The sequence below is a fragment of the Paramisgurnus dabryanus genome, chromosome 6 (assembly GCF_030506205.2).
Source record: "Paramisgurnus dabryanus chromosome 6, PD_genome_1.1, whole genome shotgun sequence".
Taxonomy (NCBI): domain Eukaryota; kingdom Metazoa; phylum Chordata; class Actinopteri; order Cypriniformes; family Cobitidae; genus Paramisgurnus; species Paramisgurnus dabryanus.
Window position 1 is genome coordinate 18,707,715 of NC_133342.1, and position 144,179 is coordinate 18,851,893.

Below are 144,179 nucleotides of genomic sequence, written 5' to 3' on the forward strand. Positions count from 1 at the left end.
GACACATTCAACCGCATGTTCAATCTGTTCGTACAGAAACTGCTTACTTTAGCACCTTTTTGCGGTTAAATTGTTTTAAATCAATTGATTGTAAACATTTGCAAGCCTTTGAAACATGCAAATGATGAACTTTCCCTATTTAAATTTGCGTATTATTCCGCGAATCGCATGTAAGCCGAACCGTAGGGCAACTGCGATCTGTCACAGTATAGGATCCAAACAGGGATGAATTTAGAATCCACCTTTTTTTACCTATTTAAAGACTATTACATGAGTAAGTATGGTGGCACAAAATAAAATGTGTCGATTTTTTTAAGCGGATAAAAATGAGAACTATATTGTATGGCAGAAGAGCACTTAGTTTGCAGCACCTTGACCTCGGGTGCAATAATATTGACAAAAGTTTGAGCGAGAGGGGGAGTAGTCAGTGCTCTTCCCCCATACAATATAGTTCTCATTTTTTATCCGTGCCACCATACTTACTTGTGTAACTACTCATGTAACAGTCTTTAAATAGGGAAAACATGAAAGTGTGTGGTGGCTTCTAAATTAATCCCTGTTTGGATCCTAAGGAATGAATGGGGCTAGGTTAAATGCTAACACGTTTTGGACGCGCTGTACAAAGATTAAGTGCATGCATTGAAAAAATATAGGGATGTATTAATTTGTCTAAGTTGAGGTAAGAACATAGTAAAATATAGAAAAATGGGGGTGTTTTCCTTAAATATCCTATGATTTTTGACATTAAAGAAAAATCTATCATTTTAATATTTACTTATTCATAATATTTAATATTGACTTATTCATAATATATTTTTGGTTTTTACTACAAATATACCCATGCGACTTAAGACTGGTTTTGTGTCCTAGGGTAACAAATGTGTAGAAAATGCAAAAGAAATAGTGGGCCAAAAAATGAGAACATTTACTCATGGTCACATTAAACTGCTAGGATTGTCTTGATGAAAATCACAAATGAGTATTATACAAATCAGCATTAAATTGTTAATAACTGCCATTTAACACAAATGAAAAAAAATAAAACAAAAACACCTGGATCACAGTGTCTTTTAGTTTTAACAAACAATATATTTATTGTTTATGTTAAACCATTCAAAATCAAACTGACAATCAAGTACAATTGTTTGCGCCTTTTATGTTCTGTGAAACCATTTTTAATGTGCAATGTGCTTGTAGCAAAGCTAACTGATCCCAAAAGACAACACAAAGACCATTGAATGAATAAATAAATAAATACATTTTCTAAAATTACAGTTTCAGTCGAAGGCTGGAAATAGACAAATAACAGCTTCACCATATGGATCCACTATAAATTCAATACTTGTAATTGAATTCAAATCATTTTTGGAAGTCGTTTTACTGCAGGAAGCTTTCTGTATATTACAAGCGTTTCACTGGGCCAATTAATTTACCATCACGTCCTGTTTCAGACAGAAACAGAGGCAAACTGTTCATAATTCTAGAGCTTTCAGCATCACGCATCAATTTGTTTTATTCAGGCCTCACATACATTTTCTTTCACACCCTGCATAAAACTATGAAGACCCAGTTGAACTCAATTAGTAGCTATAAGAGTTGCTATTCATGGATGATCTAAAGATATGGTCCATGGACAGATGCAACTGCAATGTCTTCAAAACACGAAAATATGAATGTGCAAAAGAAAAGGTTTAGGCATCAACCCTCCATAAGTCTGCGAAACAAGAATTTCTTGCAGTCCAACACACACACGTTAAGCTTCATTCACATGGCAAGTAGCCAGTGACCTACTGTACAGTATCTGAGGCAGTTTAAGATCTTTTAAAGGCTCCGGTTAGAGTCACGTCTTCTGTGTTTGCGGGGAGCCTGTGGTTTCCGTGTTGTTTCTGGGTAACGGTGGTGGGCTCCAGTCGGGCTGGTAGAAATGGATGTTGAAAGTCCGAGCCCAGTTAGCGAAGACTCGCTTCTCTGTGATAAAGCGATGGTGGCTGCCTCGACGTCCCCGCTCGTGGGAGATGTACATGGCACATTCGTCTGGACCTGTCGGTTCATAGTAGTGATACGGTACTGAGGGGTGCTGTGACTCCCTGTAGAGAACAGGGGTAGAGATTAAAATGGGGACTTTGTCAAAATTACCATAATACGCGCAAAATTCCCTGATTCCCAAATTAATCCTGAGCTAGATATTCATTTTCAAAGCAATTAACCTGATTTGGTTCGGAGAATAACTTGCTTTAAGGGGAATAAATTGATTTTATGTAATACATTAAGGCTGCAAAATGGCTAGGGGGAAAGGTCATGCCTCAGCCCGGAATCACAATGAATCATTTCATTTTCATCTCTCGGTTATTTTTCACATAGCACCGCTACACAGCAGGGGCTGTCGTGATGTGGGTTTGACACATTATGAGGGGATGAAACAGAATTAGAGAAGGTGTATATGCAATGGAGCCCAAGAAACAATAAAGATAAAGATACAAACCTTGAAATAAGGTAAACTAAAAAAGTTTAAATTCAGTATTATAGAATATATCACTAATCAAATAAACAAAGTTTAAGCAACATGAAATTTCACAACCTTGTGTCTTCGTGTGTGTATTATGTCATTAAAGCAAAAAAGAGGCACGAAAAATGCTAAAGTTAACTTTTGATTAAAACTATTTTATGAACATCGTTTTTGTAAAAAAATATTTAGCACAATAAAAGAATTTAAACAAGTTGCCTTCACCTTTAGACACCACTACAGTGTCTGCAAAAAATTAATAGTAACTAAATTTTGACTTACCTACAGAAATCTGGAGGCACCATGCCATAAACATTGATTCTGTCACAAAGCTCTAAGGCAATCGTCATTGTGAACCAGCCTGTGCTTAACCACGAGTTAGAAATTCTCCTGAAAAGAGATAGAGAAACTTAAAAAAAGATAAACCACACTCTAAAAAATGATGGGTTCTTTCAACCCATGGTTGGATAAAATATGAACAAACTCAACTGTGGGTTTAAATCAGGGGGTTTCTTGGGGGGACACGAGCAACTTGTGTCATTTTTTTCAAGAAGCTTCTTAAAGTTGCTCCTTACAGAAGTATAATTTTTAAAGAAAAAAATCGGGACTGCCTCTCTTTTAATATTCAGTCATCTATTTCAAAAATAATATTTTTTAATAAAATGGATCATAGTTAACATTTCAGTGAAGTGTTTTAAACCTTTTGACCGGTAGTACATGTTAAAATCTCTGTCATACAGCAGCAGCACACATTGTGTTGAATTTGAGTTCTGAATATATTTGTGTTCACACGCGATATAGGTTATGGAAGAGACAACGCATTTTATTACCACATCCGTAAACCTTTGCGGCTCCCAACCGCATTTTCTACAAAGCCATGTGTTGTGTCAGTGGAACTGGATACAGTACCTTTAGCTGTCACATCACTTATTGTTAAGGTACAGTTCATAAACTTGACTGCAAAGTGCATCCCACACTCTTAAAACAGTTGTGTTAAAACAACCCTTTTAAAGCAACACTATGTAGTTTTTTTTACCTTTAAATAATGTCTCTAAAATTATTTCAGTGATAGAACAACTTTTAACTGGACAAATTGTACTGTTGCTGCAACCTGAGCAGCCTCCTAGCTGCTACAAGCACACTCTGAAAGTGGTGGTGGAGGGTAGGAAACACAGCCCCGCCCCTCCCCCTGCCTGCAGAAGAGTGTCTGATACCAGGCACTGTTGCGCTTTTCAACCACATGGGGGAGCTGTAAGTCATTTTTACATGGAAACTACATAGTGTTGCTTTAATGTATTGTCCTGAACTAGACACATCTCTTTGTTATTATTGGAACAACACATCTTGTGTTGTCCCTTTTATTTATTTGAACACAAAATCAACATATAGGGCCCTATCATTCACCCGGCGCAATGCAGTTTTTGGCTAGTTTAAGCCCGGCGCATTTGTCATTTTCACGTCAGCACCACATTGTTTAAATAGCAAACAATAGCAAAAATAGCACATTTGCGCCCATTTTTGTGCCCATGGGCATTTTGGTCTGAAAACGAGGTGTGTTTAGGGTGGCCATTCGTGCCAGTTCCGCCGGACACGTCCCGAACATGTTTTTGGGTGCATTCTCCAGAAGTCGCGTTGGTCGACCGCATCCGTCATCAAGGTTTAATATTTCGGGTTTAATTTCAGAAAAGCAACCGTTACATTTCAAGGTAAGAATGAAACTACAATGATTTTATGTCTTAAATAAAAAAATCTTTATTTTCTAATGTATTTTAACTGAAATGTGAGAACCTCGATGACGTATGCGGTCGAGCAACGCGACTTCCGGAGAACAAACCCAAAAACATGTTCGGGACATGTCCGGCGGAACTGGCACGAATGTCCACCCTAGGTGTGTTCAGGCGCATTGTTGGCATATTGCTATTTTGAGGCAACTGAAATAGACTACGCCATTGACCAACTATAACCTGGTCTAAAGTCTAAAGTCAATAACGCAATATTGTTAGTAATATGCCCCTATAAACGGAACGTCAGCGCCCATTTGCTTAATCACACACATGTGTTTTTAAAAATGAAAAATGAAAGGATTAAAATGTCAAAGGTTATTATTAAGTCACTTGGACATAAATAGGGACCGATTTCAAGACGTTAGAAGGCGTAAAGAGCTGCTTCACCTGTAGCCTGGTAAATAATTGAATATTTTGCTTTAAACAAATGCAAATATTGCATTTATTTTGAAATGTTTTTTTTTTTTTAATTGCTACCCCACAGATTTATTGTATATGATGACTCTGTACCTGTGAATATGATGAGATGAGAACCTTTTTAAGTAATGCTTTTTTTTTTTAAATCACAGCGCTGTCTGAGTGCTGAAATGTTTTGGCTCTTCACACGTTTGTTTTAAAGCAACACTATGTAGTTTCCATGTAAAAATGACTTACAGCTCCCCCATGTGGTTGAAAAGCGCAACAGTGCCTGGTATCAGGCACTCTTCTGCAGGAATGGGGAGGGGCGGGGCTGTGTGCTCTACCCTCCACCGCCACTTTCAGAGTGTGCTTGTAGCAGCTAGGAGGCTGCTCAGGTTGCAGCAACAGTCCAATTTGTCCAGTTAAAAGTTGTTCTATCACTGAAATAATTTTAGAGACATTATTTAAAGGTAAAAAAACTACATAGTGTTGCTTTAATACAAAAAATAACAAGCTTAATACAAATAAAAACAAGGCAATTTTAAACTGATGGTCTTCTTCCTCCACTTAGTTTTTCAGTTTACAAATTCTGCCATTCTTGCATGTTACGCCCAAAACACACCCATTACTCATTACGAGGATAGGAACATTTTCCCGTTGTTAAATTAGCAAAAGTGGAATCGGAGATGCACTTTTAGATTCTGTGCAGTGCTCTTTAGACAATATTTAGATCAGTGGTTCTCCACTCCAGTCTTCGCCCCCCCCCCCTCCCAGAACATTTTAGATGTCTGCATATATAAAACACCTGATTCAGTTCATCAGCTTGTTTGTGTGTTAAATAAGGAAATGTTTCACACATTCTGGCAGGAGCCTGATGAGTGGAATCTGGTGTTTCATATATGGAGACATCAAATACATTCTGGTGTGGGGGGGGCATGGACTGGAGTTGAGAACCACTGATTTAGATCATGTAGTAACATGACAGATGATGTGTTAAATAGCATAAAACAAAACAATGTGTAAAAAATGAACACATCCTTTCTTAGAGTGCAGGATTGCTTTGTAAGCAGCTGCGCTATAATGCAATTTTATTCAAACTAGCAATGCAACACAATTAAACAGCAACCATCATGTAAACCTACAGTACATAATGTAAAAAACATAAAATTAATATATCTTTAATATTGCCTGAGTTTAAGATTGAAAAATGAAAGTGAAATCAATGATTGAAATCAAACTTTGATGCTGGATTTTGCAGACAGGGTCACATATTTGAGCCAAACATGGGTTGAAACAAGCCAGCATTTTTGTAGAGTGCATACTTCTTATAGTTAAGATTCCAGAAGACAATTCTGTTAGAAATTCCAGCCATGCAATCCCAAGATTCAGTTCTGTTTAGAAAGCCGTCCAGCTGTCAGGATCATTTCTACAACTGAACGTTTTCATCAACTGCTCATCAGTTCTGCCAACCCACCATTTGACATGAAAGCCCTGGTGATTCTCTGACAAATAACACATGAATAGTGGAAAACAAACACCATTAGTGAACAACAGCGCTGGAAGTGTTTGATTAGAAGCCTCTTATTACTATTAAATTACCACAGACAACAAAGCATTTACAGTCTGGCTGCTGCCACGTCAATATTCTGTTGTGCATGTGGTTTATGAATAGAATTAATCAAAACTATAACCTTAGTGGGCAAATATGGTGAATTATTACATCAAGTACTCGGCTCATTTCTCAGCTTGGCATTTAAAGTTTTTAATTGGGTTTATACAACAGCTAAGTCTGGCCAATAATCTGATTCAAACATAATGATATATATGACAACTGCACATTTTTATCCATAACTAGATTATGTTAGACGTGGAATTTTGCGGTAAACCGTCGCAGACACCTGACAAATAAAAAACAAATGTATGAAATATGATTCTTCTTTACTGTATAGACAAGTCAAGTTTTGAAATTAAAGCTGTACTTGAAGAGTAAACAGATTGTTTGCCTCGCTGTTAAAAACTTTGTAAGGCTGACAGTTAATTTAGCTTAAAGTCTGAAAAAACATCCGAGGATAACTCCTCACCCGAAGGCATAAACTTATTGCATCAGTCGACAAATAAAAATGCCTGGGTTTGCTATTCACTTCCACCCTCGAGTAAATCTCAACACTTTCCCACTTAAAACAACAGAGGCAAATTATTTTTTTTAAAGGATCTTTATAAGAAGGAAAGATTCCTGAAAGTCTGCCCATGGATTTCCTGGAGCATTTCCTTTGACAATTTTAGTGCATAAACAGCTCTTACACAATTGTGTGTGTTGACTGCTCATAAAATGGTACAGTGGACGACAACAAAACTGAATTTGTCTAGAGATTTTAAGTGTGAGATAATATTCAAGCTTTAAATTTACAACATTGGACATATCAACAGAAATTTCAACAAGACGTTCGTTTGTGCAGCCAGTTTATTACGAAATACAGTTACGTTTTAGGGATAATTGCAGGCAGTGCTCGAATTGAAGGGGGGCTGGGGGGATCTGGGACTCCCCATAAGGCATTAGGGACCCTCTATAAAAATTAAAAATTATACTTGGGGGGTCCCCTCAGAATATTAAAGATAATGCTGACAAACCCGTTATTTTTTTGTTATGAAGGTAAATTCTGATCTAGTTTAAGTCGGAAAATTTTGGATTGCTTTTCCGTGAATCAATGTTGCATAAATCATACATTTGCATTCACAGGTAGTAATGTGTTGCCATTTTGGGTTTGCTGCTATGTCATGATGGGGACCCCCCATAAGACTTGATTCAATTCGAGCACTGATTGCAGGTTTATGCAAACAATCACAAAGAAGTATGAATAAAAACTGCACTGCAAAAAATGACTTTCTTACTTAGTATTTTCGTCTTGTTTTCAGTAGAAATTAGGGGTGGGCGGTATGAGCAAAAATTCATATCAAGGTATTTTTCACTCTTCAGCCGGTATAACGGTATTACGGTATGTTGCCATATGAGATAAAACTTGGAGTCACACTGTAGTAAACCTTAGTTAAATTACGCACAAAATTTGTATTTTTCACCTTAAGTTACTAATAAGTGAGGGATTGGACATAGACATGATTTTTTTTCTTTTCCCATTTTTTCCTTTAAAAGCGCAATTGTGTGGATGGGTGGACTCATCTTCTTATGCATATGGTCACTAATATGGGAAGTATGAAAATATGGAAATTATTATGGTCATTTGCTTGTAGGCTATTACAATGTTTTACGCTACATCCAACAACTTTAAAGCTGTGTGCTGTGTATATCTGGTGTCTGTTTGATTTATAAATATACAAAGAACAAGATTTTCTTTTTGTTGTTAATATGAACATCTGATGGGAGATGCCATCTCACTTTAAATTATTATTAATCCCTGAACGCATTAATGAATGCAGTTTATTAATACAAGTTAGTTATATTAATAAATGTATTTATTGCATTTAATTTAATTAACCAGCAGATTCACATTGCCAAAAACACTCCACTCATACGTTTTTATGCGTAAATATGCACTATGTATTGTTTAATAGCCTCTCTAATTAATAAACCTGCATTAAGAAAACGAAATTTACCATTAAAGGCTGTTTTTAATGTGTTTGGTACGTTGCTTACGTTATCCGCTAAAGCACTCTGAAAGCGCTATTCATTTAACCGTTACTCCTCAACCATTTGCGCTATCAAAAAAGGAATGGTTCCTAAAAGAAGATAAATTGCACTTTTTGCCAAATTATGGTTTATTGCGGTAATTTCTTGTTTTCCGTCCTCCAATCGCTTACCTGGAGAGCGCCTGCAGGGCGCAGTAGAGAGAGCAGATCTGAGTGAAAAGGGAGTACACCGTTAAACGACTTTTGAAGCAGTGAGGTAAAAAAAAGCCTCCTAAATGTATAACACTGTTGACGCGCTGTTGGTGCCTTGGGACAACCCGACTGTTTAAGTTGATTTTCAATAAAGCAGTGTTGATTTTGTTCGCTTCTGGGTCCTGTTATGTTTCAGAACCTGGTAATGCTATAGGTAAGCCACGGGCTTGTTTCTCGCCAAACTCGCTGTATTCAGATCACAACACCTGAAATATAGTCTTTGGCAGGATTTGCGTGCACTATTATGTGCATCCTCTTAAAAAAATGATGAATAAAAATGGATTGAAGTGCGATCGGAGCCTTTCGTTTTGTGTTTCTGTGGACAGGGCATCTCGGGAACGGAGGTATGACTTGACTTGGGTAAACTCCCGCGGGGTCTTAAAAAAATAACATTCATAAAGTTAAATTTAAGTCCTAGGATGAAGATCTGGGCGTTTTAAGGCCATAGATATAACTTTCTGAAGGTTAGTTTTTTGTAACACCCCGCGGGAACCCTGAAAGTGCAAAAATAGAATTTAAAATATGTAACGCCGGTATCAACGGTTTTGCAAAATCCATATCATGGCGTGACACAATACCGGTAATTACTATCATACCGGTTTATTGCCCATCCCTAGTAGAAATATCAAAAAATTCAGCAAAATTTGTTCTGAAGCTGTATCTCGGTCATTCTTTGATCATTCGAAATGAAATTTGGTACACTTCATGTCGACCATGAACTGGGGGTCCATGCCAAATTTGGTGACAGCGCCACCTATGGGTCGTGAGATATGAAAAAAGGCTATTTTTGCCCATAACTACTGAATTGTTTGTCAGAAATGTATGATCGTGGTGTCTACGGATTCCTTGGTGGATGTGTATTATGCCGGGTTTGACTGAACCGCCTGTCCGCCATTTTGAAATTTGTCATAAATTGCTATAACTTTTGAAGTATTGGATATATCTAGGCAAAAATAGGTAGGGAGCTTCGACATGATGTCCTGAAGGTACCTGGGAAGTCAGAGTACGGCGCCACCTAGGGGTTATAAACCATAACAGTTCTTATAGAACTGCTTATAACTTCTTTGTGAAATTGTTAGGGCTGGAACGACGCGTCGACGTAGTCGATTACGTCGATTACGTAATTACGTCGATTTGCCGGAAATGCGTCGATGCGTCGCACTGTTTACATTTTGAAATGAAGGCGGCTTCAGCTCCGACCGGGTGATACAAGTGTTATACCAAACAGACAGAACGCGATCAAAAGTGTGGGAATACTTTAAGCAGAGACCAAATAAAACACATACTGTGTAAAACTGAAATGGCATACCACAGCAGCGCAACACCTGTGTATGATCATCTTAAAAGAAGAAAACCTGGAGCTCTCCGACCTCAAAATGACGAGACGTCAGCGTAAGAATTTGAACTATTACAGTAAGTTTTTATACTTACTCTATAAACAATAGAATCAATACATATTGTGCTTAATACAGCTGCGTTTACATCTTCGTTTAATACAAGCTGCGAGACGCCTGACAGACGTGACATTGCATCGCTTCTCGGCAGTATGTTGAAACAGTAAATAAAGAGCAGGACATGTTTTTATATTAAGAAGTTATGAAATAATAAGTTACTGTCACATTGAGAACTGATAGGCATGTGCCCGCGTGCACTGAAAGCCAGCTGGCAGTGCGGAGTTCCCAATGAACGTCTTTTTTGCGAATATGTGCGCAGATATTACAGAAGCTCGTCTTGTAAGGTATTCCTGACATGCGTTTATTTAAAGTAACAGCGGCGTAAATGCTGTTTATAAAATATTAGAAGATCAAACTAACTGAACTTGTTTTTTACCCGGAACTTAAGAAAAGTTAAATGTTAAAGTTAAATGAGAATGCAGTACTACTAATAGTAATAATATTAACAGTAATAATATAACCATTACATCTTATATAAGGGTTCATGAATCACAATGAACTTATTTTTACTTCAGTCTGAACTAATGCTGAGTTAATGCATGTACTAATCATAAACTAATGTTTAAAATATTAATATATGCCTATTTTATTGTTTAAGGTGAATAATGCCTCTTTTAAAGTGGCACTGCCACTTTATTTTTCATGTTGAAAATTTTGGTTTGTGTGTTTGTTTAATTAAGAAAATGCTTAAATAAAATGTTGGCGTTAATTGCAGATGTTACATTTATTATTTGTTGGGGAATTATATGTATAAAAAAATCATTAGACTATTCGATTAATCGAAAAAATAATCGATAGATTAATCGGTTGAAAAAATAGTCGATAGTTGCAGCTCTAAAAATTGTATTCACTGGTTTATGCCTACCGCAATGATACCTCATTTGTCATATTCCATCATTCTGTTCATATGTTATTGTAAGGCATATGGTGAACGATTTTTTCGCTACTCCTTGTACAAAGTTTGTTTATTTTATGCCAGGTTCTGCTCGTATAATGTTTGGAGCAATCCGCACAGAAATCTCTGAACAGATTTTTCTGGCACCTAGGAATTTTTTTGAGAAAAACCTCTGTAAAGTTGACCATGCATGTGACGTTGTCTATTTGTCATAGTTAATTACTGTATGTTACATTTTATAGCATCATTGTACATAATGTTCTTCTTGTTTTCAATCTCACTTGAGCTTTTTGATTCTCATATACATTGTATTTCTGTTATTTCTGCTCTGCTGTGTCATTTTTGCATCTTTGGTGATTGGCATATGTCAATCCTTGCATCTCTGAAACCTCTTTTCTGCTGCCCCTTGAACTGTGTCAACAGAGTGGCACAACTAGTAAGTCACATGCAACGAGATTCTGAATTCTTGGGTTCGAATCCCGCCTGAGGCAAGTGTTAATTTCTTCTTAACGTTTTGTTCTTTCTCACCTATTCTTCTCAACCTGTCTGGTTTTCCACACGTGTTCTATTTTTGGCATCTTTGCTGTTGTCGCTCCACACTGCGGTGGTTTTGCTCTACGTTTGCTTTGCTTCGGGCTCTGTATTGCGCGCTTTCTGCGCTTTGCGCGTTTGCTGCATCACGTCGTGTTTGCTGTGCTTTGGGTGCTCATTGTGCTGAAGGTGCTTGGCCCCGGCATTGCTGCTTGCAGCTATATTTCCAATTAAAGTGCTTTATTTTTTATCTCGTACCTCTCTCAACATCACAACAGCATCATGAATAGGCTGAAACAGGCTAAAGTGCCCTTTGTATTGCGCCATTCAAGTAGGCTCCTATGGGCACCTAAATAGGCTATGGAACCTGATAACTATAAATAGACCTATTAATGAAAAAAGAACTAGAAAAAATACAACCTACCTACACAACCCCTGCTTTGCTCCAACAAGTCTCGTCTCTAAATGCTTTCTAAGAGAAGACGTTCCCAGCTTCTGGCTATCAACGGCAAAACTTTATGCAACTTCTGCAACGCTTGCTCCAACTAGGCTACGAGAAGCATCAACAAAGGTGCACTGGTGACATGATGGGTCAAATGTCATATGTTGCGCGTGTAATGGTAATTTAGACATACAAATTTTGCACATATTTTAATTGGCGCTACTACCCGCCGCATGGAGTTAATTATCCGCCCGCATCCACGCCCGTGAATTTTAGGAATGTCAAAATCCACCCGTTTTAGACACTTTTTCCAACCTGTTGCAGAACTCTGGTGTGACGCATAGCATACGGCATAGAGCCTATGTTGGTCCTATGCAGAACTATAAATCAACTTTAAGTTTCACCTGCTACTGGTAGAGGCGCTAATTTAGTAAACGCATCTGTGGGTCATATTTGTGAAAATGGACAAATGACCTGAACAGTCATGTTGAAAGATTATATTCAGCATTTGTCTCGAACCAGTTCATTTTAAAATGGAAACATTGCTTACCTGTATATTTACTTCAAACCCTTTAAACACATACACACACACTTTTACAAACCTGATTCTCTGAAACAGGATTTAGTTTGAGGCTCAACAAATTGCAGTGGAAGGGCAGAACAAAGTTGCTAAGTCAAGGAAAACAAAATGCAGGAACATTGGTTGTGTGCTTGTGCCGCAGGGCTGTCTGTCACACTACCACTGCCAAACCACAGAGCAAACACAAAGCATCCTGACTATCAAGTGTTTTCAAACTCGCATGACTATTTACATTGACCTACAATACATGACCCGGCACTCTCGTTGTGAATAGTCCAACTAGAGCATCAAATATTTGCTGATGCTGGCTAAAAGAGAAGCTCCACATAACCAAAAGTACTTGAAAATATCTGTTTCCATTAGAGAACTGATTCTCGTTTCCTAAAATTTAATTTATGATTCCTTAATGAGTCATTTTGAGGAGAAAAGAATATCTGAAAAGCAATTTATATTGAATTTACTGCCCTGTTGTCAAATAATTGGATCATTTCCTAGATTATTATTAGACCAAGACTCAAGCTAAAAAAAACGCTGTGGGTAATAATCTGTAAACAGCTGTATCATTCACATTTACTGCATCTATCATCATTGTTGTCTTTATGTCCCTCCTAAAATGTGCCAGTACATCATGACTGAGATAAAAAGCCTAATTTAACATTGAAGTGTGTGCCATTGCACATTATTAATAAGGTCACATGACATGACCGTTACGCCACTCTAACATCCCCTGGTCACCATTCACTTTCAAAAGCGCAGCATATGCAACCTGCTCCATCATTTTGACCCACGAGAGATGATGACCCATTTCAGTCAGCTGCACTTTATCTCTTATGTCTAAAACTTGTATTGTGTTTGTGTGTGTGTGACTATTCAGCGACAACAATTTGTCGTAGCACAATGAAAACGATCAAAACAACATTAACAATGATATAATTTGAAAGCTGAGACTTTACAGAAAATAATGAGCATGTCTATATAATTGGCCTATTGTGACTTCTGATGATATAATGGGGCACATATGCTTTGTTTGTATGCAAAGGCAGATTCTTCTTTTGTATGCCACAGGAGAAAAAAATCATACTGTTTGGAAAATAATTACACAGCTTTGGGTGAACTGTAGCTCAATTGGTAGAGCATTGTGTTAGCAGCGCAAAAAGGTCATGGGTTTACCCCTATTGATATTCACACATGATGCATATCTTGTAATGCACTGTATGTCTCTTTGGATAAAAGCGCCTGCTGAATGCATAAATGTAAGTGTTACTTTAAAAAGTATTGCTGGTTTGATCTAATTAATATTCATAAGCTGAGGTTCACTTTGATTTCAGAAGACTTTTTTTAACGATTAATTGGGTCAGAAATCTAGTTTGCTTGCTTGTTACTTTTCCCATTTACATTTTGTTCTTCGTCAGTTCCCAACCGTATTTCCCATGACAATGTAAGAGTTCAAGTTTGTACTTGTAAGCAATAGTGATGTTGAAATATCTTGATGATGTTTTCAACAGCAACCAGCTCCTTAACGTGTTTGTATACACGAAGGGGTGAATACATTGATCAAATCAATAAAAAACAGCAGCAGGCATCCAGTCTGACTGACAGCTCACACGAGCAGGTGTTTGTCAAACGATGTTGGCATGATCTGCTCTTTCATTTCCCCCTTTAATTGCCACTTCGGAGCATAAAAGCGCAAAAACAGATAAAAGATGAAATAAGGCTGCTGTGATAATGAGGGACCGCAGCTACAAAACACTGGCATGTATCATTCAGAGCTAATTCATCAGTGGTAATGTTTGAATTTCAGACTAATGAGCCTCCAAAGAGTTTTAAGGAGACCTACACACCCGCAGAAAGGAGCGATGACAGACAGAAACGGATTAATGAGAGCTCATCACAATGAGTGTTCCCCCTAAATTTAAGAAATTGCTCAACTCGTCTCATTCTCATGACTTGCATATGAAAAGCATGCCTTTTGAAACGCCAGTCCTTCCCGTTCACTTAATATCACACATCTTTTCGTGTCATTTTATGTATTGATTTCTACATTTCTTTTGGTTTTGGATTTAGGTTATAAGATGTTATTTAATGTATAGGTTTCTTGTATATATCTTTTTTTTTTAAATTAGGGTTTGGGTTAAGATGTCTTTTTCTGTAACAGAATATCATTCTAACCCCAACCCAATAGTTAAAAAAATAAAAAAAGATAAACCAATGAATAAAATGACAGGAAATGATGCTATTAAATGAACAGGAAGAACTGGCATAGCATATACACGCAAAATTGGACTTTGGCGCATATATTGCACAACTTTTCAAAAGGATGAACTGAATTGCTCATGTGAAAATGTGAAATGTGAAAATACAGGAGCACATCCCATCTTCCCGTCATATCTACAATGCAAAAATGACTTTCTTACTTAGTATTTTTGTCTTGTTTTCAGTAGAAATATCTTAAAATGATTTAATCAAGATGTATTTTATTTAAGTATAGTTTTAAGACAAAAAAACATACAATTTAAGTGAATTTGTGCTTAACTCTTTCACCGCCATTGACGAGATATCTTGTCAATTAAGAGAAAATGCTTCCCCGCCAATGACGAGATTTTCCGTCTTTCTGCAATACCGCTATTATCCACCAGGTGGCGACCTTCCACAACTTTTTAAACCCGGAAGTATTGCCCTATAGCAAGCGGCTGCATGTCCGTGTCTGTTTTAAAGATCGCTCTGAATGGGATCTCTATGAAAAGTCTGTCACAAAAGTGGAATTATCTCTGCTTTTTGCTCAAAATGTGGTGTTTTTGCAGAAACCTACCCATATTTAAAAGCTGATTACAAAAGAACCACTGAAGGTAGGATGAAATGTTTTTTTTGTTTGAAAGCAGAGGGTCTGTTCTTTCATTTGGTATATTGTATGTTTATATATTTAAAGAAGAACATTTTCTGGAAGGCATTAAACTTTGGTGAAAATCATGAAAAACGCTGGCGCTGGCTGGCAACTTTTTAAAAAACGCTGGCGGTGAAAGAGTTAAAACAAGCAAAAATATCTGCCAATGGGGTGAGAAAATTTTGCTTGAAATAAGTGTTTAAGACAAAAAAGAACACTTATTTCTCACCCTATTGGCAGGTATTTTTGCTTGTATTAAGCACAAATTCACTTAAATTGTATATTATTTGTCTAAAAACTAGACTTATTTTCTTAGGTCATTTTGCTCATCAAGAAAATGTCATTTTTTGCAATGTATAATCTATACAAACATGCAAATGTAAGTGATTTTGTCCATAAAACAAGCAAAAAAATCTGCCAATGGGGTAAGCTAATTTTTCTTAAATTTAGTGTTTATGAAAAATGTTCAAGATTTTTTGCTTACCCCATTGAATTGTTTGCTTGTTTTATGCACAAAATCGCTTAAATTTGATAATTTTGTTCTTAAAACTAGACTTATTTTCTTAGGTCATTTTGCTCATCAAGAAAATGTCATTTTTTGCAATGTATAATCTATACAAACATGCAAATGTAAGTTATTTTGTCCATAAAACAAGCAAAAAAATCTGCCAATGGGGTAAGCTAATTTTTCTTGAATTTTTCTTAAATTTAGTGTTTAAGAAAAATGTTCAAGATTTTTTGCTTACCCCATTGATTTTTTTGCTTGTTTTATGCACAAAATCACTTAAATTTGATATTTTTGGTCTAAAAACTAGACTTATTTCCTTGGGTTGTTTTTCTCATCAAGAAAAAGCATCTTAATTTAATTTTTTGCAGTGCAGTGGGTTTCATTGGATTTCTCAGGACGGTTTCATTTGACGCATGTGTGGTGACGTGTCTGGTCCCAACTTCCAGTTTCAGGTTTTTTTTAATGCTCTGATTAGTTGCTAAACGCTACGTGCTGTTTATTTTGCTTGTTATATAAATAAACTACGTTTAAAGTACTTTGTTGTTATTTATTCTTAGCGGAGTTTGCCAGAAGTTACGTGTTGACCACAAAAGCCGCTTGTTTATGTTGTTACTGCTGAAACCGTCTATATTAAAATGATTCATCATGGCTTGTAGGGATAAAGGCTATGAACTGTAGCATGTGCATGTTGACATCTGTCTGATTTACAGTCGTTGATTGTTTGTATAAAAATGAATTTACAACAAACTACTCTACAGTTTGAATGGACACGCAGCCTTTGATGTAAACAACAAAAGAAATGGAAAGCGTCCCCCCACCACTTTGCGACTTTTATTATGTACATTATGATTATTATTTGCATTAAATTTGATTAAGCCTGCTGTCCTGCTTAAAAAAGTATAGTACTTTTACAGTAATTTTTACAGATAAAGGGTAGTATTAGATCCAGCCCATGTTCTCACCACACCAACCTCCTTTTCTCTTTGATGAAGTGGAGATCTGAGGTTAATGTTTAAATCTAGAATCCCCTACAAACTGATTTCCCTTGTGATTTTGGATCTGAATGGGGAAAAAGGAGTTGGTGTTTAGGCAATTTTGGAAGAAGACTGGCCCTGTACACTTCATACTAGGACAAAATGATCTTTTCCTCATAACACCTTATTAAAACTAAAAATAGGCCACGAATAATTAGGGCATGACGCACTTTAATAAACATGTCTGGTATCTCAATCATGTAAATGCACACGCTCAGCTTATCGTATTCTGCAGACCCATTTAAATTGGTCTACTTGTCGGAAAAACTGAAATATTTCTACTCACCCTTATACAAGGTATTATTACGGTAGTGAATAATCACACATTAAGCTTTTGTTTCTAGACGTTATCATTACGGACACTAAAATTGGCCTCTTATCAAATAATGCAATTTCAAATTGGCTCTGTAAAAAAATCCATAAAGAGACCATTACCTGTCTTTGCCTGTCTCTCTTTTGAAAAGATCATCAAACTGTAACATTTTCTGCCAGGAGATGATGTAGACCTTGAGTTTGGGCAGCACTTGGTTCATGAGCCGCAGGTTGTTATAGACCAGACCCTTCCCGTCACGCCGCATGTAATTGCTGGGTCCCCAGAAGATGAAGACCGCATCCTGACTGGAGTTGAGGAGTTCCTGCCGGCTACGAAGTACTCGCTGCATGCTGGAATGAGCGATGACCCTCAGGCTGGTGCGGTGACCCACATCCACCCCATAACCACGGGCGGTCGGCGCGTCGTTCATTCGGATGACGCATTCTGTGCGATCGATCTCTTTTCCGCGCCCCCCGCCGGTCAGATGGCCTGAGCTGGTGACCAGAGCGCAACTGCTGCAGTGCATCTTCAGAGGCTGCATGTAACAGAGAGGAAACATCAACACTATCCATAACCCCACAATGAATCAGCACATCCATACAGTCTAGAACAGTGGTTCCCAACCTAGGGTTGGGAAAGGTGCATAAAATGTTTCACTAATAATTTTGTGATTTTTTTTAAATAAAAAAATCATATGCTCTATCATATGAATCACCCAACGTAATGCCAAGATAAGGTAGTTAAAAAAATTCTCTAAAGTAAAATAAAAATTTCAACTCTGCTCTCTCCATCCTAATGTGCTTGTCAACGTAACGGCAAGATCAAACAGAAAACTGGATGTATAGCGTTGGGGGGCCTCAGAATGTTGTATATGTAGATGGGGGGCCCAAGGAAAAATGTTGGGAACTACTGGTCTAGAATATAAGGTGTCATGTAAATAATAACAAAACATACTTGTGAAACAAACTGAACACTCATTACTTTAAGGATGTTTTTCAGAATACGAGGACTTAACCATGCAAGGGGTGCATATTACAAATTTAAAACCTTCAATAAAAAACTCTTGAACATTTTAGACTATTTTGACAATTTATATTTTTAATGATTTTCAAGAAAAAATGTCAATATTTTTGTCTTGATAAAAATATTTAAAAATTCTTAAATTAATATGCTTTTTCTTGATGAGCAAAAGTCTAGTTTTTAGATCATAACGCCAATGGGGTAAGCATTTTTTAAACACTAAATTCAAGAAAATTTCAAGAAAAATTTGCTTACCCCACTGGCAGATTGTTTGCTTGTTTTATGCACAAAATCACTTAAATTTGATATTTTTGGTCTAAAAAGTAGACTTATTTTCTTGGTTCATTTTGCTCATCAAGAAAAAGCATCTTCATTTAAGAATTTGTAATTATTTTTACTGAAAACAAGACAAAAATACTAAGAATTCTTTTTCTTGAAAATAATTTTGTTGCTGTGCGGATTTGATTGTTTTAGCTTTGTCCCAGAACAAGACATTTAGTCTTAAAATATGAATCTTTATTATAAAATCAAAATTTTTAAAACATAAGCCATTTCAAGATTTATTTTGTGAAAATTATTCCTCCGGGCTTTATGGCCAAATGTACTAACTGTCAGTGTAAACACACTCTAAAAATGGCTGGGTTATTTTTGATCCATAATGGGTAAATATTGGACAGAACACTTGCTGGGTTAAAAATTGAACCAATGCTGGGTTATTTTTACCCAACTGCTGGGTTATTATACCCCATGGTTGCATAACAACAACCCAACATTGGGTCATTTTTGACCAAGCATGGGGTAATTTTTAACCCAGCAAGTGTTCTGTCCAATATTTACCCATTATGGGTCAAAATAACCCAGCCATTTTTTGAGTGCAGCTATTTTGCCATTAAAAAACTACGCAAGGATTTCCTAAAGAGCCTAAACACCAAAAAAAGAATTCTTAAACCCTATGCTAATTTATGCTGCTGTTGGTAGATTGCGTTGATCATTATGGAAATGAGATTTCTGTGCCTGTGTTCTTTAACGTGCGCCTTGTCAGTAAATCACCTGCTGAAATGTGCACTCCTATTTGTCGCTTTTTTAAAATCTTGCTCTCATGCTAATTTGCCCTGTTTAGTAAATCCGCCAAAATAGCTATTTGAAAAGGTTAGTATATACTTGGTTACCAGTGTCAAGTGCACTGAAAAAAATGGACTTGGTGGGTCTTTGAATTTAAATAAAATAAACATGTATATGCAACACAAAATATTTATATTCCTTGTGTAAACATAATTTAATTGATTAGGATGAAAATGTTTTGTTTGAATGTAAAATAAACACATTATTCTCACATTGATTAAAATTGATTGAATTGAATACTTAAAGCAATAAAATTGAGTTTGCACACAAAATGGCACCTCCTGAGCAGAAGGTGGCAGTAACGCTCAATAAAAAGGACGTCAATCGCCATAAAAGAAGAATAAACATCGTTTGTTTTGGGCGCCAAAATGAAGACTCAGCAGCAGTCAGTCAGAAGAACTCTCTCAGACGGACACCACGTTATTAAAGTAAGTTCTATTATTTATTTATGTTCACTTTATACGTGATACATCTTCACTAGATAGACAGTTTTTTTTACAATATGTAGCCATTGCAATGACTTGTAGTAAAAATGAGTTTGGAGGATGTTGGTGGAGTAAGTTAACGTTACAGTCAGTCAGTCAGTCAGTCAGTCAGTAAGTGTAAGGCTCATAAAGAAAAACAGCGTTTTAAAAATGTCAGCTGTATAACGTTATTTCACGTTTGGTAGTTTTATCCGAGTTGAAAACTGACAGATTTGAGTTGACTTTTGAGGCACTTTTTACTCAGTTGTTCTATGGAAACGGTTCAGGACAAATAAAACGCTAACCAAACGTTATTCTGTCCAGAGTAACGTTATCCATGTAAGTAATTTACCAGATGATATCAATTGACTACATTAATAATGACATTGCGTATGAAACAAACTGTCTGCTTAATCAGATGAACAGACCCGCGTCAGTTATTCGTGACTTCGCTACGCCACGAGCAACACTTGATTCTATTAGAAAAAGCTTTTTTAAATGTCTCGCGTGACTTCTGGTATATTAACTGAAAAAAAAAATGCTTTATAGTGCCACACCTTAAAGCTGACGTTTTCAGAAGAGAACCTTGTTGTTTTAAGATCTAATTTTGTCCAAATTTTGTATGACAGATATAATACTTAATTCATTATTGCTCTGTGTATGTGTGACCTTCATCATTTGAGTTTATGTGTTGATTTCACCTCTGAATTTTTCCTCTTATAGGTCCATCATCCTTGCACACACTCAAAAGCATTGGTAAGTAATTCCTATCACTGTTTTACTGCTGTTAGGAGCTAAATCTTATTTTTGTAACTAATATACAATTATTATTCTTTGACTCGCAGTACTCAAATATACAATGGTTGGTTAATTTGTTTTCAGATAAATGCTGAATTTAAAAGAATCACTACTGTCTTATGTTCCTGTGTCACCTGGACCTCCAATCCAAAAACCTGATGAAACTCTTCTATCAGAAAGGAGGACAGCTAGCAAAAAGACTTTGAACAATCAATGATCAAATGACAGAAGTAAGTAATATAGATTCATAGACATAAAAATGTGTAAACCTTGTTGGAAGTACAGAAAATGTAGTATGTTTTAGTTACATCTTTTGGCACAAGGGTCATTAAAACACCTGGGAAGATTTAAAGGGGTAGTTCACCCAAAAATAAAAATTCTCATCACTTATTCCCTATCATGTTGTTACAAACCTTTATAAATGTCTTTGTTCTGATGAACACTAAGGAAGATATTTTGAGGAATGTTTGTACCCAAACCAATCATAAGCCCCATTCACTTCCATAGTGAGGAAAAATACTATTGAAGTGAATGGGGCTCATGAACAGTTTGGTTGCAAACATTCCTCAAAATAAATGTCTTCCTTCGTGTTCATCAGAACAAAGACATTTATACAGGTCTGTAACAACATGAGAGTGAGAAAATGAGAGAATTCACTTTTGCTGTGATTGTCAGGTGTGGTAGCACACACTCGAAATGTGGCCTCTTTATTTAACTCATCCCAGTGTAGTGAACACACACTCACACACACACCTGGAGCAGTGGACAGTGCAGCTGCCTTGCTTTGTAACCCATATATTTGTAACCAATTGTAACATGCTGTGGCAATGCACATGGGTCTGTATACTTACATTTATATTTGTTTGCATTGTACTAATTTCCAATGACACTTTTATTGTAACAGTAACTTTTTTCTGTTTCTTTAACTACATTTGTCTGTTTTGTCCAGGGCATGGATGAAGTCAGCATCAGCGAGGTCATTTGAAGACACCACTGTTGGGATTTGTGCTCTCAAACAACATCCTTCTTGTGATGAAGAAGAGGATCTTTGTATAGTCCTGGAAGGCATGAAGGTGTTGCAACATCGTGCCATGTTGTTTGAGCTGATGTTTGCCTTAAACCTGAGCTATCCTGATCTCCGCTTTATTTTTGAGGAAATCCAAAAGATTTTAATGGAACTGCATTGACCGTAACTTTAACGAACAGTTTCTTTCAGTGAAAGGATCAGAAAGACTGTGCTGCTCATTTTAGTTATCTGTTTTAAGTGTTTTCTCTTATTTAAACATTAACAGTTTGCTGCTCAGAGTTGATTTTGGAAATGGTTGTTGTATTTTGTTTTTGTTGAATCTTTGATTAACAGTTTATACAACTGCTGTAGCTCTGACTTTCTGAAGGATTGATATTTTCCAGTTTGTAAATCAATTTTAAAAATAATAGTACTTACTGTTTTGCATGTCTCTTTGGAATGCAGTGTTTGTGTTTTAGCACTTCTAAATCTACTGTGATAGTAACTATTTTAAACATTTGGGTCAGTTTCACAGATGGGGCTTTTCCTAGTCCCAGACTTTTGCAATGCCTTAATTTGAAAACATATTGCACTGACATATCGTGACATATATGAGTGCCATTGTTTTGTCTCAAGATGTACTCCAGTGTTGTTTTTGTAAGGTAGGTTTGTTTGTAAACTTTTTTTTGTAAAAAATATCCTAATATAACTAGGGCCTAGTCATGGATTAATCTACAACCTGTCTGGGAAATTGCCCCTTTGTATGTACTGCATGTGCTGATTGTTGTAATAGTTATTGACTGTTAATGAATTAATGTGTAATGATGTCATTGAATTGATGATCTGAAAGCAGTGGTTTGCCTCAATATCACTAAACATTTGTTCAAAACTCTTTGCTTTTTATGCCAATGCAAATGTATTTTGTATTTAAAAAAGAAATAAATAACATTTGGATAATTATGGGTGATTATTCTGGTGCCAGAGACATAATGAAATTGTTTTAGAGTTAAATAATCCCATAATATAAGCATTAAAAAAGTATGTTGGAATTACAGATGAAAATCTAGTCCCCTTACATAATAAAATTACTTAAACATTACAAAATAAATGTGTTATAGGAAAGAGAAATAGCACTTTGAGTCAACATATTTATATTAGACTACCTAAAACAATTAAAATGTTTTGGTCTGACACACAAAAATTAAATGAGGAAAATTATGTTGGTTTTACACAATCGGATTATGTGGGACCGATGTACACATTAAAATTACGTAAATTGAAAGGATTTTTTTTTTCAGTGTGCGAGAATGCTTGAAATCTGATGTGTGCAAGAAAGAACAAAGAAAAACTGTAAATATCAATTGATTTTGAACCGAATAAAGGGGTTGAGAAATTTTAAAAGTCTTGCATTATAATACAAACATTTTTAAAATGTCATTTCTCTCACAGAATGCAAAAATCAAACAAAACATAATTTGGCATTTGATGAAAGTGTCCATGACATTTCTACCGCAATCATTTCCACTACAGAGTGTTAGAAAGAAAGTGGAAATAACATTTGTTATTCATTTATTCAATTAGCGAGAGCGCAAACAGTGTCCTTTCAGAAACTTAATTTTCTAAAGTGCACAAGGCTGAAAGTGCCTATGAAATAGACTGATCAAAAGTTATTCTCTGTTTAAGTAGAAATAATTAAAAGAGAGTACAAAGGAATAACCAGAAGAGGGTCTCAATATGAAGAAAATGTGTACATGAAGAAAAAAGTGCTCGTATGTATGTATAATTAATATATATACTGTATATAATTGCAATGGTTACTAATTCAGGGGTCATGGTATGACCTTGAATTGCTGAATTGAATTGTTTTTACAATTTATCAATTTTCTCCCACACATCTCAACATTCATACCAAACATTATCCATCTCCGTCTATGGCTTCCATGAATTATTCCGACTTGACATAAAGGCCCCACTGGCATTTGAACAGTTGATAAGGGCACAGCCCCCCCCCCCCCCCACACACACACACCTTCTTAGGGGATAAGGAGTTCTGGAAATCAGGCACATCTCTGTTTTTTTTAAAGAGACAGTTACATTTCCTCTTTTGCTTCTGTAACACTTTAAAATCAATATTATGCGAGAATCGCAGCCAGCATTCATTGCGTAATTTGTCCCGGATGAGAGCATCCGTTGTGAGAGAAATTACAATAACAAATGGCGTCGTGTCTTCTGCAGGCTGTGCTGCGGCATTTGCATGTATCTCCTGTGGCATCCTATGCTCCCTCTTGGTAATGGAGCTCTGCCGCAGGTCATAGAAGACACAGGTGCTGCTTCTCTGACATAATGTTTAATGAGGCCGGAAGCAGTTGAGGTCCTTGTGGACCACATGAGCTTCCCGCATCGCTCCAAACCTTTCGTTTAAGTGCTGAGGAACATTTCGGTATAGTTGACAGCTGCAGGAGAGACTCTTGAGATCTCTTCCATTCTGGTGTGCCAAGTACAGTATTAGTGTAGGTTAAAAGAGGAAAACAACAGGGTTGTTGTGGTCCAAAAAATCCAAAAAGTGCCTGTGATCACAATTGCCAAATTTGAAACAATGGAGCCTGTGGATTTTGTTTAAGGGGAAATTTTATCTTTCTTGAGCACAGTTGCCCCATTATGTGAATAATGTGGCATGTATCTTCAGATGCTATGATCCTTTGTTGAATAATTGGGATTTTGCCTATAATACGGGTGTATTACACAATGATTCATTTTTGTATAGAGTCTAAATGTGTCTTAGACATTCACAACTGAAATACATTTTCACAAAAATGTAATTACAGTACAGAATATATGACATAATCTGCTTAGTTAATGTTTATAATAGTATATAATAGTAATGTGTTTGTGTGTACTTTTGTTATGTTTTAAATGAAAAAGCAAATAATTTAAAAATATCAAATAATTTCATCAGCTCATGTCTCCATTTAGTGCGTTAGAAGCGATGGAATATTTTTTTCATAAAACGAAACAATACTCAATAAATGTAGTAGTTTAATATGTTTCTTATGGGTTGTTCAAATAACTTACAATGTGTTGAATGAGGAAGATGCTGCTGACTGTTGGACCGCGTGAAGCTTGACGTGTCGCCATAAAAACTCAAACAATTTCATAAAAAATTGTGTTTAATAAAACCTCACATCAGAGGGACAGTTGTGACATTTTAAACCATCTCCTGAAAAGGTTAAAAACACAAAGTCTTGGTCTATTCCATGTACACACACTTGACTGACTTTCCCATTGTAAATATACTGGTAGGTCTCTGTGATTTTATATTTGCGCATTGAAGACCCATCACCCCCGATCAACAACACAAAATAATTGAATATATCTTCATCAAGCCACTTCTTAATTTCATCCTCACACTGGTTCAGGTGTAGTAAATAGTAACGTTTAAATAGTGTTTTATGCGTGCTCCCACTACACTGTTTTCCCGCTGGCTATTGAAACGGACGTAGAAGGGAAATACATCACATCACTTACTTCTGCGTTCGGAAAAAAGGTGGATATCTTGTGTGTGTGTGTGTGTGTGTGTGTGTGTGTGTGTGTGTGTGTGTGTGTGTGTGTGTGTGTGTGTGTGTGTGTGTGTGTGTGTTTGTATGCCTGAATAATAGGTGGGATTGGGGACCATCCAACTCTGTTCAGAGTCTCAGTTTGATACCTAAACAGTTTTATAATGAAGAAGAAAATTAGAACAAATACAATAGGATTTGCCCTAATTACTCAGATCAGTCATAGTCCAGCATACCTCAGCTGTGGGCAGTAAAAACTGTTCTGGGAGCTGTCTGAATAAACACCCACAGGCTGCAGGAGTTCTTGCTAAAAGAGCCTGAAAGCAAAATCAGTATCTGTGTCCTAAGTGAGCAGATACGGAGGAGGAAGATTTGCTTCTGCTACAGAGTAAATCTAAAAGTACAGCTTATGCTTCACATAATAAATAACATATGGAAGAGAGACCAAAAATCTGTCAGACTGAGGAAATGTCAACATTGGAAAAGGCACGAATGCATTGACAGTTCTCTTTAAAGATGGTGAGATGAGATGAAGAGCAACGACAAACTTACAGAAAGACACATGATTGCTGCATGGTATTGACTACTTGAAGCATTTTGAAGCACTTCTAAAAAAGGTCAACTAAGATGGTTTGTTTAAACACTACATGTCAGGAACTAACTAGATAATGAATTTGGCCATACTATAATGAAGTTCGATCTGTTGCTAAATAAGCGGTGGATTATGGAGGACCACTTTTCTCAATGTGAACACAACTTTTTTAAATCTACCTAGACTCGTTACTACTGCCATAACTTTTAGTACATTCACCTTTGAACAGCGCACCAATTGATGGAAATATTTTAGCACTACACTGCATAAAATAGTCACCTCAAAAAACGCCTACAAACTATTTTGGCTATTAACAATCTAATTACATTTTACAAGTACAAACCTTATGGTAACATAAATATTTTTGTATCCACACCACTGGACAATAAAGTTAATTTATTCTATACACAAACAACGGCTGATTGCATGCAGCAATTTAACATTTTGAAAGCCCAGATTTACTTACAGCTTGTGTAGCGCAATCCTTTAGTAAAGAGGCACATCCTTTGCCTCTTTACTAAAGACATGCAGTGAAAAATTAGCATTGAAAAAGCATGGACAAAATTATTTTTGTGACTGAGCATAATCCATATGCATTCGTGTAGAAGTTTCCCTTTAAGATGCAAAAATTATGGTAGAGTATTTAAATGAAACACGATTGTGCTCATCAATGTACTGGTATTTGCGCCATTATTTAATGAAGTTTATTTAACTAAGTTTGGGAGGAGCATGGTCATGTGATGTGGAGATCCAAGGACCAAAACTTCGGTTTGGGGCCATATAGCGACAGAAAATTATTTAACATCCAAGTCTTTATCTCAGCAGTACAGTTAGACAGATGCACAAAGTTCAAATGCTGACCCAGTTTAGTAAGAATATGGATCTGTGTATAATCAGCATAAAAGTGATAATTAAGGTTGAGAGATTGTAGTAATTGACCAAGTGGATAGATATACATACTAAAAAGTAAGGGACCCAATACTGACCCTTGTGGAACACCAGTATGAACAGAGCCAAATTTGGACCCATAACCACCCATAAAAACAAATTGGCTGCGATCAGTGAAATAGGACTTGAACCAGTCAAGAACAGTCTCTGACAAACCAAATGCATGTTCAAGGGGATTGAGTATTAGACCATGGTCAATAGTGTTGAAGGCTTAAGTGAGATCCAAGAGAATAAGAATTGACGTGGAGCCGGAGTTAGAAGCAATTAGTAAGTCGTTAGTCTCTTGGTAGATTGCATTGGTTATTATGAAAATAAGATTTTTGCACCAATGTTCCTTAACTGCACCTTAGTCACTAAGGGGGTGTGCACACCAAAACATTTATGCCAGCTAGCGCTGAAAGATGTCACTCTGTGGTTTTAGTTGAAAAATATTAAACTTTGGGTGAAAAGCTCAGATCGTCAATGTCAGTTCTCACATTGGTGTCCAATCACAGTGGAGGAGGGGTGGGACAAATATCACAACAATCAATCGGCGCATCATACAATGACTGATAGACAAAGCAGAATTATCACAGCAACCAAAGCGCTCAGCTGAAGAAATCTAGCAGTCGACTGAAAAAAGCTGGCTTTCAGCATCTGTCTGGCATTTTCAGCAGTGTTTAAAAGCCTTGGTGTGCACGCCCCCTAAATCCACACCCATCCGCACTTTATTAAAGTAAATCTGTCCCTAAATAGATTTAAATTAATTGTAATTGGCTGTTAATGTTGCATCATTCATCAGCTGGGAATAAAATGGTTCTCAAAGTAATTTCAACAATAGCACAACACTATCTCATGGTAATTACAATGTATTTTACGAGGATGGCTAATTCATATTAATTTGTACGATCACATTCATACATTTTTGGTAAGGGGTGGGGTTTTGTTATTGTTTTTTATGATAATCGTATGTTTTTGACGATTCACTTCATAAGAAATCATTAGAATTAACTCATAAAATATGTACGAATTCAAGTGAGATCAGGTTGGATAGCATTATAGATGTGATTTGGAGTTTGCTATTCTCACTAATTTCCCTTTTTAAAAATGAATCTTTAAAAGTTATCGACATCATCCTTAGTTTAAACATACTGTATAAGACCAGCAATCCTTCAGACTTGAATCCAGACTCTCTAATGTTTAGCAAACACTCCATGGACCTCATGTAAAGCAATATAGATTGAAGACAAAAAAAAAGTGCATGTGTACATGCCGCAGGCAAATCAGACGTGAATTAAAAATAGATATCTCTTTCGAATTAGTGCATAGAGAAGAAATGAGATTTCATTTGCATTGTAGGAGGAAGTGGCTTCAGGGCATAGTCGATTAAGGGCCCTACTGAGATTGCTGACTCCCCGCAAATCGCTGTGCTGACCGAAGTGGCCCACGGTGCACATGATATACAAAGCTAACGAAGGAAACGCGATCGGATGTACCAGCCATAACGGAACAGGCAGCAATTAGCTGAATCCCATCGGCCTCCCATCATCCCCTGCTGATGGTCCAAGCTGTGTGCTCCTGCAAACTCTTAATTAGACAAAAAGCTTTTATTTTTTGCCACATAGTCTTAAAAAAGAAGCGCATCCCAATTATTCAAAGCTTCTAATAACAGTACATGACCTACAGAGGCTTGATTACGAAATATCTACAGAGTCTGTGAATTCTTATGAGGGCAGATGGGAAGGAAACAGAAGACAGGAGAGTGTTATTATTACCGTAGGTGTTGTGCTGTTTTTAATAGGACCCATGCAGTAGCTGTGGATACTTTAAGAGTTTTTTCTGAAAATTATACTTCATTGTGGGGGTCTGATAACAAACTGCATATTTATTTCATCATATATTTTGTTGATATTTTGCTTCAGTACACAAATGATCTCCCACTAATATCTTAACACTATTCATAACACGCATTACGGTCTTTCCAGTCACAAACTAAACACTTTTCAAAACAGTATACTGTACAAACTTAGTGCATCTATAGATTTTGAAAAATATAAATATTTGCATAACACATAAATAAAAACACATTCTTTTTAGAGTATGCTACCTTTCGGATACTGTACATAAGGAATGTACACAAATAATTTTAACTACATATTTCCAACTTTCACTGCTTAATTGTCAAATAAATAATATCTAGTTGCACTCCTGTCTAAATTGGGGCACTTACACTATCTGCTACTGTCTGTTAGATGGAATCAAATGATGTTGCACTGAATATCCACTCTGATTGGTCAATTTACTAATGAGAGACACCTTTATGCTGCCATTACACAAATAAAAATCAAACGTTGGATTTATGCTGCTTAAAGCTGTGGTTCCACACAAGTCATCTCTACTGTTAGTTCATACAGGTTCAGATTCAGTTCGCTAGATCTCTCTTTGTCAGGTAAATTACTTTGTTACTTAAAAAAACAGTAAACTCTGTTGCTTCTACTCAAGCATGAGGCAGATACAGAGATGGATGACAAGAACAGCAGGAGACAAAGTGATGATTGGATAAAATAAAGATAGTTTACAAAATAATCTTAATTGCATTCTCCACGGCTTGTCTGACTTTGTCTGACAAGAAACAAATTGTAGCAGGTGTTATTATAGATAGTGGAAAATTACTGCTTTACAGCGTTGCCCCGTGACATTATTAAAAACCTTAAGATGACAATCATTGGAATCACATAAGAAGACAGTTCAGCACGCAACCCAAGATTAAACAGCTGAAATTAAAAACAACGATGAATGGTAAAATAAATATAAAATAAAGTGAACAAACGAAAAAATAATAAGAAAGAAAATGAAATACAAACACAGATGTATGTCTACACTCTCGAGTCAGAATTTCATCATCTCTTACTGTAGATAATGCACATACAGACAGGCTGCTTTAAAGAAACTTTAAAAGCTAAGATTTTAAGATCAATCACTACAATCACATGCTTATTGTAAAAGAGAAATTCTTGTTATTGATTGGGAACAGTTTGTTCAAAGTTAAATGAACATGAAACAATTTCAGTCTTTATTTTTTTTTACAGTGGGTTACTGGCAACCATCTGCATAATTACAGCAATTTTTTTACAGTTAAATAATCATCTCATGGCGATTGTTTGACCTCATCGCGATGATTTCAGATAACCACAATGATTGCATATCTCTTTAAAAAACAAAATTGAAAGCCGCATCGGCTGTATAAATGAGACGGTATCAGATGTCGCTCAAACGCGGTATTTTTACACAATTTACTTATCTGTATAGCGCTATTTTCACTGTCCTCAAAACAGGCTGATGTCTTCCTTGTTATGTGAAGTCCCTCCTTTAGAAATAAGTAACAAGTTCTGATTGTGTAGTTTGTTTAGTGTGCTGTGATTCGATAGCAGCTTAGCAGAGCTGTTTGAGCCAAAGCTGGTGACTGACGTATTCATGTGGGCGGAGTTTAGTCAACGAACTGTTTTATTGACGTCATTAAAGCAGGAAATAGAGGCCGTTCGTTGTTGGCTTTTAAAGAGGAATTCTATTGAAGAAAATATATTGCCTGGCAGTGAACTTTGAGCTTTATCATGTACAGGTATTATTTATGCTATTATAGCAACATTACACACTAACTAGGGTTTAAAAAATGGTATCAGGAAGAACGTGACCTTTGAAGTGTATAATAAACATAAGGTTTTCATTACATAGTACTCAATGTTTTTTATTGTAATAGTGTACATATTTTTAATGTGATAGTAAATAAAAATTAAAATATGAATGTAGTCCTATATTTATTTATGTTATATCAATCTGTGCAACCCCGTCGTTGACTTTCTTTGATGACGTTTGCAGGGCGTTTCAACTGATTTGCAGGGCATTTTCAACTTTCCACTTCAACTGATATACCGTGCTCAGGAAGTAGGGAACAGTGAACACTCCGTAGGGACCCTGTCAAATGGAATGCACCTATAGATTTAATTAACTCTTTCCCCGCCAGCATTTTTAAAAAAAAGTTGCCAGCCAGCGCCAGCATTTTTCATGATTTTCACAAAAGTTTAATGCCTTCCAGAAAATGTTCTTCTTTAAAAATATAAACAAACAATATATCAGATGAAAGATAAAACAAAAAAAAAACGTTTCATCCTACCTTCATTAGTTCTCTTGTAATCACCTCTCAAACATGGGTAGGTTTCTTCAAAAACACCCAATTTTGAGCAAAAAGCTGAGATAATTCCATTTTTGTGAAGGAATTTTGATAGAGATCAGATGCAGAGCGATCTTTAAAACATACACAGAGTTCTTTCTCTTTCACGTGAGGCGCTACTTCCGGGTTGTATAAGTTGCGGTATTGCGGAAAGACGGAAAATCTCGTCATTGGCGGGGAAGCGTTTTCTCTTAATTGACGAGATATCTCGTCAATGGCGGTGAAAGAGTTAATAAACAAACTGCAGGTATATATGTGGAAATCAAACTTTACATTTATTGTTTATAAGATGAAAAACATCTCAAACTTATAGTTGGAAGCACATTACTCAAGCAGCTATCATACCCAATGATGCGAAGTAAGTAACATAGGCTGCAAGATCAATCTTTATTGTCAGTATTCATCAGGGCGGCTCAGCTGCAGCGTATATGAAAGGAGCCAGAAACAGCCAAAAAGATATTAATCTGATCTTCTATTCCCGCACAAAATGCAAATAACCTATTCATTACTCTGCGTTAAGAAACTTGCAATGACGCTTATGCAGAACTGTATGTTGAGCAGCGGACAGGCGCCTGAGCAGAGGGAAAGTGAGATGGTGCGGAGATTGACAGGAGCATGACAGAGAAAAAAGCACTCAACAAAGTGCAAAAAGCTTTTGTTAATAAAAGTGATTGCAGGAAGTTTTTATTACATATTGCTGTCCCTCTTCGTCGTCCCCCTTCTCATCTATGACATGACATGAAGCGATAAGCACTCGTTCTCTGTGCTTGCGCATTCAGCAGACAAATACCCAGGATCGTTGCCGTGTCTTTCTCATAAACTGCATGTTGTTCAAAAAATGTCTTGATTTTAAATGATAAACAAAACTTGTAGTGCTGTATGTTTTCACATCTTTCTCAAACACTTTAAAATGCTTTTACAAACATGTTTGTTGCATTTGCACGCCTCTCACTCTGCGTTGGTTGGTATTCGATTGCATTATCAAAAACCTAATTGTTCTGTAACATTTTTCGGTTGCCGAACATTCGGTGCATCCCTACCTGTAACTATCTTAGTTTGACTGAACAAACACTTGTTAAGTAAAGAAGACAAGACACATTTTTTATTGAAAGGTCCCAAATGCAACTGTAAATTGCCCTTAAAGGTCACATATGGTCAAAAGTGAAATTTTGTGGCTTTTTCATGATAACTGAGGTCTAGGGGCTATGTAAGTACCATAGACGTTTGAAAACAGTCATTTAAGAGTCAAATTCACACAGCCTGCTTGAAGTAGCTGTGAGTTACAACGGTTCGTTTGTACTTCTGTAAAGTTGCTACACTGTCAGAAATAAAGGTACAAAACTGTCACTGGGGCTGTACCCTTTCAAAAAGTACAGCTTTGCACATAAGGATTTCATTTCAGTACCTCAGAAGTACATTCTGGGGCCAAAGAGAGCTTATTAGTACCTCAAAAATACATATTAGTATCTCAAAGGTACATATTACATTTCACAAGTGACTGCATCTACTCATCAAAGATGTTGCAGTCCTTACTAATTGGATCCGACCTCAAATCCACAACTCATAGGTAAACACATATTAAGCAGGGCTGCATGATAACTTGCACGCGATTGTCAGAAAGCTTAGAGATATGTGACCTTTAAATAATGTGAACATGAGAGAATTCAGTAAAACTGACGAAAGTGCAAGCTCATTTTTTAAATAGTTAAAAACGCAGCAGGGCTACCATGCATGGAGGTAAATTAATCTTTGTACATTATACAGTATGCATTAGAGTTACATATGCAAAGTAGCAGCTAAATTGATTGAAACTGAAGACAATTCAGTTTGATGAATTGCCACTGTCAAATCATTTTACAAGCTGATAAGGGAGCAATGTATTAGATTAATCTCTGCATGATGAGCAACCTGTACAGTATACTTCTTCTACAAGGTTCCCAACATTATAGTTTATAAAAAATGTTTTGGGGTTTTTTTGCCAAAAAAGGACAGAAAAGCTAGCCTGGGTGCCAGCGAACGTAGCCCCGCCCACAACATTTCAGGTCGGGAAGTTCGGTCTGGTGTCGCTCAACTATGCTCGAACCAAAGCTGGTTGAACCAATCAAATTGTCAGGGTGGGATTTATTTGATGATGGACAGATGATCAACAGTAACGTAAGCAACAACTCGGTTGCTCTGATTGGTTATAGGTATCTCCAATTAAGTGCAGAGGCATTTTTTGTCCTGGTTCGGTTGAAACACGCCCCATAATCACAGCCCAATGGAGCGGTATCAGACTCAATTTCTGACTAGAATTGAGTATGACAACGTCAGGCTACAGAAAAAACAGTATTGAATATTGGTTAAGTACCTAAAGTACAATAACAAATGAATCAACCAATATTTGGCATTTTTTTTTATTTTTTTTCATTAATAATATCAGTTCCTTTTTGAAAACATATTTCTGAATTAATTTTGAGTAAATATAAAGCTACAACATATTTATAATACTGGATTTTAGGATAGATATTTATTTTTAGTTGATTGCATCATTTTTTCTAAAAAAAAAAAAAAAAAAAAATGTATCCCTTTACCCATCATCTGTTTGTGAAAGGCAAAAAGAGAGTAGATTTATCTTCATCCTCTGACTGAATCTTTGTGACACAGAGGGTCCGCACACTCATCACCTACTCAACAGAGTAAGACACATAGAGAATGTGTCTCCATTATTTCTTTTCATCTTTAGTTGCCATGAGTGATAAAAAAATGGGGAAAGATGAAAAAACAGGAAAATACAAAAAAAGAGAGGAGTCACTGTCAGATTGAAGATGAGATGAAGATGCTCCCCGCTGAGATGATTGCATTGCCCCGAATACAAAAGGTGCTACCCTGTCAACAGTATGTGTTGTTTGAAAGCACAGATTAGGTCCGGCCGCAGACACCCGCAATTTTTTAAAACAAGCCCCCGGGGAGGAATTAGCATCCATCCCTGGGCATATAAACCAAAGATGGGCTGCAATGCTAAAAAGCTCCTCTCGAGGAAAACGATGAGGAGAGGAGAGACAGAGATGGAGCAATCACAGACAAGTGAGAGGAGGTGTTTCCAGGATTGCAAGTGCTATGAGGGGAGGGGGGATCTGGAGTACCGCTTTTTTAAAGTGGACTTTTGAAGTGGATGATGACATTTAATAGCATATAGGTCTCACTGAGGTACAAATACACAAAATAGTTATGTTATATGTCAAAAACATCTTTTAAATTTATTAGATTTATCATTAGGTAAGAAAGATAAATCCTTAATACATCTTTATAAACAACTAACACCTACAGTGGTGCAAAATATAGTATTTTGAATAAGACTTTTTGTGTAATTAAAGTGGCTGTTATTGCAATGATATATATATATATATATATATATATATATATATATATATATATATATATAAAATTGCAATAATAGGGTCATTCCCAGCATCGCCTTCCCCGTGTGGGCTGATCCAACATGCAAGCTACAGTACTGTAACTGAAATTGCTAAAAAAGTATATATATATATATACTCACTTTTTTAGCAATTTCAGTTACAGTACTGTAGCTTGTATGTTGGATCAGACCACACGGGGAAGGCGATGCTGGGAATGACCCAGTCGTTCAGCTATAACACAATTTCACAATTCAAAAATCACAATTAGGCCCTTGTCATAGTCGCTCAGATCCTTACGCTTGCCCATTTTCTTGGTCCTAACATATCAACTACACTTGTCCTCAAAGTTGATGTGTTAAAAGGGACATATCATGAAAATCTGACTTTTTCTATGTTTAAGTGCTATAATTGGGTCCCCAGTAGTTCTATCAACCTAGAAAATGTGAAAAAGATCAACCCAGTAACTTATTTTTGCTCACACCTACAACATGGCAGTTTTAACATGCTATTATAAATGATCTATATGGTATTTTGAGCTAGATTTATTTTACATCCTATAAAAAGTCTTGTGAAATGTCCCCTTTAACTCTTTCAAGTTGCCAGCCAGCGCCAGCGTTTTTCATGATTTTCACCAAAGTTTAATGCCTTCCAGAAAATGTTCTTCTTTAAATATATAAACATACAATATACCAAATGAAAGAACAGACCCTCTGCTTTCAAACAAAAAAAAAAAAAAACGTTTCATCATACCTTCAGTGGTTCCCTTTCAGTCGGTCACTACGACGTCACGTCGTGACCGACGAATTGGGAACCGCTCCGCGGGTGACCTATCTACTTCGAGAAACTATAAAAACGCCAATGAACTTGGCATGCAGGTATTTGCATAATGCCGGCGCCGCCCCGCCAGGTGCGTATATAAGCCGCAGGTGCACAATACCAAATTAGCTTTTATTGCTTCGAAGCCGGCAGACATCTGCTCTCGAGAAGCTTTCTATCTGATCTTCGTAGATCCTGTTCTGGAAGGGAAGAAAATAAGATCTCAGCTTGCTGAAGTTGGTTGGGCAAAGACACCTCAGCGGAGGCTCGCAGTGTTTTTTCTCCACCCTTTCTCTCTCTCTCTCTGTCTCTTTAATTTAGGACTTGAGTTCGAGTGAGTGCGTTGCCTCTCCCTGTGTGTTTCACCAGCTCGCACAAAAGAGTGATTTCCCTAAAAGAGCAGCACGTTTGAGCTTTGTGTCTTTTTAAAGACAGCCACTCATTCGTGTCACGGTCGGGGTCGTCTTTTTAAAGATGGATTTCCGTCCGTGTTCGGTTTCTGGATGCGGTGTGTTCATCGCCCCCCGGGATGGCCACCAGCGTTGTCTTTCGTGTCTGGGGCTCCAGCACGCAGAGGCAGCGTTGCGTGATAGTTCATGCTCCATCTGTGAGGGCATGACTATGGCGGATTTGCGGAGACGGGTGTCGTTTCTCCGGGAACGGCGCCCGCCTTCCAAGTCTGGTGCTGCTAAGAGCGCAGCTACCAGACTTGCGAAGGATGATCTCCGTATAACGGTGCTGGGTCGGTCTGCTGGTTCGTCCAGCAGCTCTCAGCGCCCTGATCCGTTGCCAGCGGAGGTCCCGATGGAGACGAGCGGCCCGTGTTCTACGGTGTCCTCGCGCTCTGTCGAGCCTCCACCCGACGCGATGTCCACCGTAACATCGGAAGGGGGGTTGTCAGCCTCGGACGTCGATCCGGATCCGCTCCCGCCTTCGGGCCAGGTTGCGGCTTCTGCGTTCGACCCCGAGATGGCAGCCATGCTCGCCCGGGCGGCGGAGGCGGTCGGCTTGGAGTGGACTAAACCTCCCCCACCTGAACCGTCCCGCCTCGATGATTGGTTCTTCGGGGGTGCCAGGGCTTCTCAGTCCTCGCCCCTGGTGCCTTTCTTCCCCGAGGTGCATGAAGAGCTGACGCGGTCGTGGAAAACCCCGTTTTCCGCCCGGAACCGACCGTTTCAGCCTTCACCCCTCACCTCTCTCGAGGGTGGAGATGCCAAGGGGTACACTGGTATCCCGTCAGTGGAGCGGCCGGTCGCGATGCAGTTGTGTCCGGCCGGTGTCGCTTCCTCCTGGCGGGACCAGCCTACTCTCCCCTCACGGGCCTGTAAGCAGTCTTCGGCGCTGTCCGGTGCTGCTTACAAGGCTTGTGGGGAGGCAGCCTCTGCCCTGCATGCCATGGCATTGCTGCAGGTCCACCAGGCTAAGGCTCTGAGGGACCTGCACGCGGGAGGTCACGACTCGGCGGAGTTCTCTGAACTGCGTGCGGCTACGGATCTGGCGCTCCGTGCGACCAAGGTCACTGCACGCGCCGTCGGGCGTGCGATGTCTACCCTGGTAGTCCAGGAACGCCATCTCTGGCTGTGTCTGGCGGACATGAAGGATGCTGATAAGACCCGGCTCCTGAATGCTCCGGTTTCCCAGACCGGCCTGTTCGGCGAGACGGTCGAGGAGTTTGCCCAGCAATTCTCCGCGGCCAAGAAGCAGACTGAGGCCATCGCTCAGATCATGCCACGTCGGAAGCGTCCTGCGCCTGCCCCGTCCACGTCGGCACCTCAGCCTGCTCCTCGCCGAGGGCGTCCTGCGGCGGCCGCCTCCGTTCCTCCCCGGGGCTCTTCTAAGAAGCGAGGAACCGGTCGTCAGCAGCCCGCCCCGCCCGCTCAGCCCGCTTCAAAGGGTGGAAAAAGAAAATCGAAGCGGCCCTGAGACGGGCGACCTAGAGATGGAGGGGATCGCTCTTCGGGAGATGGTGAAAGCACCACTCCCCCCACCGGAGGAGGGCCGGTTGGGGAATCCTTTGTTTCAATTTTCTGTTCCGCCGACTTTTCAGTCGGCACCCACAATTCCACAAAAAGAGCGAATTCCACTTCCATCTCTAGGTCTTCAGATGAGCGCCGGAGACACGAGCGGGCTCATAACCCCCCCTCGTTCTCCGACTCATCAGAGGAGTACGAGAGCAACGCACGGGCTCATAACCCCATCGCGCTCTCTGACTTCTCAGGGGAAAGAAGACAATCACGGGCTCATAACCCATCGTCTTCCTCCCCCTTCGCCAGAGGGTGCATCGAGTGGCGTGAGGTGTCTTCAGCAGAGCCTCCCTTACTCACCCACCCAGCAGCGGACTCAGGTGAGTGTTATCATGCACAACACTGCTGTCGGTGCGGCCGTTACGCACACACCGGCGATCACCTCCGTTGCGCCCGCCGCGGGTACACCGATCGTGCCTTTAGTCCCCCTCGCACGGTGTCTGGGGGCGTGGAAACAGCTTCCCAGCCCGTCGCGTTGGCTTTTACGCACGATTCGTCTCGGCTATGCGATCCAATTTGCCCGGCGTCCCCCCAAATTCTCCGGCGTTCGTTTCACTACGGTGAGAGCTGCCGATGCGCACGTCCTCCGTGCGGAGATCGCTGTCTTATTGGCGAAAGACGCGATCGAGCCGGTCCCTCCAGCCGAGATGAGGTCGGGGTTTTACAGCCCTTACTTTATTGTACCCAAGAAAAGCGGCGGCTTGCGACCGATCCTGGACCTGCGTTCGCTGAACCGTGCACTTCACAGAATGCCGTTCAAGATGCTGACGCCCAAGCGCATATTTCCATGCATTCGTCCAAACGATTGGTTCGCATCCATCGACCTGAAGGACGCGTACTTCCACGTATCGATTCTCCCCCGGCACAGGCCGTTTCTCCGCTTTGCGTTCGAGGGGCGAGCATACCAGTACAAAGTCCTCCCATTCGGGCTCTCTCTGTCTCCCCGTGTATTCACCAAAGTAGTGGAGGGGGCTTTAAAACCCCTGAGAGAGAAAGGTGTGCGCATTCTCGCGTATTTAGACGATTGGCTCATAATAGCTCAAACACGTCAGACGCTGTGCGATCACAGAGATTTAACTCTAAAACACCTCGCTCGTTTGGGTCTTCGGGTCAACTGGGAAAAGAGCAAGCTTTGCCCCGTGCAGAGAATCTCTTTTCTCGGGATGGAACTGGACTCGATCGATTTGACAGCTCGTCTAACAGAAGCGCGTGTACAGTCGATTCTGACTTGCCTGAATACATTCAAGAGCAAGAGCGCGGTCCCGCTGAAACAATTTCAGAAGCTCCTGGGGCATATGGCAGCAGCCGCAGCTGTAACTCCGCTCGGACTGCTTCATATGCGACCGCTTCAGCATTGGCTTCACGATCGAGTCCCGAGGAGAGCGTGGCTGCGCGGCATTCACCGTGTTATCATTACACCTGCGTGTCGTCGCACTTTCACTCCGTGGTCAGACCGTGCGTTTCTCCGAGCCGGTGTGCCTCTGAGACAGGTCTCCAGGCATGCAATAGTATGCACAGATGCTTCGGACACGGGGTGGGGGGCCACGTACGATGGGCTTGCGGCTTCGGGGGTCTGGACGGCACCCCAGCTGCATTGGCACATAAATTGCCGAGAAATGTGGGCTGTATATCTTGCGCTCGTCCGTTTCAGCAACGAGTTACAGGGCAAAGATGTATTAGTTCGCACAGACAACACTGCGACCGTGGCGTACATCAATCGTCAAGGCGGTTTACGCTCGCGTCACCTGTCGCATCTCGCCCGTCATCTCCTCACTTGGAGTCAGAAGAATTTGAGGTCTCTTCGTGCCATTTACATCCCGGGCGCGCTCAATGTAGAGGCGGATGCGCTCTCTCGGGCTGCGCGTCCCGGCGAATGGCGACTCCACCCCATTGCGGTTCAGCAGATTTGGAGACGTTTCGGCAAAGCGCAGATAGATCTGTTTGCTTCCCCAGAGACGACCCATTGTCGCCTGTTCTATTCACTAGCCGACGACTCGCTCGGCGTGGATGCATTGGCACACAGCTGGCCGCGAAACATGCGCAAATACGCGTTCCCTCCGGTGAGCCTCATTGCGCAAACCCTATGCAAAATCCGGGAGGACGAGGAGAGCGTGCTGTTGGTGGCACCGTATTGGACAACCAGGAGTTGGTTTCCGGAACTCTCTCTCCTCGCGACAGCCCCTCCGTGGAAGATTCCCCTGGGGAAGGACCTTCTTTCTCAACAAGAGGGCACATTATGGCACCCGCGCCCCGACCTGTGGAACCTCCATGTGTGGTCTCTGGACGGGGCACGGAGGATTTGAGTGATTTACCGCAAGAGGTATCTAACACTATTGCTGCAGCGCGGGCGCCGTCTGCGAGACGGGCTTGCGCGCTTAGGTGGAGCCTGTTTGTCGACTGGTGTTCTTCCCAGGGTGAGAACCCCCGAGAATGCCCGATTAGTGTTGTGCTTTTGTATCTCCAGCGTCGTTTGGAGAATAGGCTGTCACCATCCACTATTAAGGTCGATATCGCTGCGATATCAGCTCACCATTCACCCGTAAACGGTAGGACAGTGGGTCAGCACGACCTGGTCATTAGATTTCTCAGAGGCGCTCGAAGACTGAATCCTTCGCGTCCTCCCTCTATTCCTCCTTGGGACCTGTCCTTGGTGCTGAAATCACTCCAGGAAGCCCCATTTGAGCCTCTGCATAGTGTGAGTGTTAAATTTCTTACTATGAAAACTTTAACTCTCCTTGCTTTGGCTTCTGTTAAGAGGATAGGGGATATTCATGCATTTTCGGTCGACGAATCGTGCCTTCAGTTCGGGCCGGCTGCATCCAGCGTAACACTGAGACCCCGGCCCGGCTTTGTGCCCAAAGTTCCCACCACTCCTTTCAGAGATCAAGTGGTGAACCTCCAAGCGCTGCCTTTGGAGGAGGCAGACCCAGCCACGGCTTTGTTATGCCCTGTTCGTGCACTACGTGTGTATATAGACAGGACGCAAAGCTTTAGGACCTCAGATCAGCTCTTTGTTTGTTACGGTGGTCAGCAGAAAGGAAAAGCTGTCACCAAGCAGAGGATGTCCCATTGGATTGTGGATACTATAGCCCTTGCATATCAAAAGCAGAATGTGCCTTGTCCGTTTAATTTACGTGCCCACTCTACACGCAGTGTGGCATCATCTTGGGCACTGGCTCGCGGTTCCTCGCTAACAGATATTTGTAGAGCTGCAGGCTGGGCGACACCTAATACGTTCACAAGATTCTATAGTGTTCGTGTCGAACCGGTTTCCACTCGGGTTCTTTCTACTAACTAGTTAAGAATGCCGAGGGTCGGCTCGTGTGTCGGCTTGGAGCCTCTATTTTGGTGCTGCACATCTGCACCAATATGGAAGGCCATCGGGGCAAAAACGTCTAAAAAACTGTTTTTGCCTCTCCTCCACCGCCCTGATAGCCGATGTTGCGGAGCATCCGCTGTCAACCTATCACTGATGTATTCTCTGTAAACCTGTGTAGGCTAGGCGTCCACATTTGTCCCCTACGTGGGGTTCATTTGTGTGTATACTCCGTGGGGTACTAATCCTCCACGTTTTCCTTAGCAGAGCCTGTTCTGCATCTCTCTGCATACTATGTTTTGTTCAGAGACTTTTTATGAGCAACCTATCGGTTGTTTCATATTTTATGTCATCCATTCAACCTTCTTAGGGGATGACTTCCGCAGTGTTCTAGCTCCGCTCAGTTTAGACGCTTCCCCAGTTCGCTGCTTCACTATCGTGGGTTAAGGAACAGGTAGTGACCGGCCTTCTGCATTTCGCCTTAGGTTCCGCCCCTTACGTGGAGGGCGGAGGGCTTTTGCAGGCACTGGAAGGGTTCAGCTGCAGTGGCGTTTTGGTAGGGATTCCCAATTCGTCGGTCACGACGTGACGTCGTAGTGACCGACTGAAAGGGAACGTCTCGGTTACGTATGTAACCCTCGTTCCCTGAAGGAAGGGAACGGAGACGTCACGTCCCGTCGCCACAGTTTGCTGTTCCATTGCTGTTTTTCAGGCCGGGCACTGTTGCTCGGCTTCTCAGCAATAATATAGCTAATTTGGTATTGTGCACCTGCGGCTTATATACGCACCTGGCGGGGCGGCGCCGGCATTATGCAAATACCTGCATGCCAAGTTCATTGGCGTTTTTATAGTTTCTCGAAGTAGATAGGTCACCCGCGGAGCGGTTCCCAATTCGTCGGTCACGACGTGACGTCTCCGTTCCCTTCCTTCAGGGAACGAGGGTTACATACGTAACCGAGACGTTCTTTTGTAATCAGCTTTTGAATATGGGTAGGTTTCTGCAAAAACACCACATTTTGAGCAAAAAGCAGAGATAATTCCATTTTTGTGACGGACTTTTCATAGAGATCCCATTCAGAGCGATCTTTAAAACAGACACGGACATGCAGCCGCTTGCCATAGGGCAATACTTCCGGGTTTAAAAAGTTGCGGCACCTGGTGGATAATAGCTGTATTGCGGAAAGACGGAAAATCTCGTCATTGGCAGGGAAGCGTTTTCTCTTGATTGACGAGATATCTCGTCAATGGCGGCGAAATAGTTAAAAGCAGGAAAAATGGGCAAGTGAAAGGATCTGAGCAACTTTGACCATTAATTTACTCAACAAATTTACTTTTGCCTTCGTCATTTACTGATAAAAAGAAAAAACACCAAACAAGTACGATGAATCAAAACTTTAACAAATTTTCTAGTATACTGTAAAGGAAGACCTCCAAAAAAAAATAAGAGCAAACCAGCTGCGATGCTCAACACAAGAGAAACGCACCAAATATGGGGCCGTTTTGAGGATGGTCTGTTTAACATTCTGTATACAGTACATACTGTATTTATTTTGACACCCAGTGAAATCATTAAACGTGTAGCGATTTTACAGAAATCCACCCCTGAAGGCACATGCATTTCCCATAATGATACACACAGATGCAGTATTCATGTGAGACATCCCATCATCACCATATAAAACACAAACACGCTCTGCCTGCCATTAACTTCCCAGCTTTTTATCAGATAATGGTAATGATCCTGGGCTTCTGCTGAGCTGCGAGACTCTAACCTTGCGTGGATAATGCTTTGAAATATGCTTCTTTTCTCAATGGGCTCTTGAGTGGATGGACTTTTTTCCCCAATGCACAACCGTACGACGTGAGTGGGTACATCAGATGTCACATAAAAGCATGTCCGTAGTTAATGTTAGGATATGTGATTTAAGAATGTGTTGTGATTAACGGAAGTGTACTGTATGTATGTAATCATGGTGATATGTGTAAAAGGATTTCCGTCGTGTCTTGCGAAGTAAAGCAGAATGTGATTTGGAATGCACTGCAGGTGTTGTCTGGCGTATGTGTGTACAAGGAGAATTGTCAACCAGTCAATATCTAACGGAATTAAAGTCCCCCCGTGGGGAAAATCAGGTTTTTATTGTTGTTTATACGTCTGTGTGTTGTTTTTAATATGCTTTAAGACAAGCCTTGTGCAAATTCATCATTCAACACCACTGCTGAGTATTTTCTCCATAAAATTGGAGACAGTCTCATTCCTGCAGTTTAAAATCACCTTGGTTTTCAACGTCACAAACATGTAATCAATCACATCAACAGAGTTGAATCAGTAGTTCGAGTAAGATATTATGTATGGATGTCGCATAGACTCGACGCTAAAAACGGTTGCAGCACAGCTGCTTCAGCTCTGCTTCCGTGATTGCTCACACGTGCTGCTCACACATACAGGGTAAGTTGCTGTAAAATGTTAACATCAGTGCTAAAAGATTAATGCTGCAAACACGCAGTTTACGTATGCATTGTGTAAAACCGGACTTAGCATTTACGTGTTTGAAACTGGCGAATGTAGCATCTATTAACACATATGTCTATGGCCCAAAGGGACTAATTTGCATATTCATAAATCTGTGTATACTAAATGAGGCAAGGATGTAAAGCATGGGTCTCCAACGTTGTTCCTGGAGGGTACCTGTCACCAGTGGAGGCTGGTGACTTCTTTTTTTTGAAGCGCATAATGCGAAGTTCGTCACAACATGTATGTAGCTTGTCGTGTGTGGTTCGTAATTTCAAAGTATGTGTTCTGCGCAGAGGTGTCAAGTAACGAAGAACAAATACTTCGTTACCTTACTTAAGTAGATATTTTGGGTATCTATACTTTACTTAAGTAATTATTTTTCAGACGACTTTTTACTTCTACTCCTTACATTTTAACGCAATTATCTGTACTTTCTACTCCTTACATTTTAAAAATCGCTCGTTACTTCTATTAATTTCGGCTTGTTTTCTTTTTTTACATTCCGGTTTGTCAAAGTTAAAAAAAAACTATCTTGATAAATTGCATCATCCGGATGAATGCGAATGTGGTTGGATGAGAAGTATAAACATACACAATTCCGACACCCTATTGGTTTGTACGCAATCCCCGCCCCCAGCTGACTGCAGATGAACAAACGTTTGTTCGATGCTGCTGCACAGATAAACATAAGAGAACCGCGAGAGCGATTAGAAAGCATGCGGAGCAGTTTGCGCTCGCGATGCTTTGATATCATCCGCCATCCGTTTGTACAGTGACAGAACGCGGCATTCTGTCTTCAAATGGAAAAGTACGAAATAAAACTCGCGCATAACTTTCAGGTCAGTTCACATTCACAAGCCTGTGTAAATGTATAGCTGTCTGCTGACACCAACTCATCTGTGTGATTTAAATAGTACAACAATACCAATTTATATCATGTAACTTCAGTTGTTCAACTTAAATGACATTGTGCTGCGTTGCGTTTTGAGCCATGGCAAATATATCTATGCTAAAGACATCTGTTGTTTTGTATATGCTAATAACTGTCCTAAAATGTATTTGCATTAACAAAACCTACTTATCTGAATGCTTGAGTGTTAAATCAATCAAACACATAACCATACATACCAACTTTTGCTTTTGTTAATAGACATCAACTGTTTCCTTAAACCTGACTTTTAATTTACTTACAAGAAATATGTAAGTATACTGACATGTAAGATAAGCTCACATTAGATTAAGCTAAAGTCCATTAGCTAACACAAGTACAGATGCAGAAATATAGGCTATAATATATAATTGCATATTTTTAGTTTGTGTTGCTGTCAAAATAAAATTATAAATGATAACAATAGCATATTTCTATTCTCACGATTTTGTTGTTTTTTTAACTAAAGAGGGCACCACTGTAAAAGTTTTGCCAGCAGCGGCCCTGCTCTGAAGTTTGACTTTTTGCACAATTACAATATTTATAGGCAACTAGTCATCATATCTTCCTCTCTATGGAACACATGTTAATGCTCAGTAGTACACATATATGGTTCTTAAATGCAGTGATTATCAAACCTTTTTCTGCGGCATCCCTTGTGTACAGTGGATTCCTTCACGACCCCCCAAAGAAAATGTATGACATAAAACATTATAAAACTTAAAATTTGAATTAAACAAAACATATTAAATTATACAATGAATTGCTTTTGTTTAGTAGCCTTATTTTTCTGAGGTTTAGTTACAGAATTTATAATAAAGCAATGTATTTCATAAAATATTATAAAACTGGGGCCCCTGGCACCATCTATTAATGTATTTGTTTGCATTGTACTAAAATGCGTTCATTTTTAATGGGCATATACCGTATGTGGTTGAAACAGATGGCCTAGTGCAGGGGTAGGCAACTCCTGCAGTGTTTAGCTCCAGGTCTAAACAAGCAGACCTGAACAAACTAATAAAGGTCTATAAAGTCACCTGAAACTACTGGTAGCCAATGTTTTATAAGGGTTGGAGCTAAAATCTTCAGGACATCGGCACTCCAGGACTGATGTTGTCTACCCCCGGCCCTAGTTCATCCCAAATTTTTTAACATTAACATTTTAATATAACACTATAGTTATTATGGCCTTTAGAAACGTTTTTAGATGAGATAGTGAAGTGCACAATAGGCCCCTGTGGCACGGCCTAGGCTTTTTTCCGTAATGACATTTTTTTCCTTACATTACTTTTACTTTTATACTTTAAGTAGTTTTGAAACCAGTACTTTTTCACTTTTACTTGAGTAAAAAGCTTAAGTTGATACTTCAACTTCTACAAAAGTCTTTTAAAACCCCAGTATCTATACTTCTACTTGAGTAATGAATATGAATACTTTTGACACCACTGGTTCTGCGCTTTGAGAGCTCATGTGTGCGTCAGGTGTCATGCCAAAACAAGTGCCTGCTGCAGACGCGTCTAAAGGGTTCATGATAAAAGAGACGCTCGCGTTTGCCAGCTACTCGCATAATCTCTTGCGTAATCAGAGTTTACTGTTAAGGAAGTGTATAGCGTGTATTTTGTGAATGTGAGCGTCTCTTTTATCATAAATGGATTTGACGCGTGTGCACAGGATCTCCCGACACGCATGCACATATTTTGAAAAAGAGAACCACACACGTGACAATCCGAACACTTATTTTGAATTAGCGCATCCTCGGATGAGCAGTCACGAGCCGCCACTGCCTGTCACACCTCTAACAACTTGATTAGCAGGTTCAGGTATGTTAGATTAGGGTTGTAACCAGTGGCGGCTCATGACTGCTCATCCGAGGGGCACAGATTCAAAATAAGTGTTCGGAGAGTCATGTGTACCATGTGCATTACGTGTTTTGTCAAAATAAGTGCCTGCTGCACACGTGTCAAAACTGTTTATGATAAAAGAGACGCTCACGTTCACAAAATACACGCAAGACACTCCCTTAACAGTAAACTCTGATAACGCATGAGATTATGCGAGTATCTGGCAAATGCTAGCGTCTCTTTTATCATAAACCCTTTAGACGCATCTGTGTGTTGCTTGCGTTTTTTAAATATGTGTTTGTTGCATCATGTGTACCATGTGCATTACGTGTTTTGTCAAAATAAGTGCCTGCTTCACATGCTTAAAAACTGTTTATGATAAAAGAGACGCTTACGTTCACAAAATACACGCAAGATACTCCCTTAACAGTAAACTCTGATTTCGCATGAGATTATGCAAGTATCTGGCAAACGCGAGCGTGTCTTTTAACATAAACCCTTTAGACGCATCTGCAGCAGGCACTTATTTGACAAGACACGTGATGCACATAGGATAACTCGATACGCAGAACATATTTTGAAAAATTTGCATCCAGCGCCCTCAAGAAAAGAAGTCACCGGGCGCCAGTGGCGCCACTGGTTGAAACTAAAATATGCAGGACAGGTGCTCTCCAGAAACAACGTTGGAAACCCATGGTGTTGAGTTACATTCAAGCTGTTTTAAAGCATGAAGAAATTACTGTGACAGGTAAAACTTTTATATATGCTATTATGATGCTCAAAGATGATAAAACGATTGACTTCGGGGAGACTTTAAGACGAAAAGCTAAATAGTGAGTTTGGAAAGTCGGGGGAATCTCTTATACAAGACAGGCATGCTTGTGAAATTAAATTGGATTCTTTAAGAGAGAGACTTCTTAGAGGAAGTGATGTAACTTTTGAAAAGTGTGTGCAAATATGCAGTGCAGCGGAAACGACCAAAGCTCAGATGCAACAAATGCATGAGGAGAATTAAGTGCAGCTCACCATGACCAAGAACAGACACACCAGATGCAGTGAAACACAAGCAGTTATGCAAAAATGAGTGGAGGAATAAGACTAAGAAAGCAGAGTTTAAATGTAAACTGTGTTAACAGAAACCCCAGTACTATATGTCAGCCTATACCATTAACTATCTCTGAAGATGCATCTAAAAGTGTTTTAGGAGCTGTGTTGCTTCAAAAGGACATGCCTGTAGCATATGACAAAACAAATTGAAAAAGATATGCTGGGAATAGTGTTTGGGCTGGAACGTTTTCATTAATTTGTTTATGGCAGAGAGGTTGAAGTTCAGACAGACCACAAGCCTCTTGAGATAATTATGAAAAAGCCACTAAATAAAGCATCTCGAGACACTGAGCGTATATTCTCAAATGGTTCAAACTGCATGCAGAAAACGGAGTTCATGGTTTTTTTGCACTTGAGCGGAGTGGAGTGCCCCAAATTATCCTCTTAAAATAGTCAGTTATGTCCAAGTAAATGCTGAGAAATAACATGCATCTGTAGCAGTATATTGGATCCACATGCATAAGGTCTTAAAGAGGCAACTCCTCGAGTTACCTAACCAAAGCGAATAACTATACCAAAACAATGAATATAAACAACTGTTTTAAATGGGAACATGATACATCACGTTTTCGGTTGTGTAGATGTAGTAGTGCGCTTGTAAATTTAAAAACATATATATTGTTACGCTAATTTAAAAGGTACACAAACTACATAAGCAAATTTGAATCCATCTAAATAGAATCATACCACGTACCTAACTTTCCAAAAGTAACATTGCAACGACCCTTTCACACCCTTTGCCTCCAGCAGCTGTTTCCATCTCGTGGCAAAGCAATAAAGTTACCGATGTTAATTCTGGTTTTTGCTCACTGCCGATTCAGACGTTTTTTGTCGTTGTTGTTTTAAAAAATGTCTTTCGAAACAACACGTGCCACCTGTCAATCAGCAGGAAAGTTTTTTTGCCTGCCTTTTCCCCTCTGTTTACAGAGCAAAGATGAACACGGTGAAATGACGTATAATGTCTGCGTAAACAGGGTGCGCAGTGGTAATATGCAAAACAAGTTTACAGAAGAGAAGCAAAAACTGCTTTCGTCCTATTATTTTATTCGGTCCAAGGGCAATAGTTGGTTACACATTTTAAGGTCCTATGCCTTTCACAGAGGATATAAAAATACATTTAGACAAGTTAACATAGTGAATGCTATTAGGATCTGATGAAACTTGGTTACCTTAAGAGTAGTATTTCATCCTTTATATGTCTTAAGAGTCTTTCGTGTTGTCAGATTTATAAAAGACAGAACCCAGCCAGCAAGCAAAAAACGAGACATTGAAATGACGGCTAACTATAGACGGTTTCAGCAGTAACAACATAAACAAGCGGCTGTCGTGGTCTGCATGTAACTTCCAGTTCTTTAAACTTAGTTTATTTATATAGCAAGCAAAAAAACAACACATAGATTCCCTAGGAAACCAAAACATTTGTTATTTCCGACGAGGCATTTGTTCAAGAGATCAGTTTAGCACTTAGTCAGACCATTAAAAAAAACGAAACCGGAAGTAAAGTTTGGATCCGAACGTGTATTGCGTCAACACACGTTTGTCCGATGAAACGGTTTATAGACCCAATTTAGTCTGGGCTATGAGTAACCCACTTCTACCCTAAATAACCCTGAATTTGGTTACATGCCATTTTTGCCAAAATAACTTGAAGATGTATGATATTACAACATGTAAGCAAAGTCAACAGGTGTTCAGGTGTTTACTTTAATTTGTTTTAAAGTATATGTATGGTTTATTCTTGGGCTATGGTAGACGTCTATTAGACTTTCACTTACATGCCAAATTTAGCCTTGTTTTAGCCAAATTGCTTACAGTCTTTCCGTTTTTTTTTTTCTGGAAAAAGATGAAGGTGTATGAAACTGAAGACGAGTATGCGCGGCATTTGGATAATAATCCAACAGCTGTGACATCGATGTAAATAAAACTTATATAAAAACTTTTGGCTTACAGTCAGATACAGCCATACATACTGAACCAAATGGATTCTGAGACGGTAATTGATCAACAGGAACAACAGCAGCAACTATTACAGCAGGATGTCTTTATATGGTTATTAATCCTTGTTTGCTTTTCCGCTATTTTAAACAATTTTAACTACTTAATTCTTGATGTTGTATATTTTTTTGCATTTGCCCGTTTTAAAAAGTGTAAATGTCATAAGTGCAGTAAAATGCCAACTGAGGAGTAAAATATTTGCTGTTGTTGGTGTTGTTTACATTACATGTAGGTGTGCGCTGATTGCAAAAAAAAAACACGTGAGATTTTGATTTACATACCACCTGTGGTTGCAAATTTTAAAGTTGGGACCGCTCCATCAGTTGTAAACAAGTGGCAAATCCTGCGTTGAACTGAGCCTTGTTTGTAAAGCAAACCTCTCAGAAACACACTTCTTTTGTTGAACCATTTTAATATAAAACAAAGTTGTCGTGTGCCGTGCACTGATAACGCTGACTTCTACTTGACGGAGCAATGCTAATGCGCATTCTCGCACTAACTCTGATTGACGTGCAGGTGTGCTTTTCCGGGGAGAAAGGGCCCATAAAAGGAATATGGGGTCAATCAGTCATAACGTACACTCATGTTGAAAAAAACTTTGTGTTTGTCCTAAAAATAATCAGTCACAACAAGCCTGAATGCCTTTTTAACACTTTGCATTTGTTTAGCATGAGGACTACAACTTTTAAACTGGGTTAATAAGTCAGAATGCATGAAAAAGCATTAAACCCCCTTTTAAGGATTAATCTATTTTAAAAGACTAAGCGGTAACACTTTAGTATGGGGAACACTTATTGATTATTAATTATGACTGTTGCCTTAGTAAACTCCCAATTTACTGCTAATTAATAGCTAATAAGGTAGTTGTTGTAGACGTTAGGTTTAGGTATTGGATTGGGTTAAGGGATGTAAAATATGGTCATGCAGAACAAGGCATTAATATGTCCTTTATAAGCACTAATAAACCGCTAATATGTAAGCTAATAAGACACTTGTTAAAAGTGAAAATTGGTCCCTATACTAAGCAGTATTAGTTTACATTTGATTGCTTTTAATTACTGAAATGTACAGCACTGTAAGATCAATCTAAAAACCAATCGTATTTAGTATTTATTTGTGCTATTGCTCATACTTTTATTATTTGTTCTTTTTTAATACAGACTGTTTACTTGTCTTTAACAATATTTGAAATGTATGAGGTAGGCAGTAGTTTTTGGTGTTATAATCTTTTTTTATTAAGGTTACATGGGTCAAAAACAATTTGCTTATTTAATTTGAGGGATTTTTGGTGGGGCCAGTAATAATTTTGACAGGGCCATTAAAAATCTGAACCACAGTAAAAAAATCATTAGCGCTGAGCTCTGCAAACTCCCACGATGCTCAATCGAATGGAATGGTCAAAAAAGCTGTACAAACTGTAAAACGTATGTTGATAAAGACTGAGGCAGATGGAAGAGATCTATATATTTCATTTCGGAATCTGAGGAATACGCCTTTCAAAAACATTGGAGTCTCTCCTGCACAATTGTTGATGGGTCGGAGGGTAAGAACAAGATTACCAGCATCAGCAACATTACTCAGACAGTTACCACTTCAGTGAAAGTGCTATTCGAAAGTTGTCAAAAGAGGCAGAAGGAAAAGTTTGATTGTGGAACACGACAGCTTTAGAAACTAATGGTGGAAGAAAATGACAGAGTGTGGCAAAATGGTATTTGGATTCAAACTCAAGTTTCTGCTCTTGCTTAGCAGCCGAGGTCTTACGTTGTGGTGACTCCTGACGGACCGTTATGCAGAAGGAATAGAAAGCATTTAAGGACATAACACAAAGAAGACACAGAGGAAGTGGAGCAGGCCAGGTAAGATCAAAGATTGTAATGAGCCAGAAAATGAGGTGGATCAAATAGAGACTAGAAAATTCAAAACACAGAGTGCCAGAATTGGTTTCAAGCTTCAACGGCTTATTGAAGAAATTTCACTTTCAATAATTGACTGATTTATTAATTTAATAAATAGTTTGACGCTAGATTGTTTCAATGTTAGGATGTATATTATTTGACGATGTTTCATTGCATGGGTATTGAATTTTAAAGAAAGTTAGATGATGTCATGTAAAAATTGAAAAGGATGTTATGATAGTATGTGAATAAGGAATGTATTAACGGAAGCCTATGTAAATGAGGTGTTAAAGGTTATTAAGTCAAGCAGAATGTGATTTGGAATGCAATACATTTGTTGACTTGTCTTATTTGATCACACGTAACAGATAATCCAACCGTTAACAGTTTTAAGAGCCTGTGTATATCTTAAGGTGGTCAATAATACATGGAGAAAGCCCATTAGCATTTCCATTCATCTCAATGGGATCTGGGATCACCTGAGATGAAAATGCCCTGGAAAATGACCACAGGAAAATTACAATATCACAATAATACTGATTGGCTGGTGGTGCTGTAAAACATGAACAGCTATTCTATAATATAATAAAAATTTTGGTTTTATGTTGTTTGCTACACCTCTGAATGTCCGTCAAGGGAGACTCCAAATGGTGCTTTATCAGTACGTTCACTGTAACTATTATGTACATTAGCAAAATTAACCCCAAAGACCTGATTCAATTCAATTAATAATAAATGATTTAACAAATAATGTGCTCCATTGTCCCTATATAGGGTTAATCATCGCCTTTAATTTACCACCCAGACCTCTTTCACCCCCTGGCCTTGATAGTAGCTCTAACGGAAATGCTTTCATATCTTTAATGACATATATTAAAAAGAGTTGCGGTCACAAACATCCTCCATTCATCTCCTGCATTCTGGCGTATCCCTCGGCAACAAAGACAGATCCTGAATTAATGTCAACTTCCAGTGGGAATCTTGATATGCATAAAAATGGAAGATAATGCTCTCTCCGTACAATAGCGATTATAAAGCCTAACACAATGGGCTGTCAAGTACGTTTGGGACCAAACTACCGTGCAACATTTCATTCTGTCATGTCACTAACGCTGATGAGAGCTGCCAACGGCATCCATCACAAAGCTGTGCCATTAGGCAGTGTTGAATTGTGGGTAAAAGTGGTGAACTCTTTGGGGAACATCACTTCAGTTTAAGCTAGTGGAGAGAGACTGTCAGCAGGCTTTCGGATCACTGTGAATTGGGTCCGGGGGGATAGAGATCTAGAAATCTTTTTCTTTAGCTGCTATTGTGGTTTTATTAAATCCTTATCTTTAATATTGCTGCTTCATCTAACAACATGTTTTAAAGGCAGGTGAGTTTTTAGAAGCAATCGTTTAAAAGACTTTTCAAGACTGAAAAATAATTTTACTTGGTAGGGCAGTAATGAATTGCTTTATGTGATTCATGCAATATGTTGCTAATCTCCTGGGAAATGTTATCGGCATGCAAACTTATCAAACCAGATTACACCAAAAACACAAATAATAGCTCGATCGGCTTCTTCTGAGGGTAAACGACGAACTCATCAATCACTGCTAAATAGCTGCATAATGACTCGGGTTTTGTGAACAGAATGAGGTGAAAAGATTTATTAATATGCAGCAATTTATCTCTTTTATTCTCATGAGGAGAAAAGCCAGAGGAAGATCAATTCATCTGTTATGCAGACCTATATCAAGAATATGTCTTTCCGTATTTGTTTACATTTTGCAAGATGCCTTCTGAGACTCGACAACACAATTCCCTCAAGCTGATGGATCGCAGAGAATAAAAGGTTAAACATAAAAAACATGAAATTGCCATTCTGCACCGACAAGCGCATCAAATGGCATCAAATGTTTCCTGCTATGTGTTAAAGTGCGAATCCAGACGTACAATATCCTGACCTAGAATGGCCAAACAGCACTCAGCACAATATTACACTGATGTATGAAATGCTGCTTGTAACATGTACATGATGCCATTGCCTTTTAGTACTACCACTGGGTTTGCTTGGGTATAATCATAACCCAGTAGGCAATAGTTGTCATTTTACTGTCTAGGTTAACTACAGACCAGATATGGGGCCCTATTTTAACGATCTAAGCGCATTGTCTAAACCGCACAGCGCAACGTCTAAATGGGCGTGTCCGAATCCACTTTTGCTAATTTAACGACTGGAAAAATGGTTTGTGCGCCGAGCGCATGGTCGAAAAGTGTTGGTAATGGGGGGTATTTTAGGCGTAATGTGCAATAAACCAATAAGAGTCTCAGCTCTCAAACCCTTTAAAAGCCAGTTGCGCTGGTGCTATGTCTAATCCCTATTTAGATGACAGACTTTGTAAACTGAAAAACTAAGTGGAGGAAGAATATCCCCAGTTTAAGATGAATGTTAAATAATTGTGTTGTTTTTCACTTGTATTGAAATTGTTATTTTTTTATTAAAGCCTTTAAAACCCGTTTTCTTTTAGTCATGGAAGTAAAAAAGCAGGCTTTTAATTGCTTTAAATGTATGGCTATCCAATATCATCAAAAAATGATTTACAAGTATGTAAGAAAAGGTTTGTACTCTAAAAATACTTTATTTGTAACAAACAGGAGATAAAGAATTTACAAACGGCTCTCCGCACGTTTCAGCACTTGGACAGCGTCAGGGTTGGACAGTTTTTTTTATTTACTTACCAGGCTATAGGTGAAGCAGCTCTTTGTGCCTTAATGTCTCATAATCGATCCTCATTTATGTCCAAGAGACTTAATAATAATCTTTTACATTCAATCCTTTAATCTTTCATATTTAAAAGGGTTTTTGTGCTGCTGCGCATTCATGTATGTGATAAGCAAACCCGCGTTGTCGTCCCGTTTATAGGCGCATATTACTAATGCGCTCTTTAAATAACAAAAAACATATTGCGCCATTGACTTTAGACTTTAGACCAGGTGTCAGGACTCTGCCTTGAAGTCTTGTTATATTTGTATTTTGTCATGGTGGCAGAGTTCTGGCAGTCCCTGGCCTTGTGTGGAGGTTCATGCCTTGTTTTTGTGTTTGGCATGTGCCTCCGGTGTCTTGTCCTGTGACCCCACCCCCTCGTTCTCCTGCTTATTAGTAATCATTGGTTTTCTCCCATCACCTGTTCCCGCTTGTTATCTTGTTTGCCTTCTTCTATTTAATGTCAGTGTATCTTTAGTTCTGTGCAGGATCATTGTGTTGTGTCAGGTTCTCGTGTTGCATGTATATTTAGAGTCTAGTTCAGAGGTGTAAAGTACTCGAGTAAATGTACTTCGTTACTTTACTTAAGTATTTTTTGGGCTACTTTGTACTTGTACTGAGTATCAAAAATATAGGCAACTTTTACTCTCTACTCAATTACATTTTTGATTGGGTATTTGTACTCTTTACTCCACTACATTTGAAATAACACTTAACGTTACTCGCTACATTGTTTATTCGTCAAATAAAAACGAGACGAAAGTGTCAGAGAGTGATGATGGATAGATCTGTGGTCGCGAGGTGTTACACGCACACACACAACTGAGGGACTTCATTTGGCGCTGCGCAGAGCAATCGTATGAAATCAAAGTACTGCGACAGCGAATCAAATGCATATGGAGAAGTCTGGTCTCGCGGTACTTTGATGTCAAACGCTGAATGGCTTGCGTTGAGCCACCGTAGCGGGACATCTGCGTGCTGCGTATGTCATAAACTGTAGAGAAAAGTTCGCGTCTGGACTGAAAGAAGAGAAAAAGAGCAAACATATGGATGCATATCACATTTGCTTCAGTCAAGGGACCCTTTGTTAAACATGTGATGCTACAATCAAAACAAAAGTGATGCGCGATTGCAGGAGGGTCATCCCGCAACTCAAAAGGCAAGCACAAATGTTTGTATACTCTGATGCTACTTTATCAGCTAACCTGAGTTACATAACTTGATATAACTTACTATATAAGCCAAAATAAACCAGCGAGGTCCTGTACTGATTGCCCGAGTAACTTAAGTACATTATAAGATTGATAATAAGTTAATTTCACTGTCCTCACATTTAATCAAGTATGCTGTAATGTATTTACTGTAAAGAGGGATGCATGACGGAAGAAATGTAGTGCACTTGTGAGATAGTGGTGTTACGTACTACATGTGTTTACAATTAATCTTTCAAATGAACAACTTCACGTTTTTACTATGCATTATCATATATCTGTTGGTGTAATTTTAGTTTACTGGATTTTTTTAAAATATTAAAATTATATATTTTTTAGGATAGGCCTATATAAGAATATTTGGTAACAATTTACAATAAGGTTCATTAGTTAACAGTAGTTAATGTATTAACCAACTTGAACAAACCATGAGCAATACATTTGTTCCATTATTTATTCATCTTTGTTAATGTTAGTTAATAAAATTTTTAGCTTTAATTGTTTGTTCATGTTAGTTCAGAGTGCATTAACTAATGTTAACAAGATTTAAATAAAGTATTAGTAATTGTTGAAATTAACATTAACAAAGATGAATAAATGCTGTATAAGTGCAGTTCATTATTAGTTCATGTTAACTAATGTAGCTAACTAATGTTAACTAATGAACCTTATTGTAAAGTGTTACCATATATTTATATCACAAAGTTAGGCTATATATTTTTCAGCATGGCACATTTAAATTTTATGTAGATTTCTAGACCAAAATCTCATGGCATTTAGTTGAATAAAATTAGACTAAAGCTAAATCAATTCAGATGACAAAAATATGACTAAAACTAAATTACATTTTAGTCAAAAGACTATGACTATGTTTAATCTGTGTTTGTTCTGCGAGGTCAAAATTTTGAGGTGTTTGATTTCTTTTCTATATTAGGAAATAAAACCTCATAAATAAACTTTCTTAGTTCCCTTTCAGTCGGTCACTACGACGTCACGTCGTGACCGACGAATTGGGAACTCGCTTAGAGAGACCAATCTGCTTCGTATACTACTAAAACGCCAATGAACTTGGCATTGAGATATTTGCATAATGCTGGCGCCGCCCCGCCAGGTGCCTTTATAAGCAGCAGGTGCAAATAGGGAAATTAGCTTTTTCGCTTCGAAAGCCGGCTTTATCTGCTACTGAGAAGCTACTTTACTCTGTTGGGATTTGATTGCTGAAGTTGGTTGAACTAGCAGTATCACAGCGGACGCTTCGCTTATTCCACGGCTCTACATCTGTTTATTGTTTTGAGTTTAGTGTGTGCGTTGCCTTCCTGTGCGCTCATCAACTAAGCATCTGAGTGAATTTCCCTAAAAGAGTGATACGAGAGAGCTTTGTGCCTTGTTAAAGGCAGCCACTCTCTCGTATATGCGGGGATCAGCGTCCTTTTCAGGATAGCTTTTCGCCCGTGCGATCTTGGATGCGAGAAGTATAAGGGTTCCAGTGACGGTCACGAGCGCTGTCTTCGTGCTCAGGCATCGAGCACTCCGGGGCTGCGTTCGTGGAGAGTTTCTGTTCTCTCTGTGAGAGCATAACCCTCTTGGATTGCGGAGACGACTGTCGTTTCTACGGGAACGCTGTCCGCGCCTTTGCAGTGCTGACGCCGCCATGGTGCGGCTGTCAAGCGCTCGCAGGGCGCCCTTCGCGTCACTACGCTGAGTAGGACGGAGGATGCGTCCTCCACCTACCGGCCTTCTCATCCTCAGCCGGTTGAGGCTCCGGTGGAGACTGCAGAGTCGTGTTCTACGATGTCTGCCGAATCCATTGGACCTCCTTCTGGTCCCGTCACTTCTGCAGCATCAGAGGGGTGTCCATTTTTCCTCCGAGGCAGAGTCGTTCCGGAGATGGCGGCCGTGCCCGCGAGCGGCGGAGACGGTAGAGTTGGAAAGGTTAACCCCTCTCCGCCCGAACCGTCCCGCCCACATGATTGGTACTTCGGAGCTGCTCGGGCCTCTCGGTCCTCTCCTCCTGTGCCTTTCTTCCCCGACGGCACGAAGAGCTGACGTGATTTGCGGCCGTCCGGCCGTTCAGCTTTCACCCCTCACCTTCCTCACCAACGGAGCCGCTGAGGGCGGGGACCCCTTCAGTGGAGCGGGATGCGTTCCTGGAGGGACCACCCAACCCTTCCCTCCCGTGTTTGTAGACAGTCGTCCGGTTACGGACGCTGCCCATCAGGCATGCCGGAGAGGCGGCTTCAGCCCTGCACGTAATAACGTTGCTGCAGGCTCACAAAGGATTTACCAGGGAGGCCGCGACCTTCAGTCGTGCGATGTCCACCTCAGTGGTTCAAGATCGCCACCTTTGGCTGTGTCTGGCTGACATGACGGACGCAGACGAGAACAACTTGAATGCTCCTGTCTCACAGACCGGCCTCTTCGGCGAGCCAGGGGAGTCGTACAGCTCCGCTGCACAGACTGAGGCGATCTCCTAGGTCATGCCCCGGCGGAACAGAGCTGCCCTTGGTCCACCACGCCGGCTCCTCAGTCTGCCTCTCGCCGTCGGCGTCCTGCGGCGACCACCTCCGTTCCCCTCCTCGGACCCCATCTCGGCAGCGCAGGGGAACCGGTCGTCAGCAGCTCGCCCCGCCCGCTTAGCCGCTTCCCGTGAAAATCGGGAGTTTAAGTGGCCAGTGAAGGGCGACCCGGATTGGCAGAGGATCACTCTTCAGGAGATGGAGCTCCTTCCCCCGATAGAGGGTCGGGTGGAAAATCCTTGGTTTGCATATATTCCACCGGCTGTTTAGCCGGTACCCACTAACCACACATAGAGTGCATTCCTCTTCCCTCTCCAGGTCTCCAGAGGATCGAGAGAGCCGTGAGCGGGCACACACCAGCTCACCCTACCTCTCCTCTATCGCCAGCGGGTGACCTGAGGAGTCCGAGCTCTCCGCTGAGGAGACCGGACCACCAGCACCCTTATCGGAGTCTGCGCTCTCCGCAGAGGAGACCAGACGACCGTCACCCTCAGCGGGCTCAGGTCAGTGTCACACACACATACTGTAGATGTTTATGCTGTCACAGCAGACGCACCGGCAGTCCCACCTGTCTCGCTTCGCTGCCCCACCGCGGGTACTTCGGTAGTGTCGTTATTTCTCCTCGTACGGTGCCTGGGTGCTTGGCTTCAGTTCCCAGCCCGTTTCGTTGGGTTTTACGCACGATCCGCCTCGGTTACGAATCCGGCACACCCCAAAATTTCGGGCTTTCGTTTCACTGTAGTGAAAGCGTCCGATGCACATGTACTGCGTGCAAAAGTCGATATCCTGTTGGCGAAGGATGTTCGAGCCGGTCCCTCTTACCGAGATGATGATGATAGGGTTTTTCCAGCCTTTATCTCATAGTACCCAAAATACGCGGCGGGTTACGATCGATTTGATTTACGCACCGGCTCTACGAAGGTGTTCTTTTTGGATGACAACGCCGAGGCTCGTATTTCAATATTCAGATCGGTTTGCAGCCTTAGACCTGTAGACGTGTACTTCATGTGTCCATCTCCCCTCGCTTTAGACCGTTTTTCGCTCTGCGTCGTGGGGTGGGCATATTAATACGAAGTACACCATTCGAGCTGTCTCTCTCTCTCCGTGTCTCCATGTGCTAGTCACGGCATTAAAATGTCAGAGAGAGAGCGTTGTTCGCATTCTGCTTTTTTCTACGTCGACTTATAATAGCCGTTCTTGGCAGACGTGCGCGAACACAGAGAGTTAATGCTTTGGCATCTCGCTCGTTTAAGTCTTCAGGTCGACTGGGAAAGAGCAACTTTGCCCCGTGCAGAGGATCCTTTTTCTCAGTATGGAAATAAGACTCGGTCGACTAATTGACGTGTTTAACAAGAGCGCGCAACCAGTCAGTTCTGACTTGCCTCGGTTTAATTCGAGGGAAGTACGCGGTCCCTCTGAAACAATTTCAGAAGCTCCTGGACATATGACAGCATGCTGCGGTTGTGACGCCGCCCGAGCTGCTTCATATGAGACCGCTTCAGCATTGGCTTACGATCGAGTCTCGAGGAGAGCGTGGCACACCGACATACACCGTGTAAACATTGCACCTGCGTGTCATTTAAATTTTTCCCTGTGGTAGACCCGGCATTTCCGATAGAAGATATGCCCCTGAGGGGTCTCCTGGCATTCTGTATATTGCAATGCCCTCAGCACGGGATGATCAGCCACGTATGACGGGCTTGCAGTCTCAGGGGTGTGCATAGCACCCCAACTGCCGCGAGCGGTGCGCTGTATATCTGGGACTTGTACGCTCCGCTATGGAGATGCGAGGGAAGGATGTATAAGCCGACACCAATAACATTGCGACTGTTGCGTTATTTACCGTTAAGGCGGTTTTGCGCTCTCGTCACCTGTCGCATCTCGCTCGTCATCTCCTCCTTTGGAGTCAGAAGCATCTGAGGTCCCTTCGTGCCATTTACATCCCGGGTTCGCTCAATACAGCGGCAGACGCGCTTCCCGAGCTGCGCCCCCGGCGAATGGCGACTCCACCTCCAGACGGTCCAGCTAATTTGGAAGAAGTTCGGTTGTGCGTAGATAGATCTGTTTGCGTCGCCGGACGATACCCACTGTCGCCTATTTTATTCACTAACCGAGGGCAGCCTCGGCGTGGATGCGTTGGCACACAGCTGGCCACGGGGGGTGCGTAAATACGCATTCCTTCCAGTGAGCTTTATTGCGCAGACACTGTGCAAAGTCAGGCAGGACGAGGAGAGCCTTTTATTAGTCGCCCCGTACTGGATTGGTTTTCAGAGTTAATGCTCCTCGCGACAGCCCCTCCCTGACGATTTCCCCTGAGGAAAGACTTTCTTTCTTTAGGAAGAGGCACATTATGGCACCCGCGCCCCGACCTGTGGGATTTCCATGTATGGTCGTTGAGCGCGCGCAAGGTTTAGGTGATTTATCGCAAGCGGTATCTAACACCATCGACGCGGTTCGAGCACCGTCCACAAGACGGGCTTACGCGCTTAAAGAAACCTTTTTCGTCACCCGGTGCTCTTCGCAACGCGAGGACCCCAGAGAATGCCCATTAACATTGTGCTTTTATATCTTTAACATAGGTTAGATGGTAGGCTGTCCCTCCGCCATTAAAGTTGATATCGCCGCTATTTCTGCTCATCACTCTCTTATCAACGGCAGATCAGTTGGCCGGCATGATTTAATTATTTCATTTTAAGAGGCGCTCGCAGGCTAAACCCCTCGCGCCCTCCCTCTTTCCTCCTGAGACCTGTCCATGGTGCTGAAGCCTTCAGGTCTCCCTTTTGAGCCTTTGCAGTCTACGAGTCTGATGTTTTTATCAATGAAAACTCTGACCCTGATAGCATTGGCCTCCATGAAGAGAGTAGGGGATTTACATGCATTCTCTGTTGACGATTCGTGCTTTTAGTTTGGTCCTGCTGTCTCACTGAGACCCAGACCAGGCTACGTGCCCAAAGTTCCCACCACTCCCTTCAGAGATAAGGTGGTGAGCTTGCAAGCGCTGCCCCCGGAGGACGCAGACCCAACCATGGCTTTGTTGTGCCCCGTACGCGCACTGCGACTCTACGTGGATCGCACGCAAAGCCTCAGGACCTCAGACCAGCTCTTTGTTTGTTATGGTGGCCAGCAGAAAGGGAAAGCTGTCACTAAGCAGAGGATGTCTCATTGGATAGTTGATACTATCGCCCTGGCTTATAATCTTCAGGGTATTCCTTGCCCCTTTAATTTGAGAGCGCACTCCACACGGAGTGTTGCCTCATCTTGGGCTTTAGCTCGTGGTTCCTCGCTAACAGACATCTGTAGAGCTGCTGGTTGGGCGACACCTAATACGTTCACTAGATTTTACAGTGTTCGTATCGAGCCTGTATCCTCTCGTGTTCTTTCCTCATCAGGGGGAGCACGGAGAGCAGTCTCGCAGGTCGGCTTGCAGCCTCCAACTGATGCTTCATAACTGTGTCAGTATGGAAGGCCTTCAGAACAAAAATGCGTAATGGTTTGAATTGTTCTTCCTCCGCTGCCTTGGCAGCCTTTGTTGCGGAGCATTGGCTGTCAGCCTTTCACTAGCTGTATCCTCGCGAACCTACGTGTCTGGCTCGGGCTCCACATTGTGTCCCACCGGGTTCCTTTGTGAGTATTTTTCCGTGGGGTTTATCCTACCAGCCCACGTTTCCCTTAGCAGAGCACTGCTTTGCTTACACAGCCACGGCTGTCTTTATTCCTCAACTACGGTTGACTTCGCCCACCATTAGCCCTTAAGACGGGCGGTGGCTTCCGCAGCGTTCCTATCCCGCTCAGGTAGGGCGCTTCCCAGTCGCTGGCACTTCTGTGGGGTTAAAGGAACATCTAGTGCCCGGCCTTCTGCCTTAAAACCTATCTCCTCCTCCATAAGTGGAACCGGAGGGCTTTACGCAGACACTGGAAGAGGTCAGCCCCTAGTGGCGTTTTGGTAGGGATTCCCAATTCGTCGGTCACGACGTGACGTCGTAGTGACCGACTGAAAGGGAACGTCTCGGTTACGGATGTAACCCTCGTTCCCTGAAGGAGGGAACGGAGACGTCACGTCCCGTCGCCACAGGTGCTGCCACCTGCTGTTTATCGGCCGGTCTCATTTTCCCGGCTTTCTCAGCGAAAAGAAGCTAATTTCCCTATTTGCACCTGCTGCTTATAAAGGCACCTGGCGGGGCGGCGCCAGCATTATGCAAATATCTCAATGCCAAGTTCATTGGCGTTTTAGTAGTATACGAAGCAGATTGGTCTCTCTAAGCGAGTTCCCAATTCGTCGGTCACGACGTGACGTCTCCGTTCCCTCCTTCAGGGAACGAGGGTTACATCCGTAACCGAGACGTTTTCACTGCCCAGACCTACAATGTCTCTTTGTGTTGAGGACTAGTGCATCTTTGAGCCAACATTCAGTACGAGTAAAAATACTTGAGTACTTTTAAATTGGGTTACTTTAATACTTTTACTCAAGTCATATTTAAATTGGTGACTTGTAACTTGTAGTGGAGTAATTTTTACAGTAAGGAATTTGTACTTTTACTCAAGTATGGCTTTCAGCTACTCTTTACACCTCTGGTCTAGTTACCCAGTCAAGTTGTAGTGTTATCTGTCAAGAATTTCGTGTTTCATGTTTCATACCCCCTCGTGGGTCTTTGTGTTTTGTTGTTAAATAAAGTGTTTTCTGTTTTCCCCCTTCATCGTCTGCTCTTGGGTTCATCTGTTCCCCAAATCCTCACACCAGGTTTTTGTTGGTCAATGGCGTAGTCTATTTTATTTGCCTCAAATAGCAACGCGCCAACAATGTGCCTGAACACACTTCGTTTTCAGACCAGAACGCCCATGGGCGCAAAAGGGGGTGCAAATGCATTTGCTATTTAAACAACGTGGCGCTAAACGTGAAAATGATAATTGCACAGGGTGGAAACTAACAAAAGACACATGTGTTGCGCATTGCGCTGCTTGCGCCGGGTGTAAAATAGAGCCCACGGTCTGGCTATTATTAACCTATTTTTTATAAACTTGATTTTGGTTATGTCGTTTTTGCCTAAATAACTTGAGATGTAAGATTTTCCATCATAAGCAAAGTCAACAGTGATTACAAGGTGTTTGGTTTTATTTATTTTCGGGCTATGGTTAGATGTCTATTAAATTGTCACTGAACAGCCCAAATTTTGCCTTGTTTTAGCCTTGATCAGTGGTCTCCAACGTGGTGCCCATCAAAGCACATTCTATTAATAGTCTCAATTGTAATATTTATTTATTGCATATTTTTAATATTAGCTTGGCTTGGTTTACTTATATTAGCATTTGAAACAATACTAAAACATTTCAACAAGTAAAATAAAATAAACTCAACAAGGAAAACATAAAAGTTTTGAGTAGACTATATCAAAAAGTAGCCCTCCAGATTGTTTTATCCATTGTGGTAGCCCTTGCTCACAAAAAGGTTGGAGAGCCCTGGCCTAGATATTTGGGCTGTGTTTGGTCAGACATCTTTTAAACACACAAAAACTAGGAAAGAAACAAACAATCTAGTAAGGTTTTAGCTGTAACAGCTAAATAAATCAAGGGATATGGATCATTTCTGAAGAAATCTTGCCCGAAACATATCACCCCAATTTTACACTGTTGAGTTCTATTGTGGTGGTTGTTTGGGGGTTGTCAAAGTGTTTTGAGGATTTTTAAGCATGAAAGTTGAATCCAATCTATATGGTTGCTATGGTGTGCTGAGTGGTTGCTAAGTACCTGCAAAAGAGATTTTGAGTGCTTGCTTATTGATGTCAGTATATCGAAATGGTCATATATTCTTTGGGTCTCTAAGTGTATTCGATTTTTACCTCCACCGGTTGAAAATCTTAAATTCAGTCACTTTGAAAAGTGCAAAAATTAGTGATGCTTGCCAGTTGTTAGTGTTGATATACAGTATCAACTCGTAATGCTCTTAACACTGAGCAGCTGTCAAAAATTGAGACATTTTGCAGCTCAACATGCTCTTGAAAGGAGACAAGTGAAGAACAGAATTTTAGCACCAATTGGAAAAGAGGTATCAAGTACTTAGCAACAGTAACGTCTGCATTGGCAGAGATACTGATTGTACATGAAGAGCTCATCTGAAGCTCTTTAAAGCTGTTTATTTTGGGAAACATATCATAGAAGGAAGAAAAAACAAGATTGACTTTGACAACTTTAATATACCCTCTAAATGTCCTCTATACCCAAGCATGCAGAATTATATTGATGCACATTCAAACCTCTCTTACTGTTAGGTCTACACTACGCTTTTTCAGAGTACGCAGAGCTCCAGAGCTAAGCTAGTGCAAATCCTACATCACTGGAGACACTTTGGCCTGGTATGGTAAGCGCAGGGAAGACCTTTGGGATACCCTCTCTTTCTTTCAGCCTCTTCCCGACAGAAAAAACTGACACTCATCTTGCTCCATGCTGGGAGGATTCAAAGAAGCAGTCATCCAGCAAATGAAATGCAGAAAGCGTTTGGCAAAGAGCAGGGGGGCGATTTTATCACAATTCTCTTTTTGGAATCCATTAATTCACAGGCCAGAACAAAAACCTTACTGAATTGCTACGTGACCAACAAAATTAAATGATACTTGTACATAAAATATTTGACAGGACTATTTTTACATTGTGATTTGCGTGCCACAATTTCTCGATTCCTTCAAGTGAACCAGGGTCTTTCCATCACTCAAGAAGACACCAGAGAGCCATTCTACCGAATCGATAACATTTCTGTTCCCAGGACCTTATACAGTGTGTTACTCTAAAATACATTTTATTCTAAAGAAAAAAAGTGTCCTGGACATTATTCTAACTATATAATTTAAAACATTATTATTCATATTAATATTAAGCTACCTAGAACACTGAAAAAAATTCATTTGTTATCTGTTGATATCATTATTTTTTGCATTTTTGTGTGGCTCTGTATGCCATCTTTGGAGTAAATATTTTTATCATTAAAAAAGTCTTAACATTTTAAATAAAATTTAAATTTTAGTCATTTCCCCAGGTTTGTGTTACTCCAACATTGAAAAAACACATGTTTGTGTTGCTCCACCATTTGAAAAAATAGGAATATCCACAAGAACATTTTCTACAGGAAGTTGCAAACTCTGGATCTTCTAAAGGCCATGAGAGGATCAAACGTATATTTTCTCATCGTCATTTTTGTATATATTGTGATATTATAGCCGCACTTAATACCATGCAGCTATATTTCATGAATTTGCTAAATCTATGCTAAAAACTCAGTCATAATACTTTCAGTCCATTAACTAAAATCAGTCCATCTTCCATTAAGTTGGCATGTTAAAAATAAACTAGTATGAATATTAAAACGTGATTTAGATTTTTGTTCTAGTGCGTTATCATGTCTAAAGGTCTTTTTGCTGAATAAAGAAAAAAATACAGCAAATGGCACTGATTCGGTAGAATGGCCCGAGTCAACTCCTGAGACAAAGTGCACCTGACTACACCTGGCTGTACATCTGGATAAATAAACAGATAAATGGATTTTTCTTACTGCTGATAATAGAAAATTTACACAAATATCCATTTTTATATAAAGTTCTGTCTAAAGTACTGCCAGCACATTATTTACCTAACGTGCAAACGAAATGTGCTGACTTAAATAGGGCAGTCTAGACAAATTTACATAGAAAGTGTGTGTTGATACAAAAAAAAACACATTTAAATGAATACTCATGTCACATTACTATATATAACTAACTAATAACCTTTTCATTGTCATTAAAGTCAAATTACTGAACCTAAAAATAAGAACCTGATAAAAAATGCTCATTTACGAGAAAACATGTCGAAGCACATAGAGGATTTTGCATCTAAACTCCTTATTTACAGGTATCAAAGTAAAACATTTTAAGGGCACCTATTTCATTGCTAAAAAACAACATTATTTTGTGTATTTGCTATGTGTTCGCCTGGTTTATAGTTAAAAAAACATTATTTTCCCCATACCGTACATTTTTGTAGCTCCAGATTTCACTCTCTTCCTGAAACCCACTGATTTTGTACAAAACTCATCAATTGGTTTGTGATTGGCCTAAAAACCTCTGACTAGAGGTCTTAAGGGGTCCACTTATATCCGAATACCCAAGGTCCGACCCGGAGATTTTCACATGTGCCTCGGACACGCGTCGGGTACAATAATAGCGGCACTGGGTCTCTGGTAATTTGAAATGAATGTGTTTTTGCCGAACGGACCCGAGAAGACCCGAACTCTCTTGCGTGTGTGCGTCAATGTCCTTTTCAAACCTCTCACCTGTTTACCAAGAGCGCTTGCAACATTGTGTGGCTGGCGGTAGGTTAATTTTCGTTTAGACAGACATGTCAGTCAATTTTAAATGTACATTTTAGCGGTTACGTTGGTGTCGTCGTCAAATAACAAAGTAAAACAGATGGAGCAGCTCGCCTAATTGTTTGCGAGGCCACCGGAGTTTCTTTCTGTCTGACTGCTGCATGCGGGTCTGCAGAATGCACACACGTCTGTGCCTTTAACACTCGGGTCCAGTCGGTTTAAAAAAAATTCCGACTAGTTTGGGTCGGACTCGGGTCAAAACATTTTTTTGAGTTTGTCTCAGGTCAGGTCTTTCTTTTTTTAATTATTTATTCATGTCAGGGTTCGAGTATAAAGTGATTCGGGTCATTTCGGGTCGGGTACATTTCTTTGGACCTGAGAAGACCTCTACTTCTGACGTCAGCTGGAAATAACACTCCTTACCATGTTTGAAATATTCGGACACAATGCAATCCTAACAGAAGTTAATTTACAGGTCCATCCCCAAAGCATACAGTATACAGTCCAAAGCGAGAGGAATTATGATAATGTCGGTCTTGTCTACATCACCAATCCCAGAAAGTAAACTGTTGCCTACTGTGTGTTTGTTGTAGTCTAAGAAAAAGATTTACGTTGGAGACGATGACTCGCGTCATCGTTTACTTTGGGGTTTGTACCTTTTGCATATCATTAACATGTACTAATACACACTTACACAACAAAAAAAAAAATGTAAAATTGTAAATCGGATAATTGGTATTCTTTAAAGAAACCGTTTCACTCAAAAATAAAATTTGTCATGATTTACTCATGCACTGTTTTTATTCTGGAACAGTTACGCATGTACCCTTCGAACGCTTCTACCTTACTTTTGTGTCCCACATGGAAAAACAGCATACAGTTTTGGAAAGATGTAAGGATGAGTAAATGACAGAACTTTACTTTTTACTTTACTTTTCCTCAAAAGTTCCTTAGAAGAAACTTAAAAGTTTCTTAATATTTTATAGAACTCAGTATGAGTATTTTAAATCATCATACATAATTCTATTTACCTTCGGTAAGCAGACTTCTCAAACTGAGGCCTTCTGGTATGTTCACATTCTCTAACATGCTCTTGAGAGTTGCTTTCTTTGAAGTGGGAAGTCTGAATGTTGAGCATAATATGCATTCGCTCTTTCTATACTGTCAGCCAGACATCACTATTGTAATGGTGGACTTCTTAATCCACCCCCATAATCCTGTGGCAAACAAAACAATGAGCAGCACTTGGCATCTACTTTAAAAGATTAAAGTGCTGCCCATTTCGAAGGCTGAGTGAAATGCATGTGCACACCACAATCACACCAATAACTGCTTTTAAGGAGATCTCCTTACTGTCATGCACAAAACATGGCTGTTTAAATGATTCATCCCTTTCATTCTGCAGAGCTTCCAGACTTCTGTTGAGATCAAGGCACTTACTGTAAATAGTTCAACATTTACAGTACTTACAATATACAGGCGAAACACGCAGCCATACAAAACTGAAACATAAAACATATCTACAGGCAAATCTCATTAACACATTTTTACTTATCTTATAATACTAATGATTGAGTTTTAATACGATGATTAAGTGGCTAATTTGTACTTAATTGTAAATTAGATTTTTTCACAGAAATTAAATGTTTATTTTAACAAAATGTTTGAACTAATTTGACTAATCATTACCTTTCCCATTACCTTTTTAAAGCATTAGTAGCACCAATCACAACCTATTGTAAAAATATTTGGTTCCATGGAGACAAAAAATTTAATTAAATGTTCTATTAGCCTTGTTTGATGGCATTTGTTAAACAGTACTATTCAACCTGTTACTCTAAAAAAATATATTATATAAAGAATTGGAAATATAACTTTTAATTGGTATCAGAGCTCTATTGTGGAATTCTTTATGTGAGCTTTTGCAATACACTGCACAGCTGCAACAAATACTGTAAATTGTTAACTCACACACTTTATTTTGTATAACTTCTTTGAAACCAAGCTTTTAATGGTTTCCTTGTGGAATTTGAAGAATGTGTCAATATCCTGTGTCTTGAATTCCACAATCAATCGATCCTTGTCCATGTGGGATGTTTAAAACATGAGCAGTGAGATTCTGGTGAGATGTGTTAGGTGCAACCAGGCTTGACGCCTACAAGATGAGTATTAGTTGCGGCTAGTTACGACAAAACAATAAAGAGGAGTTCATGCAGACACCGATTACCGCTGGGTATCGCAACTGTGTCAGGCGGATAAATTTGCTTAACTCTGCTCATTTACATGGGTGTTTCTGTCATTGTCACAGACAATCGCTTACTATCATTTAACAAGTTCAGGTGCGCATTGACTGTTAATAATCCATTAAGTAGGGGCTCCAAAAACATTCGGTTCAGAGCTCAGTATGCTTATGAGATGATTGACAGGACTAAAAGTTTGTCAGAAGAGCTTTGTTTCATCTTGTGTCTTTGTGACACGGCACCTTATGGCGCTTTTCCATTGCATAGTACCCCACGGTTTAGTTTAGTTTTGTTTATTTATTTATAAAGCACACAACTACAGCGTGGCGCTGTCCAAGGTGCTGTACAAAGCAGTTTTAAGAACCTTGTTTAATTCAGTAACAAATTTTTAAAAAGTGGGCTTTACATAATCCTCTAAAATTTTGAGAAGGGTCTGGCTGCAGGAGTTGCACTTGCATTCTCAGACTTGTACTCTCATGCACTTCCTGGCAGTTCTTCTGATGCACTTGTCGACATCACAAAATGTATGTATTGTTGTCAATTCATGCCTTTAAGTTTTGTTAAGAATTTAAATTTCGGATATTTAAAAAATGATCCTGGTCTACAAAGTGCCGATTTTGTTTTTAAACATCAGGCTATTTCAAATGATTGTGGTATTATAATTTAACTTTCCAACAATAAAAGCATTTTGTCGATGTATTTCCCTTTTTTTGCAATGCAAGTGGGGATTATAGTGCTGTTGATGTATGTATGTTAATATATTAATGTAATTAAAGATGCAATTTGTATAATCCATGCCGCTAGAAGGTGCACAATCAAAACAATAACACTGACGTAGATTAATGACGCTCTGAAGCAGCGTGGAATGATGGGAATTGTTGACTTTAACTCAACCAGTGATGGCCATCAGTCAGACAGGAACGAGGAATCATGTTAACAAATGAGGTAAAGTTAAGTAATCAAGTTTTATAAACATTGCGTTTGATGACATCATTTTATTTCATTATGTAAGGTTTCATGTAATGTTCAAACCGTAATTGTTAGTAGATGTTACAGTATTAGTCCGATTCGATGGTATGTTTACACAGCACAGAATTAAGTGTTCAGATTAACAAACTTACCATAAACAAGCGAGTGGCCCGACAGACGCTATTACTTCTGCATTTGTCCACGACACTGTTGCCATGTGGTTTCTACGTCAGTAAAGGCGGTAACAAAGGGTAACGTGGATATTAAAGGAATATTCCATTTTCTTAAAAGAAAATTCCAGATAATTTACTCACCACCATGTCATCCAAAATGTTGATGTGTTTCTTTGTTCAGTCGAGACGAAATTATGTTTTTTGAGGACTTTAATAGAGCCCAACATTTAATACTTAACTCAACACTTAACAATTTTTTTCAACGGAGTTTCAAAGGACTCTTAATGATCCCAAACGAGGCATAAGGGTCTTATCTAGCAAAACGATTGTCATTTTTGACAAGAAAAATAACAAATATACACTTTTAAACCACAACTTCTCGTTTAAATCCGGCCGTGATGCGGCAACGTGACCCCACGCAATACGTCATGACGTCAAGAGGTCACAGAGGACGAACGCGAAACTCCGCCCCAGTGTTTACAAGTGTGTTGAAAGAGGACCCTTCCTACGTTGTTGTATGTCAACTGATACTAATTAATGTCTTTGTGTCAGTTTATTGTTTACAATGGTCCGCAAATGTGCGTTTTATATAACACGTGACCTCCCTACGTCACTACGCATTTACGTTAGGTCGAGCTGGACCGGATTTAGACGAGAAGTTGTGCTTTAAAAGTGTGTACTTGTTATTTTTCTTGTCAAAAATGACAATCGTTTTGCTAGATAAGACCCTTATGCCTCGTTTGGGATCGTTTGGTGAGTAAATTATCTGGATTTTTCTTTTAAGAAAATTGAATATTCCTTTAACGTCATTGCCAGGCGACTGCACTGCCCCCGTGTCACTGTTTAAATGGCAATTTTCTCATCATTTATAAGTAGTTGAAAACATTAGAGATATTGTAAGTAATCAGCTGAACAAAATATATAACACTGGACTAGTGCTTTTTGGATAATTTACTTCAAATATCGTACAAATTCTACCTTTAATTAATTCAAAATTAAGATTAAGTTTAGTATCTATGGGACAGATTTACTAAACGAGGCAAATTAGCATGAGAGCGCAATTCCGGAGCACCGATGGCAGTGGTAATATCTGCGGGTTATTTACAAAAAAAGTGCAAGTATAATATCACAGGAGCAACAGCTGATTTTCATAATGACCAATACAATCTACTAAGAGCAGCACAAATTAGTTCAGGGTTACAAATAAGCATTAAGTTTAGCCTGTAATAAGCTTGAGTTCAGCACCACAGAGATCCCAGCGGAAAATTCAGGGTATGTAATCCCAGCTAACAAAGCCATGGTACACTGAAAAGAACTGGAGCACAAAAAATTAAGGTTTATAAGAAGTGTTGAAAGTCTGGTATTGTGTGACTTCTCTAGTGACTTCTATTTTATTTACTTTAGCAAATAAAAAAATAACACGGCTTGGCAAACAATATTTTTTTAATAATATATTCCTCTGCATTGTATCAAGCCTTCTATGCTCTCTGTGATGCCTCTTTTTTTAACAATGATTGCAGCCATTTCAGCACAAAGTATTTTGAAGACATGCTTTTTTCCGGGGTTAAATAATGGCGCAAATACCAGTCATATCACACGCGCGAACATTAGTAAATTGCGTTGTGTGAGTCATTTACATAATCTCCTCCCCAAAATTTTGCAACTGAAATGGAAACACCTAGAAATGCATATGCACTAGTTAGTCGGAAAAATTACAAGATCACAACTTTTCAGCGCTAATTATCCACTGCACATCTTTAGTAAATCCCAACATTGTTATTTAATGACAAAATGACTGTTTGTGCAGGCGCAAGCTGTGAGTAAATCTGGCCCTATATCAGCAAAATGCATTCTTCTGTCCTGTTCTTACAGATGCACAAATACATTTTATGACTTTCTGAAACCCCCATGGTACAACAGAGCACATGCAGTATGCAGTATGTTTCGCTGTAGTTTAACACCCTGCCTCGAACATATTGTAAAAAATAAAACCAGAGTAAAAATGTGCTTTAGGTTAAACTATAATTTTGTTAATAAAATAATATAACTTCTTTGTATCTTTGATACTTATTAGCTTAGCTGTAAATAATAAAACTAAAACATAAAATGTAAAAATCCTGCGATAAACAAAATAATTTTTTTGGGGGGGGGAACATGTTTCTTTGCTACGATAAGTAAATGTAACAATTCCAGCATCCATTGGGAACTCAAACTTATACGTTTTTTGTCAAGCTTGTGACTGTATGTGACGTCACTGCCACGGCTGTGTTTTCAGGAACTGCTGCAGCTAGGCCCTCTTAAAATTTTTGACCACAGCAGCTATGTGAAACTGTGTTGAACAGCAGGGATTATTCTACTTTTATTACAGGGTGGTCTAAAATGCTTGATTGTGATTGGCCAGTAACGACTTCCAATGTTATTCCAAGATAACAACCGCCTGAAACTAATAACACTGTTATTATTTTCGTGTCAGGTCCTGATCACACTTTCAGGGCTTATTTCTGCTATAACAACCGACTGCCTCAAATGTTGATTTCAGATTTCATGTTTAAAGGGGTAGTTCACCCAAAAATGTGAAAATTTACTCACTCTCATGTTGTTACAAACCCACATAAATTTCTTTATTCTGATAACTGAACACAAATAAAAATGTAACCACAGTTCGTGGACCCCATTCACTTTCATAGTAGGAAAAAAGAATACTATGGAAGCAAATGGGGTCCACGATGGTTTGGTTACAAACATTTCTCAAAATATCTTCCTTTGTGTTCTTCAGATCAAAGAAATGTATATAGGTTTATAACAACATGAGGATGAGTAAATTATGACAGAATTTTTATTTTTAGGTCTACTATCCCTTCAATGCATCATCAAGGTCAAAGTTTATAGCGTTTCCAAGTGACTTATGTATACATGCGATTTCACATATAAAAGTTCTTACTGTGCATTTATGTGTATAAAAGCTCGTACACACATTGTTTTCATGAACTAAATTCATTACTCATTTGCCATCATGAAGTCCAACAAATGTCAGTTTAGACTTGTCCAATAACGTTTGATAGAATACCAACGAACAGAGAATCATCAAAGTAACTCTGAGATCGATAACACAGTCGTTTGGCTTTGTCAACAGCTTGTCTATGACTTAAAGTGAACCTACCATAACAGTACTTTTTCCATCAGCTGTTATGCGAACAATAATGTCCGGCATTTGGCAGGGCGCGAGCCAAGCGGTGTCAAACCCTATTGCAGAAAATTTGTTTTAGGTTTATCAATAGCAGATAGCAGAAGCGGTCAGTGAGGGATTTCGCTTGAGTTGAAGCTGATATTGCTCAAGGCAGGTGAGTATTGAATGGCCCGTCTGTCTGAGCCAAGGGTAAATAGTGATTAATGGGAGATACAGGAAGGTTTTTCAAAGAACTGCGTGAGTGCCGGCAATCTGACTCTTTCTGTCAGCTCTCATCTGTTGAATCGACCCAAAAAGCAACAGACTCAATGTGAACATGAAATTGTTTCTTTGGGTTTCTTTGCACCGAAACTGCTAAATGTACCATTCAAGCAAAGATGACATTAGAGAACACCAGCACTATGTTAATATTTTCTAAATAATCTGATTTATTGATTAGCAGTGTCAGTGAGTAAATAAGCTTTAAATCTGTCAAAATGGCTTAGGGAGCTTTGACTGAATTTGGCTCCAAACGCTTGAAAATAGGCTAGGAGATGTATTTATGTCTGTAGACTGTGGTCATACATTTTGAATGCAGCAGTTTAATTTTTAACCATGAGTCCTTCCAAGATTGCGACGTACTTCATTGTTAAAATACACAGAGGCGAAAAGCACAGCGCTGAGCAAAAAGATCCTTGAAACCTAATGGTAAAAAAACATTTTTAGGAACCAATAAGACAGAATCGGTAAAGTGCAGAATCGGTAAAGTAGATCGGAGCTAGCTGTCACACGCTTAATGTAATTGTGAATATTTCTCAGGGTAGATTAATTTTATAAGTCAGTTACTTTACAGTCATATACTTTTAAGTCATGGCAACAAAAAAGCTACAGAACATTACAGACCATTTTCACAGATGTTGCAAATTATAAGATGCCTCTTGCACTGGGGCATGTTGTCACAATGAAATCCTGCTCAATTCCAACAAAATTCCGACAGCCTGCACCAACTTGACAGCTTTGACAAACCAGTCCTCGAGTAAACATTTGTGTGACTGCTCACTTCTGACACAAAACCTTATAACTCCTGAAAGACAGCTGATGTGTTATTTCTGTAACAAACAGCCCATGCGTTTCTTATTTATTATTAACAGCTGTTTTGTAAGTCGGCAAGAATAAAGAAATGAAATGTAAAAAGGTGTTGCAAGAAGGCTGTATTCGTATTGTACATCTTTCAGGTAACTTATAAAGATTTAACATAAAAACATTTTTTTACAACAGAGATATAGGATTGGGTTCGTGAATTTACCTTGTGGTCAATAATGCCGCTGTAGCCCTGCAGGGGTAGAGGTGTTTGGCGCGTGTTTTCAGGCGCATTCGTGGGCTCCGCTTTCTCACCCGACGCCCCCTTAGATGCGCTGGATGCTGTAGTGTCATTATTATAGCTGACGGTGTACAAGAAGAACAGACTGATGCACATGGAGATCGCGAGAAACACAGCAACTCCATGACGCTGGAAAACACGAGGGCAAAAGTTCACACTGTATATCACACACTGATCAGACGTCATACTGTAAATCATACTCACACGTGTGATATACTCCATTACGAAAATTAACCATGGTTTTATTTAAAACAAAAAACATGGACGGTAAAACCATTGTTTTGCTGATAGTAATCAATAAAAAAATAAAAAAACATGCACTTTTACTACAATAAAACCATGGTTCATTTTCGTAAGGGCATTTTATTTCCATGCCCAAAAATAAGCTGCATTGTGAACTTGCATGTTTTTACTAAATGGTGACTAAAACGAATGCATTAAATCATATCCATCAATGGTTTTGCACAAGCATCATTAAGCTTAGTACATGCAGCACGCTTCTTTCGTGGTTGGTAATAATGTAGTATAATAATGAAAAATCAAAAACTGCAAAATTCACTTATAAATTCCCCTTATAATTACATGTATTTATTTATCATGTTTGTTTAATACCAACAGGCTTAAATAAAACAGGTGCATGCATGCATAATTTTCAGAATCCATATAAACACATCATACAGGTATTCATATGAAATTGTTATTTTGTTTTAAAATATTTAATAGCTACGCGTATTGTACACAAACTACATTTCCTGTCTCCACAAATGTAATTTCCGACAAAGACTTCATAATTCATGAAAAGGAGATTAAGGTTTTTGATGTTTTTAATCTTTCATTCAGCATGTTGAGAGGACAGTAAAGACAGAGCCGCAGTACTTCAGGAACAATGCTGCAAAGGAGAGAAGCAATCCATTCAAACAGTTTTCACAACATTTACCATCGGTGTCTTCATCCTGAAGCCCGCTGCTATATTCCCGGAAATGTGCGCATGAACATCCACTTTTTTCCCTGATTGTTGTTACTTCATCAGATTATGATTGAATTTCCGCGTGAGCTGACGGTGTGCGCGCGCGCTCGGACTGAACCCATTCTCAGCGTGCACTTCAGACGGACTGGGAGCCGCGAGCAGATATAGAGCAGTATGACAGCCCGAGGTCCTAATGCACGTCGGTTCGGCGTCTACTCGGGCTACTGTACTTTCTACGGTACTTATTTGTTTGTTCGTTGTGGACACTGGGAATTCAAATACACAATTAATTTTTAAAAAAAAAGAGGTAATTTTATGATTTCTTTCACAGCATGTGTCTAAAATTAATTTGGTGCTAGCATTAGTATTTAATAAGTGCTTGATTATAATTTATTAATTATTGCTATTTTTTGGCGCTGTCACAACAACTGCCAACCTATGATCTTCCACAGTGACTAACAGATGCATATTACACACATATTGCCAGTTCAGATTTCAAGATTGGCTAGCTGCATGGGAGCCAGAGGCAGGACAGGTTTGTTATCCGTCTGTTGGGAAATAAAATGGTTACAAGGTGACAGGCTGCTACAAAGAACACTGTTGAGGAAGAACAACACAATCTCATGACAATTCGTAACTATTTTACGAGATGGCTAATTTTTAAGGACGACCTCGTTTGATGTTTTAATACAATATGCTTTCCCAGTGGGTTAGGGGTGGAGCTTCCTTCATGCTTGTTCTTAATAAGCGCACTTTTTTAAAAAAATGATTTACATTGTACAAAAGATCATGCTGGGAAGACAATGATTCTGGATTTTTAAAGTAAGACCTTTAAACTTTAAAAAAAACCTTGCTTCAAACCTTCAAAACTGTACCACAGACAGACACTCAATAAAGCTATAAAGCAATGAACAAATTCAGGTGGGCTGTTGCTTAAGTTAAATGTTGCAACAGCACTATGGGAAAAAATAAGAATGTTCAATACATTTATTATTAATAATCAGATCACTGTATAGCAATAGCAAGTGAACTAGAATCTTACAAATCAGTACAGAAATCATTTTGCAGCCAGAATAAGTAGCAAAGTGGCTCAGACATTATGCCGATAGCCAAACGTCTGGTTCTGCAAGACTACCTACAGTAGATCCAGACTGCTACTGATATAACCCCATCAATCTTTATCCCTTTAGGCAACCCTATATATATATTCCAGCTCCAACTTCAATTAACACAGATTTAGGTAAAAAGCTTCCACTAAAGGACAAGTAACTGATTAACAGAAGCATTGTACAAAGCTTGTTAAGGACTAAGGTCAGATTGGTCCTGGAGACGCTGCCTGATGCCTATAATAAAAAGGGGTGTGCAAGACAGTTTGCTTTAGATCCTCACTGATATTAATTTCTGTGAGGGCCACTACGCTTAGCCTCGGAGTATCTGCCAGAGCACATCCCATACACACGGTGTGTGCTCACCTCATTACATTTTGCTGCCAAAAGGCACATGTGTGGATGTTGCTATGACAGCCATTAGGAAAGAGAGAGGGAGAGAGACCCAGCACCTGATTTCCTATATGTCATCCACTGCATAAGATCATGCATATTTCATAATCCTTTCATAGTTCAAGTCTCTTAAAAAGTGATGAAATATAACAAGGCAAGTTTTAGTGTCAGACATTCACTGCATGTTTGTCCAGAAAATGGCAAGCCAAACAAACAACCCACATATGCCCACCCATGTGCATCAAAGTAGACTCATGATGCGGAAAGTGGTTGTGAATACACAAAGTCTAAAAGTCACATTGAAACCAGCATTTTTTTTAAACAGAATTACCCACATTAGAATAATATACATTTAGTGGATTCATGTATTGTGGGAGATGTGCGTGTGTTTTATATATCTTTATTGACGACTTATGTAACTTAGTAACTGTATCAAGAAAGTTGTGTTTGAAAAAACGTCCTTGAGCTACTTAAAAACAAGTTTGAGTCACGATCCTTGTGAAAATGCAACATTTTAGAAGTGACAAATACTTTGCATCATTATTTGTTTGCACACCAAGTTTTTGAAAAGCATTTGAGCTGCAGTAGTACATATCTGTGAAAGAGATATAACATTAAATGGGGAAATATCAAAAATGATGTATGTCTGTACAAAAAAACACGAAATACTACAGCCATAAGGGCAGTTTCAAATGTTTTTTCATTATAATCCTTTGAATGCACTAGATGATTAACCAGACCATGAGAACACAAAAAATACGTGAACTGCAAGTTTGCTAAATGTTTTTTTTTTGCTAAATGTTTTTAGCGCTGATGTTAACAGGTTAGACTATTACACGTGTGAGTTCAGCACGTGTGAGTTCAAATGTGATGATGTAATTGGTTATGTGTGTGTGATGTAGCAAACCAAGGCGATTTCAAACTGTGGGAATGAGATGTCTTTGGAAAACTCAAAATTTGAACACCACATAAACATATAAACAACAATAAAAACTTGATTTTCACCTCAGCGGGACTTTAAAATCTTGTAGTGTGTGGCCTGCACAAGACAATAAAATGAAATATGAACAATAGACCATTATTTGTGTTGCATACAATTTCTCATTAAGTAAATAGCCATGATGCAGCTTTCTTTAAAAATGAAATCAAGAAATGTGTTACCAAGAAACTGTGATGTGAGTACAGTGTGTGCAACTTAAGTATTTTTACTTTTCTCAAGCATATTTTTTAAGGATCTGTACTTGATCAGAGTGTTTTTCTTTGGAAAACTTTTAATTCACTACATTCAAAAGCATATACACTGCAAAAAATGACTTTCTTACTTAGTATTTTTGTTTTATTTTCAGTAGATATATAAAAAAAAATCTTAAATGAAGATGTATTTTCTTGATGAGCAAAATGACCTAAGAAAATAAGTCGAGTTTGTAGACAAAAACTATACAATTTAAGTGAATTTGTGCTTAAAACAAGCAAAATTATCTGCAAATGGGTATAATAAATGCAAATGTTTATTATTGGCAGATAATTTTGCTTGTTTTAAGCACAAATTCACTTAAACTGTATAGTTTTTTATCTACAAACCAGACTTATTTTCTTAGGTCAATTTGCTCATCAAGAAAAATCATCATTTTTAGATATTTCTACTGAAAACAAGACAAAAATACTAAGAAAGTCATTTTTTGCAGTGTAGTATCATAGCCTACTTTTGTATTCCACAACTGCGGCGGCCGCCGGCCAGTGACTTATCTTTTCGAGGGGCACAAATTCAAAGTTGTCGTGTGTGTTGCTCGTCATGTAAAAATATGTGTTGGTTGTCTCACTTACCACTAAACTCTGCTTACACATAAGATTGTATCTGAGTATAAGATTGTAGTGAGTATCTGGCAAAGGTAAACGTCTCTTTTATCATAAACCCATTAGATGCATCTGCAGCAGGCATGTATTTTGACATGTCGCGTGATGCATATGGTTCACATGACACGCCAAAACACATAGTTTGACATGATGAGCCACACACGATGGGCTGAATACAAGTTGTGACTAGCTTCGCATTGTGCGCCCTCAAAAAATAAGTCCAGGCCACCACCGTTCCACTAGATTTCATTAAATTTAATTTCATACCTAATTACATTAAAACATTTTGTGCTTTTACTCAAGTAAATCGAGGTTTTACTTAAGTTAAAGTAAGAAAGCACTATTTTTAATGTAATTATGTAGTTAATGTAAAACAAAAACTCCTATTTATTAAATGTAGTGGAGTTTGGAATGTAGTGATTGAAGTATTTTCCAAGGAAAAACACTGATAAAATACAGATACTTGAAAAATGTATAACCTTCTTACAGTGGGGGAAATAAGTATTGAATGCATCAACAGTTTTTTCAGTACATCTATTTCCAAGGTTATTCACATGAAATTTTCACCAGACATCAGTATTAACTTAAGAAATCCACAAATATAAAGAATTCACAACAATTAATATGCAATAGAGTTGTATGACACAGGGCATAAGTATTGAACACGTTAAGAAAAGGCTAGTCACCAAGGCAAGGAACCAGCTAAATACATGTGTTTAGAAAGTAATTATATGTCCTTTCTGTACAAATGATTATCAGCTGGGTTAGTAAATTGATGAGCTATAAAAAGGCTTTTCATTACCAAGGTGTCACACAAGAAACATCTCATAATGAGTAAAAGAAAGAGCATTCCCAAGACCTGAGCAACCTTGTTGTTCCGAAACATATCGATGGAATTGGATACCGATGTATTTCAAAACGTCTGAATCTTCCTGTAAGCAACATTGGGGCCATTATCTGCAAGTGGAAGCAATATCACTCTATCATCAACCAACCACGCACAGGAGCTCCTCGCAATATTTTAGAGTCAGAAGAATAGTCAGAAGAGTAACCCAAGAGCCAAGGACCACTTGGAAAGGGGTCCAGAAAGACTTGGAGGCAGCAGGTACCATTGTCACAGAGAAAACAATAGGCAATGCATTCCACTGTCATGGCCTCTTTGCACGCGCACCCCGCAAGGCTCCATTACTGAAGACAAGGCATGTTGAAGTTCATTTAAATTTGCTGCAACTCATTTGGACAAGCATACAGTATGAAATACTGGGAGAATGTAGTCTAGTCAGATAGAAGCAAAATTGAAATTTTTGGTTGTCATGCTACACACCATGTTTAAAGAAGAAATAGCACTGCACATCACCCTAAAACACTACACCAACAGTGAAGTTTGGAGGTGAAAGCATCATGGTGTGGGGCTGTTTTTTAATTGCATGATACTGGCAGACTTTATCTTATTGAAGGAACAATGAATGTGTCATGACCGCAGACAGACGAGTGATAACCAGATGGCAGCGGATCCATTTGCAGTAATATTTATTTAAAGAAAAAAACAAGATAGAACAAAACAAACATTGGTAACACGCGGTGACTCGTAACATGAACATAACATTCAGAATGGACCGTACAAGACAGGGGAAACGGAAGTGACTATATACACAAGACAATTACTAATGAAAACCTGGAAACAATGACGTGACTAACAAGGGGCAATGAATTACTAAGGTTACCAATGACTGGGCGGAGACAAGATCAGACACAGGGAAAACAGGCAAGACATTAATCAAAACAAGCTATACATGACAGAGCAAGAACTATGAACATAGACAAAACCCCAATGAATTAAACAAGACATGAATCAAAAGGAAAATACAGAAGAACCAAACAAATAAACAGACAAACCCGGACAAAATGGAGCCCCTTACTGGGAGATTATTGGGAAGAATCTTTAGCCATCCACCAGGATGATGAAGATGAAATGTGATTGGACCTTCCAGCAGGACAATGATCCACAGCATTCAGCAAAGGAAACTATCAATTGTTTTCAGCTCATCATTTTACTAACCCAGCTGATAATAATTTGCACAGATAGGAAATATGGGCTGCGTTGAAAACTTAGGCAGCTGACTTGTTGCCTCTCTTCCTCAAAAGGCAATGACTACAGTAGAATGAAGGCAGCTAAGAGAAACGCTTTCGGACACACTTCAAAGGCAACGTGTTTAAAATATAAACAGAGAGCCCCTTTAAAGCAACACTATGTAGTTTTTTTACCTTTAAATAATGTCTCTAAAATTATTTCAGTGATAGAACAACTTTTAACTGGACAAATTGTACTGTTGCTGCAACCTGAGCAACCTCCTAGCGGCTACAAGCACACTCTGAAAGTGGCGGTGGAGGGTAGGAAACACAGCCCCGCCCCTTCCCCTGCCTGCAGAAGATTGTTTGGTACCAGGCACTGTTGCGCTTTTCAACCACATGGGGGAGCTGTAAGTCACTTTTACATGGAAACTACATAGTGTTGCTTTAACTAATGACATATTTGAAAACTACAACACATATTTCTCTTTAAATGCAATTAAAAGGTGTAAAAAGTGAAATTATACATTTATTTACACTAAATTTGTGCTCCAGCCGCTTTCTTGGCCGCCATTTTATTTTTTCGAAGTCAACCGGGCTCGACCAATCACATTCCCTATGCGCGCACACGCATAGAATTGTGGGACAAGATCTCAGGAGGCAGGAAGTAAGCCTAACATTGGATTCGGACATGCCTTGATGCCTTTCTGCCTTGGAAAGCTGCTGCAGAAGGCAGCAATTTAGAGTTTTCGCACGCAGCCATAATTACTTTCTAAATACTTTTGGATTTCAGCTGGTTCCTTTCCTTTGTGACTAGCTTTTAACATGTTCAATACTTTTTTCCTGAATCATATTGCACCTAACTTTATTTATTGACTTTAATGTTGTGAATAATTTTTATATTTGTGGATTTCTTGAGTTAATACTAATGTCTGCACTGTAAAAATTATTTGCTGCCTTAGATATTTTTGTTGAATAAACTTAGATTTGCAAGTTATTTCAACTTACTATTTTTATCTTGACTAGAGATGACTTGTTATAACTACAGATGAGTTGTTAAAACTAATTATATATATATATATATATATATATATATATATATATATATATATATATATATATATATATATATATATACACTAGTCAACATTTGAAGTGGATCAAAACCTTTCCTAAAAGTTGTCTTAAAACCAATACCCAGTACCCTTTCTTGTCTTAGGACAAGTTTGATGAATGTTTTTGATCCACTTCAAATGTTGACTACTATATATATATATATATATATATATATATATATATATATATATATATATATATATATATATATATATATATATATATATATATATATATATATATATATATATATATATATATATATATATATAAAATAAGTTGTAGCAACTCATCTCTTGTCAAGATAAATAATAATAAGTTGACTTGTATGACTTGTATGAGTTGATTCATCAAAAGGAAATTAAGGCAGCAAAGATTTTCTACAGTGGGGGGGGGGATTGCATGTGAATAACCTCATTGGAATTAAACTGTATGTACTGAATGTTTTTTTTTTTATGTGTTAAATACTTATTTCCCCCACTGTAAGTAGTAAGTAAAAATACTTCACTGCCCCACTTCTAAAGACCTTTATCTGGTGACAAAATTGAGATTAAAAAGCCTCCTTACGACAAAAAGCATGTTGACATTTATCCAAGAGAGATTACTTAAAAGCTCCGGGCCTTTTCCTATATTACAGATTGTATTACAGATAATATGGACCAGGTATATCAAATAATCATTGATGGACCTTTTTATAGCCCATTAAAGTGAAAGGCTTTGAAATGAAAAAGCTTAGCTTGCAAAATCATACAAAGACTCTTGGGATCAGTAGTCTCACGTCAGCCATATCATTGACTAATCTGCTCGAAACTACCTGCGATTTGATCTCAATGTGTTCTCTAAAACCACAATAATTAACTGATCATAACTGAGCACAATGAATAAAGCTAACTGGGTTCTCATAAAACTAAATGAAAACAAATGATACCTGTTACAGAACAAAGTGTTCATTATCATTGTCATTATAACTTCAAGGGCTTAGAAACTGAAGCTAACTAGGAGAACATTAAACAAAGACTACTTAAAACAGTCTTAGTAGTATTTTCCGTTTTAAATAACAGATGTTTATTCAGCCTTTGGCAATCTTATGCCCCAATTTTTTTTTTTAAATCTTATAAGTCACATTGGAAGTCTTCACATATTTTAGCCTTTAAAAAGGTCCTGATATTTGCCATCTATCCCAGTCTTAGAGTTTTAGTCCTACAAAATAAAAATCAATATATTGTATGTGAAACTCATGTACGTAAACTTGAAATGTTCCAGTTGTGTGCGAGAAAAAACAGAGAAAAGTCAAGGCAAAGATCAGTGAATGCACTTTTGATTTCCAATCATTATGTCAAATTATTCAAAATGAGTGAAAATAATGTTTCTTTTTGTAGCTTTAGGATAGATAAACATGTCTGACATTTAATATCAATAATGAATGTAATTTCCGTCAAAGAATGTTATTGCCTAATCTGAGATGTGATAAAAATAGGTGGTAATGTTCATGCCATTCAGAATAAAACACAGATTTAAAGGGACACTCCACTTTTTTGAAAATATGCTTATTTTCCAGCTCCCCATAGAGTTAAACATTTGATTTTTACCATTTTGGAATCCATTTAGCTGATCTCCTTGTCTGGCATTACCACTTTTAGCAATGCTTAGCATAATCCATTGAATCTGATTATACCACCTAGGGACTATTTTCAGGCGCTGCATAATATCTTTGCACCTCCTGCAGCCATGTTACAGCAGCAAAGTCATTGATTATTACGCCAGAATGAGATTATAGTTCCTAGCCATATCTGCCTAGAAAATCACAACTTTTACGTTTCTGTCAGTCTTAGTACACAATATAACTACAGAAGAGTCAAGTTTTAAACGGGAAAAATAACTCTTTGGTTATTTTTGAGCGCAATGCTAATGGTCTAATCAGATTCAATGGATTGTGCTAAGCTATGCTAAAAGTGGTAGCGCCAGACCCGGAGATCAGCGATGGATTTCAAACCAGTAAAAATCAAATGTTTAACTCTATGGGAGCTGGAAAATTTGCATTGTTTTAAAAGTAGTGTCCCTTTAATATTTGACATTGTTTGTTGACACATAAAAAACTAGTGAGAGTATGAAAAGAGCTCATAGTAGAGAAACTTCTGTTGCTCTTTTTAATATGTGACGATGTGCTGTCGTCCATCACCTCAATGTGTTCCTTTCAGCAATGCCATATTTCTGCAGGGAACAGATATTAGAGTGAAAACAGGCCTCCCTCTCATTTGTCACCAGCGTTTGGGTAATGAACGAGGTGGATTGGATGCACTTGCTAATTATATATAGGACAAAGAGCCAGCCAAACCCCAGAGTGAAGGTCTCTCAACGCAATTGCAGCAAGAACTTTGATATAGAAAATGCAGCAATGTCTTGAATTTGTCATTGAGTAAAAAACGAAATCCATAAAGATGCTCATTATCATCAGTGATGCAATCATCTCTATAGTGGAAAGTCAGAGAGAAATGACATGTCCTTATTCATCAGCTGGCATAATGAGCTCATTTGGCAAGTCACCAGTGTATTTCTGCAGTTTTTACTATGGCCTAAAATCTGCTCATTTATTGTTAAAATGGTTTTCCTTCTTTTCGTTATATTTTCAATGACTAGTCTGATTTGGTAAGCACATGCTTAGATTAATCTATTAATCAAAAATGTCCCATTTCTTACATTTTCATACTTTTTGTATCCTGGTCATCTTTACGGGAAAAGCGATGTCCACCATGACATTTTTTCCTACACCCAAACCTGTTCATCTCCCAGTTTGGTTAGAGCTGATGATGGTCCTATTCTCACAGCAAAGCTTTAATTAAATTGCTCCCTGAGGCATGATGGAGCTGAAATCTAGTTTCAGGGGTGAGTACGTTACAAGAGCTGCACGGCTTACAGCCTGTATGCCTGGTTGACTTAAAGTATACACACCAGACCTTGTAGACATTTTGCCCTAATTCAAATGAAACAAATGGCCATCGTAACTACACCTTGTTTCCTTACCTCTTTCTTTTTATAATTAACCTTCATGTCAGTGCTCGTATTAGCAGTATTAGAGTTGAAAGCTAAAGTGGTCTGTGAGGAAACTACAGCATTGTACAGAAAGACTATTCTTTTTTTTTTTTGACACAATAAGATAATGACACCATCAAACTCCAGCTCCCTGTTGCATATCTGACCCAATGTAATATTCTAATACCAGATCTCTATGCTATAATACGGATATATTTAAATGAGAATACGTGACATTTTGTTAACACTTGGGTGCTTTTATTGCTGTTCTCTAGAAGGCCAAACTCGCTCATCATCAGCAGTATAAACTTCTATAATATCTCTCCACAACTCCAGTAAAACAGTGACACGTGTCAGAAAGCTTGTAGCTTGAAAAGTCCATGACGAAATATGATGTTATCTGAGTGTTTCTTTGAACTGTTGGCCATTCTTCAGCTAGTCTCAGGCTGCCAGCATGTTCCTCATTAAAGTTTGATTGGAGGCGCTTTGGTCTTTGACTTCAGAGAGAGCTAAGTTGATTGAGATTGTGAAAAGGAGGTATTAGTGTGATTAGAACTCTAACACTTAATAACCTCCATCAGTTAAATTGGCATTCATGCAGAAATATGTTTAACTTCTGTAATATTGAGGTTTAAGCTAACATTTCATTTAAGCGAAGAAATCTGATTAAAATATCAATTATCCATTAGACTATAAATATTCCATGTCAATATTCTCAACTTTGGTTGCGCCGACTTGAGCTAAACACAATCTATCACACCAACCTTCTTTAAAAAGGATAAACCTCTGACCTTTCAACTTTAAAGGGGCCATGGCATAAGACTTTTTCAAGATGTAAGCTAAATCTTTGGTGTCTCGAGAGCACATATGTGAAGTTTTAGCGCTAAAATACCATATAGATAATTTATTATAACATGTTAAAATTGACACTATGTAGGTGTTGCAAAAATGTGCCGTTTTGGGTGTGTCCTTTAAAATGCAAATGAGAGGAAGAAGTGCAAACACTGATCACAATGATGGTGGTTTGATGCAATTCAAACTCAATTGTGTTGTCAATTATTTTTTTCTTTCTCTCTGCACTAAATGGCTGTGCCGTGGTTGGATGGTGCAGATTAAGGGGTGGTATTATTATAATAAGATCTCCTTATGACATCATAAGAAGAGCCAAATTTTAATGACCTATTTTTTCACATGCTTGCGGAAAATGGTTTACCAAAACAAAGTTATTGGGTTGTTCTTTTTCACATTTTCTAGGTTGATAGAAGCACTGGGGACCCAATTATAGCACTTAAACATGGAAAAAGTCAGATGCCATGGCCCCTTTAACTGTAAAATAATAATAGCTGAGGACTTTGGATACAAATTATATGTACAGTATATTGCTTACAGTGACAGCTAATAGTTTAAAGTGCACCTATTTTATTGCTAAAAACAATGTTATTTTGTGTATTTGGTTTAATACAATGTGTTCACATTGTTAATGGTATACAAAACACATTATTTTCCATATACCGTACATTTTTGAAGGAGCTCAGATATCTGCATCAGAAATGAGATAATGTCTAAAATCTGTTTAATCCTTCACCATACAAAATACAGTTTTTTGTTTGTTTGTTTGTTTTTGCCAAATTTGTTTTCTGGGTCTGCATCCGAAATCCTTATATTTTTATGATTTATAAAAAAAATGTTAAAGTTTAAAAAAATGTAAAGTGAACACCTGATGCAATGGTTAAACAATAAAATGTATACATAAATTAGGCACTTTTAAAAGTATAAAAAAATATGATTTTATAGCAAATATTTTGTGACCTAAATGAAAATTGTAAAAAAATGTGTATATAAATCTGCTTATATACTATAGTTGAAGAAACACCCAAACATTTTCTCAGACTTTCCACAAAATCATACGGTCATCACTGCCTGCAGGAGTTTGGCTTAACTCCACCGACTGCAGGTAAAATCAGACCATTTATCAACTTAGAGCAGCCCACCACATCTGCACTGAACCCAAAGACACTCTGTGTTTTAGCTTGCTTATCAGTTTTTCATTTGGCTTATGGGGTTACATCTTTAAATGAGAAAACAAAAATGCATTTTATCTTGGGCTGGAGTGAATGAATAGATATAACGTGTTTAATAGGGAGGACCTCATTTATTGTAAACATTCTGGGGGAGAATGCGATTGTACAATGTGTGTTTATCGAGTATCTTTGATGCAATCTGTTGCCACAGGCAGGGAGCTGTAGTTAATTGGTTTGTGGTGAGATATAAGGCTTCTGATGCAATTCAAGACCCCTGCCAGGGAAACCTTGAATCACAGTAATATTATTCAGAAACTCCCACAAAGCTGAGCCAAAAGACTTTTCTGTCAACATAATGGGACCAAGAAATGGCCTCAAATAGCCCGCATTTCATTGTTTTTCTTCATCTAACATCATTGGTGTTATTTCTTTGGAAATGTTATTATATAAAAGGGTTTAGATAGATAGTGACTATTTTTGAAATATTAACCAATAATACTTTTTACTACAATACTACTATAATGCTGCAATGTATTGTTGAAAATGTTTATATGAATTGGTAGAGCATTCGCTAAGCAGTCTTTTAAATTAATACATTTAAATGCATAATGTTTTTAAAAATGTTTATGGTGGAATGCCCAACTGTTTAAAGGGACACTTTTTTGAAATAGGCTCATTTTCCAGCTCCCCTAGAGTTAAACATTTGATTTTTACCGTTTTGAACTCAGCCGATCTCCGGGTCTGGCACTACCACTTTTAGCATAGCTTAGAATACATAGCTTAGAATAATCCATTGAATCTGATTAGACCATTAGCATTGTGCTAAAAATAACCAAAGAGTTTTGATATTTTTCCTATTTAAAACTTGACTCTTCTGTAGTTACATCGTTTACTAAGACCGACGGAAAATTAAAAGTTGAGATTTCCTAAGCGGATATGGCTAGGAACTATACTCTTATTCTGGCGTAATAATCAAGGAATTTGCTGCTGTACCATGGCTCCAGCAGGCGCAAGATAATACGTAGCGCACGAAAGTTATTAAAAGTTACTAAGGGGACTACTTTCGGGCACTGCGTAATATCATTGCGCCTCCTGCAGCCATGATATGGCAGCAAAGTCCTTATATCTGCATAGAAAATGGCAACTTTTAATTTTCCATCAGTCTTAGTACACGATGTAACTACAGTACAGAAGAGTCGAGTTTTAAATAGGAAAAATATCAAAATCCTTTGGTCATCAAAATAATTTTTTGCATGATGCTAATGGTCTAATCAGATTCAATGGATTTTGCTAAGCTATGCTAAAAGTGGTACCGTCAGACCTGGAGATTGGCTGAATGGATTCCAATATGGTAAAAAATCAAATGTTTAACGCTAGGGGAACTGGAAAATATATATATACTGCTATATTTTTAAATACATTGTAAGCTTTGTCAGTAGGAAGGTAATGTTTTATTCGCAGACACACATATTATGTTAAAATTCATGCATTAATGATGCAGTTTATGAAGTCTTCATATCACTTTTTTAATGTTTTTCATTTATTAAAAACAGCCAGATAGCAATTACAAAAATGAAAGTGACATTTCACGCTGCTTGAAAAGTCAACATTTTGTCAAATTGTAACATTTGTTTTCTAAGCAACCTAGCACAGTGTTGTAACAGAAAAACAAGCAGAATACATAGTTACAGATGTAAAGGAGACAAAGTGATCACATGAAACAACAAACAACAGATTTTACAAAAATGTAAACTTTATAACAAAGAGCATGATAGATTAGCCCCGCCCCCCACTTCAGTTCCTATTAACTGGTAGGCAAAATAAAAAGCATAATATATTTTAACATTTTTCTTTCTCTCTTGCTATATATACAGTATTTATATACATAAGATCATAGTTTAATGCAACAAAGTCAGGTTAACCAGCTGATGTAGAGACATACAGTATTCCACTGGTGTGATGTTAAAAAAATCGTGATTTTTTTCCAGAAATGCAGTGAAATTTCATAATGGTAGGCTTAAGGAAAGTAGTGTAGGTGGTGACACATGCCATTAGTTCAATGAAAGGCATTAGAACAGAACATTTAGCAGGAAAATGCCCATTTAAAAAAAACTAAAATAATGTGTTATCTCCCTGCTGAAAAAAACAGCATACCAGCAAGACCAGCATATGTTGTGTTTTGGTGCTGGTTTGCTAGTGAACACCAGCTAAACCAGCATCAAACCAGCATCAGCACCAGCATTAGCACCAGCTAAACCAGCATTAGCACCAGCATCCCATGCTGGTCATACCAGCATATGTTGTGTTTTGGTGCTGGTATGCTGTGACCACCAGCTAAACCAGCATAGACCAGCATAATTCCCATGCCGGTTTGATGCTGTTTTTTTCAGCAGGGCTAACCCTGCCCAGCAAAGTTTCAGATGAACTACAAACGTCAAGTAACTTTGAGACTTAGCACTGCCCACTGACATTACCAATAGAGGTCTTTTTAAAACGTTCATAGTTTAAGCTACAGCAAGATATATGGAGAGGGGGAAACACAAAGATATGTTGGAATGAGATATGTGCTACGCGGCATATTAATGCTCATTTCCTCGCACTATTCTATGGTTCATTTGCACTTTAATGAGGAGTTTAACCATTGATCACAATCACACTCACTTCTCTAATAACCACGTGTAGAAACAATAGAGCAGCCCACCAGTACAACAAAGGCATCAGTAAGGCATGTCACCAACTAATAATGCATATCATCTGGACTGACCTGGACTGAGCATTAATTCGAATTTTACAATCACAGGCATCTGCTGCTGAGAAAATGACTGATCAAAGCTTCCACGCTTATAAGATTTCATAAGTCTTATCGGGTTATACAGAACTGGAATGCAAATGCTTTTCTGCCTAAATGAGCCGGTGATACTTGCAAATGGAATCTGGGTATTTACACTTGCGTTCTGAAGTACTTCAATCTGATTAGTATTTGCAAATTTATATTTTTTATATCAACCACTCATCAGTATGGAGATATCAAAATGCTTATTTGGGTAAGTCTTTACAGGTGCTACCTTTCAGGTAGCTAAATAAAAACAAATAAACTATTTATATTTAAACTAATATTTGAGATCCATGTTGGGTGCCTGATCTATATTCTGTATGTAAAAGTTTTAAACGATGATGCTACAGTACATTACGGTGATATTCACATCTGTCAGCAAGACAATCAGAAACATGAATTCACAAGACACGTTTTAAGACACGTTTTACATCACAATACAGCAGACTGACCTGTAAATTATTCAAAAATATATGCAGCTGTAGTCTGTAAAATAGGGCTATGCCTATAAAGTTTGTATTTATTTGATCACCTTTGAGATTAAACACAAGAAGAGTCATCTTTCGTACACTTCCTACAACAACGTTAAAACAAATTTACATTTTTATAGTTCCACCTTGTGAAACACTTCCAAGGCAACTTTTTAATCTGCTCACAGGATGATACAGTGCCTTGCAAGGATTTTCAAAACATACATAATAAAAACGGAAATAAAAAATACTTCTGGGATACGCATACACTGCTCAGGTGTAATTCTGGCCCGTTTTTCCAGGTTAATTGGTATTTCAGGTTAGTCAGTGACCTGTGCACTGTGGTTTTCAAAGACAGATGGAGATTTTCAATTGGACTGAGATCAAGGCTATGACTTGGGGATTGTAGGAAATTCACCTCTTTTACTTCAACATCGACCTAATGTTTTGGATTACTGTCCAGGTGAAAGATTTCCATTTATTCTTTCTCTCTTTTTTAAATTACACGCCCAGTCTCAGCTGTAAAAGCATGCATACAATCATTGTGGGCACACAGTTATTATTAATAGAGAGTTATACACTATGGAATTTGGCAGGGAACGGCCTCTTTAGTCTAGAGAGTTACTACTATTAAAGTATTTATATAAAATATAATGTAAATGTAGGATCCTCCCTGACCAACTTACCATACAGGTCAGTAAATGGAAGGCTCTTGGTACACTTTAATTTATATTTAAGCAGTATCTAAAAATTGAATGATCATAAAAATTTTCTAATCACCCAACGACCCAGAGAACCAAGAGTTTTTTATGGAAAAGTTGTTTTTACATCACCTCACTTTTCATTGTAATGATACGGCTGGGTCATTTTTAACCATGTTGGGTAAATATTGGACTGAACAACACATGCTGGGTTAAAAATGACCCAATGGTAGGTTGTTGATGTTATGCAATCATGGGTAATAGGCATAAAACATCATTGGGTCAATTTTAACCCAAGGGTGTGTTTTGTCCAATATTTACCCAGCATGGGTTAAAAATAACCCAGCCATTTTTTTGAGTGTGTAAATGATGATTAACTGTGGAGCTTTTTAAGTCATTTTAATGATCCATGGGCTAAATGTAAGGCAATTGTAACTCCTTATAAGTGAAATTGTTACTTTTGCAAGGCATTGTATATTTGATTCTCTGTAAATTTCGAGCAATGTGAGCAAACCACTTAGCACCAATCAATATCTCCTAAACAGATCCTTCTCCTTTGGCTGAAACCTTAATCGTTGGAAGACATACAAAAAGCAAAAAGCCAGAAAAAAAGGTTATAAATAAGTTATAAATAAGCTATAAAAGCGACTAAAAGGACACTTCGTGTATATCTCAAACATGCAGGCTAAAGCACTTATGACAAACAAGCCCAAAGCTGAGGACAATTTTATGTTGTACAAAAAACAAACAGATAATAACATGTGCTGAACGTGTGAAAAAAAGCTTCTTAAGATCTATGGAAAGGCATTGGCTGTGATCCGGCAGATAAAGAAGATAAAGCTCTTCATAAGCTTTTACTTGCTGTTCAAAGTAGAGGAGAGTGGGTGAGATGTGCTATTGGGGAAACTGCTTGTTCCTGCACCAAAGTTTGTCACAGCTGTAGTCCAGGAAGGTACTTGGATTGAAAAATCATGGCTGTGAAGTAAGATGTAAGATACTAATCGGTTAATATGTTAAAACGTGCTATTTTTACCTCTATCTCATTTCTCGATGCGTATTTATAGAACAACTTAAAGGTACACTCCACTTTTTTTTTGAAAATATGCTCATTTTCCAGCTCCCCTAGATATCGAAACATTTAATTCTTACCCTTTTGAAATCCATTTAGCTGATCTCTGGGTCTGGCGCTAGCACTTTTAGCATAGCTTAGCACAATCCATTGAATCTGATTAGACCATTAGCATCGCACTAAAAAATAACCAAAGTTTCGATATTTTTCCTACTTTAAACTTGACTCTTCTGTTGTTTAGCAGCAGCCGAAAATAGTCCCCTTGGTTACTTTCAATATCAGGGGACTATTTTCTGGCAGTGCGTGATATCACTACACCTGCTGCAGTCATGTTACAACGGCAAAGTCATTGATTAATACACCAGAATGAGAGTATAGTTCCTAGCCATTTTTGCTTAGAAAATCGCAACTTTTTATTTTCCGTCAGTCTTAGTACACGATGTAACTACAGAAGAGTCAAGTTTAAAAAAAAAAAAATTGAATCTCTTTGGTTATTTTTTTGCCCGATGCTAATGGTCTAATCAGATTCAATGGATTATGCTAAGCTATGCTAAAAGTGCTAGTGCCAGACCCGGAGATCAGCTGAATGGATTCCAAAAAAGTACAAATCAAATGTTTAACTCTAGGGGAGCTGGAAAATGAGCATATTTTCAAAAAAAGTGGAATGTTCCATTAATTAAAACGTAGCATGGCTTATCCTACTTTTCCCAATGTGTGTGTAATGACATGAACAGCAGAACAAGGGTTAAATTGAAAAACACAGAGGAGTGAAAGTGCTGTTTCTTAATCAGGTCTGCTTTTTATCACAAGCTGAAGAAAATCAATAGAGACGACAGCAAATGATGATCCTGGGTCAGCACTCCGAGAAATTGACCTGGCATCAATTGTTTAAATGAACAGATTGGCCAAAGGCGTAAGCAGTATCTCATCAAAGCGCTCTAGCTCCTTGCTATTGTTCTTAGTGTATCTTGTATATGGTCACATAACACTCAGTGGCTGGATCATTGTCTCCAGGGAAAACAAATGGCACTGCAACCACGCTCACACTACAGATAAAAGCTGTCCTGGTTGAGCTGCCTAATGATGTCACAAGCTGACAGGAAAACGTGTTACGTACAGTACTGACAAATGTGCTTCATATACATGCAAGATGCTTCATGCTGTGCTCGATGATGAAAAACACAACAACACAGCGGGGAGATCCCCAGGGTGCTGCATTGTCTGCCGGTTTACAACGTTAAAGCACTCAGCTACAGTAGATAATCAAATTAACCTGCTGATCTGACAACAGGGATTGCGTACCTTTATCTTAAGAGAATTCAGAACACCGACAGGTTCTGGATGGGAGGGTCATTTTTTAAACAAGCGAGTTACGTGTAAGGAAAGTGATGGATTGGGTAACAATGCTTTGGATGCTACGCTTCATACAGGCACTATCTTGACATTGGAAATCAGTTGCAAACTTCACTGAATCGTTCACGTACATATACATCTTCTGTCAGCGGTATGCCGCCTACATATGACAAATAATGTGGAACCAACAGAGCTTTTGCAACGTTTGTCCCATTCTTGTCACGTTATTCTGTTTTTGTTCAATATGCAAATTTTGTATTTTCTCTGCCATGTCGTTTCAAACCCAGATGCTGGTTATTTTTTCAGAAACTGGGAATTAGCAGAATCTTCTTGCAGCTCTTATCTAAGCAATGACAGTTCATAGTGAGCAGATCTGTCAAGCCCTCCAAAAAATAAAAAATAATAATAATAAACCCACAGGGTTCGCAATGTCATGAAGATGAGTAAATGATGACATTATTTTCATTTTGGGGTGAGCTATTCCTTCCAGCTTGACATTAACAAATGCCTTTTTTTCACAGAAAAAGAATCATTGCATGTCATAAAATAATCGTTGCGTGTAAAAAGTGATATGCGAAAGTTCCTAAATGATCTAAAATTCAGCTGTTCAAGAAAAGCATATAAAGTGACATACTGTATCCCTAAAAAGATGCAAAATATTTGGGTTTTGGATTAAAAGCATTGATAGTACTGCAGGTCGGTGGAAAGGTCAGCTTCAATGGTTGTCTACGAGACAAAAATAACTAGCACAAGGCGAGATCCAGCATTGTAGGTAAGAGCATCAGTAGTTTTGTGATAGGAAACGTAAGCCACACACAACATTTCTCATCTTATTCCTGTCTCCAATGATGAAGAAGAAACAGAGCGTTGCATTATAATTGTAGTCCATCTACTCTGCCAAGTGTGTGTGTGCGCTCAGAGGAAAACATCTGCTACTTTGTTGTCCAGAGTGAAAAGTGAAAAGATGCAAAATCCACTATTTGCACACAGCAATTCAACACCAAATGCATACATCTCCTTATGGTTAGGATGGGACACTTACTGCACTCAAGCAACTGGGAATATGACACTGCAAGCAGAAGGATTCTTCTAGTCATGGGAAGTTGTTCTGATTTATGTTAAAACGGTAGAGATGGAGGCTGAACATTCCCGCGGTCATGATAGCTGCCACTCTGGACTGAAAAACTTGATTGGATGGGTTTTGGCCCATTTTGCAAAAACAGCCTTTTCGGTGATGAAACGGTGTCCACCATAGGGGGCGCTCTCGTGCAAGAGATACTCGGCGCATTCGTCACGACTTCCTGCTTCGTAGTAGTGGTACGGCACCTTCCTGTAATTTTCTGACCTGAAGTAACAGAGAGGAGTAATAAAGCAAATGTTATTCTTAGCATTTTAGTTGTTATAATTTGTGTTTTACACAATACATGATTATTTTTTTGAATTGATTAAAACATAATTATTAGTAGAGAAAAGCTTCCAGATGAAGATAAGTTACATTACACATAGATTCAAGTCATATTTATTTGTTAAGCGCTTTTCACGATACATATTGTTTCGAAGCAGTCTACTACGTAAAATGTGTATAAAAGAAATGTTTATACCAGTGGGGAGGCTACATAAGGGCCAGGGTGGCACTGACCCACTCAGATTGCCGGCTGGCCCACCCAGTCACAAGAGAAACAAAATAAAGCAGAAGAAATCACGCATAAATTACAATAATCTCTTTAAAGGACAAGTTCGGTATTTTACACTTAAAGCCCTGTTTTCAGATTGTTTATGATGAAATAGAACGGTTTTGACTGAAATTTGGACATAATGCTGGCCCGAGATTTTTGGGTGTTTGTTGTATCAGCCCCCATCTCTACAATGGCTGCATAGGTGCACTGGAACAATCCTTCCTAAAATGCATTAAAATTTCGTTTGCAAAGACGTGAAACTCACCGAGTGGTCAGGGGTGTTCACTGATATGCTCTCACAAAAATCGCTGCAAAAGATGCTTTCCAACAGGTGTTTAAGCATTCATTTTAAACTTGTGGACCTATTTTTCCAAACGCCTCACACTCGTATATTCTTCCGTGGAGAGTTTGAATAATAAACACTCCAGGCCAATTGGTGGCGATAATACGCCTTTGCCAATTGCAAGAATAGAAACAAGGTTCCCGGCGCGGACTAATACCGTACCTCACAGCACATCTAATACAAGTCAATGGAGTTGGACAAAAACTACGATAAAACCTGTTGGAAAGCATCTTTTGCAGCGATTTTTGTGTGAGCATATCAGTGAACACCCCTGACCACTCGGTGAGTTTCACGTCTTTGCAAACGAAATTTTAATGCATTTTAGGAAGGATTGTTCCAGTGCACCTATGCAGCCATTGTAGAGATGGGGGCTGATACAACAAACACCCAAAAAAATCTCGGGCCAGCATTATGTCCACTCGGTGAGTTTCAAGTAGTGATGCACCGATGTATCGGCCGCCGATATTTATCGGCCGATTTTTGATGAATTTGAAACCATCGGCATATCGGCAATAGCACGAGAAAGGCTGATACCGATTGTTTATTAATTAACTGCATAAAGAAATCCATTATATGTAAAAAAAATTAGTTAATGTTGTTAATAAAATAAATGCTGAATTGCAAAAACCACATTTGAAGGTTATCGTGCTCTCTTATTATATTTGTTTTAGCTTAATTTGTGCCTCTCTTATTATGTTGGTCAGTTGAATGTTAATCAGATCCAATCCATGTTCAGTAAAAATAATTTGATGCAGAAATAAACTAGCTAATAGACCAACTGTATAGTATTGTATACAAGTGTTTAATATCGGTATCGGCATCGGTATCGGCCAGAAGATGTCTGTTTAAATCGGTATCGGCCCAAAAAATCCTATCGGTGCATCCCTAGTTTCAAGTCTTTATAAATGAAAGTTTAATGCATTTTTGGAAGGATTGTTCCAGTGCACCTATGCAGCCATTGTAGAGATGGGGGCTGATACAACAAACACCCCAAAAATCTCGGGCCAGCATTATGTCCAAATTTCAGTCAAAACCGTTCTATTTCATCATAAACAATCTGAAAAAAGGGCTTTAAGTGTAAAATACCGAACTTGTCCTTTAATAATAATCACTCAAATACGCAGCATTTTAAAATAAGTAACTATATAGAAAGCTTATAATTTGCATGTATTTCTAAACCTTGCAAATGTTAACATTCAAGCCATTTTAAACAATTTGACTGCAATAAGACAATTTGACGCACACACAAACTTTAATGAATACAAACTCAAGCTCGCGTATGTAGACACACGTTTCTAAAAGTGTGCAAACACAAAATCTCTATGCGCTTGACAGAACACATACACGCAAAATTATCCCGAAATACCACAGTCTTGGCAAGTATTCTCATAAAAGAGTGTAAGTTATGTCTTAGAGTGAACGCAAACAGTTCAGAAAGAAATCAGAAGTTAGTCAAACAACAGAAGACAAAAGGAAAATCACATCTGTAACTTTAAAAAAAATATATTTAATTTATAGAATGAAGAAGACAATATTAATTTCATTATATTTCTGTTCCGAAATACTAATTTGTTCTTTACTATTTCTATATGCTTTAAATTTCTTGATTTGTTCTTATTTTATTTTCCTAATTTCCCTTTTAACTGATCTGAAAAATTATTCCATGACTCAAAATTTTTTTATGTAATCCAATCAACCACTACTCTATTGTTAAATTATGTAATGTAAGAGAGTAGGCATTAAGGTCCACTCTATTTCACAGAGGTCCACTCGGTTTAAAATTTCTGGTCTCGCCACTGATTTATAAGTTACAAAAGTCTGTTATCAGAGGTGATTTCTGTAAAAATCATATATGTTAAGCGGCAGTGAGCTCATTTAAGCAATGATTATATATGTAGACCTCAGATGCAAAACCTGCTAATCTTTATCAGACTTTTAATGTATTCTGCCTAAAAACCAGTATTTCTGAATGGCCAGACGGAGGGATCAATCAGGTTTGAAGCAAAAGTATTTGATGAACGTCAAATGCATTCATATGTGTCGAAAGCCTTCGGTTACAATCATTATCTCATTTTTGATGGAGGTGGCATTCGTATCTGAACTCTTCATATTATAATCATTCACATATATTTGTTTTCACTACAGGCCATCTCCAGTGACGACCAGTGACTTCTTTTTCGAGGGCGCACAATGCGAAGCTCGTCACAACATGTATGTATCCCATCATATGTGTGCCTCGTCATTTCAAAATATGTGTCCGGCGCGTCATGTAAACGTATGTGCATCACATGTGATGTCAAAATACATGCCAGCCGCAGACGCGTCTAAGGGTTTATGATAAAAGAGATGCTAGATACTTGCTTAATCTCATGTGTAATTAGAGTTTAGTGTTAAGTTAGTGTTTTGCGAGTAGTTTGTGATCACGACCATCTCTTTTATCAAAAATCCTTTCGATGCGTATGCAGCAGGCTCAAATTTTGACAAGAAGGATGATGCACATAGTTCACATGACGCAACAAACACATATTTTGGAATGACGAGCAACACACATGAGACTCCGAACACATTTGAATTTGCGCCCCTCGGAAGAAAAGTCACAGATCGCCACTGGCCAGTGCCATCCAGTATGAAGTCCAGTTTTCCATCTGTTTTAGGAGGTGTTCACACAAAACGTGTTTGTTTGTTCTGTCTGTGCTTGTTTAATTGAAATGTTGCATTGATTTGCTTCTTGCCGTCTTGCATCTGTTCAGAAATGAAACCCAAGATGCCTTCATTCTGTACCATTACTGTTTATTGCCTTGGTCCAGCTGTTTTTGAATGCAAGAATGAATCCTATGTGAATGGCTTCTGCGTTGCTGCGGTTGGGTGAAGCGTGATGCCTGTAGTGGCAGCTGGGCTGTGATGATGACTGCAAAATTTGTTATTGATATATTTTTATGCTAGTGGTACTTCATGTTCAGATTGATTAAAGGGACACTCCACTTTTTTTTTTAAATATGCTCATTTTCCAGCTAGCCTAGAGATAAACATTTGATTCTTACAGTTTTGGAATCCATTCAGCTGTTCTCCGGGTCTGGCGGTACCACTTTTAGCATAGCTTAATATATTGAATCTAATTAGACCATTAGCATCGCGCTAAAAATAACCAAAGAGTTTCAATAGTTTTCCTATTTAAAACTTGACTCTTCTGTATTTACATTGTGTACTAAAATTTTCTAGGCAGATATTGCTAGGAACTATACTCTCATTCTGACGTAATAATCAAGAAATTTGCTGCCATAACATGGCTCCACTAAGCGCAATGATATTACGCAGCGCCTGAAAATTGTCCTCTGCTATTGAAAGTAACCAAGGGGACTATTTTTGGGCAGTGCGTAATATCACTACGCCTGCTGCAGCATTGTTACATCAGCAAAGTCCTTGATTATTACGGCAGAATGAGAGTATAGTTCCTAACCATATCTGCCTAGAAAATCACAACTTTTCATTTTCCATCTGTCTTAGTACACGATGTAACTACAGAAGAGTCAAGTTTTAAATAGGAAAAATATCGAAACTCTTTGTTTATTTTTTGCGCGATGCTAATGGTCTAATCAGATTCAATGGATTATGCTAAGCTATGCTAAAATTGGTACCACCAGACCCGGAGATCAGCTGAATGGTTTCCAAAACGGTAAAAATCAACTGTTTAACTCTAGGTGAGCTGGAAAATGAGCATTTTTTTTTAAGTGGAGTGTCCCTTTAATACAAAATTGTCTTATCATGAAATTTTTATAAATAATTGTCATAATTAACTTATGGTATTTTGTTCTGTCAAAATATTAAAAGGTACAATTTTTAGTATATTTAAGCTCCAACCTTTTGTTACACTATCATCAAAGCCTCAAAATCTTCAAATCCATAAGGAATAAGCATGCGGTGAAATGGTAGCTCACAGTGCCAGTTTTCTAACAAATGAATTCAATTTTTCTCTCCCTGTAGTACCTGTTGAATTTTAATTACTAGAGATCCAGTGAGGTCAATTGCAACAACAGCTTACACATTATGCCAAAACAGACACTTCCCCGCTGAACTGCCTTTTATCAAAATTACTCTGTTGTGATCACTGTTTTCTAATTTTGCAATCTTTACAGGTTACTGGGAGATGCTGTGAAATAAAAAATGGCTAATTGTTTTGAAGGAGAATGAATACATGTCTAGATAAACATGCCAAAATAGCTACTATATAAACATACTAATCACATCATCACATGCTTTGCTTATCACATCTATCGACAGCGGGAAAGACATGAGATTGTTACAAACACCCTCATTAAACTGGAGACATAGTGTGATGTCCATTATAAAGTGAACATCTAAGATAATCTCATGATGACAATTTGTTGGCAACTGGTTTACAAGGTCGCTAATTCATATATATTCATAAGGTCCTAGTTGTGTGTTTTTCGCTGCACTGACATGGGGTTTAGGGGTGGTTTTATTGTTTTTTTTTTTTTTTATAATTGTGCGTCTTTGTGCAATTCACATCGTATAAAATCCACCTTATAAAATGTTAGGAATTTCTGTGAGATCAGGCTTTCAGAACTTTAGCTGGTAAATAACAAAAAACTTTTATTGACACACAAGGCAATGTATTAAATAAATAAATAAATTATAACATAATTAAAGTATAATTATGATCAAAATTATAATTATATACAAGTATATATTTTTCTCTCTTTTGTATGCATTTCTGCTTATTAATTTTACTGCACCTAAATTGGTGTTGCTGCTCAGCCACATAAAAACTATAAACTTAATTACAGCACAGCATGACAATGATTGGCCATAATTATTATCATTTTAGAAATGCTTTTAATTCAAACAGGAATTTGATAATGACACTATGTGTTGCACTAAAAGTATTTATCGTTATGGCAATACCATAGAGACAATCCATCTTTAAAATGATGTTATCCTTCCTATTTCATAAGCTTTTTGGTCACCACTCTGTAACTGTATTACGTCTGTCTTGATGCTGCTTTTATTAAATGTCTTACTTGCAGTATGTGTCGTTGATCATCCCGTAGACTCGGATCTCCTTGCACATGTCCATTGCCAAAATGAGCGTAAACCAACCGGTGCTCAGGTATGAACCTGACTGAATCCTGAAAAACAGGAAACCACCATAGTATAAATCATTCTCCATGTTGGGTCTCACTTCAATATGTGAGATGAAAAAATGATTATTATTAATGCTCTGGCAATTATAAATGGCACTTTAAATGACAGCACAGAGGTTTGAGTCTAGGCATGTTAGAATTACGTGAATGCCAGGGCCTCCTTTTGTTCATTTGGAGACAGACAACATCTCAGAAATATTTATTTCAAATACTAGCAAAGCAGGAGAAACCATAATAAATCTCTTTAGATGTACTTCACATTTCAACATTTATAAAAGAGCATCAACATGAAATATTATAATCCTTTATAAAAATAACTGCTGGTTCCAGAAAGGAAAACAAAAATCTCTTGAAGAGGAAAAATGAAGCACCATAAATATGTATTATATAGATGCATTACAGCAATACATAAAAGCTAATACCATACAACGCTAGGTGTTTACATTTTGTAAAACAATCGTAAGTGGTGCTTGCCTGTGCAAAATGCTAGGGTGTTGGGGGTGGTTTAAAAGCATTGTTATGTGGCTGCGAAGGTGTTTTGAATGGTTGCTTAATGGCCCAAGAAATAAGAGCCACCCTCAAGTGTATGATCTTCTGGTCCCTAGATACGGTTCAGCTCCCTCCTTCATTCCAATTTCAATGTCATTTTCCACCTGTTTATTGTCCGCAAAAAAACTAAGCCTGATCACACGAGAAAAGTAATATCTATGTCTGACTCATATGTGACCCTGCCTGGGAAACCTAGCTTAAGTTATTTTTGTGATTTTTTTGTGAATGATAGGAGCATGCGAGGAAACACTACATAAAAGCTATAATCAAATAATTTACACTGATCACACAAAAACCCAACAAACACCGACATTCGAAAGTTCGGTGATGAGATTAAAAAGACGTTTGCAGGTGTTTGTACACTGTAAAAAAATTCTGTAAAAAATTTGCAGCTGGGTTGCTGGTAATTTACTGTAGATTTAAATTTATGTTATTACTGACAACATTTTGTTCAAAGTTAAATGAACATTTAACATTTACAAGTCTTTGTCTTTACAGAATAAAACTAGAAAAACAGCATCAAGCAAAACGTTCTGGGAAACAAAATCTGAAGCAAAAAACTGAAAAAGTTTGATGATGATTTCTGGTTCCCAGAATGCTTTGCATGAGGCTGTTATTGTATAGTTTTATTCTGTAAAGATAAAGACTTGTTAATATTTAAAATGTATTCAACTTTGAACAAACTCTTGCCAGTAAATAACATAAATGTTAATCTACGGTAATTTACCGGTAACCCAGCTGCAATACCATTGTAATTTCTACGGATTTTTTTTACAGTGTAGGCATTGGTATGAATTAGCATTGAGTGAACTGGCTAGTGGATCCAAACAGTCTTGTCCTTAACATAATAACATAAAAAGCAGTCCGAAATGCCCTCACCCCCTGTTGCATGTTCCTGGGGGCAGCGTTTGTGTAAATTTTGGTATTTGTGATCTCACTAACCCAGGAAGAAGCTCATTTGTAAGTCTTGTTCGTATGAGAAGCGATTTCTGTTAAAAAATATCTGCCTTTGCATTGAACTTTGCGTGTTGTATCTTCTTTGCAGATGTTGTTTATGCTCAAACAGCAACACTACACACTGTAGTTAAAAATGTAAATTTATAATCGAAGACCCCTTTAAATATTTCTTAAAAATCCATCTGCCTCACACACATTTAAACCCAGAATCCTATATTCCCTGCAACCTTGGGCCCATGAAACCCTCCTCTCCAGACTTGGAAAGACGGTCAATCATCAAGACATGTTAGACCACGTGGCCATTTAGAGAAGCTATTGGCACCTGTGGAAAAAATCCATTTCTCAGGCGATTTGTAAAAAACATCGCTTCATCAGAAAGAGCAGACTTGCTTTCAAAGTACAGGCATTAATTTAAAGATCCGCTCCCCACCAGCTAGCCACCTCTGATCTAAGTAGGTTTAAACTGCCATTCACACACTTTCTGAGGTATTGTTAAGACTCTAAATCATAGAATTGGTCTGAAAAAACACAATACCACTATAATAATAGCCTTTCTACCATGAAAAGCCCTAAAGAGGACACAAATTGTACCTGCTGTGTTAATTTGATCTTAAAAGGGTTTACATCATTCCAATCACAAGAATCTTGGATTTCCAAAGATATTTGACATGTTAAGCTATTTGTTTTTAAGTTGTATGTCATGAAGTTTTCTGTCAAAAAATGCAGTGTTCCTCCAATGGTACGATTGGTACTTTAAGGGGTTAAAATCTGTTTAATCCCAGCCCTAGGGCATTCAGAAATAATGGTGTGTTGTCAGAATCCATTAAAAGTCTGATAAAAAATGCTCACACTCTGAAAATGCTGGGTTATTTTCAACCCAGTGTTGGGTCAGAAAGGGACGACCCCAGCCAGCTGGGTTGTAATTTAACCTATGCTGGAATGTTTCAACCCATTTGTTGGGTCAAATATAAACATTTTCTGGGATAAGTTAACCCAACGGCTGGGTTTGTCCCTTTTTGACCTAACAATGGGCATTTTTTAGAGTGCATTTACAAGAAAACATGTCAGATGCACTTTTCTGGGTTTTGCATCTGAGCTCTTCATTAGTATTGGCATAAAGTAACATAAACAAAGATTAAGAAATGCTGAAAAATGTATTGCTTATGTCGTCCTTTTTGATGTGAACATTTTAAAATGAAAAATCCCTCATGTTGTGTTATGCAGAAAAATTGTCAGTGTACAAGTTGGAAACTCAATGAGATAAATAAGGAGAGGAAATAATAAAGTAAATAAAAAAGCATTTTTTTTGGTGCATGTTTTAGGTTATAAAAACATTTGTGACATATAGGCAAAGAACTGCAATTGATACAACCCCTAAACATCATAGATGTTAACATGAAATCTAGTTTAACAATCTGGGAAAAAGGCCTGCTATTTTATAATTTAACTGACTTGAACTAGACAGCTCATGTTTAATTGTAGACTTCGGCTGACTAATACAGCCGAGCACTGCTTTCCTAAGATGTTTTAAACTATTTCTTCCCGTGGGACGAGTTCTTTATTTAGCCGGAGGGGAACGGTAGAGTTGGCTTGAGCTTTAATGCTGCACCAATTTATCTTTGTGAGGGAACTAAGTATGGTCATTATTACCTGACACATTAAAGAAGACGGACAGTTCCTCGAAGCTAAGGTTGTGTTTACTTTCATTTCAGCAAGATCTATTAATAACCCTCAGGCTGTCAGCAGTTACTAGTAAATGCCGGGCCTTTAGTAAGTGCACCAGCTTTTGTTTTTTAAGTGGTTTTGCGTGGTCAGCAGATCAACTCCTTCCAATTTAACTTACAAACACCTAATGGTGCAGTACTTGGTTTATATCTTCATGTCGATATAGAGGGAGCACGTTACTCTTTTCTTGGACGGGCCGCTTTAAACTCCGACCTCAATAGAAAGGCAAGGTTTGAAAAGTGCTGTATTTGTTCTAATAAGGATGGATACAGGGATTTTGTTAGTTTCGTGTTGGTCAAGGCAACTGCCAGTTTTTATTCTAGTTTACATTGACAGAATAAGAGACTGGAAGGTTTTGGAGCGGGGCAGATGAATTAAACCTGCATTTTCGCATACCTGTAAGCACTAAAGCCATTGGGGTCATTTACTGTGGGGACATGTCTCATCATTTATTTTATTCTTTATTTTTTTGACATGACTTATTCTGTCACTGTGTAATATGTGACAGCTTGAGGCAGGGATGTTTCTACTGTATACAGAGGCACGCAGAAGAGGATTTTTTGTAGTTTATGTTGAAATACATGGAAATCTGGAATTAGTTTAGTTTAATGTTTGGCTGAGTGGTTGCGGTTGTAATCTGAAGTAGAAAGTAAAAGTGGCAGTATTCTCTGTCACTCGCATCCGTCAAACGATCCACTTCTTTATTGCTTTTTAACAGTCTGCTGAACACAGAACCACTTCCACTTGTAATAACTTACACTGATTTATGCACTTATCCAGAACATGTGTTACTAGTCATTTTTTAAAGAAAACATGAAGGTGTGCTAAGGCGGTGTTTTAAAAGTTTTAATTATAACAAACATAATAACAAAAATACATAAGTGTTTGTCTATTGATTTTCAGGTAAACTATTCCTTTAAGCAAGGGTTTGAAAGTTCCCAGCATGCATTGCAGTTAGGGGTGTCCTCGAAATTCTCGATTCGAAAATCCTCAATTTGATGTCATTTTCGATTCTAATGTTACGATTCAAATCGATTATCGATTTTTACTTTTTTAAGCAAAAAAAAAAATGCTATTTGTAGACTTGACTTTTATGAAATATAATATCAGACCTTGAACCCGGAGATGCTCTGCCATGTTATTCGTGCTGCCAGTGGAAAAATATGGTACACGCACATTCCTGATAAAACAAAAGTTCCTGTCAGATGAACATTCCTGTCAGTACTTTGCATCTTAAAAACACGTTTTTTATAAACGTCAGACGAGATTGTAGGACTATACCCCAATAAGTCATGTTTAAATGCCGTTTTCATAGCTCTTAGGACGGTTTCACATTTGGTGCGATTGCCTGGTCCGAACCCGAGTTCGATTGCTTCCCCCTCCCCATGCCCCCCATGGACTGTGTTCACATATTATTTTTGCATCCGAACCGCGGTACGCTTGCATCATCAAGCTGCAGCCGGCGCATTCTCATGTTGCTTGGCAACCGCTGTAAACGAGAAGACGACAAGTGTGATTGACTAACTGCAAACAGAGAGATGATTTCTGAATGCCTCCGCAAAAATTGACGTCGGCGGCCAGACCGCGTTGTCATTGAAACGACTTTAGTATGTTTGCGGCAGACAGACGAAAGTGCGTTTCTGTATTATTTCTTTGAAAACAAAACCAAAGGTTTAAAAAAATAAGAACAAAACTCAAGCAAGCATTCTATGCATTTTGCGGTCAAGGTAAGTGCACGCACACAAACACCGATTGCGCTCACATTAGCAGCGAACCGATCTGGAGTTCACATGAAACGAACCCCAGACCACCCTTTTTAAGCGGACTCGAGTACGTTTCGCGGGTGCGCACCCGAGTTCGGAAGACAGTGTTCACATCATCCAAATGTACCGAACTCTGATGTCAATCGAACCCGGGTGCGCACCAAAAGTGCTAATGTGAAAACGCCCTTAAGCAACTGAAATAAGTTGTTGTGAAACTTAAGCAGATCTCAGTTCAGAGAAACGACCGGTCCTGGCACAGTTCTGTTTTTTGTTTTTCCATGTAAAGAGCAGCTTGTGTTGTGTCTCCTGCATCTGCCATGCTATTTTTTAACTGGCTGTAGCTAGCTTAGTTAGAGGAGGTTGACTCGAAGCACTCAACATGTGTTTTTTTCTCGCTTGGCAAACCGACCGGACGTGACATGGGGGCGTGTCAGCATCAACGATTCAATTTTTTTATTCGAAGTTCGAGTTTGTGACTTAATTTCTATCGATTTCGAATTAAAAGTCGAAATCGTGACATCCTAAATTGCAGTATGTGAAATTATGTGGTTAAAGGCGCCATAGAATGTAAAACTGGATATACTGTACATGGTAATGACATATTGTGAGCCTCAAACGCGTTTGTTTTCTCATTCTTATGTAAACCTTGTGCATGCAATAGACAACTTGAAAACAAGCCAATCTCAAAACCGGCTGTGAGGTAACAGTCGAGATGTGTGCCCCCAACATTAAATTAATTACAAAGTTGTTACAATGCTAAAAATAGTTGTGACTGCAGAGTTAGTGCTATATATAAGTTAATGCTATATGCTAGCGTTTAGGCTGAAGTTCTACTATTGATGTTACAGTTATGTTTTGCAGGTCCATACTGATAAAAAGTCTGTTCAATAGTGAGCTACTGACATGAGCCTCAGAGCAGAGCAAAGGCAATACGGACTACCGGCACATCCGGGAACTTGACTGTAAATTCCGTCACCGCCCCTTTTTGGGGGAAAACAAACCAGACTTCCCATTGACTTTCATACAAAAAAGCGGAACAAAGCAACGTTTGTACACAGCCGGCAGGCGTAAATAAGTTATGAAATCACTCAGATTAAACATGTTGAGTATTTATCTGTCCACCCTGCCTGCCATAGAGCGCGAAAGATACATTAACACATTTAATTTGGTCAATATAAAAACATGTCTCTTTCATTCTCCCAGCGTCAAATTTGTGTAACAACGCCATCCAGTGATTGCTGGAAATATCGCTAAGCCAGTGCACTCAGTACTCTAAATATAAAGACATAATATATAAATACGAAGTAACTTTCAAATACGAAGTAAAATCATTTACTGTCTTCCCTGTTGACTCAATGAGGTACGAGTAAATATCCGGGTAAGACACCTCAGGCCAATGGGAAGCGTTGTTACACAAATTTGACGCTGTGAGAATGAAACAGACATGTTTTTATAATGACCAAATTAAATGTGTTAATGTATCTTTTGTGCTCTATGGCAGGCAGGGTGGACAGATAATTACTCGTCATGTTTAATCTGAGTGATTTCTTAAGTTATTTAAGCCTGCCGGGTGTGTACGAACGTTGCTTTTTTCCGCTATTTTGTATGGAAGTCAATGGAAGGTCTAGTTTGTTTCCCCCCAAAAGCGGGCGTGAACCTGTTCAGAGACAATCTATGACGTTGCGCCGGTTGTGCGTATTAGAGCAGAGCTCAACATTATTATTCATGACCCTTCCAAATAAGGCAAAAATAGACCATTTCATTCAAAGGACAAATCTTAGGGTTGTAAATAGAAATGTAAAATGTCTCTGGATAATTTTTACACTTAATAAAATTACATACCTTCTATGTAAATATCAAAGAACAATTTAATATATTATTTCAATGCATTCTTTGGCACCTTAAAGGCACACAAGGCAAGTCTGAGTATTAATTCTCTACTAGCTCCCCCTAGTGTCTGGGAGTAAATGCGTTCTATATCTAAGACTATACGAGACTGAAGGACACCGGGTCGGATACAGCGAACTTGCAAGTGGGGTATTCTTCCTACAGACGGTAGGGGCGGGCGAGAGAGTCTTCATTCGTCATGTAATGAGTCATTTAACCATATACCGACTTACGAAGATGATTTATTAACATAAAAATGCTGCCTTGTGTCCCTTTAAATATTATTAAAAAAGATTACTGTTTTAGTGTTTGCTGACTTTATTTGGGATGTTGTTGTTGCCTCTGTCTGACAGTTATCTGTTGTATTTAGAGTGATTTTTTTTACTGAATGGGGTTTGTTGATTGTCACCATGATTGAGGTTTGTGGGTTCAGTGTTTTGGTCTAAATGCATTAATGCAGGGTTGCTTTCAGTGAAAGTGCATTCAACATTAAATGAATATGCTTTTAAACTTTTTGACTAATGCTTTAGTCTCCCTTGAGTGGAGTTTGTATTTAATAAAGCAATATAAAGTTAAATAACAACCTTTTTAAAATTAGTTTAAAACGTTCTTAAAATTAGTTGGGTAAACTTTAGCGATGAAGCAGAATGAAAATTTTATAATCACGATTATAATGATCAAAATCCCCACAAATATCAATATTATCATGGTTTTGTAAATCATTTCTAGAAATTGATGTAAAATTGATTTTACATATAAGTGCACATCTGTTTGCATAACCATGGAATAAATAACATTAATCATGGCACATTTGGATTGTGAGATAAATGTTGTAAATCAGATTTGTGAGTAAATCAGATTTTCATATAAACACAGAATAAATAAGCAAGTGGTCTGTCTCCATATGTTGTGAGTAATAAGGTTTACTTTATAACCCAGGACTCAAGCTGCATGACACCTGCGAACACAGCAATCGCAGAAGAAACAGCTTTAAACTCACCAGATCACATAATTTAATGGAAAATTAATAGAAAATATGGATCTGTCTAAAGAAATATGAAGTAAACATATGTCAGTAAAACTATATTTCCCTAAATGTAAACAATTTTAGGATTGAAATTCAGTCATCACAAACACATGGAAGCAGACGTGAATGAATGTGTTTGTCTCACATTATTTCTTATATTGGTTGATGGTGGACAGGGGTTTTCAAGCCGTGACACACAGTAATTAACGCTGTAATACGGTTAGTTGGACATTTTTAGAAACTATTTCAGTTGGTAACACAATTACATTCTTTCAGCTTTCACTTTTTACAGTATACAGACTTGCATATACTTCTAGGCTTAACCTGACTTTAACCATGGCAACAAACTCTCCTTAAAAAGCTAGACAGGCATTAATTTTGTTTGTGTCTCTGTACTGAAAGCTCTATAAAGTTTTCAGGAGCAATAATGCTTTATGAGTCATGATTGCTCAATCTCAGCAATGAATGCCCACAAAGGAAACAAATCCAGTAATAAGGTCACCTTCACACTCCCAACCATGGCAAAGTTCCCACATGGAATGGAAAAATCCAAATGCTAAATACGGCTGAGTCAAAAAGCATGAACTAATTTATCGTCTTATACCATCTTTTCCGCTTTGGATTCCTTACAGAAGAAATTTCATCAGCAGAAATATTCATTCATCTATGAACAACTCCAGACTTTTGCTCTAATCTATTCTATATCAGCCCAGAGAAACAGAATTGCACGATTTTATCCTCTTTCATGGTTGGAAATAGATCTAATGTCTTGACTCTTTAATGTCAGCTTCACTTCATCTGAAGATAGCTTGTGCATTTAAAGCAAGACAAAACATCTGTTGATTTAATTTACTGTGAAGCAAAGCAGATTCATTTAAGAGAAGATTTCGTATTTGCATATTTACATTTGCAATCAAGGCATGCTGAAATCAATGTGGATCATCAAAGACGTCCCGTGCAAAAAAAAAAAAAAAATGGATCAAGCACAAAGAAACAAAAATATAATCTTTTTAGAAAAGCATAGTCAAACAGCTTGGACAAATTACTGTATATATTGAACAAAAAACTGCATGTTATTAGTTAAAGGGCCTAATAAGTGTTTTATTAATCAAAATCAATTTCTTTATTCATCCTCGTTGGTTTCAAATGACCTCTGCCAGTGATCTGACTTTTCTTTGTAAGCTTTGAATTACTTCTCTTTACTTACATTGAACGGGTAAGTCCAAGGAGACTTCCATGTTGTTCCACTGTATTGATAAACTATAATAGCAAAGAGGGATAAAAAGCACTAGCCTACCAATGCGTTTCCACCACAACGCGTTTTCGTTCAAAACACGTGAACCAGCTGAAACGGACAAGGAGATCAGTGAGTTCATAACGGCTACAGTAGTTGCAACACGCATTTGGAAAAGCGAGGCACTAGAGAGCACTGTTCGATTGAATGCAAAATACAATTTCACCACTAGATGGGGTTAAATCCTACTTATTGTCCCTTTAAAGCGTAACTAAACCCCTGGTCAGAGCCTGACTCCTCCCACTGGCAATATTTGAAAAATGCAAGAAAAGTGGGCAGATCCCAACGGAGATAGAGGGGATGAACTAGGTGTGTCGTGAGATCGTAACAAGGGCGTGGTGAGCTTGAACCTGCTTACATCACGAGGCATTTTTTGGACCCAACATCCAATAGGAAAATTCAACTGCAGTAGCCACCGTTCAACCTGAAGAGGGCAGCACTCAGACATTTTTACACCATATATTGTAGTATTGAAACACTATATCCAAATGTCAAAAAACTTACTAAAATCAATTAACAGGACTAATAAAGACCCATTCTAACAGATCATTAACTAAAAAAAGTTGGTTTAGGGTTTAGTTAGTCTTTAAGTTCAAATACAAAAAAAATTGATATTAAAGAATGATAATGTATTCATTTACCTGGCACATTTAACGCTACTTACAAATTTACAAAATTTTGTCTTAAAAGCCATAAGCATAGGCAATAAGCAACAAGTAATAGAAACTACAAGTAAACAATATAAAGGAAAAGATTTTTCATTATAAATTATAATGAGCAATGTTTAAGAGGGGAAAGTTAAGGGTTCTTAAAGTAAAACATTTTGGTAACCACAGCCATTCGGGCTGAGACAGGCAAGTCCACCAACAAAAACAAAAATTTTTAAGATCCCTAAACTCCACTTAAGCAATCAAGATAAACTTTATTCATTTTCCTCATATAATAAAGCATATCCACATGTTTTATCCTTGTGTTATCAAAACCCTGCATCATCCGGCTTTCAAATATTACTGGTAAATTCAAACCCAGTGTTTTTTATCATTTACACATCAAAACAAACATTCAAAAAAATCATTTTTAGATTCAATATCAGTCTTCAAGGGCTAAATTGACTTTGTTGAACTACAAATCTAATCAGGGCGTATCTGTATTTGCTGCAGGGAGGAATCTGAGAGAGCAAAATAATGAACAATTTCAATATTTGAATTCTGCTCACATCCCATATGGGTAATGTGTCTTTCAAAAGCTACAGGATCTGTGATAATAGCCAATGAATGATAGGTCCCTTTGCATGCATTACGACTTTCATTCATGCGCTTTTCTGTCAGTACCTGGATTCATGGATTATAGAGTCGACCGTCTCTGCATGAGGTTGATTCAATAGAATTTTCCCCAAAATACACAAATGGTGGAGCCTCAGGAAGCAGTCTGTGGATAATGGGAGGTCATTTCTGCTATTCTGCTGACATTCAGCCAAACCTTTACAAGAGATCTGAAATTACAGGGGCTGCTAAAGAAGTGAAAAATGGATTTTCGAACAACGCGAGCATCTAGCTATACCTTTGATAGGATTAAGATTAATAAAGAATATACATAGCAAAAATATTGTGCATCCAAGCAAAATAACGGAAAAGCAAAACTTAATGTAAAGATATAAGTGCTTCTGAAAAATCCTCATTCAAAATGTAAACTGTAAACTGAAGAATTAATCTAAAAGAAATAAAAGATTATAGTTGAAACATAGGCCAATGCTATTGTAATGGAAGATTTCCGAGTTTTTTATGGCATTATTAAACCGCTCTCTGGACAGTTTACTTCGGTTACATATCATAAACTGAAACATGCTTTGGTTAAGCTTAGCTTCTGCAACAGTTACTCTTGATTAACTTGGATTTTAAAATGCCTCAGTGGAACCATATGCTTTTTCAATTCAAAAGATTTAATGCGGCTGGCAAGCCCTGCTATATCCTCCTTTGTATAATACTATTTATAGGTATAATTTGAAACATAGCTCTTTGCTTTTGCTTCCAGCAGTGGTATAAAGTAAACTTTTAAATCACTTGAAACCGTGATGATTAATCAATAAAAGACAGACACGACCTATGAGAATTTCTTTCTGTTAAAGTTGGCACCTTACATTGTTCATCAGTGCTGTTAAAAAGTCCACTCGGCGTGTTTAAGCACAAAGTGTATTTAGCTAGATTAATTCCATTCAAACAGTCAGCAGATCTCATTATCTCTAATGAAATTTGTCACATTATTTTACGTGATGTGCAGGTGCACCTGTTAATACAGTTGGCAAAAGGCTCTGATTGAAGTAGGCACGGAGAAGCAGTCTACCAATGCACTCTTGTGAATACGGTTGATGAGAACCATAAGAGTTTGCCAATTTAAAGCCACCTGTACAATAACAATGATAAAATGGATATTGGATTCTGCTGGATGAGTCTCAGCTGAAATTGTTGTAGAAAAAAGCAGATATTTTCATCAGTTGGGTTTACAGTAGAATATACAGTTTGCAAAATATAATAACCATTACTAAAGGGCCATTCACACACAACGATATTAGCGTCGATACCACCGGATGAAAACGTTAATGTTATGCTAATTCGCTCGCAAGGCGCAGTACTCGCACAAATCACTTACCTTCAATGCATGTTCACATGTCATTAAATGTATAAATATGCTGTTCTTTTGCATTTCAAGTGGCAATAACCAGCAGATGTCCTCAACACACTGCATTTCGCGTATCTCCAAACAGTGAATCTAGTTTGCGTAATCAAATATCTTACGTTTTGGTATAGTCAGTGTAGTAGAAAAAAACATTATGAAGTCAATTTCACTGAAACTTAGGCCTGTCGCGATAAACGATAAATCGATTAATCGCACGGTAAATAAAATGAGCTCGATCATTTTTTTAGGCCGCGATAATTCACATTTGCATGCTTGTTTGTTTTCCTTGTCTCTCTCTCTCTCTACCAAAGAGACTGGATGACCGCTCCGTGCAACGAGTGACAAGGAGTGAACCCTCGTCAGTCATTTGTCAGTCGCATAATCTGTGTGGGGAGGGGGGACTCCTGACGTAGCCTATCACAGTAGGAGTACTGAGGAGGATGAGAGCCGCGTGAGAAGTGTAGCAGGAGAAAACACTAGTTAAGACGAGAGTTGGAGAAAAAGATGGATTTACTACAGGCTGTTTACACTTGTCATTAACATGCGTTTTTATCGATCGGATCACAATGTTTTACGTCTTTTCTGACTTTTCTGACACAAGGTGAACAGTGCTATTTTAGCCTTTCATTGATAAACTAAAGCGGGTGATCTCCGCAGTTTCATTTTGCAAGCGTGTGAAAGTTGCGCGATCTTATTTCATCAATTGCGCTGAAAATTCAGAGAAAGCTCTAACATATAAACGTACAAAATACTGTGCAGCATGTATACTTGCTAAACAAGCAGCGGACTCCGACATAATATTAGTTTGCGTCCATATAAACTCATAATTACTCCCGCTGGCGTTCAAATGACAGCAGAGAGACTCGCCCACCGTCTCACGGACCGTCCCCTCACAGTATTCAGCGCAGAAGCGGTCGAAAGTGGACAAAAGAGACGGATTTAAATACCAGGTGTAAATGTGATATGTCTCTCTCGTCCACTTGTGATCTGATCAAAAACACATCTTGATACCAAGTGTAAACAGCCAAGTTTCAAAACCAAACGCTACAGCTGCAGTGTGGGAGTACTTTGGATTTAAACCTAATGACCGAGGTGAACCACTAAACCTGAACGAGCCGTTATGTCGCATTTGTGGTAATAACGTAGCACTTAAAAGTGGCAACACGACAAACATGCATATGCACCTAAAACGCAATCATCCTGTTATTTTGTTCATTTCTTGTGGATATTTAAAATGTCTTCCAGTTCCAGTATTACTTATTGTTTAGAAATAAAAGTTTATAGATCTTTGAAAAGGTGTATCTGCATTATTATAATGGTCCCGGAGCAGCAATGTTATCGCCTATCGCGATAAATTCCGAGGCAATTTATCGCCTAGCAAAATTTGTTATCGTGACAGGCCTACTGAAACTGCAACAGCGCTAGACACCTAAAGTGATTTTAGGTAATAGACCTCAGCTTCTCCACAGTGCTATCATTTCAAATGGGCATGCACTTTAGATTCAAATGGATCTGATTGGCTGTCATTGGTTTATTGGTTATCAGTTGAAAAATAAAATCGCTTAGCAAGTGATTCCAACAATATCATTCCCTGTATATTTATTGTTATAGTTGTGGTTTATAGTTAAAATGTGAACGGCTCTATAGAGTCACCATAAAGCACATATATAAGTGTGTGTGTGTGTGTGTGTGTGTGTGTGTGTGTGTGTGTGTGTGTGTCAGCCCAGAGGTCAACAGAACTATCATGGCAGAGGTAGCAACAAGCCAATGTGACAGTGTGATTTAGGAGGCCTGTCTGTTGTTATCAGCACATAGTTTACCAGGCCACCCCGCCATACAGACACAGGATGACAGCAAACCAGTAAAGGTGCAACATTTTAGATAAAAGAACTCAATGTGGAGGGTTCAGCTGGGCCTCACGCACCAGGCAGACAAAGAGACTGTGACTGCAAAAAGGCATAAATATTATCTTGAAGGAAACCTGGAAAGGGTGGGGAGTCAAATATGAAGACAATAATAAAGAAAAATAAAAGCAATAAGAAAGTTCAGAAGAAAGGTTAAAGAAAGAAAGAAAAATGGTCATTTTCAATTCTAGTAAAGCGGATTAGGAATGTGGATTTTTCATCCTATTTCAAACCAACAGAGATCAATCTCACCACAGTTTGAGAAAAATGAATATTTAATTGATTGGATTAGCGGGTTTGAAGACTGTGCAGTTATCAGTGTCATTGGTTGGTGTCATTGCACTATAATATATATATAATAAACTTGTCTGATGTCCTAACACCCAATGAGCATGTGTCCTATTTGTAAGGGTACACTCTAAAAAACAAACGGTGCTATATAGCACCAAAACAGTTGCTTTGGATCGTAACGATAGAAGAACCATTTTTAGTGCCATATAGCACCGGTGAAGAACCAGTGAAGCACCAGTGAAGCACCAGTGAAGCACCTGTGTAGAACCATATAGTGCTATGTAGAACCATATGTGGTGCTATATGGCCCCTATATGGTTCTACACTGGTGCTTCACTGGTGCTTCACTGGTGCTTCACTGGTTCTTCACCGGTGCTATATGGCACTAAAATGGTTCTTCTATCGTTACGATCCAAAGCAATTGTTTTGGTGCTATATAGCACCGTTTGTTTTTTTAGAGTGTAGACCAGGGCATTGTAATAATGAATGAGAAATATACAGTAATATGTAGCTCTGGTATAATTGGGTGATTCATAGCATACAGTTACAAACATCTCTTCATACTATTTTGCACATGATTTCAAATGACATCATACGTGACAACATATTTTGTTGTTTTTTCCACATTTAAGGGTAAAGTTTTCATTACCGCAACATGTCCATGACTGGATTTGTGTTCTTTAAAATGGAAATATTTATTATTAAAAAATATAAAAAATAAAAAGCTTCACTGCATGTTATACTATAAACATTTACAGTAAAGAAACATGTGGTATTTGGTGATCATTGTAAAATGTAGAGACAATAATAAGGAATATAAATGTGTCCAGGACCAATTTTCTCATCCTCCACAACTATTTTCAGTCATTGTTTAAGCCCTCAAGGAACTAACATTTAAAAAAAAAATGGAAGGGACATAATTGACTGTGACACTCAAGATGGCTACCAGGTAAGCAGTTCTTATTTTTTCTCTCCAGATAAAAGTTGGAATTTTGTTTGTCATAGTACCTAGACAACTTTTTAGTTCTCATTACCGAAACATGAGTTTGTAAATGCATATATTTAATGTAATATCATGTTGCGGTAATGATAATTTTTGATAATGATAATCTAAAAAAATTTAAATATTCTATAGGACATATTTTTTAATTCCTCTAAAAATAATGGTTATAGTAAGTTCCGACCTTTATCTTATATGTGCAAAAAAAAACACTGGCTTCAATGGCTTTTTAAAAATTCTGATGCTGGACACCTAAACCTAGATTTTGTGAGAATCACCCAATTATATACTGTAGTATAATTATTTCTTCTTTCTTTATCACTCTTTTTCAAAACACTTTAGAAAATAAATAAATATATATTTTTTCTTACTTTAAAAAACAGATTTGCATTTCCTGAAGAAAACACCAGAGCTTTCAAGGTTGCAAGGTTGACCAATATTTTTTCAGTATGTACTGTAATTTGATGTTTTTGTAACGTTTATGAAAAAACAAAAATTGTATTTCATCTTAAATCAAGCAATGAATACAGAATGCTTGCATGCTAAATATCAGTTGAAATAACATATTGGTTTTATCCATATTTATTCTCAGTGTACTACACCATATTCTGGAATACTTACTGACAAAACAACCCTAATCATAGACAATCAGTCTCATTTTCCTCCTCTTCAGACTCAGAGAGAATAATACAGTATCAGGTGATCACATAATAACTCAAAGACGACACAATCCTCCTCCAGAAATCCTCATAATTCATTTCCTTACATGCTACATTAACCCTGTGTCACATGTACAGAATGCGAAAGACCACTGCTGAGATCATGGGCTGATGTCTGACACTAAGAATATTGGACTGTCTTTCATTCATTTCCCTGCTACTTTACACTGCTGTCCTCTGGTTGATGGATCACACCAGTGTTATAAGACACAAATGGATATTTTGATGTACTCTTAGTTCAATTCATTTGACAGATATTAAAAAAACTTGATTCATGAGTTAAATAATGTTTGCGTTTACATGCACAACAATACGATTATAGCTTTCAGCTCCTTCTAAAACACCAGACCGTGCATGACAACCATGTTCACACATTAAGTAAAATGATCATGTTTTTCATTTAATGAGCCGTATTAAGCATTGTTATGTAGACATTTTTTTTGATCAAGTCAAGCATACGTTTTTAACCACTAACCACTACAATGCTGGTGCGTTATGGGTGGTAGGACATTGCTGTATGGTGGCTGAAAGGTTTCCAGATGGTAACTACTGTATACACTTTAAAATGATAAGTTGGATCAAACATGGACAATACTATAGTTTAACTTAACCCAATGGGTGGGTGTGCCCATATTTTATCCAATTATGGGTTTGAACAACCCAGCACTTTAAAAATGTATGTGTTACTTACTGACTCAATCTTGTTTTATCATCTCTAGGTAGTGAGTCTGACCACTCTGAGATACAATTTGTCTATACCTGTAGCACAAACATGCAAGCCAAGTAATGGGGTTTTCATACTAAGCATCACTAATCCATCACTAAGCAACTAATAACTATCTTCAATACAAAGTCATTTTAATGGCTTTAATTGTGCATCACCAATGCAGGATACGTTTTTCAAACCTTTTAGAGAGGGACTAACAGCTGAATATAATCCTGACTTCAGTAACATTAGTCTCTGTGTGCTGCAGTTAATCTAATTGAAATAATGATACACTAAGATACACCGGACAAGCAAAACTCCTCATATCACATATCACATTCACAAAATCTATTACAGTGGGTAGGCTTCAAATGAACTCAGTCTGTGAAGAGCTCCGTTGCAATAATAAAAGACAATGAATATCTACCGTGCATTTACATATTACTGTATATTGAATTCATCCCAATAGATGCAGATCCTAACCAAAGCATGAAATTGACACAACTTCAGAATGCCAGGGGGAAATGACTTCTCGAGCTGCAATACAGGCTTAAAGTACTTTTATTTTATCTCTGAAATAAATCTCTGATGCAAGATGCACATAATAAACAAGTATTATAGCTATACCTATACCTACAATACAATACTTTCAGTCGGATTGAATATATAACGCTCTAGGTTTTCAAAAACACTAAGGTCATGTGTTGCTTGAACTGTCACTTTGGACATAAGTAGCCTATCTGGCAAATGAATAAATGTAAATGAAAAAAAGCATATTTATACAGCTTTTGAATTGTGCTGCAATTTTATACTACTTCCAACTATGCAGTCCATTCACAGGTGCTGACTGAAAGCGAGGCTGCTTCTAAAGTGTAATTCAAAACTAAGGCTTTGCTGCCAAATGTTTCCTGACATGCCGATCTGCTCTATTAAGGCTGATTTATTACAGATATTACACACACACATCTGCTCATGCCCACGCATTCACAAACACACACACACACATTCTGGTTTCCATGTTTTGTGGGCACATTCCATAGACGTAATGCATTTTATACCGTACAAACTGTATATTCTTTTCCCTCCCCCTAACCCAAATCCCAACCATCACAGAAAACTTTCTTGTACCTTAGAACTCAAAATGTCCCCACAAGGTCACAAATTTACTGGTATTCCTATCTTTGTGTGGACAATTGGTCTCCACAACGTGATAATTACAAGGTACACACACAGTGGATCTTTCCTAAATGCCGGGATCTCACCCAATGGATACACAAAATGCAGGACACTGGTTAATGACATCACAACCACCTTGGTTTTGTTTGAGAGGAGTTGATGCTGGATAAAGGATAATCCTCTCCAGACCTCCTTAGGAATATCTTTTATCTGTGCTATAACACAGCAGCATTCGTGCTATCATTAGGGATTAGGCTTGAAAGGCAGAACTATCACAGAGCTGATCTAAAGTAATCTAAGCCTCTCCGTGAAAGAGAGATTATTGGGATAATTTTTTGGGAGCGACGGTGAACCTGCTGTCTTGGTGAGAGCTCATCTTTAAAATGAAACATTCATGAGGGTTTTATGTTATGGTCTGATGACTGTAATGAGTAATATCAACAGCTGATTAATTCCAGCGCTATGACTGCACACTGCGCCAGACTCATTAGCACACAGCAAGTGCTCTTCAGAACTCAAATAACCTTGAGAGTCCATTGATTTCTTTTTTAACGACAGCTCACCTTTGGTTCTGCTGGGATTTTGATGGTGACACGAGGAAGATTTTACCCACCTCTTACTTCCTGAAAATACTGAACTACAATATCAAAGTAAAATTGGTACTTTTAGTGACGAGTGGTTTCAGATTTGACATGATTCATGCTAGTAATAAGTGCACAGGAGTGTAAAAGGTAGACACAATAAAAGTCCACACAGAAAAAGAACAAGAAGTATAAAAACACTTTGTTAAAGCATTATATGGTAGAGGTAATTGTTACATTTATGGATGTTTATATGTGCAAATATTAAACAATTTTAAAAGTTATATAAAACATTTTTTTTTACCAATGTAAGGATGTATAAGGGTGATTGTGAAATTAGAGGGTGTTTATATGATAAAGATTATGGGGTTTGGCACTAAATTATTCAGACTGATCTCACGGAAAGTCGTGTTATAGTCACGCAAAATTTGATCAATTTATTCGTGTCCATGGCATGAAATTAATTTTTTCCATTCCATGAGCACGAATGTCTTTTTCGTAACACTCGCACAAATTTCTATAAATAGTTTTGTGTAACTTTCCGTTTTCGTTTTTTTTTTTGTATTTTTATCTTATAGTTTTTTCCTATTTTCTTACCATTGTCCCTTGGGGTTGGGGTTAGAATCACTTTCTGTTACATTTTTAGACTAACCTAAACCACAACTCTAACCCCAACTCCAGGCGAAAATAGTTTTAAAAGCGGAAGAAAAACATGCAGAAACCAATACATAAAAGTACATCCAAACTCCAACACCAAATCTAGCCTTAACCCCAAGTGACAATGATTTAAAAATAGGAAAAAAAATATATAAACAATACATAAAATGACACAAAAAGAAAGTCATGCCACAGACACTAGAAACTATAGAAATTTGTGCGGGTGTCACAAAAAGACATTTGTCTTCAAGGCACGTAAAAACTGATAAAAATAAATTGATCAAATTTTGCTTGACTATAATACGACTTTCTGTGAGATCATGTTGAAATTATTGGTGGGTATATAAATGAACTGTATTGAAATTAATTTGTAATATATCATCATGTTATAGTGAGAGCTAGAATTGTATAAGAGGCAGGAAAAATAAGATTCCCCGCATTCGCTCGGTGCATCAGCAAAAAAAGCTAACAATGCAAATGCATCGGTTTAAAAACTGCGCATCAGATACAAATTAGCATTTGCATCGTTTCTAACATATTTTGAATCTGCAAAAAATATTTATTTACGTATAATTACTAGTAGATGTGCTATACTTTTATTATTTAGAAAGTGACCAATATTTTAAGATTGCTTTTTCCTCTCTAAACTGTTGTTAAGTCCTGCTCCCTACCTGCTGGCATATAATATCACAAAACTACGGAAACTGAGGCGTGTCATGAAAGTCACATAGAGCATAACTTAGCAGAGGAAGAGCTATCCTCCACCAAGTACTAACAAATCCAATCCCGGAAGCAAAAAAAAAATGTGGATGGGTTCAAAACATTTACTAGTAGTAGATGCCATTTTTTTGTATTCTGGTGCCTTTTAATTAAACATTTGCTTTTATAGCCTCAAAGCTTTGCTTACCTTGTTGTGTAATGGGAGTACGGTTGGCAAAGTAGTGACACATACGAAATGGAGTTTAAATGATATGGACTCTAAATGAGTCAAGTGAAATGAATTTGAGGAAGCAGCAGCTGGAAAGTCTAAAATGTAGCTAAAATGCGGAACGGAGTTTAATTTATTGGCATTCCTCTAGTGGAATGGATTTGACTGACGGCACTCTGACAATTGAAAAGACAAATGCACTAAATTAGAGGAAAAGTGAGTGGGCCCAATATCCAATATCATTAGTCTTAAAAAGTGTTCTTATAATGCAGTGGTTCTGAAACTTTTTTGGCGTGTGGCACCACTTGTATGGTGCATGCTTTCGGGGACCCCCCCACAGAAAATGTATGACATTAAACATTACAAAACTTAAAATTTGAATTAAACAAAACATATTAAATTATACAAGGCAGTGCTGTTGGTTAATAGCCTTATTTTATATCTAAAGTATAAAGAGACAGAATTTATGATAAATTAATGTATTTTAAAAAATGTCATTAAATTGGGGGCCACCTGGCACCATATCAGGGCCCCCAGTTTGAGAACCACTGTTATAATGGTTTCGACTCACATGTACAAATCCAACGGAAACTGTACCATATTAAATGGCATAGCATCATATTTTTTCATTGCATCCTAAAGCATACTGAAAGCATACTGAATGACATTGTGTTGAACAGATGGCGATTTATCACTAACTCTTAAAGGTTTACTCTCATTCTGGCTTAATAATCAAGGACTTTGCTGCCGTAACATGGCTGCAGGAAGCGCAATGTTATTACACAGCAGCCGAAAATAGTCCTCTTAGTAACTTTCAATAGCAGAGGACTATTTTCAGGCACTGCGTAATATTATTGCCCCTGCTGCAGCCATGTTACAGCTGCAAAGTCCTTGATTATTACGCCAGAATAAGAGTATAGTTCCTAGCCATATTTGCCTAGAAAATCGCAACTTTAAATTTTCCGTCGGCCTTAGTACACGATGTAACTACAGAAGAGTCAAGTTTAAAATAGGAAAATATCAAAACTCTGGTTATTTTGAGCACGATGCTAAATGCTCTAATCAGATTCAATGGATTATGCTAAGCTATGCTAAAAGTGGTAGCGCCAGACCCAGAGATCGGCTGAGTGGATTCTAAAACGATAAAAATCAAATGTTTAACTCTAGGGGAGCTGGAAAATGAGCATATTTTTTTTAGTGGAGTGTCCCTTGAAGACATGTTGGCTGATTAGAAGCCATTCCAGAGTCAACAACATCACAAGCAAAAAACTCACCGGCTACATAACAACACTGCAACCGGAATTTCAAAAAATTTTCAGCCTGGCAGGAGTTTGGTTTCAGTCACCTGATATTGCGTACTTCCGTAGAGTATCAATATCAGGCCATAAGTCACAATAATATTATTTGGGATAAAGGCAGATGATCCAGTGATCCAGCTGTGGCAACCCAGCTCAAGCCTTCCAGATAAAATCATCTTACATAATGTAAAGAACACCTTGATATCTTTGATACTACTGACTAAGTAAGACCACGACAAAGACTGAAAGTGAAATCAATGAGTGATATCTAATTTTGATGCTCCTAATCTCAAAATTAAGTTATAAGACTGGATTTAACAGACAGGGTCACATGTAAAAGCAGTTAAAACTCCAATCTCTGGAACTCTATGCGCCTGATGTTGTACAGTTATGTAATATGATTTACAGTATACATAACATCCTAGCCAGATTAATTTCTATATTCTGCACAGTGCAGCACCAACATGCCTCAGGATTATCACAGAGCACTCACCTGTCTTTACCAGTCTCCTTTTTAAACACGGTGTCGCAGTAATTCATGCGCTCATCCGTAGTGACGTAGATGCGAGCCTGTGGGTAGTTTTCCACTGCCTGCCGCAGCATGTTGTAGACGATTCCCTTTCCATCCTGCCGCATGTTGCGCAAGGGCCCCCAAACCACATAGACGGTCTCGTTCCCCTGGCCGAAGAAGTACTGGGGCTTTTGGATTAGCAGAGGAACACTGGTGTGCGACACTACCCTCAGGTCCGTCCTGTGGCCCACGTCCCTCTCAAAACCACGCGTGGGTGCGTTGTTCATCCTCCATATGCAGGAGGACTGGTCAATATCAGCTCCTGCTTCACGGCCCAACATCTGGCCAGAGCTGGACACTATACTGCAAACCTCACAATGCAGCTTTAACGGCTGGAGGAGAGAAAAGAGTTTTGGATGAGCCATTTCAATGATCCATGCAGACTTCTATGGAATTTTTAATTGGTTAATAAACCAAACAAAACTGATTTGCATTTTAGGGGCTTTGATCTTTTATGACTTTGAAATCTCACATTAAACATAATGAAAACATAATATCCTGTTATTGCTTCTGCTAATTGCGCCTGAAAGATATGCTTGCAGGGACAACGATACAGTATTTATTATACCTCTTCTATTTTGGTCAACAGGTATATTCTTTCTTATCTAAGAGAAAGAAATGCATTGCGAGTCTTCATTAGCATCCTGATAAAAATAAACCTTTGTGAGAATATAAGAATACTAGTTGTAAGAATTGGTATAAAATACACTCTGTTTGTATAAGCTGAAAGACAGAACCCTTAAACACATCCCTCTACTAACCAGCAATGTTGATCATCAGCCCCATGGCATTAAATCTCTCACCCTACTCTTTCTATTTATTCGCGTAGAATACCAAAGCGACACTAAGTGCCATGAGATTGCCCTAACAAATTAAAGCATGCTTGGCCGATCTGCAAATCTTGCTCCAGGAAAGATAATGGTAGAGGAGACCGATCAATAGCTTATGACTGACCAACTGATCAGTAACAATTAGGAAGTCATTTAAGTTACACTTCTTTAAATGTTACATTAGTCAAATTATTTTTTAGGCACAGTTAATTGATAAGGTGGCCACTGATTCAGTTACATTGTAAGTGAAGTGACAGAAACATGTTGACATTTGCTCTTTTAGCAGACACTTTTATCCAAATCAACTTACAAATGAAATAGCATTCAATATTGCCTAAAGAACGGTAAATGCGAACCTTTTAGTGGATGGTACAGTAAGTAAGGGATTTCCAGTGCACTTACTTTTTGAATAATATATGTATAGTCCATATGAAAATATTCTATCCATACAAAAAATGAGATGGACAACACTTTCCACTAATAAAAATCACACACACGTACTGTCAAAATGCACCTTACAACCTCAACTGTGTGCTTTTGCACAGGGCCCAGTTTATACACCCAGCATTAAAGGTGCAGTGTGTACATTTTGGGAGGATCTAGCAGAAATGCATTATAAGATACATAACTATGTCTTCAGTGATGCATAAAGACCTTACATTATATCACCTTAGTCACCTTGTCCCCTTACATGGAAGTCGCCATTTTGGACCGCCATGTTTCTACAGTAGCCATAAAAGGGGCAAACTGCTCTACAGAGCGTGTTTTATCACTATGTTGTCTCAGACTAATAAACTCTATGTTTGTCTTGTGGCGGCTATTGTAGCTTCTCTATGGGGCTGTTTAGACCTGGTATTAAACATGCGTTTTTGACGATCAGATCACAAGTGGAAGACGCTAAAGACAGGTCTAAACGATGCTCAAAACGTTTTAAGATCGTCCACTTTCGACCACATTCAGAGGTAGTCGAAAAACACTTTGAATGTGTCTGAGCAGCCACAGGTGACCGCCTACTCTTTGCCACAATGTTTCAAATTGTTTCTGACTTCTAACGCAAGCCCACAGTGTACAGCACATAGGCTTCCATTGATAAAACTAAAACGGCTGCTCCCGCATCTTTCATTATAGTTTTATTTTGCAAGCGTGTGAAAGTTGGGCGAGTTATTTCATCAATTGCGCTGAAATATTAGAGAAAGCTCTTACATATACACAACATGTACAGAACATTGTATAGCATGTTTACTAACAACACAAGCAGCGGACTCTGACATAATATTAGTTTGCGTCAATTTAAACTTGTAATTTCTCCCGCTCATGTTTAAACAAAAGCAGAGGGACTCATCCACAGTCTTCACAGACCATCCCCTCAAAGTAATCAGGACAGAAACGGTCAAAAGTGAACAAAAGAGATGGATTTAAACACCAGGGGCTCTATTTTAACAATCTAAGCGCATTGTCTAAAGCGCACAGCGCAACGTCTAAATTGCAAGTGCACACTAACAAGCATATAGGAAATTTTAGACTGCATTAAATTAGGGAGAAATAATTTGGAGTCAAGAAAGACAGAAGGTTTCCAAATGAATACTAATGAAATTGAATGAAGTAAACTAATACTACTCTCGTCCATTTCCATTCAAACCATTTGTCATTCTTCCCTGTGTTAATACCATTACTAGCCATTCATTTTTCAAACTTCACCTGCACTCTCCTCTATCATTGTACAGGTATTAAGGCATATGACCCTGCCAGATAAAAGCTTTAACTGTCAACTGCAGGTCTTCGGGGAAGAATGATGACTAGAGCCGTTCTAAGTCAATCCTTTAAGGTTTGTTTAAATTGCATTAGTCTCATGCAGCCACACTTTTGACTAATGGGATGAAGACTATCCAGATTGCAGCTTATAATGGTCCCTTTAAACAGTAAGAGACTGTTTGACTGACATGCAAAGTAAACCAATCACAAGTTTTGCTATCGAGTTACAGTTGGGTTCATCTAAAACAGATTATGAAATTAATAAAGTGACATTAAATAAATTATTCTAATGATGGTAAGGCAGTCTCCACAAATGACTCTATATAAAAATATAAAAAATATAAAAATATGCCATGACCAGATGTTGTGAAAAGTTATGTTTGTGAATATCTAATTTGGACAGTCATTCCCAATTCAAATCTGAATGGCATAAAGTTTATATCGAAAAGTCGGATTATGCCATCCAGAACCAATCCTGGATCACAACCCTTTTAACTGCACACCTACAAATCCCTCGGTCTAAGATTGAGAGACATATCAGTGCAGCCCTGGACTCCCGTTTGTCCTATTAACACCAACTTGTCTGCCTTAACACATCTAAAACTGGATCTACACAGATCAATCTCTATCATACCAGGATGTAGTGTGCACTAGGGAAAACTACAAGAAACTATTATATAAGACAAGGTAAAGTACTTTAAAATATAGGCTATAGATTATATACTGTAGCAAAAAATGGCAAATGGTTCTTATAAGGTGTATTTTTACATTGTATGCTGTACGTTTACCTTTTTTGTATGTGAAAGAATAGAGTAAAACATTATATAAAAGCAGCACAAAAAGAAATCTGGTGTCTGCTGTAATATTTATGATAACAGTTCAGAGGTCTCCTTAGTGGTGCCTGGGCTTCATGCATTAATTGTCTGTTTTGATCTAAAGCACCATGCAGAGTTTACCACCTTTGGATATGTTATACCAAACTGAAAAAAGGTCAGCTCAAAGAGAAAAAGACCAAATACAAATAGCACTGACTACAATTATTGCAGTTACAAAGCAGGCCAATGCTTTTATTATAATAAATGGTGTGGCTGATTTAAGAAACAAGCACAGCTGTCCCAGTTTTGTTCAGAGTTATGTTAGATAAGAGTGATTGCATAAACAAATGGTTTGCGATACAGAATTTTAATCAGTTAGGGACGACTACATGAACGTATTCAAGTGAATAAACGATGGCCTTTTTAAAAGGACACACACGTCTGTGCATGCCTTGTGGAAATCTGGGATTTGAATCAAATTTATTTTCATTTAATTTTGTTTGCAATAAAATGTCACGCGGTATTGTAATTACCATACTATTTAATTTCCTTACAATGCAGAAGGAGGGAGACCACCGCAGTAGCCCCTGATACACTAAAGTATCTCAAACTTTTTTTGTGAACAGCAATAATGTTGACTGCTCCTTTCAAAAACCTGATGCATACAGTCAACAATCAGCTGTCTATCTCCAGTTAACATCAAACTAAAAACTAGTCTTGATTCAGCTGTCAAAACAAACCTTGTGGTTCTTTATGAAAAGGTGCAAAAAATAAAAAAGAATAAAATCATTGGCCTCAGGCTAAAACTTCATATGCCTGAACTGAAATAGCATAAAAAAATTGCATAAGTCAAGAATAATGTCAACATTGTGTGATGAGGAAGAAGACTCTAAAATAAAAACCAGAATAATAAACTTTAATAGCTACATGGTTGCACTTGCACCATGGCAGATACGCTATTTAAATGACGGAAGAAGAAACCTATATCATTCGCCATTACTGCAAATAGGTAATTCTGATTCATGCAATGACTATCCATTATAACATGTAGGTATTTTTATCTTCATGTACACCAAGGGTCTCCAAACCTGCTCCTGGTGAACTCCCGTCCTGCAGATGTTAGCTTTAACTTTAGCAATTAAACACAGCTGAAGCAGCTAATCAAGGTGTTCAGGGTTGCTTGATAATTACAGACAGGTGTGTTGGAGCCGAGCGGAACTGAAGGCTGTGTGCGAAAGCACTAATAGCTGCCTTCGTAGGCACAAATTAAAGCCTTGAGCACAAATGTAGAGTAAATGAAGTTATATTTTCACTTTTTACACATTTTAATTGCATTTCTAGCGAGAAATTAGTTTTGTATAGTTATCACAAAGGTGCTCTCTGTTTATATATGTTAAACAGAATTCCATTACGCTGCCTATGAAGTCTGTCCGAATGCGTTTCTCAGAGCTGCCTTCATGCCTCCGAAGTCATTGCCTCATGAGGCAGCGAGGCAACAAGTCAGCTGTCTAAGGGGCTGATCACACCAAAAGCGTTTATGGCAGTTGCAGGCGCCTTTTTTTAATGATATTCTATGGCCAGGGAGCGTTTGCGCGCTGTTTATGCGCGCCGAATGCCTTGCGGTTTTTGCCGCTTGCTACAGCACGTGCTTTTGAAGGAGCACTGCGAGCAGAGAAGCGCCCGACGTCATTTGAGTCTTTCCATTGTCCAATCGAATGAGGGGAGAGGCGGGCCTTACTTGTGTTGTGGTGATGGAAGTTTACAGTTGCTTTGAAGAACCGGACTCCATATTTGATTGACAAGACAGCTGACTCTGTGTTTGCTTAGCAATATAAAAAGCTGCGTCACACTGCTCTTTTAAAAAAAGGCAGTGCGTCGCGTTTGGGGTGATTAGCCCCTAAAGCTGCATTCAGACTAGCAAAGACTAGCTGAAGCAGAGCGACGCAATCTCATTGATTTCAATGGAAGCTTGGCGACTTCCGGTGACACGAGCGACAGTGACCGTTGAAAATGATCAAAAAGTTAAACATGATGCACGTCCCTTAACTTTTCTCAACTTTGTCGCGCGACTGGACACGCCCCATCCAGTCGCGACAAACTTTGAGAAATGTTTAACTTTATGCAAATTATGTGCGACTTTCGGGAGCTACTACCAAGGAGAACGAAGCAGTGGAGTTCACGTCATCTGTCTCTTGTCAGTAACTGGAGTGGATGTTACTTATCTGTTGTGACAACCAGATATAGAAACGCCTCTTTTGAAACAGACGAGCGACACACAGCGAATGTACCTTAAGCTTTCGAACGCAGCCGAAGTTTGCTGGATAGTAGCTCACCTGGAGCAGGGTTGGAGTCACCTGATGTTCACAATAATAATCTTTTACATTGTTATCCTTTCATTTGTAATATTTGGCATGTTTGTGTGCTGATTCACGTCCCTGTGTGTCTAATAAACAGTGTACACGCATTTTGCATATTTTCAATAAATAAATAAAAAATACTTTGACTTTAGACCAGGTTTTAGTTAATCAATGGCACAATCGTTTTCATTTACTCATACAGTAGCAACGCACCAACAATGCACCTAAACTTGTTTTCAGACCAGCATGCCTATGTGCGAACAGATGGGTTTAAACGTATTTGCTATTTAAACAACGTACCGCTGGACATTAAAATGAAAACTGCGTCAAACTAAAACTACTGTAGCAAGAAACATTTGATTCCCGCTTGGTGTCACATTGCGCCTGGTGTATGATAGGGCCCACTGTGTTTAATTTGCTTCGAAAGGCAAATATAATTTGATATTTGATGATTCAATATTTAAATTTTATTTTATATATACACTTTTTGAGTATCTTGTTTAGAATGAAAATTCTTTTTCTGCAACATTTTTACTGCATTGTGAAAAAAATATTATGCACATACATCTTTAATGAGAAAACTACAGGAGAGAAATGTTCAAGAAAAATGACTTCAGTCTAGGATCAATTTTCAGCCTCACTTCACAAAAGCATATTGATCTAACTGCTTGCAACGATTTAAAACAAACTAATCTAATCTTCATCATTATTAGTTTTATGATATGAATTATTGAGGGTTTTTTCTTACTAATTTTGTATCCTTTAAACTAATTTTAGCCCACGATGGTGATTTAATTTATCCACTTATTCCTTTATTACGGTACCATATGAAATGAATGGTGTATTATTAGTGTATCCTTGAAGAAATGTCAATACATGTGATATCAAATCAGCACGAAACATAGACACACACACAATGAATACTACTAATACACCACATTCTAAAGAAATACTCATTACTTTGTGTTTGAAATCATGCTTGCTAATTAATAATAATAATAATAATAGTAACAAATAGGTTTTAATGCTCTTTGCATATGTTGCTAAAGCTTTGCCAGGTTTGACATCACAGTTAAATCTTGCATGTAAGTCAACATTAAACATGCATAAGAGAATAAAATCTCACAGTTGCAGCAAGGAGATTTTCTGTAAACTAATATTTGGCTAATATTTGCACAGACTGAAAAGGCAGGAATCACTACAATATTATAAATAAATATATTTAAAAAAAAGTTATGCATGAAGTATATGTACTGTGTAAAGTGCAGCATTTTTCCAACAGCAAGATCTATAGTTTTAAGCACTGTGTCCTTGGTACGGCTATCAGTCTAAACATCGCTCATTGTTAAAGGGCAAGTCACATATTTCTGTCAAAATAAATGTCAGTGAAGACACATTTATGGTCTTTGATTAGATTAAGTCATCCTGGAGCATAATCCTGTGATGATTATATACACTTATGACATACAGGTACTCTCATCTACTCACCTTCAAGATTACATCAAACAAGGACAAAACAGTAGTAAAGTATGAAGTAAAGCGTATTTTAAGGGAATACAAAACAGCTTCAGCAAAGACTAATTCATAGAGTTAGGAAACAACCAGAAAATGTTGCAACTTTTTGTCAAAATTTTGATACAGTTTTGTTTAAAAAAAATAATGTGCAAGATTTTGTTAAATAAATGGTACTTGGTTTGTAAAAACAATCTGAAAAGTTTGGTTTCAAAACACAATAAATCTGTTTTGACTAATTTGGGTAAAAATTTGTTTTCTATACCAAGAAATGAAAACCACTATTTCCTGTTACAAACTTTTATCTTTAGGTTATAATAACATAAAAAATTTCAAATCCATAATTTGATTTTCAAAGATTTATTATAAAAACTGATACTTTTTTCCGCAAAAGGCAATAACGTTTTTGACAGCGATCAGCTGTAAAAAAATTTGGTCCTGCTCGAATTTCGTTGACTTTGAGTTAAATAATGGAAAGTTATTCATAAGATCCCCTGGAGTTAATTTGTTAGCATGACAGAAGCTTGATGCTGTCATGTGAGAACAAGCAACAGCCGGCATTTTTCCTTCGCCCGAGTGCCTCTCACGTAAATTATTAGATTTTGATAGCTTATGTTTCTTCCCCACCACAGAAAACCACCACAGGTTTATCAATGCCATCAAAAGTATCATTTTTTTGTTTCTTTGTTGATCACAAAGTTCAAAGTAGATGAAGAAAACTAGGATTCTGTGTGTATTCAATGCGGCGCCAATATTGTTTACAATGCGTGGAATGGTGCGCTGTGATTGGTTAAGCAGATTTATTGCATTCTGCAGAGACGGATGACTGGCGTTTGTCATGGTTTGGAAAAAAATTGTGAAAAGATGACAGAATAACACGGCGGATATCGGATTTTGTGTAAAATTAAGAATTTATTTTTTAATACTAACCAGATACAATACTGATTTTGGCAATAACTATTTATAAAAAAAAAATGTCAATAACTCTTCATATTATGTTTGAATTTTTGTAATGACAATTCATCATTTCAAGTGTGACTTAAAGGAACAGTTTCCCCCTAAATAAAAATGATCTTAAAAATCGCTTTTATTCAAAGCGACATGCAGTGCATTTAAGCTACTGTAAACATTTTATCAGTGTGTGTGTTACCTCGGAATTGAACCCACAAACTTTTGTGCTCCTTACGCTGTGCATTACCAGTTGAGCTACAGGAACACAAAAAGAGACTTGTTTGAAGAATGCACAGGTCTTCAATTTTTCAAAAACTCATAGTGACCAAACAATAATTTTTTTGGTGGACATTAATGTAAAAGCACTCAAACAAGAAAGCACAAACTCAGCTTACACAGCAACCTGTCTCCAACCACCTGACGTGTCACCTGACAGGAGGCCATAACCTCAACCTTACTGACCACCACTCAGGAATGCCATAAATAATTCATGGGACACACTATACGAATTTTGCTGACACTTTGCCTTATGTTACCTGCAGGTAGGCAGGGGGCCTATTGATGTTGGATGTCATTCTGCAAAGCTAAAAGCCTTCGCTCATTCCCAAGGCTTCGTGGCATGTGGATAAAAGTCTGAGTTGCTTTAAGAACCCTGATTTTGTTGTTTGTATGGTACGCAGGGCATTGTGGAGCCGGTCTTCATTGAAGCAGATCATTTACTTGTGATTCATGCGTGTTTCTAAGGGGTAGAAAAGCAAAGTAGCTTCAAATGCAAATTGATACGGCTGGGCTTTGGGCAGCTGTGTAGAAGGTTTGGATAGTAGAATATATTAATGCTCATATCCACTGCTATTGTGAAACCCAAGAAAGAAACTAAATGATACACCACATTAGTCCAGCAGCCCGGAGAAAATAACATAGCATTTTTTCATTAAAGTTGAGATGAGAAAAACAGGAAGAATATCCTGCATCCGCTATTATATTGTGGCAAGCTACAATAGCACTGCATAAGCATCTAAACAAGCAATATTTATGAAATATAGTTTTTGTCTGACTGTGCCTTTTTTTCTCTGAATATAAAGAGAACTAAGGAAGACAAAATAATTTCCTATTTCTAGTCACCACGACAAAGACACGCTAGTTCAATTTTCTTTTCCATACACCATGAATATATTTTCTTTGAATTCATGCTTCTTTGATATTATAATTTTGAAATTAAACAGAAAATGGAGACGTGCCAAGTTGCTTGATGTTCAAAAAAGGTCATTGATGTGTCAAGTGCAGACAATCTCTATATACAACAAGGCGCAAAAGAAAAAAATGGCCATTCTAGATATTCATCTATTCGTCCTATACATTCAGGATTTCAAATATTTTGAAAATCAAATGAATATATATCCATTTGATGTAAGATTTTAAAGTAGGTTCCTGCAGCACAGTATTGTTTCTTCTAAAACGTGCACATCAAAAGGTTAAGAGATTTTCACAATCACTATGTAGTTTAATGTAGCAAAGGATTGAAAAGACATGAATAAAAACCTCTTACAGTATTCCAAAAATTCTTAAAGGGGCCATGACATGAAAATCAGATTTTTTCCATGTTTAAGTGCTATGATTGGGTCCCTAGTGATGCTATCAACCTAGAAAATTTGAAAAAGATCAACCCAGTAACTTAGTTTTGGTAAACCATTCTCTACAAGCACATGAAAAAATAGGTCGTTGAAATTTGGCTCTCCTTATGATGTCATAAAGAGCTCTTATTATAATAATCCAACCCCTTAATCCAACCACAGCACTGCCATTTAGTGCAGAGAGAAAATAATTCAAAGAACAATTGAGTTTCAATTTAAACAAACCACCATCATTGTGATCAGTGTTTGCACTTGATCTGCACATGTGCATTTTAGAGGACACACCCAAAACGGCACATTTTTGCACACACCTACAAAGTGGCAATTTTAACATGCTATAATAAATTATTTATATGGTATTTTGAGCTAAAACTTCACACATGTGCTCTGGGGACACCAAAGATGTATTTGACATCTTAAAAAAGTCCTGTGACATGGGCCCTTTAAACTGCCTGCCTGCAATTTAAATGCACAAATTAATTTTTAAATGAATATAACTTTTAAACAAACTGTAGTGTTACTAGGTAAAATGATGAGTTCAAACACAAATATTCAAAATATTTACAGAAATAGATTGTTAAATGTGACACGGTACCACAAAACCAGTCAAGAGTAGCACAGGTATTTGTAGCAATAGCTGAAAATACATTGTTTGGGTCAAAACTATTTTTTTTACCAAAAATCATTAGGTTATTAAGTAAAGATCATGATATATGAATATATATTCTACCATGAATATATTTAGTACATTTCCTACAGTAAATATATCAGAAATTTATTCATTATCAGTAATACGAGTTGCTATTGATTTTTTTTGGCACCCGCAGATTCCTGATTATCTCAAATATTGTCCTAGCATAACAAACCATACATCAATGGAAAGCTTATTTCAGCTTTCAGATGATGTATAAAATTTCAAAAGGGTCACTCACAATGATAAATGGCGGTATTTTAAATGGGACATATCATGAAAATCTGACTTTTTCCATGTTAAAGTGCTATAATAGACCCTTTAACTCCAGGAAAGACCAGCATAAGCTGGTAGCTGGTTTAAGGTGGGAGTAGCTTGACTAAGCTGATCCTCTCAGCCTGGCAAAGCTGGTTAAGCTGGTGGGTCAGCTGGTTTTCCAGCATGAAGTCCAGCTAGACCAGCTTAAAAAGTGACCAAAACACAGCTACACCAGCTTGCTGCACCAGCAATACCAGCTAAAACCAAGCTGGGAGACCAGCTAAAACCAGCTCACCAGCTTATGCTGGTCTTAGTTGGATTTTTCAGTAGGGTTTTACTGTTTGTACACAATGATGACGTAGCAACGTATGTGCGTGCAGTTTGGCAACGGAAGTATGCAAGAATGAGCAGCTTGTTCAGCTCCGTGAGCAGATTAAGCAAAGTTATTAGACACAGAAAGTTATTTTAAAAAGTTGACTTTATCTAATGGTATCGGGCTACCAGATTCATGTACTATAGTGAAGTGGACAGAAGACGTTAGCAGATGGCCAAATATATAATATAAATATATAATAAAAATATACAAATATTAGTGCAACCGTAAACGCAACAACCAGACATTTTGATGCTGGGATTGATGGTTTTTAATTTGCTTACATGTTAAAACCACTGGGGAACAACACCACTATTTGACCACTACAGGCTATTTGATCACGTGGGCTGTAAAAGGGTCTATTGGGTCCCCAGTGCTTCTATCAACCTAGAAAATGTGAAAAGATCAACCCAGTAACTTAGTTTTGGTAAGACATTCTCTGCAAGCAGGTTAAAAACAGGTCAATGAAATTTGGCTTCCCTTGTGATGTCAGAAGGGGATCTTATTATAATAATACTGCCACTATCCAACCATGGCCCTGCCATTTAGCTCATTTGCATTTTAAAGGACACATTTAAAACGGCACATTTTTGCTCACACCTACAAAGTGGAAATTTTAACATATAAATTATTTATATAGTATTTCGAGCCAAAACCTCACATATGTACTCTGGGGACACCAAAGATTTATTTGACATCTTAAAAAAGTCTTGTGAAATGTCCCCATTAAATGACAGATCCCAACATATGATGATGATATACTAATGACACTATAATTTCTACAGCATTCGGATCGGTTGCATTGAAAAGTACCTGGACAGACTACTACTATTAGTGCCAAACCACGTCGGTGTCTGGCAGAACTGTAAAAGTGTTGGTATTGACAGGAACATCAGCAAAGAGATGAGAAGCATTCATCTGCTCGTAGCTGACAGACACACGCTCGCATCTGACAGGTGAGCATGTTTCACTGTGAAAGTGAAGAACTGGAGTACAGCGCCCACACTCCATCACTTCAGATGAGAAGATATAGCCTGTTACCTAATGCATTAATGAGTAGAACAATTAGATACAGAAAAATAGAGAGTTTGTGGATAGTATGTTTAAACTTTAACAGTACCCCCTATTATTAAAACATGCATTACTTAAAAAATTGCTTGGTTGTTCTTTTACTTTTAGGTGATAAGCATTCAGCAAGTTAATGGGTACCAGATTGTTTACTAATAACAAATAAGCAAAGCAATAAACACATAATTGCTATAAAGGTCATGTCAGCTGTAATAATTCAATAATTCATCGCTAAAACTAATAAACAACATATACATTATACACTCACCTAAAGGATTATTAGGAACACCTGTTCAATTTCTCATTAATGCAATTATCTAATCAACCAATCATATGGCAGTTGCTTCAATGCATTTAGGGGTGTGGTCCTGGTCAAGAAAATCTCCTGAACTCCAAACTGAATGTCAGAATGGGAAAGAAAGGTGATTTAAGCCATTTTGAGTGTGGCATGGTTGTTGGTGTCAGATGTGCCAGTCTGAGTATTTCATAATCTGCTCAGTTACTGGGATTGTCACGCACAACCATTTCTAGGGTTTACAAAGAATGGTGTGAAAAGGGAAAAACATCCAGAATGCGGCAGTCCTGTGAGCGAAAATGCCTTGTTGATGCTAGAGGTCAGAGTAGAATGGGCCGACTGATTCAAGCTGATAGAAGAGCAACTTTGACTGAAATAACCACTCGTTACAACCGCGGTATGTAGCAAAGCCACAGGCGGATGGGCTACAAGCACAAGCTCACCAAAATTGGACAGTTGAAGACTGGAAAAATGTTGCCTGGTCTGATGAGTCTCGATTTCTATTGAGACATTCAGATGGCAGAGTTAGAATTTGGCGTAAACCTGAGCATTGTTTCTGACCATGTCCATCTCTTTATGACCACCATGTACCCATCCTCTGATGGCTACTTCCAGCATGATAATGCACCATGTCAAAGCTTGAATCATTTTAAATTGGTTTCTTGAACATGACAATGAGTTCACTGTACTAAAATGGCCTCCACAGTTACCAGATCTCAACCCAATAAAGCATCTTTAGGATGTGGTGGAACGGGAGCTTCGTGCCCTGGATGTGCCTCCCACAAATGTCCATCAACTGCAAGATGCTATCCTATCAATATGGGCCAACATTTCTAAAGAATGCTTTCAGGACCTTGTTGAAATAATGCCACTTAGAATTAAGGCAGTTCTGAAGGCGAAAGGTGGTCAAACACAGTATTAGTATGGTGTTCCTGATAATCCTTTAGGTGAGTGTATAAGACATTGAATGTAATTTTAAAAGAATGCATTTTTAGCAAAAAGCAACTTACAATTCATGTGCGCTATACAATTATATAGAATAAACACTGCGTAATTGAACCCAAACCTTGTTCCTGAAGCTATGTGCTACTTGTTGACCCACAGGACAACTCACCAAACCAAAAAACCTTACTTTATAAAAGTTACCAAATGCCACAGTAAAAAATTCCATCAATCATAATCTGCTGTTAAACAATTATTTCTGTGCATTGTTATCTGACTGAATTTTAATGGCTGGTCAAATGCAATTCATTTCTTTAGCTTGTATGCCTACTCATTTCTATTACTATTTATTCAGTTTATGCAGATGTCATTTAAACACAAGAAACAATTGCAAAAATGCGTCTTTTTGTGAGAAAAGAAGTCTGTGGCATGGATTAAAATATGGCAATATGTGTTAAACAGACCTAAGTGTACTACACTCTGACTGCTTTAAGTATAATTAAAATGAACAAAATATCTACTTGAAAGCAGACCTTCATGTAACTGTCAGTAACATTTTCCATCTGATTGGTTTTCTGTGCTCTATAATATAAACAGCTTTCGGTGAGGGAAGTTTTGTGATTTTAAAAGAGCTCAATTATTTGGAGGTTAAGACAGGCTGCTCGGCAACTAAAAGACCTTTCACTGAAGCATGACTTTTGTGACAACGTAACCTTGACAAAGGTATTCAGCACTGCATTACCACCCAGACCTTTCCTGACCTTATGTTTGTGCATACAATACATAACATTCATATGCACCAAAACATTTTAATTGATCATCCCGACCCATTTCATCTATTCAATACAGCAATTAAAAAGAAAGATGTGCAGCGAATCATTTTAGACTAATAAATTCAATTAAGTTTTCTGGTCCATCTTTAATATTCTGTTCCATTGTCAGAAGGGAAACAAGCAAACCCTTGGACTAATTGTAGCTATAAATCACCTGAGCACTTGAAACTGCATAAACTTGGCAGTTATGAGTCAAAGCCTCATCTGTGTGTGTAAAAGCCTCTCCAATGACCTTGAATATGAGAGCAAAGACTTGGCAAACTCTACTTAAACATTTGGGCACCAGATTCTTTCATCATCCACAAATCCTTAACAACATCTTGAGGCACAATATCCTAAACTATTGCTAACACCCTCATAAATATGTATGCTATTAACTCATCAGTAGTACTGTGTAATAAATAAGGTTTTTTTCTGTACTTGCTTTGAAACATTTCCAACTACCTCTTAGCATTTTACAAAAGACTGAGTGTGTTAATTAATTTCTAAATTAATTTGTCTCTTAGGTGAATAACTCACAACCTGACTAACATACAAAGCAAAAAATAAATGTATATGTGTTAATATGTTTGCTTGTAAATGGGTTTTTTCTGCTTCCTTACCTCAATGACTGGACACCTAATCACCTAACAGGTGTTGAAAACATGTAAATGAAGGCAATCGGGTATTTTTGGCCTCTGAATTCAAAATAATTTCTCCAGCTTAGTTTCATTAATGATCTTTTTGAACTGGTGAGGTACTTGAGGTAATATTTTTGATAGCACATTGAGCTTTTACATTAAAATATCAAAGGAAATGTTATTTCTTTTGACATGAAGCCTTTATCTCATTCCCTGCCAGCCTTTTTTTTTAAAGCTGCCCTCCAGCATTTTTGTGATTTTCACAAAAGTTTCACAAAATGCCTTACAGGAAAATTTCCTTCTAAAAATACATAAACATAAATATATGAAATGAAAGAACAGGCCCTCTGCTTTCAAACAAACAACAAACAAACAAAATGAGGAAAAAAACATTTCATCCCATCTTTTTTTCTCTGTTTATAAACTTTAATATTGGGTATTTTATATTGGGTATAAACTTTTTTCTGGGTATTTTTCTTCAAAAGCTGAAATAATTCTATTTTTGTTAATTAATTTTTTTAAAGATTATATTCAGAATGATTATCAAAACATACACAGAGTGTAAAATTAATAAATACATTTTTGCTTCAGTTTTTTTATAAATTGGGTAAGTCGCGGTAAATCGCGGTATTACAGATAACCATAAAAACTCATCAGGAACACATTTTTCATGCAAATGTTTTCTCTTAATTGACGAGATAACTTGTAAAAGGTAGGGAATGAGTTAAAAACAAACAGAAGTCAGAAAAGTCAAATGTTGATTTCTCAGGATGCAGAATAATAAGAAGTATTGCATTGCTACGTAAAACAAGCTTATTTAAAGATGACAAAAAAATAAACATTGGTGCATAATAGAATAAAAGTTTATACATTATTCATACTTTTACACTTTTATGTATTGTACATGGTAAAATACACACTGCCTGTACTTGTACATCTTTTCAAATATACTGCTCAAAACCTTTACATGTGGTATTTGCGTTTTGGTCGTTCAGTTCATTAGTGGACAATGCTAAACACAGGTAGGGGTTCACTGGGACAAAAACTAAAGCGGGGTTAGTTGTAACTAGGGGTGGGCCGATCAAATACTTTGGATCGGATATCGGGTCGATCCGGACCTTTTTTGCTGGATTGGATATCGGAATAACAGGGCCGATCCAAATTCGATACTGTGCGTTACTCGTTGTTGTTACTATCATGCTATAGAAAAGTCAGACTATTATAACCATAAGCACCATAAACATTTTTACACACTATATTCAAAGTCTTCCTAATATATTCAACAGCTTTATGTGAAAAACAATTGCATATATGAAGATATTTAAGGTCACAAAAACTGGATCGGGATCGGTATAGGTCAATACTCAGAATTTAGAAATCGGATCGGTAATCTAAAAAGTGGATCGGCCCACCCCTAGTTGTAACACAGATGGTTTACATTGTTGCACAAGGTTGAGCGTTTTGTTTTTCCAGTATTTTTTTCACGCTGCCAAAAGATGATCTCCCGCAAATTATTGTAAATGTATAATGTTTTTCCAGAGAGTTATTGATGAACGAGTGTTTTTGTGGCATGTAAGTAAATTTTTTCATCATATGGTTTTTTCGGTTTCTAAGTTGGATGTGTAAGATACCAAATCCAATGCTATGCCATATTAATCAGTGTCTCGTTGACTAAAACATATCCTCGTTTTGAAATATGTCTGCAGCTCTTAGCAACTTTTTTGGTGGGCTTAAAAATATTTTGACCCAGCGGGGTTAATTGTAACGCTGTGTTACAACTAACCCCTCAGCACTTACCATATGAAAACCGCTAACGTTAGCGTAATTCTTGCCGTCGTTTTAAATAGGCTACACACGAATGATTGCTGGCTGCCAACAAAATAAATGTTCCTGTCTTATCAAAAATCGTGTCAAATATATTTTTGTTCATATCTTTATTATTGATTGAATAAGGTCACGTCAAAGATTAAAATCATAATGAAATGAATGGCTAAAATCAGACTTTGATGCTCATTATCTCAGATATCTACAGATTTTTGAAACTGTAGTATGGTTATTACAGACTGGGTCACATATAAAAATATTTTGTCATAATTGTGCTGCTTTTTCTTACATATTTAGACATTTGTATCTATAGTATTTATAATTGAACTATTGTTAGAAAAGGGCTGAATGAATGAATACAGCGTGGATACTAGTCTATTATAGACAGATATATAAACAATACCCATTTCAAGTAGATATAAGGTAAATATTATTGAAATATTTGCCAAACTTAATTTTTAGCAAGTGTTACAACTAACCCCCTGCCTGTTACAATTAACCCCATCTATTTGGTAAGTTGTAACGTTTGCACTCCTGTCACGTTTGGTGTAATTGTTTAAGAATGGTAAGTACTAGAAACAAACTTCAAATGTTCATTTGTAGCAGAGATGTGTGTGTTGCTTGTGTAAAAATAAAATTAATCAAACTCAAATATTTTTTTGAACGATTGAGCCAAAACCAAAAAGCATTAGGTTGTGCCCCGCTCTCCCCTATAAACAGGGTTTTGAGCTTGTCCACTTTTGATCACATTCAGAGGTAGTCGAAAACGCATTCAACTAAATTACTAAATTGTTTGAACAGCCACAAAAGACAGCCTTCTCTCCGCCTACTGATCTAGTGTGTGATTTACCAAGCACAACGTTTTTACTACGGCCCTGACATCTAGCATGTTGCTGCCTCTTTCATTTTTATTTTATTTTGCAAGCGTGTTAATATTGCTTTTTCGTCTATTGCTCTGAAGAAAACATCTAAAAAAAAAACTTACATGTATATCTACAAAACGTTGTGCAGCATGTTTACTAACAACAAAAGCAGCGGTACTCTGACATCATATATAATGTAATTGTTGCATTTCAACTTAAACCCATAATTTCTCCTGCTCGCGTTTTTAATAGGGCTGTCAAAATGAATGCGTTAATTACGCGTTAACGCAAATTCATTTTAACGCGTGGTTAACACAACACGCAATTTCTAGCCCCACAGCTGGATGAATTGAGACGGAGCAAGTGACCTGCGGAGCAAGTGACCTGCGCTGAAAACCTGAGTCGGAGGTTTTCATAAAAATAAGGACATTTAAGCTCTCGTCTAGCAAATCCAATGCTCTAAATGGTCATTAAACATCTAAAATTATCTTTGTCTGTACGTTTCCTGAGAGGAGTACCATCCCAAATCCATAATCTAAAGCAAAGATGCGTCTTCATTCACTTTTTGGTTTCGTTTTTAAAGAATGCAGAATTGATAGAAAATAGACTGCAGGACTTGCTTGATGTTAAAATAATTATTAAGAGAGAGAAAGTTTGGGACCTGAATCATAATAAAAGAGTTATTAAGAGTGACATGACTCAAAAGCAATCTTCCTGATGCTGACGTCTGAAGCGCATGCGTGTGCGCGCAACAACGATATTTATAGACATCTACACAAAATTACAGTTTTAAAAATATCTGTTTTGACAAGAATTCACGCAGGTATGGTATGACCTATAATCTGTTATATCTGAAGCGAATTTTTGGTTAACTGTTGAGGAAAAGTATCTGTTGTGTAACATTATATTAACCCTTGCATTAGCCTAGTATCTTAAAGCAATCTGTCTCAATGCCAAAATTAAACAATAAAAGAAAACATAACATATATTGATATTGTATCCATAGATCATTCCCATGAATAATTAGGACAGAAGCGGCTGAAAGTGGACAAAATAGGTGGATTAAAACCCCAGGAATGCTCTATCTCACCCACGTGTCATCAGATTGACCAAAATGCATCTTAATACCAAGTGTGGGCCTCAGTAATGGCATTCGGATTGAGTTGCATAAGTGTCCTCAAGTCTCACCTCCTGTTTGGGGATGCTGAGGTATCCGTGGTGGGGTTTGAAGGCTTTGTGTGGCACCCGGGAAAACATCCAGTTTCTGCTGAAGCTCTGGCCAAACACAGGCTGTAGCAGGAAATACGGCTTCTCCGAGTAATTCATCACCACCAGAAACAGACACAGCAGCACAATCACACTGCTCACTATTACTGACTTCCTCTGTCAAAAGGGACAAAAAGTTTGATTACTGCACTACTCACAGCTACATTTACATTTATTTACAGCTGAGCAGCCCAGATGCAAAAGCCACTAAATGCCACCTCCTTTAAAAATTTGAAAATGATATTGAGCGAAAGCTCTCAGCTTATAATATACGTTTATCAAACACTTTTCTAAATCGGCTTAATCCCGGGCTCAGGCCATTCAGAAATACTACCTTGTTGGCAAAATCCATTAAGAATCTGATAAATAAGAATCTGATATTGTAAATGCCATTTACAAAAACATGTCAGATGCACTAAAAGGGTTTTGCATATCTGAGCTCTTCAGTTATATACATTTAATATGCACTTTTATCCTAAGTGACTGACAGTGCATTCAATATATATGTGACCAATTATATATGGAGCCAAATATTGGTTTGTCTGCGATATGTTTTGTAAGGAGACAAATTCATGAAACAACAGGGTTGTGGGACACAATTTTATAGGTTATTTTATATGTTATTTGTTCTTTAAAATAATTAATAATTTTTTACTATGTAAAAATTATGAGATATTGTCGAAAAGATCAAGACAAAGAAGAACTAAATGTGTTTTTCAACCCAGCATTGGGTAAAAAATGTGGGTTTTAACCCCTTGGTTGTAATGCTGGTGCTGGATTGTTTTTATACCCAAAATGCTGGGTTGTTTCAACACATTGTTGGGTCAATTTAACAATTTAATGTAACCAAACGTCTGGGTTTGTATATTTTTGACCCAACCATAGGTTAAAAATTACTCAGCATTTTCTTCTCATGCCAGTAAATGTTAAGTTAGACAATATAACCGTGTATTTAACATATCTACAAGTTCACACAAAAAAGTACTTTGTGTCCGTTATGCTTTAAAATACAATTTGTATCCTATTTGTAAGTGCCAATAACATAAAACCACACACTGTACATCAATAACAATTGATTCAAAACAGAACCAAACTAGTTATATCATAATAACATAAGAAATAGTATTTTCTCAGCACTTGTCTTAATGATCTAAGCAGTCAAAGAGCCCTTCAACATCACAGCAGAGCGCAAGTCATTGTACTGCTCTCACAGCATATTAAATCTGACAGACACCAAGACTCTTTGCTCTGTTCAGCACTGAACTGATCGCAGAGGACAATTCAGGCCAATGAATAGTTCATTTTTTCCATTAAAATTGAATCTTCTCCTTTTTCACATTTATCAGGTATGACACATTTCCCATTGAGTTTTCAAAAACGCTTTAAAAATTGGACTTTGCTACATTATTTTCACAATGAGAGATAGGAGAACTGTCAAAGCTCTGTATAATGATGTCTCCACAGACATAATACATATGGTTTTTCATAAAATATTTGAAATGATAGGAAAAAGACTCAATACATGTCCATTTTGATTAAAGACTCAATTTGTTTGAATTAGACTGAGACAGTTCATGGACAAGAACTTTTAAAGTTATAGACATTATTTTTTAGAGATAAAAGCTTACGTAACTTAGTCTAAGCGCTAAATATTAGCATGCTTAACAACATAACTTTTAAAAATCCCATGAAGTGAAAATCACATGTTAATGTAACTCTACTAGCGTTAAAGGGGACATTTCGCAATACTTTTTTAAGATGTGTATGTGAAGTTCTAGCTCAAAATACCATATAGATAAATTATAATAACATGTTAAAATTGCCACTTTGTAAGTGTAAGCAAAAGTGTGCCGTTTTTGTGTGTGTCCTTTTAAATGCAAATGAGCTGATCTCTACACTAAATGGCAGTGCCGTGGTTGGATAGTGCAGATTAAGGGGCGGTATTATCCCCTTCTGACATCACAAGGGGAGCCAAATTTCAATTACCTGTTTTTTTTCAAATGGTTGTAGTGAATGGTTTACCAAAACAAAGTTACTGGGTTGATCTTTTTCACATTTTCTAGGTTAATAAAAGCACTGGGGACCACATTATAGCACTTAAAAAAGTCAGATTTTCATGATGTCCCCTTTAAGTTAGATCTCGGGTCTCAATTCTGGGATTTATGATATTTCTAGGTTACTATAATCGAACAAACATCCTTGTTGTGACACAATGTAAATGCACCTTTTTGTCCAATGAAATGCTTTCTAGAAATAAGGCGTTTTCTCTAATATCACCTGCCACAACAACAGTATACAATTCAGCAAATCATGCTTTTTAGAGCTGTAAATTATTTTAAAAAGCTATCAACCTACAATTTCAATAGAAAATACATCAACACAAGAGAGAAAATTGTGTTCTTCAAATTAGTGTTTTTATTTTAGCACTAAAACCTGAATCAGATTATTCGAGTCCCAAATGCTTGTAAAAGCCTCATGTCTGAGAGCACACTTCCTGTGTACAGCAATTTAACACATTACAGATGCATCTCAGTGTAATTCAGAAGTATAAAAGCCAAAGTCCCCCTTTTTCACTGGTAAGATGTGAATGTCTATGTTCTTTGATGTAGTTTGATGACCCGAAATTTGCCATCTATAATGGAATCGTGTCTGGAATAATAAGGGCCTGTCAGCGGATCTGTCTTAACCAGTGAGCCTCAAATCTGGGACATCAAACATCTCAGAGAAGAGGTTTGGGTTTACATTTCACAGAGATCAAACATGAGAAGTTCATGCCACAAAATGACCAATTTAAGCTCAAATTTGATTTCAACGATTACCGCAATGTTGCATCATTATTTTAGGAATGGTGTGGTGTCACATAAAATGTTTTCACTGAAATGAACAGTAATTAAAGTATTTACATTTATGATTCCGTCTTTTTTACTTAAAATGTCGTTTTTGTATGCTACAATGTCTGAGAAATCCTGTTTTAAAACATTTTCCATAATCTCTGTTATATCTCTTTAAAACAAAGCCTTTTCTAAAAGACTGCAATAGACTTCAATTTGATTAACTTTTGACAGGCATCCAAGTATCTGAGTTATATAGCAACTCATATGAGACTTCAATTAAACCCTAAAGCTCTTCAGTACCCAACCAAAAAAGAGAATAGAGAAAAAATATCCATCTGCTTGACCGTTCGCCTCATTGGTTCACATGGCAAAGGGGAATAACAAGAAAATGTCTTTCCACCTTGATTTCCTTCTGTGGTCACAAATCTTAGCAAAGTGATGTCACATTTGGGGCTGAGGTAAAGTCAGGGGAGAGCGAAAAAAAAGTCTATTAGCGACAACATATGAGTCATCTCATCATTGTACTATCCATCAGGATAATCATTGCACAGGCCTTGTGTTCTGCACAATTTCACCCATTTCAGTGGAAAGAAATTATTCAGATGCAGTGTGAAATAAGAGAGAGAGAGAGAGAGAGAGAGAGAGAGAGAGAGAGAGAGAGAGAGAGAGAGAGAGAGAGATACAAAGAGAGAGAAAAAAGAGAGAGAGAAAGAGACAACAGCGCCATCATGGGACTAATACAATATCTCAATATTAAAGTGGATCTTTGCAGTTTGATTATGGACAGTCACTGAAAAAAATAATTCATTAAATTTACTCAATTTTTAAAGGTAAGTGATTGCAATCAATTTATTTAAGCTATTTAAAAAAAATAAAAAAAACCTTTGTTTAAATGTAGCTTAAATAAATTTATTGCAACAACTTACAGTACCTTAAAAAAACTGAGTACCAATTTAAAAACAACAGCAGTACCAACAGAAAATACTGCATATATCAGGGCTCCAGACTACGACCAAATGATTGCATTTTTTTGAACAATTTTTGAGAAGTGCAACATTTTACACAAATTTGGAATTTCTTCTAGTTGTTATTT

General features: G+C 38.0%; 2 protein-coding genes and 1 long non-coding RNA gene across 6 annotated transcripts in view; 1 reads left to right on the forward strand and 2 right to left on the reverse strand.

Moving 5' to 3' along the window:
* Window positions 1-914: 914 nt before the first annotated feature.
* On the reverse strand, window positions 915-74,621 carry st6galnac5a (ST6 (alpha-N-acetyl-neuraminyl-2,3-beta-galactosyl-1,3)-N-acetylgalactosaminide alpha-2,6-sialyltransferase 5a). Its single transcript, XM_065269663.2, has 5 exons — window positions 74,439-74,621; window positions 73,427-73,630; window positions 17,341-17,753; window positions 2,786-2,893; window positions 915-2,087 (listed from the first exon to the last, which is right to left on the reverse strand). Exons 1-5 carry the CDS (start codon window positions 74,451-74,453, stop codon window positions 1,841-1,843), a joined length of 987 nt encoding a protein of 328 aa, XP_065125735.1. The 5' UTR covers window positions 74,454-74,621; the 3' UTR covers window positions 915-1,840.
* On the forward strand, window positions 19,450-22,634 carry LOC135750704 (uncharacterized). The gene is made up of 3 exons (XR_012336831.1): window positions 19,450-20,580; window positions 20,707-20,852; window positions 21,572-22,634. It is a non-coding gene; the product is annotated as an uncharacterized lncRNA (long non-coding RNA).
* Window positions 74,622-87,570: 12,949 nt separating the features above from the next.
* Window positions 87,571-144,179, reverse strand: part of st6galnac3 (ST6 (alpha-N-acetyl-neuraminyl-2,3-beta-galactosyl-1,3)-N-acetylgalactosaminide alpha-2,6-sialyltransferase 3) — a 71,336-nt gene continuing 14,727 nt past the window's right edge. For 2 of the 4 annotated variants that reach the window (XM_065269677.1, XM_065269686.1), the window contains exons 2-5: window positions 140,175-140,369; window positions 121,294-121,703; window positions 99,543-99,650; window positions 87,571-93,829 (exon numbers count right to left, since the gene is read on the reverse strand). In XM_065269677.1, the coding sequence (XP_065125749.1) occupies window positions 93,640-93,829; window positions 99,543-99,650; window positions 121,294-121,703; window positions 140,175-140,369 (903 nt within the window). In that variant the 3' untranslated portion in view covers window positions 87,571-93,639. Of the gene's footprint in view, window positions 93,830-94,085; window positions 94,140-99,542; window positions 99,651-121,293; window positions 121,704-140,174; window positions 140,370-144,179 lie in introns of all 4 variants that reach the window. The other 2 variants (XM_065269696.1, XM_065269704.1) reach the window with 2 other exon arrangements.

What these genes read in the sequence shown, in the direction of transcription:
- st6galnac5a (XM_065269663.2), bottom strand. An exon ending in GCGGCATTATTGACCACAAG is followed by an intron (nt 17,754 to 73,426) that starts GTAAATTCACGA and finishes TGTTACATGCAG; the next exon opens with CCTCTGAAGATGCACTGCAG. An exon ending in GTGCCTCCAGATTTCTGTAG is followed by an intron (nt 2,088 to 2,785) that starts GTAAGTCAAAAT and finishes TGTTCTCTACAG; the next exon opens with GGAGTCACAGCACCCCTCAG.